Source organism: Equus asinus, chromosome 14, assembly GCF_041296235.1.
Source record: "Equus asinus isolate D_3611 breed Donkey chromosome 14, EquAss-T2T_v2, whole genome shotgun sequence".
Taxonomy (NCBI): domain Eukaryota; kingdom Metazoa; phylum Chordata; class Mammalia; order Perissodactyla; family Equidae; genus Equus; species Equus asinus.
Genome location: NC_091803.1, coordinates 4682936 through 4823901, shown reverse-complemented (window position 1 = coordinate 4823901; position 140966 = coordinate 4682936). Strand labels below are relative to the sequence as shown.

Below are 140966 nucleotides of genomic sequence, written 5' to 3'. Positions count from 1 at the left end.
CTTTTCAAGCAAGGGCCAGAGGGGAAGCCCCAAACCCCAGCACCTGCGGGCCAGGAGGAATCACAAACTGGGACAAGGGGCCGCATGCGTGGCAGTGATGTGAGCATGGAAGCAGTAAGGAGGGAGGGGCTGTGACCACATGAGGGCTGTGTCCCCTTCCATAGGGCAGTCCCACACTCCACTCCAGGAGCAGCTCTCCATCACCAGACCTTTGGCTTTTTCGAGAGAATTTGAGTATTCTGAGTTTAATGGGAACTCTCTGGATAGGAGAGGCCTATTGAGGATACTACGGCAAAGTGATGGGGTCTTGAGATGGTCCTGAGGCCTCCAGGAGAAGCAGACCCCTGACGCAGGCAGGAAGCAGCTTAGCACGTCCAGAGTGGTGGGCGCTGCTAGGGATTGGGGCCTGGGCAGGGCCGGGGATGGGGCGCCCGAGGGGGCCAGACCACGCAGCCTTGCGTACAGAGAAGGTGAGCAGGGAGTCCGGACCGAGACGGACGTGCTTAGTTCTCCAGTTAACGTGGGTGGCCCGACGGCCCCACGTGGCCCTCTCGCGTCCCAGCCCACTCCCCGGCTGGCACAAACCCCCGCCCCCCGCAGGCCTGTCCTCGCCACCCCCGGGTCCAGGAGGAGGGGTCCCAGGCGTGGAGGGAGGAGGCCTCTTCAGGGCCCGCTCAGCCCGGGATTCGGGCATCCTCATTAACTGAGCTCCATCTAATTGAGTGCTAATTAACCACAATTTGTACCCGGGCCAGGGGCGCCCTGAGGCTCTGCCTGCCCTCCAGGGGGTGACAGGGAGCGTCCCCCCGCACCCGCGCAGCGACCGTCGCCCAGCCCGGCGCGGCCGCGCGCACCCCGGGATGCAGGGCCGGTCCCCGCAGGGCCCCCGCCTCGCGCGCAACGGGGGCAGCGGCCGGGCCGGCAAGGGTTAAGCCCACCGAGCTCGCGGCCTAGAGCGGCGGCGGCGGCGGCGGCGGCGGCGGGGGCCGGGGCGCGGGGGCGAGCGGGCGCGGGCGGGGGACAGGATGCGGATGCCGGGGGGACTTCCTGTGCCGGCCCCCGCCGCCCCCGCCCCCGGCCCGGCCGCTGCCCGCGAGGACGCTCGGCCGGCCGGACGCGCGCTCGGGCGGGCGGGCGAGCGAACGGGGACCCCGGCCCAGGCCGCCCGCCCGCCGGCTCGGGCACCTGTGGCCGCCGCGGCCCCCGGCCGGCCCCGGGCGACCCCGGCCCCCACCGCCCTCAGCCCGGGCCCCCCCGCCCGGGGCCCCCCGGAGCCCGCGGCGCCCGCGATGCTCGCGCCCGGGCGGCCCTGAGCCCGCGCGGGTTCGGGCGCTGCCTCCTCCCCGCCCCTCGGCCAGGGAGCCGACGCCAACTTGTCCCTGGAACTCCGCTCGGCCCCCTCTCCGGCCCGGGGCGACCTCGGCCCCCTGAGGGCGGCAGCCCCTCCCCAGCGCCCAGAAAGGCCCCCGGGGGGCCCAGCGCCTCCCCGGCTCTTTCTGGATGGAGGCGCCTCAGGAAGGAGCTGGCTGAACGCTCCGGCCTGCGCCTTCCAGCCTTTGCTGACCACACCTCCCCCGGTGCAGAGGCTGCGTGCGGAGCAGGAAATGCTGTACCAGGTGAGGCCCAGCGGGCGGGAGAGCTGGGCGGCCCGGGGACGCTTTTCTTAAGAGGTTTTGGGCCGGATCGTGAAACGCCAGAGGGACTCGGAGTCATCCTGTTAGGAGGAGAGAGAGGACTGGTTGTGGGGACACCTCCGCAGGGCCCCTGGGTGGGCGCAGGAGAGAGGCGGGGAACCCTCCAGACCTCAGGAGCCCTTGGGCACAGGGCCAGGCCGGCAGCCGCCGGTCCCATGGGTTGTGGTGCTCTGGAAACCTGCCTGGCCCAGGGGCTGAGGTGGCACCTGGGCAGACATGGCCTGGAGCCCGCGGCCGGGGACAGCTGGGCTCGCCCCCGGGAGTTGTCTGGAAGGCAAGAGACAATTGGAGGTGAACAGACTTGTCAGTGCTTTGAAGGGGGCAGGGGGTGCGAGATGGACAAGTCTCTCTTTTTTCTGCAAACTTCCCCAGATGTCCCTTCTGGGACTCCGGCCCTCCATCTTGGGGAGGGCCTGATGCCCGCAGTGGTCTCTGAGTGAGGAGCAGCTGTCTCGACGGCCCCTAGGCGGGGGCCTGCCCCTGTGCAGGGGAGTGGGCCCTGGCAGCTGGGCCTCCCTTTTCAGCAGGGGTGGAGCTGCCCACTCTGGGGTGGGGGTCTGCGAGGCACAGGTGGAGGGCTCTCTGGCAGTGAGTGCCACTGGGCTGGGGACTCCTGTCCCTCTAAGCAGCTCCCTTCCTTCCTCTCAGCACAGCCGGCTCCCCGGCGTCTCGGTCTGACTGCCAGGATGGAGCTGGGGCCGGCAACCGAGACCTTCGTGCTGGAACTTCGGTGTCTTGAAGATGGGGGCCCAGCTCCTGACACCCTCTCAGGTGAGGGTCTGGGGGGACCTCTGACCTCCTAGACCAGGGGATAGTCCTCAGGTCCCCCGTGAGGATCCTTGGACAAGCCAGGCCTGCCCGGCCGAGAGAGGGGCCCTGAGGAGGGCAGCTTGCCATCTGGGAGGGCGCCCACCTGGCAGTTTCAGGCATGGAGCACGGACCGCACCTGCTCACCCCAGCCGACTTCAGCTGCCCGGAGTAACATGCTCTCTCGGGCTGCGGTCATGCTGCTGAGCGGTTCCCTGGCGGTGCAGACAGTCTCAGCTCATGCCCCGGACCCCGGATGTGTGCTGGTGTTTCCCCAGCGTTCAGGTGGCCCCCACTGTCCTCCCACCTGTCCCCAGCTCCAGACTCAAGTTCCCAGATCGAATTATCTCTCTCTGCCCCTTGTGCCTCAGGCATTAGCCCCATGACTTCTCTTTTCCCTGTGGCCTCTGATCTGGGCCGCTTTTCCTTGACCTCTGCTTCCATCCATCTTTCTCCCCCTTTGCCCAGAGGCAAATGTGGCCCTGCAGAACCTCCCAAGGCCGCCTCTCCCTCTGGAACCCACTCTTGACAAACCTATGATGGCCAGGCCCCTGGGAGCCGATTTTCTGCTCTGTGCTTTGGGTGCAGATCGAGGGGCTGGGGCAGGGTTGGACAGAGCATGAAAAGGACCAAGGGAATGGATGGGAGGGTCAGGTGGGACAGAGCAGACCGAACGAGGACTCTTCTGCCTTGTAAATTTAACTGACAGAAATCTTGCGAGAATACACACATCAGGCGACACCTTACTATCCATTAACTAAAACGTCATCGTTAAAAATGCTGGCGCAGGAAGTCGGGAGTGGTCACATGGCCGAGCCCTGCTAGACATGGGAGGACTCCTACAGAGGTGTGATGTGTCCCCCGCTTCCCAAAGTGGTGGGAGAAGGGAGTGTCTGAGACCTTGGACTTTCTGGGGCACAGGTTTTCATGGCTGTTTTCACCCACCACCCGCGTACTCCCAACTGGTGTGAGTGTATAGGAAGAAATGTGCTCACTGATCCCTTAGCCTCAGCAAAGATTATTAGGAATAGTTTTCTGAAAGGAAGTTATTTACATGTAGGTATCTCTTGGTTTTACTAAGGCAATTTGATGCTGCAAGAGGAACAAACTGGGGGACAGAGAAAGCCTCTTAGGATCCCACATGTAAAGAGGAATTAGGACTTCCTGGTAACACAGGAGTAATGCGTAGAGTGAGAAACCGCAGGTGGATGCTGTGCAGAAAGTGAAACGCAGCAACAGAGCGCCTCCCGTTTAGCAGGACTTACTCTCTTCCTGCGCGACCCTGGGCCTGTACATTTATACCCTCTAATTCTCACAACGTCCCTGAAGAGGATTTACCTCCTTTTGCAGATCGGGAGACTCAGGTTCCCAGAGGTTAAGAAATTGGCCAGTCACCACGTTGCCTTGGTGCTATGAGCTAGTCCTTTCTATTCCAGAATAACGAAACATTTCCAGTCCTTAGGCTGTTTCAAAGGGAGCTAGTTGTACCTTTGGGATTTCTAAACTGTGTTTTAGTTTACAAACTAATTCCCAACCCACGGGAAGGGGGATTTTTCAAGCACCTACCAGGTTCTAGGGGATATGACGGGGCCCTTCCTGTTGCACTCTCTGAGCTGGCGGTGTGGGTATCAGTGAGCTCTTTTACAGACGAGGAGGGCTCTGAGCCTGCAGGAGGTTAGACAGCTGCTAACTGGTAGAGTTAGGGTCTGAACTGAGAACTTCCTGCTGGAAACCTCACATTCTCTCTGACACTTCGGTGACTTTTCGAAACCGCTTGTGGAAACACTTCCAGGCAGCTTTAGAGGAATTCTCTATTCTTTACAGAAAAGGCAAGTTTCATTTATTTAAGGTGTGACTCTAACTGAGGTCAGAGTTCAGCATAGACATGTGGCTTGGCTGTGGGAATGGCCGGTTCATGGATTCCCACTGGATGGCGGGTAAGCACAAGGGACTTGTCAGGGAATGGTGTTGGGTGCCCCGGCACCCATGCTGGTGTCGCTGCCAGGATCTAAGCATGGAACTTGTGTGGAGGAAGGCCCAGAGGAGAGGTCGGGGAGCTGGGGTCCAGCATGACGTGACCAACAGTCCCTTGGGCACATTTCTAAGCCAACCCCATACCTCTGGGCATTTTAGTTTCTGTCATGCTGCCATTGTCACTTGCTCCAGTGCTTCTGGGTCTCTGATGTGAGCTCAATAGAGTGTCCTAGAGTCACTGTACGTGGGGCAGGGTAGGTGGGAAGGTCCTGGGGTCTGTGCCAGAGAGCTACCTGTAGATGCTCCTCTCCTGGCTTCCTGCCGTTTCCACTACAGGTGGCAGTGGTGGGAGTGAGAGTCAGGAGGAAGAAGAGGCTCAGGAGAGGAGCAGCAGCCCACCACGGCCAGCAGCCTCAGCCCCAATGGGGGCCAGTGGAATCACCGAGAAAGCCCAGCCAGAACGGCAGGAGGTGCAGCTGCAACAGTCAGAACCGCAACCAGAGCCGCGACAACAGCCACAGCGGGAGCAGCTGCCGCAGCAGCAACCACAAAGCCAGCTGTTAGGACATCAGCCAGAATTGCGGCAGCAGCAAGACGGACAAGAACAGCTGTCTCAGCAACAGCAGGAGCTACAGGAAGAACCCCCAACTGTGCAACTGAAACCACAACTACAGCCGGTGCAACAGCAGGAACAGTTACAGCTGCAGCAGCAAGACGGGCCGCAGCAGCCGTCTCAACAACAGCAGGAGCGACAGGAAAAACCCCAACCCGTGCAGCATCAGCGACCGAAACCACAACTGCAGCCGCTGCAGCAGCAGGGACAGTCACAAGAGCAGCCAGTGCCAGGGCAACAACTGTTGCAGCAACAGCAGGCACAGCTACAACCACAGCAGCCGTTGCAACAGCAGCAGCTGTTACAGCAGGCACGGTTACAGCAGCAGCAACAGCAGGAACTGTTACAGCCACAGCAGGAACAGTTGCAGCAGCTACAACGGCAGGAACAGTTACAGCAGCAGCTGTTGCAGCAGCAGGAGTTACAGCAACAGCAGCTGTTGCAGCAGCAGGAGTTACAGCAAGAGCAGCTGTTGCAGCAGCAGCAGTTACAGCAAGAGCAGCTGTTGCAGCAGCAGCAGGAGCAGTTGCAACAGCAGCAGCTGCAGCCCCGTCCCCTGGAGCCGGAAGACGAGGAGGAGGTGGAGCTGGAGCTCATGCCCGTGGACCTGGCAGCAGAGCAGGAGCTGGAGCAGCAGCGGCAGCAGGAGCTGGAGAGACAACAGGAACAACGGCAGCTGCAGCTCAAACTGCAGGAGCAGCTGCAGCAGCTGGAGCAGCAGCTGGAGCAGCAGCAGCAGCTGGAGCAGCAGCAGCTGGAGGGGCAGCAGGAGGTGCAGCTGGAGCTGACCCCGGTGGAGCTGGGGGCCCCGCAGCAGGAGGTGCAGCTGGAGCTGACGCCCGTGCAGCCGGAGCTGCAGCTGGAGCTGGTGCCAGCCGCCGGGGACGGCGGGGCGTCGGTCCCTGGGGCTCCCGCCGCCGTCGTGGTGGCCCCGCCGGGCTACGTGGTGCTGCAGGAGCTCATGGTGCTGCCGGCCGTGGCGGCGCCCGCGGTCGTGGCCATCCCGGGCCCGGCGGGCAGCGCGGCGCTCACGCCCGCCCGGCAGCGGCGGCGGCGGCGCGCGCGGGACCGGCCGACCATCTGCGGCGAGTGCGGCAAGGGCTTCAGCCGCAGCACGGACCTGGTGCGGCACCAGGCCACGCACACGGGCGAGCGGCCGCACCGCTGCGGCGAGTGCGGCAAGGGCTTCTCGCAGCACTCGAACCTGGTGACGCACCAGCGCATCCACACGGGCGAGAAGCCCTACGCCTGCTCCTACTGCGCCAAGCGCTTCAGCGAGAGCTCGGCGCTCGTGCAGCACCAGCGCACGCACACCGGCGAGCGGCCCTACGCCTGCGGCGACTGCGGCAAGCGCTTCAGCGTCTCCTCCAACCTGCTGCGCCACCGGCGCACGCACTCGGGCGAGCGGCCCTACGTGTGCGAGGACTGCGGCGAGCGCTTCCGCCACAAGGTGCAGATCCGCCGCCACGAGCGCCAGCTGCACGGCGCCGGCCGCTCCCGGGGCCTCGGCCTGCTGCGGGGAGCGCGCGCCCCCGCCGCCGGGCCCCCGCGTTCCGAGCCGGCGGCGGGGGCGGCGGACAAGGCCCCGTGACCCGGGCGATCGAGGCCGGCAAGCCCATGCTGGGACGTCGCCACCCCTTCCGCGGTCTCTCTCGGGACATCCTGGAATGTCGCTGGGAAAAGGCTTCCATCTTTTCCCCGATGACCCGAGGCGGGGAGTGCAGATCACAGGTTCACCCTCAGAAACGCTCCGCAGGAGGAAAACCCATGCGGCTGACACAGCCCGGGTATTGCCCAGCGGTCCCGATTGGTTAGGGGGCGCCCGTGGGTGAGAGGTCCGCCAAAGGTTTTCCCCGGGAAAATTGGACTTCCTAGACGCGACAGCTACAGGAGAAAACTTGGCAGAGGCAAATGTGACAATTGATGACGTTTGACACAGATGGGACACTAACCAGGGAATCAAATATATGTGGTAAAACGCACATGAAAAGGATTTGATCCTGGCGAAAATTATTCCAAGGGGGAAAAAAAAAAAAGATGGGGAAAAAAGGAGACTGATCTGCACTATGTCGGAAACTGATCAAGGCATTTCATTGTCCTCAGTGGCATTTGCCTTGAAAATCCTTTCTAGAATGAAAATTCATCAGGGTGGATGTAATCCTGATTAAAATGTTTGTGTTCATGAACACAGGGTCAGAGTGTCCACTGGGTCAGTGTGCAAATGCCAGAAGTCCTGCCCTGGGCGGAGGCAGAACCTTCGCTCCAGGGTAACCCAGGGTCCCAGCAAGCGTGCAAGGCTGGCTCTTGGCCTCTTTGCTGCCTTGTTCCCATGCCCGGGGTCCTCTTGAATAGAAGCCTGTGGCTGAAGCAGAGGGCATTCTGGGAGTGCTCTTCAAGGTCCAAAGGAGTGGCCCCCAGGAAAGAGCTCTGGGGTAGCCCTGGCGTCCCCGGGATCTGCCAGCTCTAGGCTTCTCAGATGCTTGCCCAGGGACTGAGACTATGGGGTCGGGGCCTTGAGCACCAGGGGTGCAGTTCTCCTGGGCCAGGCTGGGGGTCAGAGGGAGAATGCTGGAAAGAAGAGTTGGAAGCAAGAGAAATGCTGTTTACGACGTTTACAAAATTGTTGGGGGTCCGTAAGAGCAGGAGCGATCGCCGATGCCTGGGGAGGGCAGGAGGGTAGGGGAGGCTGCCCACCACTCTGCCCCCCACGCTTCCTGCCCCTGACTTCCCATGTGTGGCTGCTTCCATCCTGCCCCCTCTTTTCCTCCCTGCTTCTCTTTTACTAACACAGCCTGCTACGTTTTACAAGTGTGTTGGTAAGTGAGAAACAAAAGATGAAAAATAAATTTAAATGAAGAGATACACTGTCCTGTCTGTGTTTTCGCCCCTGGATTTTGTGTCTCGCTGCTGCGCTTTGTTTCCGTGGAACTTTTTCCCGGGCTGTTCTAGAGCAAGGGACTTCTGGTCCACGCCTATGGCCGGTGCTCCTCACCCCAGACCTTCCTTCTAGCCTGAGGCCCTTGGCCAGGGATGAGCTTATTCAGCAAACCCTCACGGGAGGGACAAGGACCAGAGGGTAGACACTTGAGGAGTGTCGTGATAGTAGTGAGCATACGTGCTGTTGTTGGAGGGGTGTCCTGACGGCCCTCCCAGCCCGGACACACAACCAGTCTCTCAGCTCCTTTTCCCATTCTGTGTCCCTCTGTCGTCCAGCCTCTGCTTCCGAGAATCCCCACCTCAACCCATCTTTGCTGGAGGACCCTGGGGCTGCGGGTGCCCCTTGACCCCTTGTGCAGAGGGCTGGACATACCTCAGAATTGCTTCCCCCATGATGGTCCTGAACCCAGGAGAGACAGGTATGGGAGGAGGCCGCAAGCCAAGCTCTGTGCTTCCCGTGGGGACAGCTCAGAGGCGGGAAGCACCCTCCAGAGTGGGCCTATGGCCTCTCATCGGAGCTCCTTCGTGGGATTTGCTTGAGAAGGCACTGTGACTTTGCTTCCTCTCCCTTCCTGTCCCACTGCCCTTACTCTGACACCCCCTGGGAGCACGGCCTTAATAAATCGCTTGCACACGAATCCTTGTTTCAAGGCCTGCTTCTCAGGAGCCCCAGACTGGTGGTGGTAACAGTGGCCCTTGGGAGTGAAGTCTAAGGGTGGGATTCTGGGCTTGGATCATCGGCCCATCGTAGCAACAGGATCCGCCTTGTGGGTGGTGAGTGGTGACCCCTGGCTGCTGTGCTGATGGACAGGACGGGGTACCAGGTGGGAGAGGACACCCTGCATCATGCACTTGAGAGACGTGGGAGCAAGGGTTGTGACAGGAGTGGGGACGTGGTTGGTTTTGCTGAGCATAGCTAATGCCATGATGAGGGAAAATGAGAGGTTTGGGTTCACAGTTAATTAACTTAAGGCACAGAGGGACAGTCCGAGGCCTCCGTGCAGCGTCTAAGGAGACCCTCATTTCCTTCGCCCAGGGCCGACTGCAGGAGACCACGCCCGGGGCCTCACGCAAGGGCAGTGGGACTTCAGAGGAGGCTGCACTCCTCCCACGTCGGGGCCCTGATGTGGAGGGAGTGGGACCCTCGGGCTTGGACTGAGGATATCTGGGCGACGTGCTTGAGAACACCGAGCCCCCACATTGCCCCCAACCCTCTGGGCGTGCAGAAGAGGCCCATTTTGCCTTGCAAAAAATATCAGCTGTGCCCCCACTTTGTCCGGAGACCATGCTGAGGTGTCAATGTGGCAGATGTCTTTCAAGACAACCTTTGCCCTCCTTCAGATCTGCCACCGCCTCCCTTCCTGGTCACTAGACCTGTAACAAGGTTCGGGGCCCAGCACAGCCCGGCTGGGAAGTGTTGGCTCTGCTCAGGGAGAGGAGGAATTATTCACCAGCTGGCTAATGTGTACAGGCAGGAAGCAGGGAGCATGCCCAGGAGTGGGCCTGGAGGGCGAGGGGCCGGAAGTCGGGGGCTATGAGGCTGGCGAGGGAGGCTTTATTGATTGGGAGCACTCCTCTGTGGCCCACCTAAGTGTAATGCTCTGGCAAGGGCACCTGGAACCAGAGCCAGGCTCTCCTGAGATGGCTCTGGAAGCTCAGACATGACCATGGCCCACATTAAATGAGCTGGAGTTGCCAGGACTGCCTTGGCAGAGTGTCAAGGAAGATGTCCGAGGTCCAGAGAAAATAGATCTGTTTTATTCCTGAGAACCCGTTGTTGACTATGGTCTCGGGAGAGCCCAGAGGGTGCTCCTTGCCCTACGGAGATAAGGAATGTGCTGGCGAGAGGGTGCTGGCCTTGTCGAGTTGCTCAGCAGGGGCTGTTTTCTGTAGACCAGGGCTGACGTTGGAGGTGCTGTCATGGAACTGGACTCCCTCATGTCAACGGGGGTGGCAGGATCCCAGAGTAGCAGTGGCTAGAAGCAGCGCTTAACCAACAGGGCAAAGTAGACGTAATCCCTGAAATGGGCAGTCAGGTTGGGCTGGGAACCAGGAGGCCCACGCCCAAGGAGCTCTAGGCAATGGGTAACGACCACGGTGTTCCCAGGGCCAAGATGGATGGGCGGCCAACTAAGGTATTGCTTGACACCTATCCGAAAACAGAAAGACCAATGTCAGCTTCTCTAATGGAAAGTCACCATCTTGTTCCCAGTTCCTAGATCTGAGGCAGAGCCCACCCACCACAGGAGAAGCTGCCTGTGGGGAGTGTCCCTCCCTGTGAGAAGCTGTCCCCTGGGGACGGACTTTACAGTGCCACTCTTTACAGTATGGTATACAGTGGCGATTTCCTCAGTCCTTCCCCAAGTAGGCAACAGCCATTTCCCTGAGTAACCATTCCCTGAGGGGACTGGCGTATCCAGTCTTTCAACCAGGGGCTCTGACCCCTCAGGGGCGAAGTTATCCCATCAGACAAGCCCCCTGGACCAGCAGGGATGCTGAAGGCGAGGGGATTCCAGGATGAGGGGGGAGATGAGGAGGATCAGCGAGGCCCTCAGGGCCCACCGCAGCGGCGGGGGCTGCAGGAATCCCAGCAGCCCTTAGTTGGCCGGTGTTCTCCACCTGGAGCGGGATTCATGTGGGACGGGAGTGGGTCTGTGTGGAGCAAGGAGCGGCTTGGGCAAACGTTGACTCTCAGCCCACATCTCCTTGGATGGATCCTCTTTCAGATGGGTGGGCTCCCCCTGCCCTGCCAGGCTCCCCACAGCAGCATCTGCCACTCACACACTCTCAGAGAAGGGAAAGTGGCCCCTGACCGAACTCTGAAGAGTGTGGGAGTGTGAAAGCTCAGCTCCCTGCCTCAGGTCTCAGGTCGGGACAAGTCTGAGACACCACTGCTGCTCCCGAGGAGCCTGGGATGAAGCAGAAGCTTCTTTCCCGCTGCGGGACTTTGCCCGGGACCTCCCCCTTCCTCCCTTCCCGGGCTGCGCCCCCCTCTCTCACTAGCCTCCCCCAGCTGCATTTCCTTGGCCAAACACTTACACACAAATGGTCTTCTGCCATCTGCTTCTGGAGAACCTAAGACAGGCGCCAACATGGGCTGGATAGCAAAGCCTGAGGGGAGGGGAGGGCCATGTCTTGGGAGGGGCTTGTTCCAGGTGCAGAGCGGGCAGGCCCCAGGTGTTGAGGGGCATTGCTGACGCGCTCACAGCCCAGTGGGAGAAGGAGACGCGGAAAAACGATCCTACCGCGGGATGGGCTGTGGGGGACAGAGCAACTGACTCTACCACGGGATCCAAGTGGCCTCACAGGAGAAGTCTTGCTGGGTCAGCAGTCGTTTGCAAGGAGAGGACTGGAGGGGAGGCATTCCAGACCGAAGTCACACTACGTGCAAAGGGTCTGATGTGGTTAGGAGCGGTGAGTGTCTGGATTGTTGGAAGGTAGGAGCTATGGGACACACGTGGTGGACTCAGGGGGAGAGCTGGGCAGGGGCTGGATTCTGTGGAATCACATGGTTTTCAAGCCAAGGAGTTTGTATTTAATGCTATGGGTCAGTGTTTCCCATTCTTTGGTCATTTGCATATTATATCCACCTACACTAATATGACAATATTTTTCTTAAATGACTAATAGTGTTCTTTTTGTGTGTGTGTGAGGAAGATTGTCGTTGAGCTAACATCTGTGCCAATCTTTCCTCTATTTCACGTGGGTTGCTGCCACAGAGTGGCTTGACGTGCGGTGCTAGATCTGTGCCCAGGATCTGAACCTGTGAGCCCCTGGCCACCGAAGGGAGTGCGTGAACTTAACCACTCTGCCACCCGGCTGGCCCCACTGACAGTGTTCTTAAACAGATGTGTGCAAAATGGGAACTTTGTTTCACCACTACAAATGGAAGGGGTGGGGTATCTTTGTGTGTCACTGGGCTGAGCCAACTACGTTTGCAAGAATGTCCCCTTTTCTGTCTCTGGCTAAGGCTGGCCACACTCGGAGGCTTTCTGGGGGCAAAGGGAATACAGACTGCTGTGCGAGAAGGGAGTTCTAAATACCAGCCATGACTGCGGGATCCGGTACAGAAACGAGGGCTGGAGAGCTTGGAGTGTTTCACTCGTATTTCCATGTGAATCTGTTCGTTTATATATTAACCATCTTTCCCCTCTCCTTCTCCCATTTCCCTGCCATCTCACATAAAATGCACTAACAGTAGTTAACTTTATATCTCAGTATTTAAGTTACGAGGAATTAAGGTCGAAGAGCAATGACGTCAGCCAAGGATGGATAAAGGGGCTTTGCATCCTCCGGGGGAAGGAGCTGGTGTGTTTGGGTCATATGGGAGAGGACTGTCGTCTTGGTTTGGAGGTTAAGCATGATTCGTTGCTTTGGTTTCACACACGTCTGAGACCGTATTAGAGGTCGCATTGTGATGCATTTCCCTCACAGTCCTCTCCCTTACACTAACAAATTCCCCGTGGAACCGCTGACCCACAGTGGGCTTCACAGGAAAAAGAACCAACCAGTCACACTTGAAAATTGAGAGTGCGAGTCCGACTTTAATTCCCAGCAATACAGATACACCTCACATCTCAGCCATTGTCTTCGGGAGCTGGTTTTTCCATTCTTCACCGGTAAGAAACGTGCCATGCTGAGCGTGGAAATTCACAAAGGTTCTGCGTGCACCCCAGTTCCTGCGGATGGCCACCTGCAGAGAGCGCCACCCAAGCGCGTTGCCACCCTGGGTCTTCACTTGCAGAGGCTCCTCTTCTAGTCCTGGAAGTTTGTACAGGTATCCTCTCCCCGTCTTCGCTGCCAGAGGGGCACCTTGACCCAGCGGACCCGTGGGTTTCCAGCAGCATCCGTGGAGGTGACTGCAGGGTTGAGATAGAAAGAGTCTCCTTACTCATCTGGACAAAATTCCACCAGGAAGCCCAGCCGTGAACAATCTTGGGCCCTCCCTTTGCGTCTCCCCTGCTGGGTTCTCCTCTGCTCAACTGCTGAGTGTAGGTGGGTCCCAGGGTCTGTCCACAGCCTTACCCAGGTGGCCTCACCCAGCCCCTGGCCTTCATTACCAGCCATTCACCCCAGACTCCCAAATTCCTCCTGTCTACAGCCCTGACTTCTCCCCAGAACTTCTCAGCATCTCCCTCACCCCTATTTGACTTCTCCATTCCGATAGGCATCTTAGACTGACTAAGCCTGCCCTCTGTGCCCACTGTCTCCAAGATAACGCCTGGGCCCGGAAGCCCAGCCACGTGTGGCCCCTAGAAGATCCCATGAGTCAGACCCTGCCTCTGGGGGGGCCTGCCCAACCTTGATCCCCGCCCTCCTTACCCCGACCCTCCCCTACTTTGCTCTTGCCACCCAACTACAAGCCAGCCCAGTCCCCAGTCCTTGTCAAGCCCCGCCCCCGCCCCCATCAGCAGTCTGGCAGCAGGGGCAGGAACAGGCACCCTCCTCCACCCTGCAGAGGGACAGGAACCACGTCCCCTGAGCTGTCTCTCACCGCTGCACTTTTGGCTAGAACAGATGTCATGGGCGGATCCTTCATGGGGGCCATGGGGTGGTATGGTCCAGTAGCTGGGCTGCTCACCCACCTTGCCTAACCAGAGTCCCTAGGGCCCCTGCCTGCTGCCCCCACCCCCGGTTCCCTGCGTCCTGAACCCCTGTCTGTGCAGCCGGGAAGCCACCCTCAGCTCAACCCCCATTCAGAGCTCCCAGGGCCAGTGAGTCCCAGACTTGGATTCCTGTGACAGAAGTCAGGACACAGCTGCAGAGACATGTGACACCCCCCACCCTGAACCCTGGAAGAGGAGTCAGAGGGACACAGGACTGAAGGAAGCAGAGGCAAGGACAGCAGCGAATGACCAAGACCCCAGGGGAGACCTGGATTGTGACGCCAAAACCCCAGGGCCTGAAGGCTGGGGGGCGGGGGCCAGGGCCAGGAGACACTCCCACTTCCAGATCCTTCCACCTCCCCACCAAGGCAGCAGCAGCTCTTCAGGGTGTGACACACATGGCCCGTGGACACCAGGCAGTTTTAGGTGGGACACAGACACAAGATCGAGTAACGCTGGGTCTCATGGTATTATTGCCATCGTTCTGTGGGTCACATAAAGTTATCGCCATTTGAATTATGCTTTCATCTTTTGGGTTTTTTCGGTTTTCCCCTAGTATTTCCAAGTTTTACTGTCACGTGAGTCCTGGGATCTTGCAGCATCCTCTGACCCCCGGAAGTTCTCCACCTGTGGAAACAGGTCCAAACTGTCTGGGCATCTTTCTGACCCAGACATGTGCACCTAGACAGGAGCCCCATCTCCATGGTCTGCTTGGGCCGAAGCAGAAGCCACAAGAGAATTTTCCTTGTGGTCCTGACCTCCCCGTGACTCGCTGATAAATTCTTTGAGGGGCGCAAAAGGGTGCATCCAGGACCAATAACATCCATGTGGAGGCTTTGCACAAATTTAATAATTTTCCTTTTTCCCAGTGGACACAGCCCACTCCAGGGCCCAGGGCTTTGTAGGGGCGGCTGAGCAGGCCCGTTGGCACCCTCATCACTCCCACCTCCCACCTGCAGTTTCAGCCACATCTGGCGGTTCTTTGACTTGAGTCAACCTTTGCCACCTTTACCCTGTGCCCTCACTCATTGTGAGGACTTTGCTTTTCTGTGTTTAGATCACAATTCTGTCTCTGAGCTGGCAGCCAGTCAGGCCCAACTAGTTCATGTGTGTTGGGAGACGTAAAAGGAAAATGTAGAGACAAGAGTTTAAGAAAAGGAAGTTTGGGAAAGCGGTCCAGACCTCAAGTGAAAAATGCAATGGGAGTTTTTTTTAAACTCACAAAATTACCAAGAGTATAGTTAATCTAAATATTTCACATAATGATCATATCTGCAAGGGTTTGCAAAAGGCAAGGATAAGGTGGTTTTTGGGGAGGGGGATCAGGAAAGGGCTCAAGGTATTCTCTATTTTGGGGCCTAGTGATGGACAGAGGCACCAGGCGTGACATCCTTCCTGCCCGTTTGTGACATGTTAGTCATGATAATGGCAGGGAACAGGGTGTCCTTTTACTTCCTTAGCAAATAGATAAATATCTCTTTGGGCTGTATTCGTGCCCTATCAGGCGCCAAGCCCAGAATTCCTTGGTAAGACGGAGAATCCCCGGGCAGAAAGACGAAGTCAAAGCCATGAAACAGAAAAGAGCTTGACACTTACGGGTCTTTGCTTCCTTTGGGTCAGCTGGGGATCTTTTAAGAAACAGCAACGGTGATCATCAGGGAAATGCAAATCAAAACTACACTAAGATATCACCTTACACCTGTTAGAATGACAAAAATATCTAAAACTAATAGCAACAAATGTTGGAGAGGTTGCGGAGAAAAAGGAACCCTCATACACTGCTGGTGGGAATGCAAACTGGTGCAGCCACTATGGAAAACAGTATGGAGATTCCTCAAAAATCTAAAAATAGAACTACCATACGATCCAGCCATCCCACTACTGGGTATTTATCCAAAGAGCCTGAAGTCAGCAATCCCAAAAGTCCTGTGCAACCCAATGTTTATTGCAGCACTGTTTACAATAGCCAAGACGTGGAAGCAACCTAAGTGCCCATCAACAGACGAATGGATAAAGAAGATGTGGTACATACATACAATGGAATACTACTCAGCTGCAAAACAGAACAAAATCATTCCATTTGCAATAACATTGATGGACCTTGAGAGAATTATGTTAAGTGAAATAAGCCAGCAAGAGAAAGATAATCTGTGTATGACTCCACTCATATGAGGAATTTAAAACTATGGACCAAGAACAGTTTAGTGGATACCAGGGGAAAGGTGGGGTGGGGGGTGGGCACAAAGGGTGAAGTGGTGCACCTACAACATGACTGACAAACACTAATGTACAACTGAAATTTCACAAGATTGTAACCTATCAATAACTCAGTAAAAAAAAAAAAAAAAAGAAATAGCAACGGTCCTCCAGCGAGGACTTGGGGATTGGAATTCTGGCCCCCAGTTACTATGTGACAACTTTCTTTGCCTGAAAAATGGGCGAAAGAGGGTTGATTGCTCTGGGTCATTGTGTATCAAACAGGTGAAATAATACTGCAAAGAGGCCTGGCACATGGTGGGTGCGTGGAATATGTTTGTTGCATCTAAAACAAGGAAGAGTCTAAAACACTCTTTCCCCTGGTTGGATCTTCTATGAGATAAGGCTTTCTGTTATTCCAATGTTAAAAAGTTTATATGTGGTAGAAATGAAGACTTTGTGAGGCCCCGGATGGTAGAAGGGCACAGTGATCCCCTTAGGATCCTCCCTTGCAGGTAGGGTCTGGCAGGGTCCCCAGGTGACTCTTTGCAAGCCTGTGACATCAACCACCACCCAGGCCTCTCCCCTAAGCCCTGGACCTGAGGACTCCCCGGTCTCCCCGCCTCGGATGTGTCCAAGATCTAAAGCTCAATAAGGCCACGTGGAGCTCTCAATTCCTGGCCAAAGCTGCTTCTCCTGACTTCTCCCTTCAATGGCTGGCAGCACTGTCCACCTGGAGACATTGAGACACTTTCCTGAGAGTCCTGGATGTTCTCTGCTTCTCTCAATGCCCTCTGTTTCAGTTAACTATTGGTGTGCAATAATCCACCGGAAAACTATGGCTTAAAACAACAGACACTGTATTATTTCTTGTGGTTGGGCAGGCTGCTTGGGCTCAGCCGGATGGTTCTTCTGCTCCCTGTGATGTTAGCTGGGGCTGTATCGTCTGAGGGCTCCCTGGGGCTGAGACATCCAAAAGGGTTCGTCACGAGGCTGGTGGTTGATACTGGCGGTCAGCTGGGAGCTTGGTGGGGCTGTCCACTGGAGAACCCACGCATAACTTCTCCATGTGGCCTGGGCATCTCTCAGCAGAGTGGCTGGGTCCCAGGAAACCTGGGCTTGGAATCTGCAAGGCTTCTTATAATCTCGTCTTAGAAGTTGTACAGTGTCACTTATGCCACATCCTATTTATCAAGGTAAGTCACTAGCCCAGCCCTGATCAAATAGAGGGAAATAGTTTCTACTGCTTGGTGGGAGGAGCTGCATGCAATTTTCAGCCTCTTTTATCTACCATAAATCCTATTTAACTGTGCACCAAGTTTTGCCTTAAAATTAAGCCCAAATTGTTCACCCTAACCCCTTTATGGATTGTCACTACTTCAGTATTCAATTATCACTCTGATAGTCGCTCTAAAAGCAGTAACCACACGACTCAGCCGCTCCTGCCAGTGTCTGGTCCCCATCCCACTGCTGTTCCCTTGGGTCAGGCCATTCTCCTCACCTCTGCCCTCCAAGCATGTGTTGGGATTTCTCGTCCACTGATGATTCCTTCCTATTCTCCTTGTCCTTGTGGACACATACCCCTTTCTCCACCTTCACTGTACTTTCAGTGTCCTTTGTGGAGGGAAATAAATGCATGAGGTCAGTTCCCTATGTTCAATCAGAAATATCTGCCTTGGGTTTCTGGCCCCTTCTAATCCGTCCTCCCCAACATCGTCATGATGATGGTTCTAAGGTGCCAGTCCCTTGTCCCCTCCTCTGGTGGGGAGTCCCCTTCTTTCCTGGACCGATGCTTCACGACTTCCATCAAATTTGCCACATGGACCTACCACCTGTACTATCATTTGCTTAACAATTTTCTTTAAATCCAGTCACTTTTTAGCTGAAGTAAATTTACTTTAAGGTGATTATTGATATAGTTGGATTAATAGCTACCATATTTGTTACCATTTTCTATTTTTTGCCCTTGTTCTTTGAATCTTTTTTTTGTCTTCAACACTTTTTCTGCATCCTCTTAGGTTAACTGAGCACTTTATATGATTTCATTGTTTCTTTTAAGTATATCAATTCTACTTAAAGATTTTTTTTCCAGTGGTTGCCCTGAGTTTGCAGTATATATTCACACCTAATTCAAGTCTGCATTCAAATAACACTATACTATTTCATGGGGAGTGCAAGTTCTTTCTTTCTTTTTTTTAGGGGGGAAAGATCAACCCTGAGCTAACATCTGCTGCCAATCCTCCTCTTTTTGCTGAGGAAGACTGGCCATGAGCTAACATCCAAGCCCATATTCCTGTACTTTATATGTGGGACACCTACCACAGCATGGCTTGCCAAGCGGTGCCACGTCCACACCCGGGATCTGAACTGGCGAACCCTGGGCCGCCGAAGCGGAACGTGCGCACTTAACTGCTGTGCCACCAAGCCGGCCCCAAGTGCAAGTTCTTCATAACAGAATATTCCCAATTCCTACTTCCTGTCCCTTTTAACATTGCTGTCATTCATTTCACTTATCCATTCGGTGCTTATAGCACCATATACATTGTTGTTATTATTATTTTATATAAATTGCTATGTGTTGAACAGTTAAGTAAAAGAAAAAGATTTTTTTTTTACCTTCATTTATTCCTTCTCTAATGCTTTTTCTTTCTTTATGTAGATCTGAGTTTCTGATCTATATCATTTTCTTTCTTTCTGAAGAATTTCTTTGAACACATCTTGCAAAGCGGGCCTACCAGGGACAAATTTTCTCAATTTTTGTTTGTCTGAGAAAAATATTTATTTTTCCTTCACTTTCGATGGATGCAGAATTCTATGTTAGTGGGCATTTTTTTTTCAATGCTTTAACTATTTTATTCCGCTCTCTTCTTGCTTGCGTGATTTCTGAAGAGAAGTCTGATATAATTCTTACCCTTGCTCTTCTATAGGGAAAGTTTTTCTTTCTCTGGCTTCTTTCAAGATTTTGTCTTTGTCTTTGAATTTCCGCGGTTTGCGTATGATGTGCCCAGGTGTAGATTCGGTGGTATTTATCCTCCTTGGTGTTCTCTGAGCTTCCCGGATCTATGTTTTGGTGTCTCCCATTAATCTTGGAAAATTCTCAGCTACTATTACTTCAAATATCTCTTCTGCTCCTTTCTCTCTTTCTTCTCCTTCTGGTATTCCCATTATGCCTATGCTACAACTTTTGTGATTGCCCTATAGTCCTTGGATGGTCTATTGCATTTTTAAAAATTCTGTTTTCTCTTTGCATTGCAGTTTTGCAAATTTCTATCCATGTTTCACAAGCTCATTGATTTTTTTCTTGGCTGTGTCCAGTCTCTTGATGGGTCCATTAAAGGTATTCTTCATTTCTGTCACGGTGTTTTTGATTTCTAGCATTTCTCTTTGATTCTTTCTTAGAGTTTCCATTTCTCTGCTTATGTTACCTATCTGTTCATTCATGTTGTCTACTTTTTCCATTACGATCCTTAACATATTCATCACAGTTGTTTTAAATTCCTGGTCTGATTATTCCAACTTCTGTACTGAGTCTGTCTCTTCCAATTGTGTTTTTTGTCTTGTAGTACGCTTTTTAATTTTTTTTGTTGAAAGCAGGACATGATGTACTGGGTAAAAAGAACTGAGTCCAATAGGCCTTTAGCGTGAGGTTTTATATTTATCTGGCTAGGAGTTAGGCTTCGTTTACTGTTTGCTGTAGCTGTAAGTGTTAGAGGCTAAAATTTCCTCTGGTCTCCTTGTTTTTTTCTCCCCTATTGTCTTTGGATTTTCCTAGAGACTTCTTTCAAAACAAGGTCTGAGACACACCATTCTTTTAGTTGTATTCCCTTGTCGTATAGGGGAGCCTTGTTGATGTGATTGTAGGGTATGGGTGGGGGGAGCTTTCTATAATCTTACTATTAGGTCTCAGTCTTTTAGCAAGCCTGTGCCTGTGGGACATGACCTTCAGAAATGTTTCTCAGTGTTTCCCCACATAGGGGAGACAGGAAGGTTAGAGGGGGCAGGAGTTGGGTATTTCCCCTCCCCCACATGGAAGACCAGCACGTGCTGGAGTCAGGTATTTCCCTTCCTCTGGCTTGGTTAGGCTCTCATAAAAGAAATTCTTTTCTTTTTTTCAAGATTGGCACCTGAGCTAACATCTGTTGCCAATCTTTTTTTTTCGTCTTCACCCTAAAGCCCCCCGCTACATCGTTGTGTATTGTAGTTGTAGGTCCTTCTAGTTGTGGCATGTGGGACGCCACCTCAGCAGGGTCTGTCGAGCAGTGCCATGTCTGCACCCAGGATCCAAACTGTGAAACCCTGGGCCGCTGAAGCAGAGTGCACGAACTTAACCACTGGGCCACAGTGCCAGTCCCAAATAGTTTCTTCTGAGAGCAGACTCTATTAAGAACAAGAGAGCACTCTGGACGTATTTAAAAGTGGTTGCTTTCCCCCTTCTCCTGCCAGAAGCATGAGGGTTTTTTTCCTTCGCTTTTCACTGTTAGAACCTGGTAGGGCTCCTGGAGATAAAACTCACAAAAGTGCAGGGCCTTCCGAAGCCCGGGCCCCACTGGAGTTTTGAAATCTCAGACTTGTTCTCACTGAGCCTCTAACCATTCATCAGTTCTGGTTTGTCTCCCTGCCTGGCACTGGCTCCAGGGGGCTTCTGCTCCAGTAAGCTGGGACTCCCTGTACCTGCCGTCTGTCTCTCCAACTTTGGGCACAGTGGTTTGCCCTAAGACCTCAATTCTCTGATGAATCTAAAGCCAATTGTTGATTTTCACTTGTTTCTTATTGTGATGATGGAGTGGTGACTTCCAATGTTGGACCAGAAACTGGAAATCCAGCTAACTTTATTTTAAAAGACGATTTAAATACAGTCACACATTGCTTAAAGATGGGGATACGTTCTGAGAAATGCATCATTAGGCAATTTTGTCATTGTGCAAACATCATAGATTGTACTGAAGGTGAACAAAATTTGCCACCCCAAAACGTGCCTGTTTAATGTGAGGATTATTTAGGTTGATTATTTTTAAGAAATAAAAGGCTCGGAAAATTTTTCTGGTTACTTCCCCATAACTGCCTAAAAGAATTCAGATAAAAAAACCTGTCTCAAGGAGTGAGCTATCACCTTAGCATAACATACACGAGGTGGTGGATAGGGAGGAACCTAGAAAAGCTGTTTGTTGGGCTCCCCTCTCTGTTCTGTTTCTGTGTGGCCAAACACTTGTTTTCCAAACATTTGCTCCTTTCCTCCTACCTGTGGACCCGCCTTCCTTCCCTTTGCAGTCCCTGACTCTCCCCACCCCCAACATCTTCTTTTGTCTTTAGCTGAGGATGTTATTTAAGGTGAGGGCTTTGGCCATTTTGGCAAGTTACTCATTTTTCCTGGGTTTCTCCCATGCATATGTGTTATTGAACTATTATTTGTTTTTCCCCTGTTAATCTGTCTCTTGTCAACTTAATTCTTAGACTAGCCAGAGAAACCTAAAAGGATACAGGAAAATTTCTTTCTCTCCCACAGTACTTATACGAACCCAGATGGTACAGCCTACTACACAGCTAGGCTATATGGTACTAATCTTATGGGGCCACCATCATACATGCGGTCCATTGTCCAGCGAAACATTGTGATGCGGCAAATGACTATACTGCAAATGGAAAATCAGTGTCACCTGACACAAACAGAAGGTAGCTGTCAAAATGAATACAATGAAGGGGCTGGCCTGGTGGTGTAGTGGTTAAGTTTGCGCACTCTGCTTTGGCGGCCCGGGGTTCGCAGGTTCAGATCTTGGGTGTGGACCTAACATCACTTGTCAAGCCATGCTGTGGCAGCATCTCACATAAAATAGAGGAAGATTGGCACACACATTGGCTCAGGGGCAATCTTTCCCAAGCAAAAAAAAAAAAAAAAAAGTGAATACAATGGAAACAAAATGATGCTGTTAAATTATCTTTGTTTAGATGGGAGATGAGCAAGTGTCAGAGAGATGCTAGAGACCAGGTAACCTCACATAGAGACTTTCTCTTTGATGCTTTCTCTCACAGGATGGCTTAGGAGGCTGCTGAGTGACTGACTCAGGGGAGGGGAGGGGAGAAACGGAGAGGGCTAGGTTGTCCATGGCCTGGGGGAGCTGCTCGAGCAGCCCTCGACCACCGCCCTCAGGATGCCTCTGACCTGAGGACGGCCACACCTTGGTTTGCACAGTCTGCTGTCTAGGTGGACTTTCCTGTTGCTCACTGCTGAACTCAATCTCGACTGACTTCTCTCATTCATCTGGAGAAGTAGTCAGCAGTTTTAAACACTCACATCAAAATAAGATATAAGAAATCGAATGGTCTCCAAAAAAATAAACCATATGCTTTTGCATTAATACAATTTCCATGTCACTCGGATATCTATAAACAGTTTGGTGGAGGGTACATAAAAATGTATTCATGGGGGCCGGCCCGGTGGTGCAGCGGTCAAGTTCGCACGTTCCGCTTCTCGGCGGCCCGGGGTTCGCTGGTTCGGATCCCGGGTGCGGACATGGCACTGCTTGGCAAGCCATGCTGTGGTAGGCATCCCACATGTAAAGTGGAGGAAGATGGGCACGGATGTTAGCTCAGGGCCAGGCTTCCTCGGCAAAAAGAGGAGGACTGGCAGTAGTTAGCTGAGGGCTAATCTTCCTCAAAAAAAAAAAAAAGTGTATTCATGAAATAGAGTTCACCAGGTGTATCATCTGCCCTGTTCCTCCCATGCCCTCCACGGGGGATGCTGGTGGTGAGGAGGCTGTCAGTCCGCCCACTGGTTGTCATGAGGCTCATTCTGTGTGTCAGCTGTCCTTTGGCTCACCAGCCGGGACACGGGGATGTGGGAAGTACGAGGCACCTGGCTGCGTTTGGAATTCTGTGAGGTCCAGGATGTCGTCGCTGGAGCTGGAGCGTAGGGTCTTCGGGCTGGCCCCGCCTCCGCACAGACCCACTGTTGGCATGCACTGCCTTCACTCCCAATTGGCTCTGGGGACTTGCTCAGCTGTCACCTCCTGAAGAAAGCCCTCCTGGGCTTCTCCTGGGCTCTCAGGCCAGGACTGGCAAGGAGCCTGGCACAGCAGAGTGCTGACTGATGTCTCCGCCCAGACCTCACATGCCCAGCGTGGGGAGACAGCACAGGGCCACCGTTAAAGAGAACCAGAGCCAGATGATTATTAAAGTGGCTAAAGCAGATTTTATTTAAGATCTAATGCAATAGGGGAAAAGAGACTTCAGAATAGAACTGGACTCAATTCCACATACGGCAAGGACGAGTGTGGATTCACAGCCAAGGAGCAGGTGGGAGGAAGTCAGCGGATGGAAAATCACTAAGAGAAACATCAGGGGTAGGGTTTGGGGGACTCTGGTTAAACAGACCCTACTGGATTCTTGCTGAAGGCAGGCCAGGGTGACCAGAACTCTCCTGGGGATGGTGTGGGGAGACTTCGATCAGATATGGAGGGTGATCAAATATCGAGGATGGAGATTCTGGCTAAACCGACTTGATGGGATTTTTGCTAAAACTGGGTGATGCAAAGACAGACATGGAAGCCAAAAAATCAAGGCCTAATTGAGATGAGGTTCAGATAACAAGTTGGGTCAAGGAGGGAGTCTTTCTCACCCCTCGTGCCTCGTCTGTCTGCAGGCCAGACCCCACTCCTGGCTGTTTCTTTCTGCTTGTCATCTCTGCTCCTCCTGTCCGCCCTTTCCCCTAGGCTGCCCTGCACTGCCAGGCAGGAGGCAAGGATGGACTCAGGGCCTGGGCAGATGCAGAAATCCGAGGGAGAGACTGGGGCAGGGAGAGGCTCTCTCTGGAAGAACGACAGACAGTCCTTCATAACGGTGTCAAGGATCACAGAACCAGGGGATGTCCCCAAAGTGATCAGATTTTCCTCAGACAGAAATTCCCATCTCTGCAGCTTAACTCTGTCACTTTGTGCTGTGAACTGAATGTTTGTGTCCCCTCAAATTCCTATGTTGAAACCTAGTCCCCAGTGTGATGACATTAGGAGGTGGGGCCTTTGGGAGGTGGTTCGGTCATGAGAATGGAGCCCTCATGAATGGGATTAGCGCCCTTATGAGAGGGACCCCAGAGATCTCCTCGCCCTTTCTACTGTATAAGGACACACCAAGAAGGCACCAGGTACGAACTCACCAGACAATGGATCTGCCAACGCCTTGATCTTGGACTTCCCAACCTCTAGAACTGTGAGAAAGAAATGCTTGTTGTTTAAGCGAAGCATTTGGTGTCTTTGTGACAGCAGCCCAAATGGACTAAGACACTGTCACCTTCAAGTCTTGTCAGTTTCCATCTGGGTTACCTCAATAGCCTTTGGACAGCTTCCTGCTGCCCACCTGAACCCCTGCCATGCACCCCCCCACCCCCACCTCCATCCATCCATCTTGGCAAATCATGACCCACGTGCTTGATGCCTTTGGTGGCTGCTTGCTGCCACGGGCCCTCCACTGAGATGTGAGGCTCCAGCCCCAAGATGACTCCAGACCCCTAGTCTTGCCCCAAGCTCCCCACTTCCAGGCCCCTGCTCCGGCCAGGTCTCCCCTGCCCCACTGTGTCCCAGGCTCTAGCTGTCCTTCAGGCGTGGCGGAAATGCCACCTGTCCCATTTCTGCTTCCCTCAGTTCCTGGCTCTCAGGGTGCTCCTCACAGTTGGGACTTTGGGACCTGCCCTCCTCCAGCCCTGGAGGCCCCAAGTCCCTCACTGCTGTCCCCTGCCCCAGGCAGCACGGGGCAGGAGGAGCTCAAACCGAGGCGAGCCCTTGTGTCTGGGAGGGGCTGCTGCTCCCCTCTGCCCAGCCCACCTCGGGAGCCCCTTCTGAGTGCCCTTGAGGGAAAAAGCTGCTGACTAACAGGTCAGTCGCTGGCTGGGCTGAGTGGCGATGTCCAGTTTGGGTGTTTTTCTTGTTCTTGTTGCCTCCTGCTCTCTCAGCGTGCACAGGCCTGGGCAGGCCTTGCTCCGGGACACACTCCCAGTCACCTCTCTCCTCTTGGCTCATAAGCAGCTGGGTGGAGGGTGCACCAGCTGCTGATACAGGCTCACTCGCCTTCTCTCTCTCCCAGGGCTGCCTCATGTTGGCAGAGGCCTCGAGTGGGAGTGGGTCCCTTCCTCTGACGTTCCTCGTGTTTCTGGCCCATCAGCTGTCCCTCGCAGAGGCAGGACTTGATCACAGATAGATCCCAGCCCAGAACGTCAAAAAATGGCATCAAATCCCACCGACTCCCAATCATCCATAGCATGGAACACTGGCACCTTTGCGTTTACCCTTGTTATCAAAGGGCTCTCTGCCACTGCCAGGCACGATGGTAATTTTGAGTTCTGGGAGCCCGCGTGGTACGCGGCCCTGAATGGCGTCTCCCTGTGGGTGGGGCTGGTGCCTCAGCTGAGCCTGCCCTCACCACAGGCAGTCCTGGGAACGCAGGGAGCCCTGGTGGCCTGCTCCATTTTGCTCTTGCCTGTCCCCACCCCTGCTAACCTCTCCCCCCCAAGAGCACTGGGATCGCCCATCAGCTTTCATGCCTCAATCCGCAGCCCTTCTGCCCCCCATCGGGTTCTCACACCCCTCTACACACGAGTCTTAGGGCCTGGTGAGCCGCGGGACCCCACAGGAAGGCGTCCATCTCCCTGGCCCTCCCCGCTGATTAGACAGCAGGGCCTGAGCTCCGCAGGAACCCCTGGAGTGAGCACGGGGCCCAGCACTCGATGGGTGTGAGAGGCACACGCTGCGTGGGAACGAGTGAGCACACACCCCGATCAAGAATCCCCAATGAGAACCGAGGAAAAGCAGGGATCAGGCTGCTGGCCACGGAGGGAGTGAGGTATGTTGCTGAGGACCTGAGAACCCCCGGGAAGGGGCAGCCAGGGAGGGCCAGTGGCCAGGCCTTGGCAGGACTGTGAGATTCCCAAGACCCAAGCAGTCAAGCACACGGCACTTTCCGGAACATGGCTGCAGGAGGGAGTAAAGGGGAGGGATAGAGGGAGAGTCAAGGCTGAACCAGGCTCCCCTGCTCTCCAGCACCGTGTGAAGGGAGGCCCACCCATCAGGGGCCAAGCCCACAGGTGCCTGGGGCAGCCAGCCCTGACCCTGGGAGCTCCGCACTTAGGTGGCTGGAAGGGTCAAGGCCAGCTGACTTTAGGACTTGAGAGGCCCAGGTGTGGCCCATTTGGGACAGCCTAGCACTACCCCGAGTAGGTACAAAGGCAACGTCGGGCCCAGGGGAGGGTCATCTGCAGAGGCTCAGCCAGTCTGAGGCCGTTGGCAAGGCCCACACTCAAGCATGCAACCCGGGTCCGGTGGAGAGCAGACCCGGAAGGAACGGGGTCAGGTGGGGTCACAAAAGCGGGGAATCATATGTATTTGATGTAAAATAAACACAGATATGGGGCTCCTAGCAAGCGGCTTGGGTTTCATTCTCACAGAACAGTGTGTGGTCTACCTGAGTGCATCTTGCTCCTGAAGTCACAGCTGTGGGACAGGGGAGGGGACACCTGGTGTGGGGAGGTCAAGCCTCACACTGACCTGGGAGACACTGAACTGGGCAGAGCGTGGGGCCTCCGCATGCCTGTATCACTCAGTGACCTGGGCGGGATGAGGTTTGGGGATTCTGCCTGTCACAGGACCAGAGGAAAGACAGGCTCCCAGGGGCCGTGGGAAGGAGACCCTTCGAGAGGGGAGGAAACCAAGGGGCCCACGGGTAGCAGCTCTCTGCTTGGCCTCTGGAGGACTGCAGTCAGCTGAGGGGGAGATTTGGGCAGAGACAACCTCATGGAGGGCAGGTCCTGTTGAGGGGCGAGCCTGGTGCCTTCGAAAACCTCTGCAGAGAAGAGAGGGGAAGAAACCGGGTCCTGGGTTAGGTATCAGGTGGGGACAGGCCAAGAGGAGATCTGAGGAGATGCTGGGGTGACGTGGGGTCCCTGTCTGACAAGGTGGAAGGTTCTAAGGCAGGGATGGAGTTGGTGCTTCCCTGTCCCCACCTGGCCCCCCAATTGTTGTCTACCTGGCTCTAGGCTCTGGCTGTGACCACATCCCCTGGGCTCCCTTGGCCTCCAGATTAGGATGAGGATTGGCCAGTGGACAGTGCTGACAGGATGGGGTGGGGGAGAGCGGCGGGGTAGTCACACTCCTCCCCCACAATCACAGCTCCCACCGGGTGACCCCATCTCCACTCCTCCAGCCCTCTCCATCCCTGCCCCACCCCTTCAGGCCCAGGGGCTAGTCTCTGGTGCCCCCACTCCTGGTACTGGCCTTCACCTGGCCTCCTCTTGTTAGTTACCCTGCATTCAGATCCTCTTATTGGAACCATTTTGGGGGGAAGGGTAGAGAACTGTCTAAGATACCGTCTGGGGCTCCAAATCGTAGAGACTCAAAGGACCAGACAGGAGGCGCCATGCAGAAGCCGGCATTAAAGGGAGAGGCACAGTCCAGCCTCATCCACAGGGGCTGGTCACTTCGCAGCCCCTGTGACCGGCGCCCTGCAAAGCACGGGCTCCGTGTTGCCAGATCTTCTGATTTTTCAAATCTTTTTACAAGAGACTCTCAATTTGTAAGTGTTAGTCATTAATTTTAAACCGTTTTTAAAACACCAGGAACCAAACACAATCATCGAGATGTTGGAGTTGGCAGGCGGCTGGCGCTTTGGGCTGGGCAAGGCTGGCTTGGGCGGGAGCTGCAGCCCTCTGCGGGTCAGAGGAGTGAGTCCTCCGTGGGCCTGAGAAGTCCACCAGGTCGGGGTTGAGGTTCCGCAGGGGAGAAGCTGTGAACCTGCCCCGGGCCCAGCCAGGTTGCTGCCTGTCTTGAGGGTCCAAGGCTGGGGACACTCCAGAAAATAGAAGAGCAATGGTATCCATAGGGTGGGAGCTGGGGGAGGAGCGGGGCCACACCATTCCTGAGTGGGGCTGCACCCAGGCTGAAAAAGGGCGCGACCTTGGTGGCAGCAAGAGCTCACCATCAGACTCTGCTGGGTTCCCTGGGGGTGGATGCACACAGATTTGGGGGAGGGCCGCAGGTGGCCCCTGAGCCCACTGACCTCACCTTCTCACAGCTCCGACAGCGACCACCTATGGCTTCTGCCTTCCCTTCCCAGAGGCGGACCCTCCCCACGTCCTGATCCCGTCCCTCCCGGGGATCCGCGCTCCTTATTGTACTCACTCAGGTACCCGGCCCACTGGCTCCTTCAGTCCTCGTCCTCCCCCATTCCGGGGTACCCTCCCCGACGCTTACCCAGCGTTGGCCCTGCCCGCACTAGTGGCCCAGGAAGCAGGGCCGGTGAGCTGTGGACCCCGGGCCCACTGGTTCCAGTCTGGGCGATCCATCAGCGGCCAGGGATCGCCCCACCTCGTCTGAGTCTCACAGCACGCTGGCCAGAGGGACGCCTCCACGAGACCCCGTAGGGGGTCATCGCCTCCCTCCATCGTCGTGGGGCCTGGGGAGGGTGCCGAGGGCAGGTCTGGCAGCCAGCAGCCGCTCCCTGAATCATGGTCGGATGAGGAAGGGGAGCCGGGTTTCGGGACGGGGCGCGCGCGCTCAGGGCCGCGGGACCTCGCGCACGTCTCAAGGGGCAGAGGGCGCCGGGGTCCCCAGGGGTGGGGCCGGCGTCTCCAGGGCAGCGGGAGCTGCGGTGCCCAGGGGTGGAGCAGCAGGGTCCCTCAGGGTGGGGCCGGGGTCTCGGGGCAGGGGGCGCTGCGGCCCCCAGGGGTGTGGCTGGGGTCTGGAGGCAGGGGGCGATGGGGTCCCCAGGGGTGGGACCGGGGTCTCGGGGCAGGGGGCACCGGGGTCCCCGGGGTTGGGGTCTCGGGTCAGAGGGCGCTGCGGTCCCCAGGCATGGGACACTGAAGTCCCCCGGGGCGGGCCGGGGCCGAAGGCTCCCCCGCACGCGCGGAGCTTCCTTTGCCCCCACGCACGCCCCCTGCGGGAGCCGCGCTCGACCCCGCGTGACCGGAAGTGCCCCCCCGTGTGCGCGGGCGGGGCGGGGCCGGCGGCGGCACTTCCGGTGCCCACGCGCCGCCGCCGCGCAGCTCTGGGGCCGTCACTTTGTGTAGCGCGGGGCGCGCAGGCCCGACCCGGCCCGGCCCGGTGGTGGCGGCGGCGGCTCGGCTCGGCCGGCGCGCGGTGAGTGGCGGCGGCGGGCGCGCGGCGCGCGGGCGGGCGGCAGGTGCGGGCGCGGGCGCGGGCGTGGGGCCGGGGCGGGCCGCCCCTCGACGCCGCGCGGGAGGCGGCGGGGTCGTCGGGGCCTGGGCCTCGGCCGCCCGGCGGGGCCGGAGCGGCGCTGTGGCCGGGCCTTCGGCTGCCACGCCCACGCCCGGCACGGCCGGCCCCCGACCCCCACCCCGGGCTGCGCGTGGGGGCGGGCTCCGACCCAGGGCCGGGCCGGGCGGCAGCGCGCCGTAGGCGGGCTGGGGAGGACACGCGCGATTCGCGGGAGGTGCCCGCCGCCGTCTAGGCCCCAGGGGCGGGGGTTGGGCCGCGGCTGCCCCCGGGGACACGCCCATCCAGGAGGGGCTGTCACCGACACGGCCTCCGTGGGAGGTGGAGGTCCGGTAAGCCCCCTGGAGAGATGGCGCCCCCAGCGAGCTTGCTTAGTGACCTCGGGGGCCTTGGCTGGGTCCTCCCCTGTCTGCAAATGGAGGCCCCAGTGGTGCTGTGCTGTCTTCTACTACTGGTAGGCGGGTAGAGGAACCCATCCCTGGGATTGGATGGGGTCTGGTCTGCCCCATGTAGCCGCAGAGGTGGGAGAGGGGCTGGCCTTTGGTGCAGGACCCGGTGGGCAGGGAGAAGAGGAGGTGTGCAGGAGGATCGGGCCCTCCCTGCGTGGGGAGCCCTTGGTAGTTGGTTAGGTGCAACAAGTGTTGGCAGGCCTGGTTAGTTGGCCAGCGTAGTGAGGGGCTGCCCTTGGGGAGCTGGGATGGCACCAGGCGGAAGCCCAGGAGAGTAGCACAGCCCAGATCCACGGACACACAGTGAGCATCCTGGCAGTTAGGGAAGGAAAGCTTCCTGGAAAAGATGAAAACGTGGAAGGCTTTGAGTAGCAGGAGTGTGGTCAGTAAGGCTTCCCAGAGGGGAGGAGGGGTCTAGATACATGTGCACCCACCATTTCTCCTACTTTTCTCTGTAGGTTCCCTAGATTTGGGACTTCGGGGAGAGTTTCTAACAGTTTTCAACCTTTGCCACTTCTTTCTGTCTTTGTGGTCCTCCTCCCCTCGGAGGGCGTTTTGTCACTCCCAGTTCTAAGTATCTGTAGCACTAGGATGCAGGGTCTCAGCGGAAATCGGGGTCTGGGATGACCTGGGAGGTTTATGTTGGTGAGGCTGCTTACTTGACCCTCTGTGGCTTCTGATCTGAAATCAGATGCCAGGAAATGAGCAAAATGAGATTCTGGTGGGCTGACAGGCTGGAAAGAGAAGACAGGAGAGTGTGTGAGTCTGGGGGAGCGTGCCCGGCACACACCCGGCCTGGGGAGGCAGAAGGAACCTGGCGCCCAAGTTACTGCAGTCCGTTTTTCAGAGCTGTTCTGTTCTGGATTCTAGGTCCAGGTATGTGAGTTGTCTGACTGTGCTGGGCCCGGATCCCATCTACAGAGTGACTCCGACCTCCACCTCTGCTGGGCCCTTCCCTCCCCTGGTCACTGGCAGGTGCATTTCTTGGGAGAGAGACTTCAGGCTGCAGCCTCTTTGGAGGCAGAGACTGGCCAGTGCTTCTTGGATGGGTTCCAGGTTGAAGGACCCTTAACAGCAGTTAGTCTGTTCTGGAATGTGACAGTGGGGCCAAAATGCTGTTTTAAAACTCTTATGTCTGTGACATTGACTGCAGACTTTAAAATCATTCTTTCAGTAAATATTTGATTGCTAACTATATGTCTGGCATGGGGAGATTCAGAGATGAGCAAAAGGAACTTCTGCCGTCCTGGAGTTGACAGTGTACTCGGGGAGACAGGCAGTAAGCAGACAATTTGATAAGTATATGAAATGTGTGGGTGCTGTAAGGGCAAGGTCCAGGAACTATGTGTAACAAGAACCCAAGGACCTGCCTCTGGAGGGTCAGTGAAGAAGGCAGGAGAGTTCCAGGGAGAAGGAATGGCACATTGCAAAGGTCCTGAGGTGGGACGAGCATGGGGCCACTTTGTTCCAAAGCCATGGAATTTCTTCTTTTGTGTGTGGGTCCTTGGAGATGGCCTCCTGGCCTGTGGGAGTCTGCTCTGGGTGGTGGCCAGGCAGGAGGAAGCAGTACTGGGCTTGGTTTAGCATCTGGGCTCAGCCTGAATGTGCAGCCTGAGGCCTGGGTGAGAAAAGCTCTCTTCTGGGCCTGAGGTGGATGGTGGTTGGGAAACCTCTGCTGAGTGTTCTCGGTGCCCTGCGTGCTGGGCAGGGCTCTGTCCTCCTGGAGGTGGGTAGGGTGACACATGGCACACGTTTCTACATCTCAGGCACCTTCACATGCCCAGAGCCGTGGAGACCAAGGAGTGGGCTCTGGGAGAGGCTCTGTGGCCCCCCCAGGCATAGTGTTGCAACCTGCACCATTGGGCTAAGTGATTCTGAATCTAGAATGGGGCTGGAGGCAGCCAGGGGGGGCGTGAGGGTTGGGACAGAGGCGGCTCCTGGGCACCGATGTTTCCTAGCCCCTCGACTCGGGCCTTGTTCTCTGGGAGGAGCTACATGAATGCTCCAAGTTCACTCTATTAAAGCAGATTTTAAAGCTGCAGCTCATAGCAGTTCAGAAAATGAGTGTGCACTGCCTAATTAGTCAAAAAGCAATGAGTTATGGAGTAAGCTCAGCCCGGGGCAGTTCTCACAGGTGTCCAGTAGTCTCAGCTGTTCTCACGACCCTGGCGTCTTTGTGTGGGTGTCCGTGTCCTGCTGTAGAGGTTCTGTGGCAGACACCGTCCGCCAGTAGAGCTGGATGAGCTGGGCTGGGCCCGACTGTGCTGTGTGGCCTGATGTTTCAGGATCCTTCTGGGGTTCATGCTCTCATCCCAGATTCTGGGGTTGCTGTATGTGTAGCAGGCTTGTCTTACGTCCGAAATGACCCCATTCACGCCTGAGATACTGATGGGGCCCGTGTTGGGTGATGGACCTGTTCTTAGGTTTACACTTAAAAAAGGAGCCACTGAAACTGGCTCGTCAAAACCGTGACTCTCTCCTGCCTTTGGGACTCCACTGGGGCTGGTGAAGGATGCACAGCTGGGAGGGAGGTGTGGTCCCAGGGCCCGCAGCATCCGGCCCTCTCGGACCCATAGCCCCAGGCTCTGGGCGGTGCAGCAGCACGGCCGGGTCTCCCCTGAGCTCCTGCACTGAGCTGTCTGGGACGCTCATGTGAGAGTAGGAGCATGTGAACTGCCGGAGCTTTGACAGTTCAGCTCTTAGGATTCTCTGGTCCCCAAACTGGAAGAGATGTCACAGGGCACTTTACACCATAGAGCACTTCGCTGGTCTAGCGATAAGTCGCATCTACATCATCTGCCACACTTTTTCCAGATGTCCTGGACTGAACGAGGGTAGAGGAGATGTGGAGGGTAGTGTGTCGTCAGGCCTCTTCCCTGCCACCTCTCACAGGAAGGAGCCTGATCTGCTGGCTGCCCAGAGCAGGCCCCCTGCGCAGGGGTGAACGAGCCCTGGTCCTACCTTTCACCTCGCCCCACCCCATCACACTGCGCACGTGCCCGCGGCCTGCGCGTGCTTAGCTCTGTCCTCCAACGCTCCCTGCTGGACGAGCTCATGTGTGCTGAGAACTAGGTGAGCATCTCCTCCTTTATATCAAGGGGCCTCTTCCTTGCAGGCTGTGCTCACCCCTTTCAGCTCATTGCCTGGACTCGATGATTCTCATGGTCCTTGAGCATAAAGGTCACAGAGAGGGCCTCTTTGGGCAGCTTTTCTGGGTACAGAGTGGCTCATATGAGATCTGCCACATGAGATCACAGACAGAGCTCCGGTCCTGCCTCAGCTCTGATGCTGTTGCTATGTGATGGGGGTACTAAACCCTGCCTCCCAGGGGGCTGGTGCGAGGCCCACGGAGGACCGTGTGTGCGCATGCTGGCGCGGCTCATCTCCGTCGCCCGTCTGTGTTCCAGGCCGAGCTGAGGCTTGCTTCCAGAGAAGATGGCAGCCCTTCACACGGCTCCAGACTCCCCAGCTGCCCTGTTGGAGAGGGCCGAGCATGGGTCGGAATGTGATCCTGATCAGGAGGAAGAGGAGGAGGAGGAGATAGCGGTGGAAGAAGCGGAGGACGAGGCTGTGGAGGAGCTGGAAGCGGAGGCGGCAGAGGGGCAGGCGGAGGTGGAGGAGGCCGAGGGTGTAGCAGAGGTGGTGGCAGAGGAGCAGAGTGAGGCGCTGGGGACCCAGGAGCACCTTGGCTGTGGTGGTCACACCAAGTCCCCAGGTCTTCAGGAAAAGGGTAAGAGAAAGGAGCTGGCCCTTGGGGGAGGTCGGAAGAGGGCAGGCTGGGAGCACTCTTTGGCCCGATAAGTTGGGGCTGGAGCTGGCACATGGAGGCCGGGTTGTGAAATGAGGGAGTAGCCAGGAGTCTTGACCTGGCTTGCTGGAGGGGCAGAAGTTGGCCAGGGCGTGAGACCTGATCCTAAAGGCAGCTGGCCCCTGAGAGAGCTTTCTCCTCAGCCCTGCAGGCCTCTCAGGTGCCAGCCACACCTAGGGACGAGGACCTGGAGGAGGACGAAGAGGAGGAGGAGGAGGAGGAGGAGGATGACGACGATGATGATTCCCTGACAGCGGGGTCTCAGGTGAGCTGCCCTCTCGGTTGGAGTTCAGTTAACTAGGCAGGGTTTTCCCGGGGAGCTTGGCACCTGCTGTCCTAGAGACCCCTGTAGGCGGGGCACTGGCACTTGGTCCTCAGGCTGAGCCCAGGCTGTGAGCCGGGACGGGGCTGCAGGAAGTGGCTGGGCATCTCTAGCCCCAAGCCCAGGCGATGTGGTTCCACTCTCCGGGGGCCTGACCCTTCCTGAGCCACTGGAATGTCCCGATCGTGTTGACCGGCACCCACTGACCTGTACTGTGCACAGTTCCTTCACTGGCCTGGCTCCCCGCAGTCAGGCCGTGCCCGTTCCCTGGAGGGCCTGTCCCCGTCCAGGCTCTGGCTTCGTGATGAGCCCAGTCAGATTGGGCGCCAGTGCCCACACTCAGTTCACTTGGTGCCGCTTGTCCACCCACGCATGGATCCTCACGCTGCTGATGTGACCACTGGCTTGAGCCAGACAGTGATGTAGGAGTGTGTTAGGTGGCCACGCAGCATGGCCGTGGGGGCTGGGGCTTCCTTGTCTCCTGACCCCTGTGTGAGTCCTGGCTCTGCCTCGTGTGAGCTGGGCACCCACCCTCTCCGAGCCTGGGCTCCCAGTCTCTGGATGGGAATGGAGTCCCTGCCTCCCAGGGCTGTGGCGAGGCCCGGACGCCCCCAGTACTGTGGGGCCTTGGTAGGCCTGCCGGCAGAGGGGTGTTGGGCTGCGTCCCCATGAGCTCCAGCTTGCAGGGCCGCGGTCAGTCCCTGCTGAAGTCTCTCCTGTTGCTCTCTTCGTAGGCGCTCCCCCGCCTCTCGCCTGGGGCAGCTTGGGGCAGTGGCCAGGGCTCATTGTTTTCCAGGGGCTGGTGACTTTTGAAGATGTGGCTGTGTACTTCTCCCTGGAGGAGTGGGAGAGGCTGGATGCAGCTCAGCGGGACCTCTACAAGGAAGTGATGCAGGAGAACTATGGGATCCTGGTGTCCTTGGGTAGGCAGGGGCCTTTTGTCCCCAAGAGGTGTCCTGGTGTGATGGCTGCCAGGGGCTTAGCTGTCTGAGAGGGTGGCTTTGGGAACCTCAGGGTCTTGGAGAAGTGGGTGCTGGAGCCAGCCCACCACCCAGGGAAGCCCTCGGGACCACCCTGGCTTCTGGGCAGGGGCGTGTCCTGGGGACCCGCTGTGGCCCAGCAGTGCCGTCAGCTAGGTGGACATGTTCTGGAGAGCTGCCCGTCCAGCTGTGCTGCACACTCCCCAGGGGCCTTGGGGGGTGAGGAGTCAGGTGACAGAGGAGAGGGGTGGGCACCCTGCTGAGGAAGGCGTGTGGTGGCGCTTGGCAGGAGAGCTGGGGGCAACAGGGCAAGGCTCTGGAGAGAAGAGAATGTGGCATCCCCAGAACGGAGGCAGGGGGGGCGGAGGGCTGGTCCTGGGAAGGATGGAGAAGAGGAGGGGGCCGAGGAGTGCATGGGGCCAGCGCTGTGTGGGGCGAGGGCAGGGCCTGCCAGGAGCAGCCCTGTAGCTGGCGGCTGCTTTTCTCCCGGGCAGGATACCCAATCCCCAAGCCAGATCTGATCTTCCGGCTGGAACAAGGAGAAGAACCTTGGGTCCCAGATAGTCCCCGTCCTGAGGAGGGAGACATTGTCACTGGCGTCTACACAGGTGAGCATGAGACAGAATCCCGTGGGGTTTCTGCCAGCACAGCTCCTCAGAGACTCTGGCCTTCAGCCTCACTCTCTGCTGCGGGCTTGGCTGGTGGTCTGCGTTGTGGGGTGGACTCTGTGGGGACAGGGAGGCCACCATGGGCTAACCTCTGCCGTTGCGGGTTGGCTCCTCTTGGTTCCAGTCCATGGAGTCCCAAAAGGGCTAGAAGTCCTTGGAGAACCTAGAGGTTCCTCTTAGGAGCCCTTAGAAATGATCCCTTGTCCCAGTTTTAGGGCCTCTGATTGCTTTTTCTAAGTGAGGGCCCGTTGTTGGCTCAGAGGGCGAGCTGCAGGAGCCGAGCAGGCTGTCGGTCCTGGGAGGGCTCGACCCGGCCTTTCCGGCTCCCAGACTTGAGCCAGTCCTCTGGCTTCTCCACTCATTTGGCCACCTCTGAACAAAGGGTCCCCCTCGGCCTTCTCTCCTGTCCCTGGTAAAGCCCAGGGGCAGGCCTCTGGCCTGGACGGGCAGCTCTGGATCTTTTGGAGAGGCGATTTTGGAGAGATGCGTACAGGAGTGTTCAGGGTGGCACATTTCTCTGGAGACCTCAGACCTGGCTCTGTTCCTCCAACTGTGAGCCTCACGTTATTCATCTGGAGAATAAAGAATTTGAACTAACCCATCATTTCCAACCTGAGGACAGACTGTTGATTCTGTGGAGGTGCTTCCTGGAGGTCTGTGAGCTATTCTCAGTGTTCCAGAAGGTTCAGTGGAGGCCCGCGCACAGTAGGTGTATTTGGCTTTGGGCTGGAGTGATGCCAACCCAGTGAGGGGCACTGGACGTCTCATGCCAGTCACATGTCTGGATAGGTTGGGAGGAGCTCACAGATGTGTTTTAAAATAAAAATATGGAAAAACACAGCGCTGTGCCTGTACGCCTCAAAGTACTTTCTCATACGCTTTTTGTTCTCATAACAACCCTGTGAGATAGCGGGAGAGGGATTGTTGGTCTCACCTTGCAGATGAGGAAGTTGACTTTTGAAGTGGTGGTTGAATGACTTGCCTGCGGTGGGCTCAGGCTGCAGGCCTCACTTGCATGCTGTTGCAGCACGGCCTTGCTGCGTGGGGCTCCCCCTTCTCTGGGAGCCTCTTGGAATCCCTCCTGGGCTTCAGCCTCGGGAGGGCTCTGGCTGTCGAGGCTCGTCCAGGATGAGCCTGGGATGCAGGTGACACCTCTCAGACGGTCTTAGTGGGAGGTGTGCACTGTTTATGGGCACATCTCGGAAAAGCCACCTGGAGGTGAAGGGACCACAGGCCGGCTTTGACCAGTCTCTTGTCATGTAGTTAGATGTGCCTCCGTTCTCCATGCTTCTTGGAGGGTCCTAAGGTGGAGCCTCTTGCAGGCTCGAGCCTGAGTGGTCCCCACCACATGGCCTGTGAACCTGACCGCAGCTTGGCATCTCCTTGAGGGGGCTGGCTGTTGGGCCAGTGCCCTTCTGCCTCCCCTGTGGCCAGTCACTGTGCCAGGGGGGGTGGACCTGGGATGTAGCCCCACCCATCTGTGGAGCCCGAGTGGCTGCAGGATCCAGGCATAGTCTTAGATGTGGTTCCTGTCTGCTGGGAGGGGACAGAGTAGCAGATGCTGCGGTCAGCGCAGGCCGAGCGACTCCGGCTAGGGCTTCCTTCTTAACTGTAACTGTCACCTGTTTGCTCAGTGGTCCCTCTGCTCTGCTCCCTGCGTTCGTATCTGTGCAGCTGAGCCAGCTGAGTTGGCTCAACTCCCTCCACCCGGCCAGCTCCTCACTCGGCCCCACCTCCAGCTCTCTGGTCTGCACTCTCCTGCCTCTTCTGACCCCGTCTTCTGCCATCTTTCTCCTCAGCCGGCTTAGAGGGCAGGGTCCCTCCCTCCCTCGCCAGTGCCACCTAGTCACCTGGCAGATCCCTGTCCCCGGCTAACCTCCGTTTTCTGCCCTCTCCCCATCTACACTGGTCCAGGGCACACGGCTGGAGAAGAGCATGCCTGCAGGCTGACCACAGACCCCTGAGGACACCATGGCCACCATGGCCTGGTGGTCTGGCCTTGTTTCCTTGTGGAGTTGGCTTTTCTGCTCTCTGAGATGGGCCCCCAGGACCCCACACACACGCCCGTTTCTCTGCTGCCTTCCTGGCTGCTTCTCCACCTGCCCTCACTTCTTTACAAGCCCAGGACGGTACTGCGTCATCTCCCATTCTTTCTGTAGGTGACCCCAGCTGGTGCCAGGGCTCTAAGTGCCATGTATACTTAGGCTGTCCATCCTCAGCTTCTCTTTCCAGCCCTGACCTTGTCTGTCTGACTGTCTGTTTGACACCTCCACTCAGGTATCTCATGGGCATCTCCCAGTGACCCTGAACCTGTAGTGGCACCACTTTTCCTACCCCGGTCCCCTCTTGCAGTGTCCCTGGCACCTGTGTGGGCCTGGCTGCATGCCTGAGTAGTCCTTGTCCCTCTGCCTTCCTTGCCCCACCCCTGTCCCCAGCTGGCACAAGGCTGTCAGGCATGTGGTCGCAGGTGTCCCTGAGCTTCTGGCTGCCTTACCCTCTGGAGGCTTCTTTGTGCGCTTGACACACTGGGCTGTGTGCCATGGCTGTGAGGCCTGCCGCCCCTCCAGGCTCCACAGACAGCCTCTCCTCAAGCTCTCGTCTGCCTCAGGGTGTTTGTACCTGCTGTTTGCTCTGCCGTCAGTGCCCTTCATGTGGCTGGCTCAGCTCTGAGGTCCCCACCGAGCACTTTGGCTCCAGGATCACGCCCTCCCCCAGTGCTCCGGGACGCTCCCTGCATTCGCAGCCCTCACTGCCTTCTGAGGTGACCCTGCCTAGACATTTGCATCCTCTTGCATCCTTGCTTCCTGCCTGCCTTCTCCAGCACACTCTGTAAGAGCAGGCACTGTGTTTTGTACCCCTGTGCTGTCTCCCAGTGTGGCCTGGCCCCCAGTGGGGACAGCCGGTAACCTCCTCCTTGACTACTGTGCCTGCCCCTCATGTGAAAGTGAAGGATAGAAGAGAAATACCGCACACGGTTAAACCGGCTTAGATATTACACGGGAAAGGACAGAGAGTCTAAAAAGCAGTGAGAGGCAGAAACACACTCGGGTGAGAGAGTCTGGTTGGCGAGCATCAGCGGTTCTGGAGAGGAGACACTCACAGGAGCAGCTGTGGAGTGGAGGCACCTGGCGCCAGGCACCCTCACGGCGCCCCCCCCCCACCTCCCCCAGCAGGTGGAGGCTGTCACAGCCTGCAGGTGTGTCCACCTCACATGGCCCATGAGCACCTGAGCTGGGCTTGTCTGCCCAGGAGAACTTGGGGGGCCAGGCCTTAGTGTGGGTCTTCCCTTTGCCACACCCCTGAGGGCACCTTGGTGTCACTGAATCACCCTTTTCCAGTCTGAGCCAGGGACAAGGTGCTTAGGTCCTTGCCTCAGACCCCTCGGCTTGGCGTGGCAGAAGGGGAAGGAGCACTCAAGCAGGGAGCCGGAGTTCCCGAGTGCCGGTGTGAGGGGCCTGATCCGCTTTCAGACGTGATGGGGCGGACGAGGGCGGGAGCATCCCCTGGCCCGGCTTTGTCTTCAGAATTGCATGTGAGGGATGAGCCAGCGGTTAGTGAGGAAGGGCCTGGCCTCGGCTTCCTGTTAGTACCTGTCCTTGGTGTTCTGTCTGCATGGCGCAGGTGCGGGGACCGAGGCCAGAGAGGTCACCCTCCAGCCATGGGGGTGGGCCCAGTGCCTGTCCTTGGGAGAGCCCCCTTCCAGATGTGTCACCCCGAGGACTGTGCAGCTGGAAGCTGGATCCCAGCGCAGAGCTGTCGTCTCCCCCGAGCACAGCCTGGGTTCCTGAATTCCTGCTCAGCGGGGAGGAAGGAGCCTGCCTGCAGCTGTGGGCATCCCACCCTTGTCTGCGTCTTTCCTTTGTGAGTGTTCCTGGGGGGGGGGGACTCTCCTCGAGCCTGCCTGAGTCTGGATGGAGGATCAGGGGCAGGTGGTGACTTTCCTCATGTGACCCACTTCCAGGTCCTGCACTTGTGGACCCGGCCTGGCAGGGGTGGGTTTAGTCAGGGCAGACCCACAGCTGACTCCCTGGCCCCGGTCATGTTGGCCTGGGGGCGGGTCTTGGGGGTCCCAAACAGGGGTGGGAGTTGTAGGAAGTGCCCCGCTTCTTAGGGCGGTGCGCACAGGGCATGCTGAGTGGCCCTCAGTCCTCCTCTCAGCAGCTCAGGGACACAGGTGCACCAGGCATGTGGCCTCAGGGCCCTCACCTTCCCCTCAGACCTTTTATTAGTGTCCCAATAGGCCACTTCATGGAGGTCTCTGGGGGCTCTGCTCCAAGGCCACTGGTCGGCCCTCAGCACTGGCCCTAGCTAGTCATCACCCAGGTCAGAGTCCTTGGGAGCCAGTGTCTAGGGAGACGAGGTGCCGGCTCCCACTCCCCAGGGTCCATGTCTGGACTCTCCCCCTGTGGGTTCTGGTAGCGGCGGCCACATGTGAGTCCCTGGGCCGCCTTGAGAAATGTCCTGTCAGAGCGTCCCCCCTGCCCGGCTCTGGTCTTAACAGGTAAACTGTGAATCCTCATGTGGATCCGAAACAGGTTTGGATCTGAGAGCCAGCCAACCCCCTGGGAACCCTGTCCCCACCGCAGCTGGGAGTAACCCTTACACTGGACACCCCAGCTCCAGGGCCCACGCCTCCAGACCCTGGGCCACTTGTGCAGCAGAAGACGAGAGAACAGAGCCTGGCCTCGGGGCAGGCTGGTCTCCCTCTGGGTCCCCTCTGGTGGCCCTGCTGCTTCCGGAGATTTTGTCTCGGGGTGCCCAGGGACCTGGATGCCTTTACTCCCCCTCGCTCGGTGTCAATGGTGGCCTCCACCGCCTTGCTGTACGTTTAGTATTTTCTCATTCTTGGTTTTTTTTTTTTTTTGGAGGAAGATTAGCCCTCAGCTAACTACTGCTAGTCCTCCTCTTTTTGCTGAGGAAGCCTGGCTCTGAGCTAACATCCGTGCCCATCTTCCTCTAGTTTATACGTGGGACGCCTACCACAGCATGGCTGCCAAGCAGTGCCATGTCCGCACCCGGGATCCGAACCAGCGAACCCCGGGCCGCCGAGAAGCGGAACGTGCGAACTTAACCGCTGCGCCACCGGGCCGGCCCCCAGTATTTTCTCATTCTTGGACAATGGCCGTGCCAGCTCCAGAGCTAATGATGAGGTGCCCCAGGTCCCCTCCCAGGATCGGCCCCCTCTGCAGAGCCCACTGTTGCTCAGAGGCTGGGGGCGGGGGCAGGGCAAGGGCTCACAGCCCCCAGCCAGGGGCTTTCCGTTGCCCTCTGACCCCAAGGCAGAGGTGTTGTGGGGGAGTCATTGGGACCTGTACCCCCCCCCAGCTCTGAGTAGCTGCGGCGGGCCCCCCCGTTTGGTCTGGCTGTCCACCTCTTATCCAGCAAGCGCTCACTGACCCCTGGCTAGCTCCTGGGGACACACTCACCCCATTAAGACATTGTGCTTGTTCCTCAGCTTGAATTCCCCTGCCTTAGGGGGTCTCTAATTAAAACTACTTAAGCCCCCCACCAGAGTCTAGAGGTGAAATCTTTTCTGAGACTCACTGAGAGAACTCCTCGCTGATCTGACCATTGGGCAACACTGCCTGTCCCTCCACCATCCCCACCGCCCTTAGGGGCGCTCCAGCCTGCACAGGAGGAGGAGCTGGGCCTTCTCTGTGCTGTTCCAGGCGCCCCACCGCTTCCTGTCACTCACTCATGGTCGTGGGTGGCATCTGGTGGTAAACTCTGCTTAGTGTCAGGAAACTTTGTCTTTCATTTAAAGCTTATTTTTACTATAATAGTATAATATTACTAACGAGAAAACAGGAAGATTGCGGAGTATGAAAAATAAAATAACCCGTTTTTGTGTACGATGCATGTTTTTTTCAAGCTGAAATCATGCCTGTGCGGTTCTGTCTGGCCTTGTTCACTCGGCACTGTGCTCTTTTCCCCGTGTGAGCGCATCACCATAGGTGTAGGTGTGCCATGCAGAACACCGGACAAGGGCTGAGCCAGGCCAGGCAGCCCCCCCAGCCCTGGCCTTCCCACGGGGGCAGGACTCAGTGTTGCAGGCTCACCTGCCAGGTGACACTGACCCCAGCCACAGCCTTGGCGGAGGACGGGGCCGGGGTGCCAGAGTGGATTCCTACCCCTGTTGCTGGGGCTGAACCTTCCAGATGCTGGGGTTCTGAGGTGGGCACACCTGGGGCAGAGTGTTTGTGAGAAAGCAGACGCGCAGTGCTTTGGAGCAGCTGGGCCGGGCGCGCTCCCTTCTTTTCCGTGTGACTTACTGCCTGCTCCATAAATATTAGTCCCCCCTGGGTGTATTGTGACGGCAGCATATTGGGACGCCATTTTACAAACGGGGAGTCCTCCAGACCTGACTGCAGACCCGTGCTCTGCCCTGGAGGGAGAGGTTGGGTGCAGCTTGGTGGAGGAGGGCCAGGACCGCAGGAGCTCGGGGGTCCTTGGCCTTTTGTGATGGGCAGGTGCTGGCAGCTCAGCCAGCCTTAACCGACTTGGGACTGTTTCCCAGATGCACAGCCACTCAGAGAAAGCCAAGCTTTAGGGCTGCTTAGGAGGGAAGGCTGGCTGTGCGCGCACAGTTGCTGAAGCCTGTTAGGGTGGGTGCAGAGAGCCAGGGGTCTCCTAGACCTTTCTGGCCAGGGCAGCTTTCCCTGGTTCTGCTCCCGGGGTGGGAGGGAGACCCCTGGCCGCCAGCCAGCCTGAGGCTGGTGGAGAAGAATCCAGAGGGGGTGGGATGCTGAGCAAAGATGAGCTGCTTACAAAGGCAGGTGTCAGCAGCCCGGCGGCAGGAGGTGCTGGTGCTGGAGTCCTGGATGCTTCGGGCCAAGCAGGCCAGGGAGGTGCAGTTCTCTGGGAGACAAGGGGCTTCGGAGAAAACAGCCCAGGCGTCTGTCTGTTTTTCTGGGCACAGGACCCCTGTTCTGGGCTTAGCCCCTGGTTTCACAGGAACCTGGAGGGTCACCCACTTTGTAGAGCGTCCCTGTTCGTGCGGCGAGCCCTGGAGGGAGCTGGGGGTCTGGAAGAGGAATTAGTTAAGGCCGTTGGAAGATAGTAAGAGGTAAAGGAACCTCCGCCTTCCTCGGAGGGACACCGCCGTACGCCTTTCTCCCGTCTGCAAACTTCCTCCTCACTGGGGAAGCGGTGGCTTCACTGCCCCGTGTGTGCTCGGTGCACAGCCTCTCACTTCCGTGGAATGGAGGCGTCCTGGCCGCCACTGGATGGACGCTCCCATCTCATGCGCTTGGGGTCCCGCGGAAGCCGCGGTTCTGGGGGCAGGAACCTGCAGGGATCCTGTCGCAGCCTCTTCTCACCTCTCCTTTCTGCCTTTCCCTTGTTGCCTTCAGGGGCCTGGTTCTGGACCGACGACATAGAGGACCACGAGGAGGAAGACGACGAGGACTTCCTGGCGGAGGTGGCTGAAGAGGAGAACGAACCCCCCGGACTGTGGTCCGCGGCGTACGGCGTGGGAGACGTGCCTGGGACGTGGGGTCCGGACGACTCGGATTCAGCGCAGACTCCGGAGGGGTGGGGACCCGACCCCGGCGGCCTCGGGGTCCTGGCGGAGGGGTCCGAGGCCAAGCCCTTCCTGCCGGGCCGGGAGCCGGGCGCGAACCTGCTGGCGCCCTGGGCGTTCCCAGCCGCCCTGGCCGCTCCGGACGGGCGGCCTGAGACCACGTGCGACGTGTGTGGCAAAGTGTTCCCGCACCGGTCCCGGCTGGCCAAGCACCAGCGCTACCACGCGGCCGTCAAGCCCTTCGGCTGCGACGAGTGCGGCAAGGGCTTCGTGTACCGCTCGCACCTGGCCATCCACCAGCGCACGCACACCGGCGAGAAGCCCTTCCCGTGCCCCGACTGCGGCAAGCGCTTCGTCTACAAGTCGCACCTGGTCACGCACCGGCGCATCCACACGGGCGAGCGGCCCTACCGCTGCGCCTTCTGCGGCGCGGGCTTCGGGCGCCGCTCGTACCTGGTCACGCACCAGCGCACGCACACGGGCGAGCGGCCCTACCCGTGCCCGCACTGCGGCCGCAGCTTCAGCCAGAGCTCGGCGCTCGCGCGGCACCAGGCGGTGCACACGGCCGACCGGCCGCACTGCTGCCCCGACTGCGGCCAGGCCTTCCGCCTCCGCGCCGACTTCCAGCGCCACCGGCGCGGCGGCGGCTGCGCGGAGCCCGGCGGCGACGGCCCTCGGCGGGAGCCCTGCGAGCCGGGCCCCGCGGCGGGGCCCGAGGAGGCCGAGGCCGGGCCCGAGGAGCCTGAGGCCAGCGAGGCGGACGGAGAGGCCGAAGCCGAGGCCAGAGAGGCTTCGGCGGCGGAGGAGGCGCCCACCCCCGGGGGCAAGGAGGACCCCGAGCCCGACAGGCGGTTCCTGGAGCTGGGCAACGGCCTGGGGGAGGGCGAAGGCCCTTCTTCGCACCCGCTCGGCTTCCACTTCCCCGTGCACCCCAAGTCTTGGCTCCACCCGGACGGCTTCCCGATCCTGGGCCTCCCGGACTTCGGGGAGCGGCTGCCGGCCGACGGGCGCCCCCTGCCCGGGCCCCTGGGGGCGCGGCTCTCCCTGGTGGAGGGCGCGGGGCTGGCCTGCGACCCTTTCGGCGGCGGTGGCGGCGGGCCCGGGGGCGGCGGCGGCCTGCGCGCGTTCGGGCCCGCCGTCGGGGGGCTGCTGGCCGAGCCGGCGCCCGCCGCGCTGGCCGAGGAGGAGAGCCCGTGGATCTGCTCCGACTGCGGCAAGACGTTCGGGCGCCGCGCCGCGCTGGCCAAGCACCAGCGCTACCACGCGGGCGAGCGGCCGCACCGCTGCGCCGACTGCGGCAAGAGCTTCGTGTACGGCTCGCATCTGGCGCGCCACCGGCGCACGCACACGGGCGAGCGGCCCTTCCCGTGCCCCGAGTGCGGCGCGCGCTTCGCCCGCGGCTCGCACCTGGCGGCGCACGTGCGCGGCCACACCGGCGAGAAGCCCTTCGTGTGCGGCGTGTGCGGCGCGGGCTTCAGCCGGCGCGCGCACCTGACGGCGCACGGGCGCGCGCACACGGGCGAGCGGCCCTACGCGTGCGGCGAGTGCGGCCGGCGCTTCGGGCAGAGCGCGGCGCTGACGCGGCACCAGTGGGCGCACGCCGAGGAGAAGCCGCACCGCTGCCCCGACTGCGGCAAGGGCTTCGGCCACAGCTCGGACTTCAAGCGGCACCGGCGCACGCACACGGGCGAGAAGCCCTTCCGCTGCAGCGACTGCGGCCGCGGCTTCGCGCAGCGCTCCAACCTGGCCAAGCACCGGCGCGGCCACACGGGCGAGCGGCCCTTCCCGTGCCCCGAGTGCGGCAAGCGCTTCTCGCAGCGCTCGGTGCTCGTGACGCACCAGCGCACGCACACGGGCGAGCGGCCCTACGCCTGCGCCAACTGCGGCCGCCGCTTCTCGCAGAGCTCGCACCTGCTCACCCACATGAAGACGCACCGCGGCGCCGCCGGCGCGCCCGGCTCGGCGGCTCCCGCGGCCCCGGCGCCCAAGGCCGAGGCGCCCGCCAAGGGGCCGCCGGGCGCGGGCTCCGGGCCGGGGGAGCGCGGCAGCACCCTGCTGGAGTTCGCGGGCGGGACGAGCTTCGGCTCCGAGCCGGCGGCTGCGTTCGCGGGGCCCTCGAGCGCCTACGAGGAGAGCATCCTGTGAAGGCCGAGGCGGACGGAGGTGCGGCCCGCTAGGCCGCCGGCCCTTCCTCGGGGCGGCTCGGGCGCCGGCCGCTGCGCGCCCGCCCCTCGCTCCTCTGGCCTCGGGGGCTGAGGGTCCCAGTCCGGTGCGGTGCCTTCCCCTCAGCCCCGGTGCTCGACCCCTGGCCTCGGGCTTCCCTCCTGCCCGGCGCACGGAGCCGGGCCGCCGAGCTCGTAAGGCCGCGTGGGGGGCGCATGGGGAGAGGAGCGCCGCGCGGAGGCGGCGAGGGCAGGGGACGGCCACCCCGGAAAGACTGCGACATCCCTGGGTCTGTGCTGTGAAGCCAAGCGGTAGGGATGGCAAGCGATGTTATTTATTTTACTCGGAATTCGATTTAGGTGGCCCGGGGGAAAGGTGGCTTATGAGTTTGGAACTGGGTTTTACAGCGAGGGAGGGGAAGCCCTTGCGTCAAGGGGAGGGTGGGGTGGTCGAGGGCAGAGGATCTGGCTGCTCCGGTGGGTTTGGCAGACGACTTCTTTCCATTCCTCAGTGGGAGACTTCAGGGACCTTTTGGTTATTTGAGCATGTCCGGAAAGTTGTAAGTCGTGTGTGCGTGGCGAGGGGATGCCTTGAGGGTTTCCAAAGGCCCATGTTCCTCCCTAACCCAGGGGGCGGAGAGCTTGCATTCTGTTGGCTGTGGATGTTTATTTCCATCTCGTGTATAGGCTGAAGAATCTGGGAGGAGGAGAAAAAGCCAGAAACCAAATTGGTGGCCCCGGGCGGATGGGTTGCAGTTGGAAGGGTCCCGAGGGAGCTTGAAGCCTTATTCTCGGAGTCGCTCACTCCCCGCACCCCACTTGAGCACCGAGGTCAGCCAGGCGCTAGTCACGCCGGTCAATTTGTCTCAGCCTCCCTTTTGAGTCCTTTGGTACCCTGACCTTGGGTAGCGGGAGGTGGCATACTCAGAGAGCCTTGGGGGCCCCAGCCTTCAACTCCCGGGGCTGCCACCTTTCCGGGAGTAGGTGGACACGTGGGGCTCTGCCCTTCTGAGCCCAGCGCTGTTTAGATTTAATAAGCAATTGTAAAGTGACTGAGGTGGGTAGCAGGATCATTTCTTACATCCCATTAGGGCCTTATGACGTCTGCAGGTCCCTTTAACTCGGCTTCTGTCATTATCCTACACTAGAAGCAAGTAGTGTTTCTGTTAGATTCCCGTTCCACAGAGCAGGCAGTCTGCACAGTGGGGTCCACCTCGGGGGTGTGGACCTGAGCCCGGGGCTCCATGACAAACCGAACACCCAACTATGCAAGGCCTACACCTGGCCGTACCACATGCTCTGGGCTGGGCCGTGGGGAGCCAGCGGGCAGGCAGCTGGGGCACGGCTCATGCGAGACTCCTCCCCCTTAATGCCCTTTGGGCCATGTGAGTGGGGCCAGAAAACTGAGATTCAGAAGCAGTTGCATTCCCTTCTAGACCTTGTTCCGTCTGTTTTAGCGTAGACATGGCCTTGGGGCCTGAGGCCTTGGCTGCTGGGGCTGGGGGCGGGGTAGGAGGCAGAGTAGTCAAGGGTGGGAAGAGGGCGTGGATGGTGGTGGCGAGGAGGGGGCTGGCTGGGTGAGGTGGCGGGTGGGGTGGGGTGGTGAGGAGGGCAGGGGCCCGGGGGAGGCATCAGCAGTGCTGGGGGATGTCCCCTCTGTCCCCGGTTTGTCTTCTCTCCCTGTGGGACAGGAGCCTCAGAAAGGGCCAAGGGCAAGGTGGGCTAGCCTCGCACGGCCAGGGTCTGGCTCCGTGCCCATCCTCCTGATACGGCCCTCGAATGCATACCCTTGGGCCCCTTCTGGGCCCCCCCTGCTACTGCCTTGTGTGAAGCTGTCGGCAGGAGGGCCTAGCTTTAATAAAGAGTGGAGAAATGCGCTTTCTGAGTGGATTCCATGTTGTTGCCATTCCTCGGTGCCTCGGAGGCTCTGCAAGGCCTCAGGCCCATCTGGTTTCCACAAACTTTTTTGTAGGGGTTTCCCTTGACAGAAACTAGCCTTGGCCCATGAGGCGTCAGCCGCAGACGAGCTTTGACCCCCTGCTGTCTGTGTCCACCAAGTCTTTCCAGGAGTCCCCAGTGGCCCCCCCGACTGCCACACATTCCTTGGAACACACACACCTATCTCGGGACGTTACTGTGTTCAGGTTTGTTTTGGCCAGCCTCCCCATAGTCAAAGGAGAGAGCCAGGTCCCCTTCTTTGTGGTCCAGACACTCCTGAGTCACAGACCCCTCCTCAGAGGCCCCACGGCCATGTGGGTTTATCCAGGTCCACCCGCTCTGTGCCAGGGCACCTGCTCCCCACAGCCCCAAACCCCTTCCTCTGGACTGATCCGTTGACTGCTTTCTTCTCACTCCGCTTTGTCCTCGTGACGAGGCCTGACCCTCCCATCCTTTTCCCATGGATTTGAAAAATGTGAACTATGAAGTAAATTTTCTTTTCAAATGTGATTCGGAGGTATCAGAACAAAACCCAGTCTTTCAGTAGCAGGTGGATGTTAAGATCTAGTTAAAAATGGGTGACCTCAAGGATCGCAAAGTCTCTTCAGAACAGTTAAATGATTCCCCGATAGAGCTCACAGTTGTCCAGCCAAATACTTTGTTTTAGGGGGGAAAATAAAACAACCCTGATGGTCACAGAAATAACGTAGACAGCCTTCCTGGTTTTGAGAGGACTTCGGGATTTCTGGAGTCCTGATTCCGCATGTGTCAGTTTAGCATCTCCCATCATTGCCAAGGAGGAATGGAAGCCCCCAGCGGCCCGTGAGATGTGACCCATGAAAGGTGGTACTTCGAGGACCACGAGCCCCTGAGCACCCCTCGCCTTCACCTACCTTTGCCATTTTCCTGTTTCTCTATTGCTCAAACTTCCCCAAGCTCCTGCCTTTCCTCCAACCCTTTCACTCAATCTCTTCAAACATTTCCCTCTAACTCTCTCTCTCTCTAATTGGCTACCTATGGAATAAAATATTTTGAAGTTTTGGGTTATATTTATTAAATAAAGCTTTATGATCCTTGTTCATTATTTTTTTCCTGATTATAAAACACACGCTAGTTGTAAGTCCCAATAGTACAAAAATATGTTACACACTTTTCATCTCGTGAGGAGTCAGACCATATGGGGCATCATGGTTGATGCAAATGGTGTGGGAGCACATTTCTTCTACGGAAGTGGAAATGTCTTAAAACTAGGGACATACTTTACATATTCCCTTGCAACTTTGGCAAGCTATTACATTCTTTCTTACCTGACAGAGCTACCTACCTCACTCATTTTAACTGCTCCATCATAGCATTTCATTTTGTGGATGTGCCATAATTTACGCAACTACACTATCAAAGGGTATTGGGTTGTTTCCCAATTCTCACTATTACAAACAGGGCTGCAAAGTAGATTCTTGTACATAGATCTGTGCAGTTATGTAGGTTTTTAATGTATCTATATGAGAGAAAGTCCTAGAAGTGACGTTGCTGGGTCAAAGGGCATGCATATTTAAAATTTTGGATATAGCTGAATTGCCATTGAGAAAGGCTAACTCCTGTCCAACAGCACGTTCTCCCGGTGCAGTGGGAAAGTCCTGGTGGTCCACGGCCTCGCCAACACGGGGCATCAACCGTCGTTTGAATCTCTGCTTTGTTCTTCATTTTGCGGAGAGATGAATGGCTTGCATTTCTCTTATTTCTTTTTAATATGTAAATAGGTTATTTAGAAAACTCATGGCTTTGCTAAGGTATTTCTGTGGCAGTGGCTATAAAATGTTCCCACCCCATCCAAGTTCAGAGCTTCCTTACTTTCTGGTATAACAAGAAGTCCTAGGCTTATCCTGAAAATTTCCTACCCCAAACGTGTAATCAGCCAATTCCCCAAGGAGCCCTGATTCCTTTAGTGGAAAATGACATTTAGGGACTACAATTGGAGTGCGGGGGTGCTCAGTGCTACTAGGTTGATTTCTTTTTCCCCTAAGGAAAAAATAATTTTCCATCTAGAATTCTATATCCAGCCAAGCTATTCCAGTTACGACAACAAATAATGATATTTTTAGACAGGTGAGAATTGAGAAAATTTACCATCCATTAACCACTCTTAAGAGGGATGTCAGAAAATGAAAGAATCAACCAAGAAAGAGGGAGATGCGGGATGTAGGAAATAGTGGGACCCGTCCAGGATGTCCAGGATGATAGCTGTACATCAGTCCAATTTGAGCAAGAGGATGGGCGGCTTCTGGAAGTAGGTCTCTGTGGAATAGAGGGTAACTGGTGGAGCAGAAAATAGGACTGAGGGGCCGACCTGGTGGCGCAGTGGTTAAGTGCGCATGTTCCGCTTCGCCAGCCCAGGGTTTGCTGGTTCGGATCCCGGGTTTGACATAGCACCGCTTGGCACGCCCTGCTGTGGTAGGCGTCCCACATATAAAGTAGAGGAAGATGGGCACGGATGTTAGCTCAGGGCAAGTCTTCCTCAGTGAAAAGAGGAGGCTTGGTGGCGGATATTAGCTCAGGGCTAATCTTCCTCAAGAAAAAAAAAAATAACTGAGAAGTTGGACATGGATGGGCAGAGCCATGGTGAAAGGCAGGTCAGAATGTAAAAAGGGACCTCAGCTAGGAACAGCCAACATGGACATCTCGGGGCCGTTAAGGCAACTCTTCAGACACGAATTGGGTCCAGGAAGAACCAGGGACTTGCTCCCACCTTGAGACACGGAGTGAATATTGATGCCACTTCCCAGGTCTGATGGCCAAAAGTAGCCACTGAGGGGACTTGAGTAGTTTTTGTTTTGTAATTTTTTAAAAAAAAATTTTGAAGTTATGTCTTCATTTATATCTTTGACTATCCTGCACATACTTATTTAGGTTCTTGCCAAATTGTTCTATAAACTTGATTTCTATCACTCTTTGATTGGTAAATTTGTTGATTGCTTTTCCTCACATTCGATTTCTTCATATTTTGGGAACTCGCTTTGCAGGCAGGCTCATTTTGAGTAGGAGGGGTTTTGTTTGTTTGTCTTTTGGCTGGTGTTTGGGTTTCATTCTCTCCCTCTGTGCAGGAAGTCCAGCAGATGTTGGTTACCTCCATGGTAACCAAGAGATGTGTTAACAGTCCTCTGTTCCGTGACGATACCAGGCGTGCTGCAGAGCTGGGGAATGAGGCAGCAGATGGCTGGGGTGGCCTTTAGTCCCTTTCACCCACCTCCTTAGGTCCCCAGCTCCTTGCAATCCTCCGTCCCCAGCAGCAGTTGGGCCACCTTTGTTCCCAGCTCTGTTTCACCCAGCAAGCCTGTCTTGGGTCCTTTTCTCACCAGGAGCCCTTAAACTGTCCTTTCCCCCCCAGAACTGAGCTCCCAGCACCCCTTGCTCACTTCCAGACCCAGAGCCCATGAGGCCTTTGCTTCTCATCACTCACATTGTTTCTGTTCATTTCTGGCCCATAGAGGTGTTCACTTTGCTTTTTGAGCCTGGCTCTGTCTTTTTAATGATCTGTTTACAAATTTTAACTTTCACTGCTGTGTGATCCAGGCAAGGGAATACGCTGAAGGCAAACTTGCTATCTCGCCCCGATCGATGTCATTTTCATTACTTCCCTGTAAGTTTATTCCCTCTACCCTCTCTAGTTGTCCACTCTCTATCCATTTTCCCCTTCTCTTTCTTTAACAGAACCTCTATATTGTTAGAGGTGCCGATCTACATTTCCCAGCCTCCATTGTAGATAGAAGTGTCCGATTAGCAGTAAGGACAACATCAGTATGTGGGGCTTCCAGGAAGGCTCTTTAAAAGGGGCTGATTCAGCTGCCACGTACACCTTTTTGCCATTTGACACTTCTTTTTCTTATGCCTACAATGCAGATGTGATGGCTGGAGCTCAGCTGCCATCTTGGGGCAATGAAGTCACTTCAGGATGAAAGCCACATGCTGAGATGGCCTGGCAGAAAAAAATAGCAAGAGCCTGGGGACCCCATGAGCAAGATCCAAGGTGGGCTGGGTGGTAGGGACATAGCTAAGGACCTGCCCCAGGAACATCCCAGTTAGGATGACCAGTTGGCCACTTCTGCTGCTGGATTCCAGCTGCTGCTGCCGGAAGTAATTTCTCAACTGGCCCTCTATTCTTGCATCATTCCCTCAAGACTCAAAGTCCCAGATGGAAGCATCTGATTGGCAGAGCCTGGGTCCGGAGCATGTTTCCCAGCTGCTAGGGACTGGAGAATACCCGGCTCCTTTGGCATCTATAGTGGGACCTGGGTGCTGCCTCCCACAACAAAGGATACCTCCCTAGAGAGTCAAAAACTATGGGTAACATTCACTGTGCCCCTGTAGTAGCTGATATATCCGGGAACTCTTTGGCTGGGACTCCCTCTCCCTGACCGGTGAGCTGTAGCTCTTGCTCTTTCACTCCCAGGGTGGATTAGGAAGAGACACAGGGTGGGCTCGGGTCTTGGCAGGCATCCCTGTCTTTCTAGGCTCTCATTCTCCATCGTCCAGGCTCTCTCGTGCAAATCCCGAGGAGGCCCCTTTCTCTGGTCCTGGCTCTCGGCACCCTGGGCTTTATCTCCACCTCATCTTGGCAGTACCCCGTCCCAAACCTGGACCTTTACAACATCCAGTGCACACAGCGTTGGCTGTAGCCTTCCTTCAAGGACTTCCTTTCCAGACGATCAGCCCATTCTTAGAGGGTCTGGGCCAGGTGTCACCCACCTACTTCTGCAGCCTCGGTGCAGGTCAGTTGAGAATCATTCCTGGGACCGGTCATGCCTTCCTGAATCACCATGCCAAGATGCTGATCCTCTTGCCCTGTCCCCTTTAGGGTTTCTTTCCAGGCAGAGATGGCAACATGCAGGACAGTTGACAAAAATGTGGACTTGGTTTATTTCCACCTGTCATGCTCATTCACGGAGCTGGTGGCTGGACATTGCACAGCCTGCAAAAGACGCAGTGTGTCCCTGACTGTGCTTGCCAGCACAGTGCCGGAAGCAGCAAGGGAGAAGATGTACTCTCCGTTCCTCTGTCTGCCAAACTCACACAAGTGCATCGACCTGGCAGAGCCTAACTCGAGTCCAGAACCCCAGCAGCAGAGGAGCCTGCAAAATGCAGCATTTAGCTTTCCAGCCTCAGCACTACAGGAAGGCATGCTAGATGGAAGTGAGCATGGGTATGTGTGCCCACTCACCATATCCTTATCCCCTGCCATCAATAGGGACTCCACAGGAAGCTGATTGTTGACACTGTTTTGAAGAGGACAGTTCAGTGGCATTTAGTACTTTCACAATGTTGTGCAACCATCACCTCTATCTAATTCCAAAACATTGTCACCAACCCAAAAGGAAACCCTGTACCTGTTAAGCGGTCGCTCCCGATTCCCCCTGCTCCCAACCCCTGGGAACCACTAATCTACTTTCTCTCTTGGACTTGCCTAGTCTGGACATTTCATATAAATGGAATCACACAATATGTGACCTTTACGTCTGGCACACTTAGTTATGTCACTTTGCATAATGTTCTCAAAGTGCATCCCTGTTGCAGCATGGATCAGTACTTCCTTTTCGAGACTGAATAATATTCCATCGTGTGTATATATCACCATTTATTGATCCATTCATCCTTTGATGTGGACTGTTTCTGCCCATTGATTACTGTGAGTAGTACTACCATGGACATTCATGTACAATTATTTGTTTGAGTCCCTGTTTCCAGTCTTTTTGGGTGTGTGTCTAGGAGTGGAATGGCTTGGTTATATGGTAATTCTGTTTAACTGGTTACGAACCACCAAACTGTGTTCCAACACAGCTGCGCCATTTTATATTCCCACCAGCAGTGTATGCGGGTTCCAATTACTCACCATTGGAGAAGTCCTTGCCAACGCTCATTATTTTCCTTTTTTTAAAAAAAAAATTATAGCCATCCTGGTGGGCGTGTGCAGACTCTTAATAAGCACTGATAACCAGGGCCTAGGCATAAGAAGTTTATGTCCACAAACCAGAATGGATGAGGAAAATGTGACACGGTCATCACTTAGCCAGGATTCTTCCAACACATTTCTCTGTGAGACTACATCGTATGCCAGTGATCTGAAGGAGAAAATTATTACCTAAGACCTACCTCTGCCTCATTTCCAGTGTGACAAGGAAGAAAATGGTACACATTTTGGATGGAATGCCCAGTAAACTAAGAAGTTTGCAACTAAAAGGGCAATAAAGATTGGATTTTTCCCTCCCTCGTTCTGAATGGGCAGGACCTTGCCCTTAGCAAGGGCTGGAGCCCACCGTTTAGACCAGAGGTTTAAGCATTTTCCAGGCCAGGAGGGCTCCCCTGGGGCTTGTCAACTTGTGTGATTTGAATTAGTTCTCTAACGTAGGAAGCCATTTGCTTTGGGCACGCCGACCGACTTCTCAGAGTGCCACACAGAACCTCGTCCTCCCAACGCGGCTTCTTATGTTCAAATCTCATTTAACTATGACCGAGAGCAAATCCTCACAGGCTCAAGCAGTCCCATGAGAATCGATAACAAAATCTGCTGGGGCAAAGAGAAAACTGTGAGGCTAGGATGTCCCTTACTTTGAGATTGTGAGGACTAAGAATGAGAAAAGCCTGTGGTTTCCATGGCTGACTTTGGCTTTATAAGCAGAGTCTCCCAAGGACAAAGACTAAGTGTATCAGTTAGCTAGAGCTGCGTAACAAAGTCCTACATGCTGGGCAGCTTAAAACAAGAGGAATCTTTTGTCACAGGGTTCAGAGGCTACAAGTCCCAAATCAAGGCATTGGGAGAATTCTTCCTGGCCTCTTCCAGCTCCTGGTGTGTGCTGTCAGTTCTCGGCATTCCTAGACTTACAGGTGCATCACTCCAACCTCTGCTTTGTGGGTGCATGGCCGTCTTCTCCCTGTGTGTCTCTGTCTTCACATGGCATTGTTCTCCTTGTATGTTTCTCTCCTCTTCTTATAAGGACAACGCTTACACTGGATTAAAGGCACACCCTACTCCAGTATGACCTCACCTTAACTAATTAGATCTGCAATGGCCTTATTTCCAAATAAGGTCACATTCTGAGATACTAGGGGTTGGGATATTGATATATCTTTTTCGGGGGACATAATTCAAGCCATAACACAAGGGAAAGTGGCAAATGGGGCCAAAGGACAGATAGAAACAAACACAGTCCTGATGTGGCTGTTTGGGCCCCTAGATCTGGCTGTGTCTGAAGCTGGTGAGATGCGTCCTGGACTTTTTAGTTTCTTAAAGACAATAGTTTCTCTTTTTTAACTCAAGCTAATTTGAGTTGGATTTCCATACCTGCGGCAGAAACAGTCCTAAATGGCAAAGCCTCCTTCACGTCTCACCTTGAACGTCCGTTTCTCAGGCAGGTCTCCTCTGCTCCCCTCGTGTACCTTACATTTCCCTGTCCTACACTCTCAGAGCACGGCATGGGTTCTGACTTTCACAGTCCTTATCACAGATCACATTATTGTTTGTCTTACTGGTTTAAGGACCGTCTCCTCCATAGACAGTACGATCCGACAAGGCAGGGACAGTCCGTTTTATTCTCTGCCCTCTGACCAGCACAGCGCCTGGTGAAGTCTGAATAATCAACGTGCCTGAATGGATGAATCACTGAATCGTCAAAGGTGACATCTAGACCTAGGGACACTAGGATTGGGGTGGCTCCAGCTAGTCACAGTTCTCTACTGAGTTGGGGAGCCTCTCAGCCCATCTTAATCTGAGCCTATAACCCCCCCAGTTCACCAAAAGAAGCAAAGATAGACTACCGTTTTAGAAACTGCTATGATAAAAGGCAAGATAAAAGAGTGACATGGACATTAGAACACCACTAATACAAATGTCCTTATCTTTTTGAAAAATTCATAATGCACATCATAAAAATCCAAACATAATTAGTAGTTTTTAGTTTAGAGTGAAAAAAAAAAGGTTGATTCTTTCTCTCGTACCTATTTCAGAGTCCCACCTGCTCACCATTCCCTTCCTGAAAGGCACCTGCTCTTATTAATCTCTTGTGTGCCCCACAGAAACTAGATGCCTATGCAAACACACACACACACATATATGTATTTGGGATATATATATATCCCTACCTTCTTTTTAAATGAATGGGGGAATACTAAACACAATGCTTTTATCCTCTTAACCATATATCCTGAAGTTAGTTCCATATTAGCACAATCAGATCTACCGCCTCCTTTTAATGCTACATAGTTGCACTGTAAGAATGTTGCATTTATTCACTCGGCTCCCCTTTAACAGACATTTTGGATGCTTCTCGTCTTCTGTTACCACAGCCAACGCTGGAAGGCATATGCGCCCTTTGCACACACTGTTAATACGACTGGTAGGATAAATTCCTACAAGGAGGATTGCTGTGTCAAAGGGTGCAATTCATTCTGAGTTTTGCCAAAGTAACTACAATGAAGTACGCCCTCACCAACAACATACAGACTCCTGTTTCCCCCTGCCCCCCAGCCCCTGCCAACACTACGACCTCTTGACCTTTGGTAACCTGATGGGTAAAACAGAATGGAATTGTTTTAACTAAAAATTTAACAATAACCCGCATAGAGAAAACATTATAATGAACAACCATGAGCCTTTTATTCAGATCCAGACTTAACGTTTTTCTATATTGCCTCAGAATTTTAATTTTGCTAGAAATAAATGTTACAAGTGCAATGGAGCTCATCTATGAATCTCTCTCTAATTGCATTCTCTTCCTTTCCTCCATGGAAGTGATTCTTACCATTAATTTTCTGTTCATCACGCCCACGAACGTTTTCAGAGTTATACTACATAGCTATGTCTCTAAAACAGTATTTTTGCTTGCTTTAAAACTATATATATTAGACATTAAGTTCTATGTACATATAACTGTATTTAAATTGCATATATCACTATACATAATATATGTGTATATATTACTATATACACATATATTACTATGTATAATATATACTAATTATATATTACAGTTATATATAACTATTTAAACTGTGTCTATTATTCATCAAATTCATATATTTCAATGGACACAGAAAAAACATTAGATAAAGTTCAACAAATTAGAACTAGAAGGAGAGATTCTTAACCCTGTAAGGGTCATATAACAAAAATCTATACAAACATCATACGGAATGGAAAAACATTAGATGGATTTCCTTTAAAGCTGGAAACAAATGTGTCCACCATCCTGCTACTGTTTAATACGGTGCTGGAGTTTCCATGTCAGGAAAGAGGCTGTGTAGGAATTACAACGGAAGAAATAAAAATGTCATCATTCCCAGTTAACGTGATCCAGATAAACACAAGAATCCATTGCTAAAATATTAGAACTTATAGAAGTGTTCATACCAGCTCAACCCACAAATATCAACAGTGTTTCTCTAACCAGCAATCCTAATAAATGGATATTTCATGCTCTTGGAAGGGATGACAATGTTATAAGGATGGCAAATCTCCCCAAATTAATCCATGCATTTGATGCAATTTCAATACAAATTTCAGTTGAGCTTTTTGAGCCTTGATAAATTTCCCTGGAAGAAGATGCGTAAAGAGGGAGTAAGTTACCCTACCAATGGGAGGACGCTCAGGTTGTTCAGTAGGGAGGATGGGTGGTAAGACTGGATCCCTACTTAACATCATAGAAAGAAGTGGATGCCAGGGATTTTAAAGACCTAAAAATAAAGGCAAAACCATAACAAGAGCAGAGGAAAATGCAGGTGATATCTCTGTGACCTCGGGGTAGGAAAGGACTCAAGAAAACTCCAATACTGGCCATGAGGCAAATAACTGATGAACTTGATTCCTTCAAAATTGGTAACTTTTGCACTGTGAAGGACTCCAGAGATAATAAGTAGATATCATAGGGGAAAAATATTTGCAATGTCTAAAGTCAACAAGGGATTATCATCTAAAATACTCAAGGAACTCCTATAAATAAAAGAGATAGCAGTCTAATGGGAAAATGGGGATTTTTAATTTGTCCTGTTAGAACCTATTTTATTTTCTGAATTGGTAGATGAACACATTTCACAAATATGGAAAATTCTTAGTCAATAACTTTACAAATATTTCCTTTCCATCATTCTATTTTCTTCTTCTGAGTTCCTATTTGTCTACTGGACCAAACCTGTATTTTGAGCCACACCTCCCTCAAGGTACCAAAATTAGCCCAAAATAGATCATAGACCCAAAAGTAAGAACTGAAACCATGAAGCTTCTGAGAAAACACTGAAAATTTTCTGAATGTTTGGTTAGGCAAAGACTCCTTAGACACAACAAGATCCATAAAAGAAAAGAAATGGTAAATTGGAATTCATTAAAACCAAGAACTTCTGCTCTTTGAAAGAAATTGTTAGGAGAATGAAAGGACTAGGAGAAAATACTTACAAATCACATATCTGACAAAGAAGTTATACCCAGAATATATAAAAAATTCTAACGTTCAATAACAAGAAAACAAAGAACTTCAATTTTAAAATTGGACAAAAGATTTGGACACTTCACTAAAGTAGATCTATGGGCAGCAATTAGGCAAATGAAGAGGGGCTCAGCATCATTAGTCATTAGGGAAATACAAACGAAAATCACTACGAACCTATCAGAATGGCTATAACTAAATAAACTGAGCACACCAGGTGTTGACCATACCAAGCACGTGGAGCTACTGAAACTGTCATACTTTGCTATGGAAGTGTAAAATGATCAGCCAGTTTGGGAGTTTGGCTCAACATACTTAAAATGTTAAATATATATATCTACCATATGACTCAGCTTTTCAACTCTTACATACTTACCCAAGAGAAATGAACTGGAACCTGCCCAAATGTCCATCAATACATGAACGGGTAAACAAATAATGGTTTGTGCATACAACAGAATACTACTTAGCAATGAAAATGAATATAGTATTGATACAACAACGCTAATGAACCTCAAAACAATTACGTTGTTTCAAAGAAGCCATTCAAAAAGGTGTGTGATTCCATTTACGTAAAATTCTAGAAAATGCAAACTCATCTATGGTGACAGCAGATGAGTGATTGCCTAGGAATTGGTTGGGGGCATCGAGGAGTGGAAGGTAGGGATTATGAAGGAGCACGAAGAAACTTGTTGGAGTATGATCTGTTCATTATCTTGATTGTGGTGATGTTTTCACAGGTACACACACACACACACACACACACACACACACACACGCCAAAACTTACGTAATTGCACACTTTAAATATGTTCAACTCATATGTCACTATACCCCATTAAAACTGTTTCTCTGTTGCCTCAACACAATGCCTACCTCCCACCTTCCTCGTGAGAATCAGATGAGTAGAAACCCTTAGAACAGCTCCTGGCCTGTTAGTGGTAAGTTCTCGAAAAGCACTGGCTCTTGGTGCTGTTGTTACAAACACGATAACTCAGAAGAGAGTCTTAAGAAAGCAATTTTTTTCTTACTAAGTAGGCAATGTTACTTTCTACGTGGAGAGTTAAACAGTATAGAAATCAACTGCCTTGCAATTAAAATCAAAATTTCTTTCTTAGTTTTCCTGAAATTCATTTTTTACTTTCTAAGAAAAATCTATTTTTATCTTAAAAAATGCAAACGGTAAAAAAAAATCCTATTGATGGTTAAACCAATTCTAATTTCAGGTGTTAAATAACGATGCTTGCATGCTAATTTTCCTAAGTTACCTGTAATTCCCATCTTGCCATGGTTTAAATCCTTTGGAGAACCCTGGGAGTATTTCTCCAGAAATACAGTTTTGTGGGAGAGATCAAGAACCAAGAGCCTTTCTTGGTGCAGAAGATATTACTGTTCAACATTAATAACTGAGGATTTACATTTCCTAAGACAAACTTGCGTCTAGCCTTGCCCCGATTCCCGCAATCCCAAAGCTTCCGCAGCCTAAAATGACTTCGCAAAAGGACCTTGGGGGGATAAACGGCATTCTCTGATTGGTTGAAGGGCTCACCCAATACGACTGCTGCACCCTCGGGATTGGCTGAGGCAGCTCTCCGTGCCTTTCGCTGCTCTCTCGGGATTGGCTGAGGCGGCTCTCCACGCCCTATGACACTCCCTTGGGATTGGCTGAATCAATGATGTTCTTCCGGCCTTCTCCTGGGCCGCCATCTTGTCTCCTTCGTCCTGGCCCTCGCTAGTCGGCCTGAGTGGAGCCTCGAGCATGGCGGGCGTCAGGAACCTGAGGGGAATTCTCTGTGCAGCTCCCCTCCTGTCCCTGCTTTTGTGCCTGGGGCCTGGGCGGTGTCCTCTCCTTTGCTCTACTAAGGAAGCGCAGACATGGGGCACCCCTCAGGCCTCCCCTACGCGGCACCTCTGCCTCTGACCCTTGACCTTGCCCAGCGTGGGACTCGGACCTGGGGTGACGGAGGCTCCTGACCTTTGCAGGGTCTGAATCCAGCCTGGACGCCTAAATTTACCCGTGTAAATCCAGGGGCACGCCTTTCCTTGCAAAACGAGGCTGAATGTTTGCCCTTTGACTAACCAAGTGTCCTGGGGCACGGGTCCCTCTCTTCTGGCTCTGAGTTTCTGCCCTTTCTAGTCTCTCCAAAGACCCCTGAGAAGAAGGGTCAGTGTCCCTCCCAGATGCAGAGCCTTTGGGCTGAGATCCGGCTTAGTCAGTAAACGTGGAGGAAGAGCATCCTCAGGGTGCCGCGGTCGCCGAGGAGGAGGGGAGGCGCGGGCTCTGAGAGCGGTCCACGTGGGTTTCCTCCCGGAACGAGTGCGCTTTTCTCTCCTCCTTCAAGGGGAAGGAAGCAAAGTGATGCAAATGCAACTGTCCTGAACCGTTTCCGTTTCCGGTGTCCTGTTTTAGGTGTAGGCGGAGGGAGGGAGGCATCACGAGACATGGGATCCTGTTTCCCTGCCTGACCCTCCATCCTTCCTCACGGTCAGAAAGAGAACGTGGCCTCTTGGGGGGCGCTCCCCTGTTTTGCTGGCAGCCGCTTTCGTCAGTGGAGCTCATCTGGCCACATGCTTAAGAGCTGACTCTGAGGGAAATGGTCACAGCTCAAATCCTAACTCCGACGTTTACTGGTGTCGTGATCTCTCCCGGGGACTTAGCCGCCAAACGCCTGTGTTTTTCCACAAATGGGGCTGCATATGTACATGATGGAGTTGCCGTGAGTTACACGTGGGGAGCGCTTGGTACAGTGTGGTGACACATGACTGACCCCACATTCTGTGTAGCGCCACACAGCAGGCCCCTTTTGGGTGCAGGACTGCTATACGGTGCTGCCTTGAGCCTTAAAATTCCACAGATAAGGAGTGAATATCTTTTCCCTGCGAAAAAAGTAAATGTTGGCAGAGAAATCGAAAGTCTTATTTGGACAGTAGAGGCCCTCCATTCAGAGGACATGACTGTTGTGAAATTGTGCGGCCATCCTGACCTTTCCTACAAATTTATATACAAATGTCTTAGCTATAGAGGAAGCATAGGAGAGTGCTGTCACACTCCTACGGGTCTTTGAATCCCGCAGATTCCAAGAAATGCTAATAACATATTAATACTCTCATGGTAAGCCCCAAATTTGAAATAACACAATTCTTAGGAATTGTCAGGAATTGTACCATGTTGAAGTTCACGTGCTTTGCCGTTGGTGCAGGGCGGTGTCCCTCGAATTGACGTTCGGATGTTAATTCCATTCTTCTGTAGACTCTTAGGAATGAAGCCTGTCCAGAATGTCCGCGCTGTTTTGTATCCTTATGTCTGTGGGTTTTTCTTAGTTCATTTTTAAAAACACGTCTCTTTATATTCTTTCGGGTACATGTGCAATTTTTTTAAAAAAGGGACCCTCTTTTATATATTGGAGTATAAACGGCAATTTTTGCTTCCAAAATAGATCGTGAACATTCTCCCATGTGAGTTAGTATACCAAACGTTATCATTTTGAATGGCTACCACCGTCCACAATTTATTTTATATATTCACTTGGTTAGACATTTAAATTGTTTAAATTTATATCGCTCCCCCCCCCTTTTTTTTTCTGTTACAACTAAAATGTGAACAAGACTCGTGTACATGCATCTTTGGATGATTATTTCATTAATACCCATTACTGGAAGTGGAAGTACTAGACTAAAGGACATTTTTAATGTCGATACAGAGTCGTTTCCAGAAAGTTTGGATGAATTACCCTTACACTAGACATGAGGGAAATGAATATTTTTCTAAATCTGTGCCTACCCTGGATATTACTACTATTTTATTCTTTTCAAATTTTACCTCGTAAAAATATCTTAAACATCGCATGTCTTGTATTTGTCATGAGCGACTTTCATCATAAATTTATTGTTCATTTACATCTTGTCCTTTGTTAATTCCCTTTTCATATCTTAAAGGAGTGATGATCATAATGCTGATCTTTCAATGATTTATAAGAACTGTTAATAAATTAAGATTATGGAGCCTTTGTTTCTCACGTACACTATAAAGATCTTTTACTAGTTTGTCTTTAAACTTTGTTCAAATTTTTGATCTGAAACTGAAATCTGTAACTTTCTAAAATAAAACCAGTTTTTAGCTTAACGGTTTCTCAATTTGTTGTCATATGTTTTCCCACCCATGGATTTTATATTTTAAAATTCACTTATGCTTTAAGAATTTGCTTTTGAATTTTAAAATCTTGAATCCAGGTAAAACTTATTTACTGTAATGCGTGAGCTAAGGATTTCACCTTGATTGTATCTGAGGTGGTCCCTAGTCGAGCAAACATAATGCGTCAATACTTTATCCTCCCACCAATCCCAAGGACCCCTTTATCATTTGGTAAAGTGTTGAATACCCTTTGTCCCAGGCCAGTTTCCTGGCTCTTTATGACCCTTTTTATTTTTTTCTGTAGTGTAAAAAAGTTAGAAAGATGCACACCTGATGGTTCAACTCAGTCATCTCTGGGAGAAGGTGTAAGATACTTTTTTTTTTCTTTTCGTGTGTGTGCATTTTGACTTACTTTCAATTTTCGTGTATTGCATCTTAAATTTTCTTGCCCGCTCCTTTATTTCTTTTTCATTCACATTTTTAAAAATTGCTTGGACTAATTTGGTTAGATTTGCATCTGTATTCCTGAATCTCTCCCTTGCTTCGTGGCGTCGAGGAGGCCCTCATCTCCGGGTGGGAGAGCTGGGCTGGGGCGGGGTGATGTGGGGAGGGGAGGGTGACGGGGGTGTGGAGAGGCGGGGGTGATGGAGGAGCTGGCGAGGTGGGGCGGGCCCCGCGCGGGCCCCTCCCCGCACGTGGGCGGAGCCTCCCGCGGGCCTGCGGTGCGCGCGGCCGGCCGGCGTCGGGCTCTGTGCGCAGGCGCGGGTCTCTCCTCGGCGGCGCATCCTGCAGGTCTGGGGCCTGCCCGGGCGCGGTGGCGCGTGGGGCCCTTCGGGGCAGTGGTCAGCGCGGCGGTGGCCGCAGACCCGGCCCGCTCGGGGCGCGCTCCCGCGAGGCCGGGCACCACCGCCGGGGCCGTGTCCACCCGAATCGGGGCGCCCCGGAGGCCGAGCGAGCGCGCAGCAGGTGCGGGACTTGGAGAGGTCACGCTGGCCGTGGGGGCTGCATCCCCGTGACCGCCGAGGGCGGAGACCCGAGGCCCGGTGTCGGGTCCGAGCCGGCCTGGCTCCCTCAGCGGACTCGGCGTGGCGCGCGCTCCTAGGGTCCTTGAGACGTCCCTGAAATGTGCGTGCCCGCGGCTCCCCGGCGCGCTTTGAATCTGGGGGTCCTTAAGTTTCCCTCTGTCTCGTAGGACCCCCGCCCGCCCGGCGCTCGCTGTCCGGGGGAGCCGCCGGCCGGGATGGAGACGCCCCGCATCCGCGCTGTCCGAGGGCTCGGGGCGCTCCGCTGTGGCCAGCCCGCCTGTGTCCTCAGCCTCGGGCTCTGCGTTTGTGGAAGTGCGGCCTGAGGGTTCTGTGTGCTCTTAGGCAGATCTGGGGCCCCTGGTGAAGAAGGCTCCAGCTAAAGTGAATTTGCCCCTTGGGCTCCGCTGGAACAGAGCAACTCTACTGAGGCAAGAAGGAGGAGCTTCAGGAACAGGAATCTCACTGGGAAGGACCCCTCCGCCCCCCGCCTCTGACCCGACACCCATCAGAGCTGCAGAAGAGAGGCAGAAGAAACCCAGAAAAGGAGCATTTCGCCCAGAGGGGTCAAGGCTTGAGTGATTTCACGTTTAGAAGCCGTGAGTCTCTTTGCAGAAGAGAGAAGGGAGCTGGGGCTGAGAGTGGTGGCAAGGGACAGACTGCTGGAGAAATGTCACAGCTGGGAAGCTCTTATCTTCAATCGCCACCCCCAGATGGCACCTTCCCTCCATTAATTCTTTCCAGAAGCTGGACAGCTTTCCGACCATGTCCAGAATCTGGAGTTGTGCTCGTCTGTCTTTCCTGATCGGACGGGGTCAAGAGCAGTGGTTCCGAGAGGGTTTGCCAGGGTTATCTGTTTTTGTCTCCTTTGACAGAAGGGGAAGAAGAACCTGGAAGGGGAAATGACTTGTCTAGGATCAATAAGAGGCGACGGGAAGAAGTCAGAGTCTCCCACTCCTGGCTTGGTGCTGTCCACACAGTCGCACTGAAGCATGTTTCCTGCGAAAGATCTTTTTGAGAATCCGATTAGAAAAAAGTTTTTTAAAAGATCTGTGTTTAAGGAACCTCTCTCTTTTCCCAAAGCTTTATGAGGATTCTTGGACTCCTCATAGGGAGTATGGTAACCCTCAAGGGGTTACCATTATTGGTAGTAAAACAGATACACAAAATAGCCTGTAGAGGTTTTTTCCCCCTGTAACCTCAGTTTTAATGAAGGCATCGTATTTCATATTTTGAGATGCTATTATTTGCTTAAGAATTCTGTTTTAATGTTTCTGTGTTAGTGCAAGGGGGACATAAATAGTTAAAGCAGTAGGGAACATGGCAGGTTTAAGGGGTCACAAAGGGCTGATGGCACCTTCCTCTCCTTCTCCAGGATCAAAAATGTGTAGAAGTTTTTGGGAATAGAATTGAGGAGCTGCAGGGCCAGCCCGCTCTCATTATTCCATCCCTCTTTCCTCCTCTTCCAGGTGTACCTTTCCAAGTTTTGATGCTCTTCCAAGAACAACAGAAAATGAACAAATCCCAAGTGAGTTGTTTCTTTTCTTTGTTCCCTATTTTGTTTTCCAGGGGGTTTCATGGCTTTTATATGATGCAAAAGTGGAAATAGATAAAAAGCTGCTTCCGGAATTAGTGAGTGGGTGGCACCTGGCTAGCAGGCAGAGGTGGCTGTCCTCTGTGTAGGTCCACGGATCCCACAGTCATCACAGGTGAGCAGCACATTTGTCTTTGATCTTCTTGCTCCACACCGGGTTTTCGCTGACCACAGAGAGAACCCGGCCAGTATTCCTGGGACAGAAAGACTTCCTGGCACCGGAGTCTGGAAAAAATGTCCGTGAAGGTCTTCAGGTGGGGAAGAACCTTGTAGTGGCCCCCTGTCGCCTGTAATTGTTCTTTGCTGGAAGCGGAGGGCAGAACTCAGTGAGGTTTTATGAGGGACCAAAGCATCGTGGATTCCGTAGAGAGTTTTCTGAACGTCCGCTTTGATCTAGAGACAAACCTAAGACTGTCTGGAGGAATGAAAGAAATGGACTGCAGGTCCTTAAAATAACGTCTTAAACCGCACAGGTTGGACAGGAAAGAGTTCAAACTCATAGTCTTTGGCAAATGTTTCTGCACTCTCCATTCATCTTTTTTTTTTTTAATTTGTGGTGAAATAACAAAATCTGCCATTGTAACTGCTTTTAAATGTACAATTCGGTGGCATTAATTACGTTCCCCATGTTGTGCAACCATCGCCACTATCTGTGTCCAAAACTTTTTCGTCACCCAGATGAAGTGGATTCATACAATCTTTGTCCTTTTGTCTCTGGCTTTTTTCACTTAATATATCGTTTTCAGGGTTCGTCCATGTTGTAGCATTTATCAAAACATCATTCCTTTTAATGGCTGAATAATATTTCATTGTATGTATGGACCACATTTTGTTTATCCATTCATCCGTTGATGGACACTTGGGGTTGTTTCCATCTTCTGGCTGTTATAATAGTGCTGCTATGAGCATTTGGGTACAGATATCTGTTTATCCATTGATATTTTAATCCATGTATGCATTCTCACTTCTTCCCCACCACCTGCCTAAGTATGTCCTGATAAAGCTCAGCGGTAATGTCCTTACAGTAGGATCCAATAGATATTTTCCAGACCTTCCCTTACCAGAACATTCTGCTGTGTGTGGCAGTTAACCCACTTTCCCCTTCTCCTAAAAACACCTCTTTCTCTGGTGTTCTGTGACATCATCCTTCTGGCTTTATTCCTACTCTGATTTCTTTGTCTCCCTCATGGTATCTTCCTCATCTTCTGCCCATTCTCCTGGCTTATACTCAAATTTCTATCCTTAGCTCCCTCATCCTGTTACTCTGCCAGTCCTACCTAAGTATTTCACACCCTCTGTGGTGGTGATACCAAGTGTCTTTCTAGCCTGGGCTCTTCCTTCATGAATCATCGTTCTCTGTGCAGATGCTAGGGGCACCTCAGTTTTCAAAATTAAAGTTATTTGCAGTGTCCCCCCGTCTCCCATCTATTCTGGCCCCTCTGTTTCCTATTGGGTGAAGGCCCACACCAAGCGCTTAATGAAACCACCAAAATGGGATTCATCCTGGATGTCCCCTCCCGCACCTCATCCCGTGTGGCCTCTCAGTTTACTACTCTTAAGATGTCAAATTTCTTAAACCTGTTCTTTCTGCTTAATCCCTTCTCCCCTTATCAGAGCTTCATTTTCTCTCCCCTGGGCTGTTGCAACAGCTTCTTGCTTCTTTCTCCCCCAGGTGGAATCTGTCCTCGTCCTGAGTAATTAATCTTAAATGCTATTCAGATGATGCCACTTCAATATAGAAACCACTTGAGTAGCCTCCAGCCACCCATAGGGACAAAGTGTGAAGTTAAGGCTGTTGAGAACATGGCCACTTCCGGTTTTCTCTTTGTTTTATTAAAAATTTTTTTATTCTAATACTCTTTACCTTTTATTCAATAGTGGTTTACTGGGCATGTGTTCAGTGTGCCAGGTGCTGAACTGTGTGCCACAGACTCAGCTCTGAACGATGTGGAGACCTACTCCCTTTTTGATGGAGTTCACAGGTCAGTGGAGAAGGTGACATTTAAAAAGTCGGTATGCAGCATTATTCTTCCGTGATCCCAAACCTGACGTCGTTTCCTTAACACACCTTGTTGCTGCCTGTGTGGGCATTTCACTCATGTTCTGGTCAGATGGACTGACTTTGCACCCCGGCTCTATTTCCTTTTCTGTCTTCTCAGGGGTTAACTTGCGGGGTATCTCATCCAGGAAGCCCTTCTCCTCTTTCTTTGCCCTCCTCTGATTAATTGCCCTTTTCCTCTACGCTCCCACAGTGCCCGGTGCTGTCCCTGTAACTGCACTTTGTCCACTTTGTGGAAATTACCTGTTTGTGTCTGGGTTGACAGTCAGATCATTGGCCCTTCAAAATCCAGATGTATGCCATGTTCGTCTTTATTCTTTCAGTTCCTCACTCTGCCTCTCACTCCCAGGAGGTGCTCACCGTGTATTTGTGGCTGACGAGACAAATGGTAGGTTTGATCTAATTTGGGACCCAAACTGGATAACTGTCCTACCTGAACACAGCACAGGGCCATCTGGGACAACTGGGGCCTCCTTTGCCTTCTCTGAACTCTGACTTGGGTCATGCAAGGTGGACTTTTGTTGTTGTTGCTTTTTTAAGAATTTATTATTTTTTTAGAGCAGTTTTGGGTTCACAGTAAGATTGAGTGGAAGGTACAGAGATTCCCCAAGTAGCGCCTGCCCGCACACATCCCCCACCAGAGTGGTACATTTGTGTTACCAGTGACGAACCTATATTGGCACATTGTAATCACCCAAAGCCCGAAGTTTACAGTAGGGTTCACTCTTGGTGGTATACATTCTGTGGGTCTGGACAAATATGGTATCGTATCACCATTATAGTATCGTATATTTTCACTATGCTAAAAGTCCTCTGTGCTCACCCATTCATCCCTCCCATCCCCCTCCTGCCTGGCAACCACTGATATTCTATTGTCTCCATGATTTTGCCTTTCGAGAATGTCATATGGTTGGAATCATATAGTACGTAGCCTTTTCAGATTGGCTTTTTTTTCTCTTAGTAGCATGCATTTAAGATTCCTCCATGTCTTTTCATGGCATGGTAGCTCATTTCATTTTAGCACTGAATATTATTCCACTGTCTGGATGGACCCCAGTTTATTTATCTCTCCACCTACTGAAGGACATCTTGGTAACTTCCAAGTTTGGGCAATTGGGAATAAAGCTACTGGAAACCTCTGTGTGCAGGTTTTTGTGTGGACATAAGTTTTTAACTCCAAGGAACATGATTGCTGGATCGTTTGGTAAGAGTATGTTTAGTTTTGTAAGAAACCATCAAGCTGTCTTCCAAAGTGACTGTAATATTCTGCATTTCCACCAGCAGTGCATGAGAGTTCGTGTTGCTCCACGTTTTGGCCAGCATTTGGTGTTGTCAGTGTTCTGGACTTTGGGCATTCTAATAGGTGTATAGTGGGATCTCATTTTAATTTGCATTTCCCTGATGGCATGTGGTGTGGAGCATCTTTTCATATGCTTATTTGCCATCCCTATATCTTCTTTGGTGAAATGTCCCTTAAGGCCTTAGGTTGTTGGTTTTCTTATTGTTGAATTTTAAGAGTTCTTTGTATATTTTGGATAACAGTCTTTTTTCAGATATGTCTATGGCAAATATTTTCTCCCAGTCTGTGGCTTGTCTTTTCATTCTCTTGGCAGTGTCTTTCATAGAGCAGAAATTTTTAATTTTAATGAAGTCCAGCTTATCAGTTCTTTCTTTCATGAATCATACCTTTGGTGTTGTGTCTAAAAAGTCATTGGCAAACCCAAAGTCATCTAGATTTTCTCTTGTGTTATCTTATAGTTTTTTGTCTTTTGTGGTTTTTTTTGAGGAAGATTAGCCCTGAGCTAACATCTGCTGCCAATCCTGCTCTTTTTGCTGAGGAAGACTGGCCCTGAGCTCACATCCATGCCCATCTTCCTCTACTTTATATGTGGGACGCCTGCCACAGCATGGCTTGCCAAGCAGTGCCATGTCCACACCCGGGATCCGAACCGGTGAACCCTGGGCTGCCGAGAAGTAGAACGTGAGAACTTAACCACTGCGCCACCAGGCCGGCCCCAATGTTATCTTATAGTTTTATAGTTCTGTGTTTTACATTTAGGTCTGTGATCCATTCTGAGTTAATTAGGTTTTGAGTCAAAGGTCTGTGTCTAGATTAATTTTTTTTTGCATGTGGATGTCTAGTTTCCCAGCATCACTTTTTGAAAAGACTTTCTTTGCTCCGTTGTATTGCCTTTGCTCCTTTGTCAAAGATCAGATGACTGTATTTATGTGGTTCTTTTTCTGGGCTCTCTATTCTGTTCCATTGATCTGTTTGTCTGTTCTTTTGCCACTACCATGCCAGCTTGATGACTGTCGCTTTAGAATAAGTCTTGAAGTCAGGGAATATCAGTTCTCCAACTTTGTTCCTTTTCAATATTGTGTGGACTATTCTGGCTCATTTGCCTCTGTATATAAACTTTAGAATTAGCTCATTGATATTCACTCAATGACTTGCTGGTATTTTGATTGGGATTATATTGAATCTATAAATCAAGTTGAGAAGAACTGACGTCTTGACGATAAGGAGTCTTCCTATCTACAAACATGGTCTCTCTCTCCATTTATTTAGTTCTTCTTTAATTTCTTTCATCAGGTATTTATAGTTTTCCTCATTTATATCTTGTACATATTTTGTTAGATTTATACCTAAGTATTTCATTTCTTGGCGTGTGAATGTAACTGGTACTGTGTTTTTAATTTCAAATTCCACTTGTTCATTGCTGGTATATAGGGAAAAGATTGGCTTTGTATCCTTGCAAACTTGTTTTAATTGCTTAATAGTTTTCAGGCTTTTTTTGTTGATTCTTTCAGATTTTCTGTGTAGATAATCATCATCTGCAAACAAAGGCACTTTTATTTCTTTCTTCCCGATCAGTATACCTTTTATTTCCTTTTCTTGTCTTATTGCATCAGCTATGACTTCCAGGACAATGTTGAAAAGGAGTGGTGAGAGGGGACCTTATTCCTATTTTTAGTGATAAAGTTCTAGTTTCTCACTATTAAGTATAATGTTAGCTGTAGGTGTTTTATAGATATTCTTTATCAAGTTGAGAAAGTTCCTCTGTATTTCTAGTTTACTGAGAGTTTTTTTTTATCATTTGTCAAGTACCTTTTCTGCATCTATTAATAGGATCATGTGATTTTTCTTCTTTAGCTGTTAATGTGATTCATTACATTAATTGATTTTCAAATGTTGTACCAGCCTTGCATACCTGGGGTAAATCCCACTTGGTTGTGGTGTATGATTCTTTTTATACATTATTGAATTCAATTTGCTTATATTTTATTGAGGATTTTTGCATTGATGTTCATGAGAGATATTGGTCTGTAGTTTTCTTTTCTGGTAATATCTTTGTCTTGTTTTGGTATTAGCCCTCATAGAATGAGATAGAAACTATTCCTTCTGTTTCTGTCTTCTGAAAGAGATTATAGAGAATTAGTACAATGTCTTTCTTAAATGTTTGGTAGAATTTAACAGTGAACCCATTTGGGCTTGGTGTTTTCTGTTTTGGAAGGTTATTAATTATTGACTCAATTTCTTTCATAGATATAGACTTATTTAGATTGTGTATTTTTTCTTGTGTGAGTTCAGCAGATTGTATTTGAACAAATTGGTCCACTTCATCTAGGTTATGAAATTTGTGGGCGTAGAGTTATTCACTGTATTCGTTATTGTTCTTTTAACGTCCATGGTATCTGTAGTGATATCCATCTTTCATTTCTGATATTAGTAATTGTGTCCTCTCTTTTTTTCTTAGTTAGCCTGGCTAGAGGCTTATTGATTTTATTGATCTTTTCAAAGAATCAGCTTTTGGTTTCATTGACTTTCTTTATTAATTTCCTGTTTTCAATTTCGTTGATTTCTACTCTAATTTTTATTATTTCTTCTGCTTGCTTTTTACTAATTTGTTCTTTTTTTTCTTGTCCTAAGGTGGAATCTTAGCTGTTATTGAATTTAGATCTTACTTCTTTTCCTTTTTTTTTTTTTTAAGATTGGCACCTGAGCTAACAACTGTTGCCAATCTTTTTTTTTCTTTCTGCTTTTTATCCCCAAATCCCCCCAGTATATAGTTGTATATTTTTTAGTTGTGGGTCCTTCTAGTTGTGGTACGTGGGACGCCGCCTCAATGTGGCCTGATGAGCGGTGCCATATCTGTGCCCAGGATCCGAATCAGCGAAACCCTGGGCTACTGTAGCGGAGCTCTCGAACTTAACCACTCAGCCACAGGGCCAGCCCCCTCTTCTTTTCTAATATATGCATTCAATGCTATACATTTCTCTCTAAGCACTGCTTTCACTGCATCCCACACGCTTTTGATAAATTGTGTTTTAATTTTCATTTAGCTAAAAATATTTTTAAATTTCTCTTGAGGTTTCTTCTTTCACCCATGTGTTATTTAGAAGTGTGTTGTTTAATTTTAGTATATTTTGGAGTTTTCCAATTATCTTTGTTATTGATTTATAGTTTAATTCTATTTTGGCCTGAGAACAGACATGGAATGATTTCTGTTCTTTTAAATTTATTAAGGTGTGTTTTATGGCCCCAAATGTGGTCCATCTTGGTGAATGTTCCATGTGAACTCGAGAAAAATGTGTATTCTGCTTTTGTTGGTTGAAGTTGTCAATAGATATCAGTTAGATCCAGTTGATTGATGGTGATGTTGAGTTCAACTGTGTCTTCACTGATTGTCTGCATGCTGGATCTGTCCATTTCTGATAGGGGGTGTTGAAGTCTCCACCTATGACAGTGGATTATCTATTTCTCTTTGTAGTTCTACCAGTTTTTGCCTGACATATTTGACACTTTGTTGTTGGGCACGTGCATGTTAAGGATTTTTATCTTTCTTGGACAATTGACCTCTTTGTCATCATGAATTCCTCTCTTTATCCTTGATAACTTTCCTTACTTGGAAGTCCGCTCTGTCTGACAATAATACAGCTACTCCTGTTTTCTTTTGATCAGTGTTAGCATGGTGTATCTTTCTCCATCCATGAACATTTTGGGGGAGGAGTTTTACTCTTATTTTTTTCCCAATTTTTTAAAATTGTGGTAAAATACACATATAAAATTTATCACTTTAACCGTTTTTAAATGTGTAGTTCAGTGGTATTAAATAAATATAATCATAGTGTCGTGTAACCATGACCATCATCCATTCTCCTAACTCTCTTAATCTTGTAAAACTGAAACTCTGTACCAATTAAACAATGACTTCCTATTCTTCCCTCCCCCTAGTCCCTGGCGACCACCATTCTATTCTTTGTCACTATAATTTTGACTATTCCAAGTACCTCATATGAGTGATATCATACAGTATTTATCCTTTTGTGACTGGCTTATTTCACTTAGCATAATATCCTCAAGGTTCATCCATTTTTGTAGCATATGTGAGAATTTCCTTCCTTTTTATGGCTGAGTAATATTCTATTTATGTATATATCACATTTTGCTTATCCATTCATCTCTTGATGAACATTTGGGTTGATTGCACATTTTAGCTATTGTGAATAATGCTGCTATAAACATGGATGTTCAGATACTTCTCTGAGACCCTGCTTTCAGGGGTTTTTTGGGTATATACCCAGAAGTGGAATTGCTGGGTCATATGGTAATTCTGTTTTTATTTATTTATTTTTTTAAGATTGGCACCTGAGCTAACATCTATTGCCGATCTTCCTTTTTTTTCCTTTTTCCCCAAAGCCCCCCAGTACATAGTTGTATATTCTAGTTGTAGGTCCTTCTAGTTGTGCTATGTGGGACGCCACCTCAGCATGGCTTGATGAATGGTGCCATGTCTGTGCCCAGGATCTAAACTGGCAAAACCCTGGCTGCTGAAGTGGAGTGTGTGAACTTGACCCCTCGGCCACGGGGCTAGCCCCCTGTTTTTAATTTTTTGAGGAACTACCACACTCTTTTCCATAGTGGCTGTCCCATTTCACATCCCCACCAACAGTGCACAAGGATTCCAGTTTCTCCACATCCCCACCAACACTATGTTATTTTGTGTGTGTGTGTGTGTGTGTGTGTGTGTGTGTTTATAGTAGCCATCATAATGTGTGTGGGGTGGTATCTCATTGTAGTTTTAAGTTGCATTTGCCTAATGATCAGTGATGTCAAGCATCTTTTCATGTGCTTATTGGCCATTTGTATATCTTCTTTGGAGAAATGTCTCTTCAAGTCCTTTGCCCATTTTTTTTTTAAGTATTCCCCCCCTTTTTTTTTGGTAAGGAAGATTGGCCCTGAGCTAATACCTGTTGCCATCTTCCTCCTTTTTTTTTCCTCCCCAAAGCCCTAGTACATAGTTGTATACGTCATTCTAGTTCTTCTATGTGGGATGCTGCCACAGCATGGTTTGATGAGCAATGCCATGTCCGTGCTCAGGATCCGAACCAGCAAAGCCTGGGCCACCAAAGCAGAGCACGTGAACTTAACCACTCGGCCATGGGGTCAGCCCCCTTTGCCCATTTTTCTTTTGTCTTTTTTTTTTTTTTGAGGAAGATTAGCCCTGAGCTAACTACTGCCAATCCTCTTTTTGCTGAGGAAGACTGGCCCTGAGCTAACATCCGTGCCCATCTTCCTCTACTTTATACGTGGGACGCCTACCACAGCATGGCTTGCCAAGTGGTGCCATGTCCGCACCTGGGATCCGAACCGGCGAACCCTGGGCTGCCAAGAAGCAGAATGTGTGAACCTAACGGCTGCGCCACTGGGTCGGCCCTGCCCATTTTCCAGTTGGATGTTTGGGGCTTCTTTTTGTTGTGTAGTTTTAGGAGTTCTCTATATGTTCTGGATATTAATCCCTTATCAGATGTATGATTTGCAAGTATTTTCTCCCATTTTGTGGGTTGCATTTCACTCTGTTGATAGTGTCTTTTGATGTACAAAATTTTTAATTTTCAGGAAGTCCAATTTGTCTATTTTTTCTTTTGTTGCCTGTGCCTTTGATGTCACATCCAAGAAATCAGCCAGATCCAGTAGCACAAAGCTTTTGCCCTATGTTTTTTTCTAAGAGCTTTGTAGTTCTAAGTCTTACATTTAGGTCTTTGCTCCATTTTGAGTGAATTTCTGCGTATGGTGTTAAGTAAGGGTCCAGCTTCATTCTTCTGCCTGTGGAGATCCATGTGCCCAGCCCTGTTTGTTGAGAAGACTGTCCTTTCCCCGTTGAATGGTCTTGGCACTCTTGTCAAAAATCGTTTTACCATATATGTGAGGGTTTATTTCTGGGCGCTCTGTTCTGTTCCATTGGTCTGTGTGTCTGTCTTTATGCCCGTGCCACACTGTTTTGATTACTGTAGCTTTGTAATAAGTTTCCTAATCAGGAAGTGTGAGTCCTCCAGCTCTGTTCTGCTTTTTCAAGGTTGTTTTGGGTGTTTGGGGTCCTTTGAGATTCCATATGCACTTTCGGATGGCTTTTCCTTATTTCTTTAAAAATCGTCTTCGGGATTTTGATAGGGATTGCATTGGATCTGTAGATTTCTCTGGGTGGTACTGGCATCTCTGCAATGTTAGGCCTTCCAATCCATGAACATGGGGTTCCCAATTAGTCATGTCTTTAATTTCTTTCTGCAATGTTTTGTAGTTTTTATTGTACAAGTCTTTCACTTCCTTTGTTAATTATTAAGTATTTTATTCCTTTTTTTTAATAAGATGGTTTATTTATTTATTTTTGGTGAAGAAGATTGGCCCTGAGCTAACATCTGTTGCCAATCTTCCTCTTTTTTCTTGAGGAATATTGTTTCTGAGTAACATCTGTGCCCATCTTCCTCTATTTTGTATGTGGGATGCTGCTATGGCATGGCTTGGTGAGTGGTGTGTAGGTCTGCACCCGGGATCTAAACCCATGAACTCTGGGCCGCCAAAGCAGCGTGTGTGAACTTAACCACTATGCCACCAGGCTGGCCAGTATTTTATTCTTTTTGATGCTATTGTAAATGGGATTGTTTTTTAATTTCCTTTTCAAATTAATTGTTAGTGTATAGAAATGCAACGGTTTTTTTGTATGTAGATTTTTTATCCTGCTACTCTGCTGAATTCATTTATTAGCTCTGACAGTTTTTTTGTGGGCTCTCTAGGGTTTTCTGCATATAAGATCATATCATTTGCGAACAGATATAATTTTACTCCTTGCTTTCCAATTTGAATGTTTTAAAATTTTTTTCTTGCATATTGCTCTGGCTGGGACTTCCAATTCTGTGCTGAATAGAAGTGGCAAAAGTGGGCATCCTTGTCCTGTGCTTGATCTTAGAGGAGAAGTTTTCAGTCTTCACCATTGAGTATGATGTTTGCTGTGGGTTTTTCATAGATGCCTTTTATTATGTTGAAGTAGTTTCCTACCATTCATAGTTTGTTGAGTGTCCTTATCATGAATGGGTATTGAATTTTGTCAGATGCTTTTTCTGCATCAATTGAGATGATCTTTATTTTTTTTGTTCTTTATTCTGTTAATGTGGTGTATTATGTTGATCAATTTTCATATATATATATATATTTTTTTTAAAGATTGGCACCTGGGCTAACAACTATTGCCAATCTTTTTTTTTTTTTTTCCTGCTTTATCTCCCCAACCCCTCCCCATACACAGTTGCATATCTTAGTTGCACGTCCCTCTAGTTGTGGGATATGTGGTATGCCGCCTCAACGTGGCCTGACAAGCGGTGCCATGTCCGCGCCCAGGATCCGAACCCTGGGCCACCGCAGCGGAGCACGCGAACTTAACCACTCGGCCACGGAGCCGGCCCCCTCAATTTTCATATTTTGACATCCTTCATTCCACTTGGTCGTGGTGTATAATCCTTTTAATATGCTGCTGAATTTGGTTTGCTAGTATTTTGTCGATTATTTTTGCATCAATGTTCATTAGGGATATTGGTCTCTAGTTTTCTTGTGGCGTCTTTTTCTGGCTTTGGTGTCAGGGTAATGCTGGCCTCATAGAATGAGTTAGGAAGTGTTTGCTCCTCTTCAATTTTTGGAAAAGTTTGAGAAGGATTGGTTTTAGCTCATCTTTAAATGTTTGGTAGAATGACCCAGTGAATCCATCATGTCCAGGACTTTTATTTGTTGGGATGTTTTTGATTATTTATGCAATCTCCTTATTAATTATAGGTCTATTCAGATTGTCTGTTAGTTACATGATTTAGTCATGGTAAGGTTTTGTGTTTCTAGGAATTTGTCCATTGGTTATCCAATTTGTTGGCCTACAGTTCCAAGTACTCTCATAATTTTGTTTTTTAATTTCAGCAGAATCAGTCATAAGGTCTTTATTTCATTTCTGATTTTAGTAATTTGAGTCTCCTCTCTTTTTTTCTTAGTCCATCTAGGTAAAGGTTTGTCAATTTTGTCCATCTTTTCAAAAAACCAGCTTTTGGTCTCATATTCTCTGTTACTTTTCCATTTTCTATTTTGTTTATTTCTGCTCTAATCTTCATTATTTTCTTCCTTCTGCTAAGTTTGGGTTTACTTTGTTCTTCTTTTTCTCTTTCTTTAAGTTGTAAAGTTAGGTTGTTGATTTGAGATCTGTCTTATTTTTAATGTCACCATGATGGCTGTGATGGCGATGGCTGCATGACCTCATGGCTCCTTGTTGTCTCCAGTAGTCACACCCACACCTGTGGCGGGCACAGGTACTCCAGTGTTTTCTTCTCCCATGGGAAGAAAGCAATAGGTTGTCTACATTTAACTTTTTTTTTCTGCTTTTTCTCCCCAAATCCCCCCAGTACATAGTTGTATATTTTTAGTGGTGGGTCCTTCTAGTTGTGGCATGATTAACTTTTAATTGGAAGAAAAAGAGACAAATTGCGCTCGCCATTATTGTGTGGATTAGCAGGATGTATATATTATTTATGAAAAAATAGATAAATTGGGGGTGCCCAAACCTTTATTGCTAGGGTGGTGATGAAGTATTTTGATGACCACTAAATGACAGGACTAAGTCCAGAGTTACTCCATAATGTTTTCCTGAATACTTTGCAGCTCTTCATCTTCTCACAGCCCTAAGCCCCGTTGTCCTGTTACGCTGCTGTGTGTTTCTCATGCCTCTTTGACTTTGCTCGTGTGATGGTGCCACGTTAATGAAGACCTACTGTTCAGTGAGGCCCGACCCAACCGTACGAAATAGAACCATATCTTCCATAGTTATTTGACACCGATTATAACTGATTCTGGCATAGGTCTCATAAGACCTTATTGGAGAATAAATGTTTATAAATATGATTTGTCTCCTTACTAGGATTTAACTTCCTTCCAGAGACAAAAAAGGATTGATTTAGTTTAATATTCCTGGCAAGCTAGGATAGTTTCTGACACATGGTAGGAACTTTAATATTTTTTGTTTCAATTAATAAGTTAATGCATTGTCTGGGTTTTTCTATCATGATATCACTTTATTCCACAAAGTAAAACACAAAACAAGGCATAGAATAGGGAACCTATATAATATTTATGCTAAACTCTCAAAATAAAGATGTTAGGAATTATTTCCCATATATCTCTTTCATGTCACCCAATACTGATCTCTTTGGCGTGAACAGAAATGTGCTGGTCATGGATCCGTGTCATTTGAGGACGTGACTGTGGACTTCACGGGGGATGAGTGGCTACAACTGACCCGTATGCAGAGGACTCTGTACCCGGACGTGATGCTGGAGGACTACAGCCACTTGGTCTCAGTATGTGAGGAGTGTTCCCTGTGTAATGCCTCACAGCATGCATTTCTTTTCTTACTTCTTAGCTGCCAAAATTTATGGGCTTTTGGTGGAGTTTAATGATATTTGTGTGTACATCTCATGGGTCAAAGGTGATTGTTCCCACGGGGCACAGAAAGAATGTGTGTGTTCTCACCCCCTTAGTGAAAGGTTCAGTGGGCGCCTTTATCATGTGACTCCTGAAGCTGTACCTTCCTCATTCTTCAGGGGCCCTGATGTCCAGTAGCTTGTCAGAAGTGTCACCCCGTATCTCACTCACAAGGTATCGCATCACCAAATCAGAAGTGGTCTTCAAGTTGGAGCAAGGAGAAGAGCCATGACCATTAGAGGGAGAATTCCCAGACCAGGGTGATCCAGGTGAGTTCGTCATTAGCAGGCAAAAACAAGAAGCTAGTGGAAATCCCAGGTGAGTTGGTGCTGAGGTTAGGACCTTTGCTCTGTGTCTCAGTAATTCTATTTAGGTCCCTCAGACCTCTGGAAGCAACTGAACAGCGAGCCAGCACGCCTCAGGTAAGCTGAATGGCCCTTCTGTTCATCACTCTTCAATACAGATGGTTTCCTTTTCTCCCTAACTTTTAGGGAAGTGGACCATTCTCGTACTCAGTGTTGAACCCCTGCCTGCCTCATCTTGCCTCTGTTTTTGGTTTCTCTTTCTCAAGTAGTCATTTCCCTTCCATTTTTATGGACTATTTTCTTTTTATTTTCCCCCCAGGCATTAACTAATTAATTAATTTCATTCTGCTATGTGCCACTCATGTTCTTGGTGTTGGGAAGACGCCAGTGAACCCAGCAATATCCCTGAGATCTTAGAGCTTACAAGCTAGCAGGACGGGATAGACGTAAATAAGGAAATTCACATGTCAAGTGGCGAGAAGAATGATGAAGAGAGTTAAAGCGGGCTAACAGGAGTGGGGTGTGCTCTTCTCGAGGGTGTCAGAGAATGCCTTGTTGATGAGGTCAGCATTAAAGCAGATAGTTGAATGAAGTGAGGAGCTGAGTCATGTGGATTCAGGGGGTTCCAGGCAGATGGAACAGCTGGGGCCAAGTTCTGTGGCAGGAGTTTGTTGGAAGTGCTCCCGGAATAGCAGGGAGGCCAGTATGGGAGGGAAGCAGGAAAGTGTCTGAGAGGGACGCTGGTAGGAAGTGACATCAGAGAGGGAGACAGAGGCCAAGTGATGTTTTACAGGACACAGAAGGGCTTTGACTTCATTTTGGGTGAAATAGGTAGTGATGAATGGGTTTCTGCAAAAGGATATGTTTTAAAAGAATTTCTCCATCTACTGTGCTGAGAAAATTGGAGACAGCAAAGATGGTGGACCAGCGTAGAAGCAGAAAGGCAATGTGGAATGCTGGCTCCCCCAGGAATCAACCTTCGATAAGGCAGATGTGAATGTTTTGCTTAGCCTGACAGTCTTAGTAGCATCTTGGAGGATAGTGAACAAAGTTGGGTTATTTATGAGATTTGAGGGTATGATTTAAGGTATATTTTTTAATGCAGGGGTTTGATTACCATTGGATAAAAATCATGATTTAATAGTTTACGATTTGTGGACAAAGATTGAAGAATCCTGGAGAGTGAATAGTTAAGTATCTACTGGAAAACTGAGCAGTTTGTTTAAAAGGGTTTTGGGGGAAGCTTCTGAAATGAACAGTAAAATCATTTGCATCTTTTCGCTTCCTGGGCAAGAGTTTCCTGGAGTAACAAAGTCCTGGTGACGAAGACTGTGGAATGGTAGTCAAGTTAATGTAGCGAGTAAGCAGTGTGGGTGTTGATGGTTTCAGCTCCCGACAGTGAAGAGATGTTTGCAGTGGCTCAGATGAGAAATGATGGGGGCTTAGACTCTGAGCTGGTCAAGGTCATGAAATGCGGCTGCATGTTTTGAGAGAACAGCCAGTAGGATTTCCTTTAACTTGGATATGGAGTGTGAGAGAGAGAGAAGGCAAGGACAACCTCAGTGTTTAGTCTGAGCAACATGATGATGGCGGTGGGAGGTGCTTATAGAGACGGGAAAATTGGGCAGGAACAGTTAGGGAAAAACTTTTTCAAGAAGTTACTTTTAGAAGCTTCAGTGATTTAAGATGATTATTAATTATTCATGTTTAGATCTAATGAGGCACTTGGACACACAAATCTGGAGTTGGAAAGAAGACAGGAGAGCAGGTTAAATGTGGAAGTCATGAGTTAAAAGATGGTGTGTGGTCATGACAGCGCCTTGGGGGAGTGGATGCCGAGAGATAAGAAAAGAGGCTGAAACCAGGGCCTTACCACGCTTAGAAGTCACGGGTGTAAGACAGAAGGAAACCCAAAGAGTATGTCCTGGCGGCCAAGAAAGGTGCTTTTCAAGAAGGAAGGAATTTCTGGCTTGAAAATGGAAATGGGAAGTCAGCATTTTCACCTTCTCTTCCTGTAAATCATCTAAAACCAACTAGGAGATTGAGAAATGAGTTGCAGACCTATTTTCTACAAATCTGAGAAATAGCTAAATTTGAAACTATGACATAAGTGGAAGAACTGTTGAAAGCAATTCAAAATCAAGCTGTGTGCGTGCACCTGGAACCAGAGAGAGACTTCCAGGGCGGCTGACCTGAGGAGGCAAGGTGAGGTGCATGACCCTCATCAGAATGTCAGGAAGGAGCTGAACAAGATTGTGGCAGGAACGTCTTTGTTACCCGCTTTGGTTCTGAGAAGTGAGGAGTGGGGTTCAGGGTGGAATCACACACATAAGCCTTCGCTGCATGAAGTATTGGTTTCTGTCGCAGTTTGTGCATAAAAGAGACTTTGCATGTGAAAATGTGCAGGGGTTTTCTGGGAGAAATAAAAGCTATTTAAATTCAATGTAAAGTCCTTAGTCCTAAGCAACCAGTGTAGGATGTATAGACACTTTCATAAGAAAAAAAAGAAAGAGAAAAAAAGAAAAAGTAGTAAGTGAAGAACATTCACCTGCAAAATACTGTCATAGAAGAGATAAATACTGTGACCAAGTATTTCACTATGAATACTTTACAGCTTAAGAAAGCAATTGCCTTTAGGATGCAAAAGCACACAGGAGCTGAAAGAACTTAGGTGAGAGATGGAAGAGACGGAGAGACCACAGGAGGAGATTATCCATAAGCACCCAGTGATCAGAAATGACTGGAAGGAAGAACATCCTAATAATACAATGTGTGAAATTGGAAGGAGCACAAGGATTCTGAAAACAGAGTAAGGGACCTGTAAGAGAAAAATAGAGAAAGTGAGCAAAACGAACTGGACGTAAGTTAAAGAGGATTGTATGTGGAAGACTGAAAAAGGAGATTCCACACATATACAATTCAGTCCCCAAAGTAGGAACCCAATGCTAATTGAGAAGAAGAAATATTTAAAGATGTACTTCAAGAAAAACGTCCTGATATAAAAGAAGACCGGAATCTACATGAAAAGGACAGAGTAACTTATGGACAACTAACTCGAAATGGTCGCCACCATGATCTATCCCAGGGAAGTTACAGATTTTTGAAGAAAGGTTCTTTTTGGTCTGCCAAATGAAAGAATTAAGTCATTTATTCAAACTTTATTGAGGAATAATTGACAAGTGTAATTGTATATATTTAAAGTGTACAATGTGATGAGTTGATGTACACATATACTGTAGAATGATTACCAAGATCAAGATAATGAACACATCCATCACTTTACATAGTTAACATAGGTGATTTTGTGTGTGTGGTGGGGATGATTAAGACCTACCCTCAACAGCTTTGAAGTGTACAATACCATGTTATTGACTATAGTCACTGTGCTGACCGTTAGATCCTCAGAGCTTTGAATTGTCATTTTTAAAAGAGAGGGAAAAATCAAGCTGATCTCAGACATTCCCAATAGCATTCAGTGCTGAAAGCAGTGGAGAAAGTTACAAAATCCTTAAAGACTAAAAGTAAATCCCAGTAATTTTACATGTAGACAAAATGTCATTCAAAGTAAAAGCAATAAAATAAGTTTGAATATGCAAGAACACAGGGAAATATTGTTCTCATGAATTCTTAAAGAATCTACTAGAAAATGAACTTCAATCAAGAAATGGTAAAATATAATACAGGAGAAGACTGGTCTTGAGTACTGGTTTGTTTAACTGAAAACTAAGCCTAACAGTGGGGACTGAATAGCAGAGCAGAATTAAAACATAAAGGACTTCAGATTTTAGAATTATTAGATACAGCATTTTCAATTTGTGTGGAGGAACAAAGTCCCAAAATAACCAAAGTCCTTTTGAAGGCTAGAAAAATTAGGTTGGGGAGCTTGCCGTCTCAAATGTCAGTGCTCGTTGCATGGCTGTAGTAATTAAGAGTGCGATGTTGGTGTAATAATAAATGGACAGAAGCAAGATCCCAGAACCAGCCCTACACATCTGGAAATAAGATATGTGAGAGAACAGCCAAAGAGGAGATAATTCAATAAGTGATGTTGAGAAAATTATTTATCCATATGGGGAAAAACATTTCTGCCTTCACCATTATACAAAAACCAATTTAAAAGTAAAATATATAAAACCTTTATAAGAAAGTGTAGTGGGATATATTTATAACTCTGTAGAAATAGGGGACTCTATGTATGATCTTGATATATATGTATCATCATGCATGTATAGTCCTTAGGAAAGGATTTCCCAAAGAGCGTGAAAATACTGTTTATAGAAGAAAAATATAGATTAATTATATTAAGAACAGTCACTCATCACAAAGCACCATAGAAAGTTCAAAAGACATGGCACAAAGTGAGAAGAGTTATTTATAAATAATACACATAACCAGCAAAGGCTTAATATCTAAAATACATTCATGGCTTTTTCCCAGTAGAAGTTGAAATAAGGGATTTTACACTAGTTATTTTACTGAATTTCTGCTTCCTCGCACTAGAATGTGAACTTCATGAGAACAGAGTTTTTGGGTTTTTTTCATGTCTCTGTTTCCACTGTCTAGGATAGTGCCAACCACATTTTAGCATTCAGGAGAAGTTTGTTGAATAATGAACTCCTACAATTTAATAAGAGAAAGTCAGACGACCCAACAGAGAAATGGACAAAAGACATATGTGAAAAGAAGACACAGGAAACAAAAACACAAATAATAAATAAGAATATCTGCAATTTATGGTAATCAGAGAAAGAAAAACCGTGACAGTGAAATAGCATTTTATATCTTCAAATTTGGCAAAAATTGACCTTATAGTGGGAAGCAGTTTTGATCACGTGGTCACTCTTTCTTCTGGGAAGATTCATCAAGAGTAGGTCTTCCAGCGTTCCTTCTCTGTAATGCTCCCCCACGGCCTCATCCATTGCTGAGATTTAAGCTTTTCGCTTTAGCCGACGATTGAAAAATTCCCACTGCCTCTTTCGCAGACTCATCCGCAGTCTACTCTCCACTTTACCTGGGTCTCCAGTCCTATCATTGTCAGTATGGCAAAAACAAACCCTAAAATCATTTCTTCCCAATCGTAAATCTTCTCACAGTCCTTATTTCCACTCAATTACGCTCTACCATTTTCTTCTCCCATATCTGACAACCATGAAAATCCCGTAATACTGATCTCTCCATAGTTCCTCTTATTTTTTATTTTGCTTTGAAGACTGTCTTCTGTAGCTTTTATTCTTACCTTCCCGTGACCTCACTCAAAACGAGATCTTTATTCTCTGATGCTGTATTTCATTCCTAATTGTAAGTATATGTTTTTAAACCTAAAGCATCCATTTTGTCTAGTTGCTAGCCTTATATAAACCTTGGGTTGCCCTCTGTTACTTAAGACACCTCTTCTTAACACTAACATGTAATTCCACATCCATCTCTTTTTTGTTGATGTTGCTCAAAAACTCATAAGTTCCATTTGATGCAGCCTCGTAAATATTACTCATAAATCTCCCCCCCATCACCTCTTCTTGGGGTTTGTCTGTCCAGATCCTAAGAAAGGGCTTAGGACTATGCTTGCCATATAATTAATGCTTGTTGTGCTTACTTGTGCAAATATTTTATGTTTTAGCTAAGGTTTTTACCTCTGTTTGCAGTGATTCTTAATTACTCTAGCCAACATTAATCTCTCCCTTCTTAGAATGCCCATTTCACTTAGTGGCTAAGCCACAAGAAATGCAGACTTGATCATATACTGTCACACCTGAGAGCATCTGGTGTTGCCTAAGGCTTTTGTCCCCATCTGAAGGGTCTCTTGTTTTACTCTTCCTTACTTTGATGTGTAATATATAATAGCTACGTTCATCCATTAATACTGATAGATATGCTTATGTATTCAGAAAGCATTTCCTAAGTGCATAGGCCTACATCACACTCCTATAGGTTCTGATTCATAGCGTATATAGACTAACCTGGGGCCATGATAATCTATACCCTGTGTTTTGAATAAAAATTTCCATGTAATTCTGATGCACACAGCTTGTTGAGGGCCACCAACCGTATATAAAACCTGCTAAAAGCGTAGGTTGTAGTTGGGAGAGGTAAACAAAATTGTACGATAGATTTTGAAATTCAGTGTTATCAAGTGCTATCTGGATAAAGTTAATGCTTTCCAAAATGTGTCAATGAAAAGTATAGGTAGTGATTACTTTCGACGTTCAAGAAAATGGAGTTTAAGAGGGATGATTTGAAAAAAAATACGTGTGTGAGAGAGACAGGGAGGGAGGGTAGGTGGAGAGATGCATTTCCTGGAGGACGCCTGAGTTTTTAGTAAAAGCAAAGCTGAGAAGGAGGCCAGCTGAGTGTCAGAATCTGTATCAGACTTGTGACTCGTTATTGGGACCGGATATTTAAAAAAATGTTTATTGTATATTTTTGTAAGGATATCTGGAAAAACTAATATAAATCTTATTTTGTCCATTGGCATATACATAGTGAGCTATATCTATATAGATGTCGATAATCCATTTTATCTCACACCCAGGACTTCCTGTGATATTTCCTTCCAGACATCCATGTATACTGATGTTTGTCACTCTGCTTCCTGTCATGGCTTTTGTTGGGCTCACCCAATTGTCTGTATCATGCTTTTTCCTCAGTTCACTATGCCTTGTGTTTGTTTCCCTTTCTCTTTTTAATTCTGAAGGTCATGTTTTTTTTTTTTTAAAGACTTGTTTATTTATTTATTTATTTTGAGGAAGATTATCCCTGAGCTAACTGCTGCCAATCCTCCTCTTTTTGCTGAGGAAGACTGGCCCTGAGCTCACATCCAGGCCCATCTTCCTCTACTTTATATGTGGGACACCTGCCACAGCATGGCTTGACAAGCGGTGCCATGTCTGCACCCAGGATCCGAGCTGGTGGACCCCGGGCCACCAAGAAGCAAAACGTGTGAACTTAACTGCTGTGCCACCAGGCTGGCCCCTGAAGGTCATGTTTTTAAAATAGCAAATATATGTGTGTTCATTGTAGTTTTACTCTCCCTTTTCCACTATAGTAGGTGTTTTCTATTTTTGTTTTTTCTGGGCCAAGGAGAAATATATACTTGGGCTTTCATCCTGGGAGCTTAGACCTGAAAATTGAGTATCAGTGATACAGTAAATTATACTTACATAGGAAATGTGTTAACATTTTTAGAGTATACTTAACTTTTTCAATTTTTGACCCTATAGACAGAAGCCAGGAAAACTAAGATGAACATTTGTGGCAAGTTTCACTCACCAACAAAAAAACACTGACTAAAAGAGAAATAATATTTTCAGAAGAACACCCTGTCAATATGACTTAACGTGGAATGAGTTTGAAAGATGTTTCAGAATCAATTATTAGTGATAAAAGTCATTCAGGTAAGAACTCTGATGAAATTAACACACGTGGGAAGTGGCTTCTTGATAATAATGAAGAAAATACTAATACTGGGACAAAATCTGATGAACATAACCAAGATGGGAAATCCCTGAATCATAATGAGGACCTTACTGAGCAACAGAAAATTCAAAGTTTGGGACCACCTTTTGAAGATAATGAATGTGGAGAACCTTCCTTAAGAAGGCAGCTGTCATTCCACCTAAGAGGGTTCAAACAGGCGAGAAATCCTGTGATTATGAGGAATGTGGGGAAATATCAGTGACAGGTCAACACTCAAAGCCCATCATGAAACTCACACAAGGAGGAACCACTTTGAAGTCGAGTGTGGGAAGCCAATCCTCTTTAAACATCAGAAAGTTAACAGGGAGGAGAAAACCCATGAATCTAAGGAAAATGAGAATAATTTCAGCAAGAAGTCCTACCTCACTCAACCTCATAAAACTTACATAGGAGAGAAACCTTTGAATGTAGTCATTGCAAAGATTCTTTTTTTACCAGGATTCCCACCTCACTCGACATCAGAAGACACACATGAGGGAGACACCATGAGAAAGTAACAAATGTGGGGAAAACTTCTGGAAATCACAACCCACTGACCCTCAGAGAACTCACAGAGGAGAGAAGCCCAATGAATGTCATGAAGTCCCTGTGAAGTCAACCCTTACTGATCAGCAGAGAACACAGTCAGAAAAGAAGATTTATGTATGTAATGAGTGCAAGAAATCTTTTCATCATCGCTCAGCCTTAAAAGTCCATCAGAGAGTTCATCAGAGAATTGATAGGAGAGAGGCCCTATCAATGTAATGAATGTGAGAAAACCTTCTGTGTGAAGTTAAATCTCACTAAACATCAGAAAATGCACACAGGTTTGAAACCCTATGAATGTAATGCGTGTGGCAAATCCTTCTCTATAATTCAGTCCTCATTGTACATCAGAGAACTCACACGGGGGAGAAACCCTACAGGTGCAATGAACGTGAAAAGTCCTTCTACAAAAAGTCAGCCCTCACTAAACGTCAGAAAACTCACAGGGGAGAAACCACATGAATGTAATGCATGTGAGAAAGCCTTCCATGGGAAATCAACCTTAATTATACATCGGAGAAGTCACACTGGAGAGAAACCTTTTAAATGTAATGAATGTAGAAGTCATGCTATGTGAAGTCACTTAATAGCCATCAGAGAAATCACACAGGGAGGAAACTCTGTGTATGTAATGAATGTGGGAAAGCCTCTTCTATGAGGTCAGACCTCACTGATCATCAGAGAACACATTCAGAAGAGAAACCCTATAAATGTAATGAATGTCAGAAGACCTTTCACCATAAGTCAACCCTAACTGTACACCAGAGAACTCATACAGGGGAGAAACCCTATAAATGTAATGAATGTGGGAATTCCTCCTATATGAAGTCAGCCTTCAGTCAACACCAGAGAATACACACAGGGGAGAAACCTTATGAATGTAAGGGATGTGGAAAAACCTTCTGCCAGAAGTCACACCTCATTGAACACCAGAGAACACACACTGGAGAGAAGCCCCATGAATGTAATAAATGTGGGAAGTCTTCCTGTTGTAAGTAAGCCTTCACCATACACCAGGGAACTCACACAGAAGAGAAACCCTATACATGTGATGAATGTGAGAAATCCTTCTGTATGAAATCACACCTCACTATACATCAGAGAACTCACACAGAGAAGAACCCCTTTGAATGTAATAAATGTGGGAAAAGTTTTTATGTGAAATCAAACCTCATTAATCATCAGAGAACTCACACAGGGGAGAAGCCTTACGAATGTAAGAGATGTGGGAAATTCTTCTGTATGAAGTCAACTCTCGCTAAACGTCAAGTAATACACACGAGAGACCCTAAGTTGCAACAAATGTGGATAATCCTCTTGTGTGAAGTCAAATTTTGTCACACCATAGAGAACTCACAGGAGAAACCTTATGAATGTCATAATGTGGAGACTTCCGTCTGTGTAAATTCAGTCTTTCGTTGGTATCAGAAAACACACATAGGGTAGGGGTTGGCAGGCTCTCCATGAAGGAAATGAATATTGGAAAACCTTCTGTATCATACCTTACTAAGTATCAGAGAACTCACAGGGAGAGAGATCTCAGAACATTGTGTATATTAGTATCCACCTACTAATCAAAGATATGCTTCAGAGAAATCACAGGGTGAAAATGCAAAGAATGCAACAGAAATACGAAAGCATTTACAAAGTCACAACTTACTGGACATCAGGTGATTGATACTGGGGTGAAATGATACAAATGTTTTATATGCACGAAAGCTTTCAAGAAAAAAAGAAAACTTTATTATCTAAGAAAAGAATGAGGGGGAATCTATCAATTTAGGAAATGTGGATACATTTTTTTTCTTTAGAAATAATGTAATACTGGAAGTCATGATTCTGGTGTGGTGCCAGGTTTTGAAAATGTGACATACCATCTATCTAATGCTAATGATACTCATTGTTGGAATGTGAAGCCTTTGGAAACAGAAGTTGCAGCAGCAAGTGGACAGCATTAGACATGAAGTGTACTTGAGCAAGGCTTACGTATGTTAGTGTGCAGCATACACGTGTGTGTATGTCTGATTCACGTAGTGGATGTCAAAAGAGTTGTCACTAGGAAATATCTCCCCACAGCTTAATAATTATCATGACATTTCTCACACTAGATGCCACCAGTGTTTGTGTTTTGGTAGTACAATGTACATCATCAGTGACATGTTTGACAAATCAGAAGTACTGTACCACAGCATATTAAGTGAGAAAAGCAAAATACAGAAAACCGTATAGAGCATGATACCTTTTGTGTAAGAGAGGAAAGAAATATATATATATGTCTATGTATACACACACACACCATTGCTTATTTTTGCAGGACGAGCGTTAGACGTACAAACTAATAAAAATGAACACCTGTGGAGGCAGGAGTAGACAGGGCGGTGGAGACAGGGATGGAAACAAGGCTTCTTTAATTATACCTTTTTATGAAATTTTGACTTTTGAGCAAATGTAAATGATTTACATATTCAGAAATAAAAATAAAAGTAGATTATGAAATTGAAAAGAGATGTCAGTTTAACTTTATATCAAATTGGTAACTTCGCCACACAAAGAAAATAATCCTTTCCAGAAACTTCTGAACAGGGTATTATGACTGTCCATCCTTAATGGGATGTGTCTAAGGACAGAAAGATCTGCAAAAACTATAAACATCACTCATTAATTTTCTTGCTAATAATATTGGTGGTATTTTGATGCTATTTTGTGTGTATTGTAGATAAAGCAAAAAATTGTTGTTAAAGTTACTAGGAGCTGAAAGAACCAAATCAAGAGAAAAGAAGACGGTGAAAATCAAAGAATGTATGTAAAACTCCCTATAATGATAAATATGAACTGAAAATATTGCTCATTATTTAAAAAAAAATTTTATATTTCCAGCTCTGTCCACTGAAAGGGCCCAGAAGCAATGTTGCCCCCATGGTGATGTGCAAATTCAGTCCCCGACATTGCCTATTACAAGGAACCAGGACTTCTTGGAGAAATAGCTGACCGTGGGTCTGGACCTTGAAGCGTCCACGGTGAGCCTGGGACCTCTGTGTCGAGAACCAAGGAAGCAGTCCAAGATTAATGGGGATGTGTCATAGGTCACAGAGGTAGCTAGATGCAGCTCCCACAGGCCAAATTTGAGGTAATTTGATGGTCAAACAGAATGACTGTAACATTTGAATAAACAAAAAGCTGAGTCCACAGCAATACACAAAAGGAGAAGGGGGCTAAGCTCATTTCCACCTTCGGAGGCACGTCTTAGACACACTCCTTACTCCGTAATCAGAGAGAAAGTATTAGGTTTTCCCTGTGCCCCTTTAGTCGGAGCAGCTGTTCATCTCCAGGTGTGGGAAGGCTGTCCGTTCTAGAAAGATGTCAGCCAATAAACATAGAAGGAACGACAGAATTTGAAAAGTTGCTCATTTGCAACCCCTAATGCATCTGGGCAAAGATGCAAAGGAAACGGTATTTGCGTAGTTCTCTGCAGAGTATTGCCCACAGATATCTTACTCACTGAAACTGGAAAAAGCGTGCTTTGCAACGGGACCACTGACAGCCCCACTGTAACCACGTGAGCAAAGGTAACACGAACAGCAGTGACCTCACGTGCCTCTTGAGGAGATGCAGGGTGAAGTGCTTACGGGGCACTGTGGCGTATTCTTGCCACAATATTTAATGTGAATGTAATCAAATGTTTAGTCTTTTAGTTTACAGGAAACACAGGAGATAGAGGAAAAGCTTCAGTGGAGAAAACCATCGGACAAGTCTGGCTTGTGGGGCATTCCACAAAACAACTGGCTGGTCTCTTCAAAGAGTCAGTGTCATTTTAAAGAGAGAGAGAGAAGGGGGGAACTTTTTCAGTTCACGGACTAAAGAGATAACTGCAGTGCATGAACCTTGATTGGATCTCAAAGACATCTGGCTCAAAAAGACTAGATCAAGGGGCCGGCCCCATGGCGCAGTGGTTAGGTGCGCACGTTCTGCCTTGGCAGCCAGGGGTGTCGCCGGTTCGGATCCCAGGTGCGGATGTGGCACCGCTTGGCAAAAGCCATGCTGTGGCAGTTGTCCCACATATAAAGTAGAGGAAGATGGGCACGGATGTGAGCTCAGGGCCAGTCTTCCTCAGCAAAAAGAGGAGGATTGGCAGCAGATGTTAGCTCAGGGCTAATCTTCCTCAAAAAAAAAAAAAAAAAAAAGACTAGCTCATAGATATTTTGGAGGCCATTGGAGGAATTTGAAAATGGAATGGGTACAAGATGACATTAGGGAATTAGAGTTAATTTTCTTTAGCGTGATCATTGTGGTTATGAATGTTACTGTCTGTGTCTAGGACATGCATGCTGAATACAGAGATGACCTGTCTTGATGCCCGGCAACTTCGGAGTGGGTCAGGAAAAAAGGCATACTTAGTAGATGAAACAAAAATAGCAAAATTTTAGCAAGTGTTGAACTTAGTGGAAGGCACATGAGTGTTCACTATATTTTTCCTAAAAGAACTCTGAAAATTTTTCTAAAAAGTTTTGGAAAAATACCACAACTACTTATCTATTCCTTTGCTGGTTTTTGGCAAATATTATAAATAATGATGGCCATTGTTACTGATCTGCTTAATAAAGGAGCTAAACAATGCCTTTTTTAAAAAAAGTGTTAGACTGTCTTGGGTTTAGCTGGTTTACTGAAAACACATCATGAAGTATGGAAAGGCAGAGTGCAGCACTGTCACCAACACACGCTCGTGTTCAGAGAGAGCTGCAAACAGCAGTGCCCGTTACGCTGAAAATAGTGCCGCGTATAGAAAATACCCTCGTTTTTCCCACTCCTGGCGGATTCAGAGGGTGCCCCCAGAGGTACAGCGGTAGAGCCCACGTGTTAGGAACCTGGGAACCGTGTGCAGACGAGGGTGGCAGATACTGTGCCCTGACCCAGGCTTCCTACTTCACCCCATTTCCTAGCAGCAGGCTGGCAGGCCACTCTCCTCCTCGCCCTCGTTGGAGAGCCTCGATGCGGCCTGTTCACCACCCCCCCCCCCCCCCCCCCCCCCCCGCCACCTCACCAGGGATCGCACGCAAGGAAAAGTGAGTAAGAGAGAAAAACTGGAAGAGCAGTGGATTCAAGGCCCTGATGTGCTGAAGAACCAGCTCCCCAGGGGCAGGAAAACCCTGATGTGTGGCATTCACCAATTTCCATGGTGAAACCCCCCCCCCCAGGGCCAATTTCAAGCCACCAAGATGACGTCACTGAGTGCAGAGCTGGGAAGGGTCAGCCACAACCGGCTGCACATCCTGCTGGCCAGTGCTTGGTCACGTGCCCAACCCAAAACGATCCCTGGTCAGCCACAACCAGGGAAGCACTCTGGGTGATTTTGGGGAAAGGTGTCACCACTGATAAAGAGTCACGAGCAGAATGGCACTGTCCGTCTGGGTACAACCGTTGGTTGCATCTTGTGACTCAGGGCTGGTAGTCTGAGGATGGCGAGCAGAGAGATGGAAGAGCTGTGGCCAGTGGTCAGAGGGAGCTGTGAATTAACCAGCTCAGAAGCTGCTCTGCACCAGGGAGACGAGGGCGTTCATTTCCCATATGGTTTAAGCCTGTTGGAGCTGAGATTTTCTGTTACTTGGAGCTATAAGGCCCCTTAAAGAGGCAGAGGTGTCTATTTTTTTAAATGATGCAATTCAGAAGTGTTAGCTACAGATCGCTGACTCACTTATCACTTGGAGTGGCTTTGCTTTTTGTCTGCTCAGCTCTCTTCCCCCGATCCTTCCAGAAAGAGAAGCTGAGACCCCAGAGGTGGCACATCCCTGGTGGGCCAACCATTGCTCCCGTCCTTTGGGCCCAGTGTCGTTCCTGCGACGGACACTTGATCTGAGAGAGGTCACTGAGAGTCTGCGGGGTCCTTGCTGGGGTTTTTGTAACGGTGGATAATCATAGACCGGGGTCTGTTTTGACCCTGGAGCTGCCAGTGGCATGGGTATACGGGGTTTTCTCTTATTGGCGGTCTCAGTCCTGACTGATAGCTTGGAAGTACGCTGATTCTGGTGGGGTTTTTTCCTGTTTTACTGAACTATTTTTCAATTGTGCTAAATAATATCATGCCTTAATTGCTCTTGCTTTGTAATGCTTTCCCCTATATTGAAGAGCAAGTCCCTTTTCTGCTTTTCACAACTTTCTTGACTTTCCCCACATTAGTTCTCAGAGGTGCCCTTTGGAATGGACATACCAGGCTCCCCTCCAAAGCCTTGCAGATTCGCAGTTTGCAGTTAATTTAGTCTCCAGTAACTGCCCACGGAGAGTGGCTCCTCAGTCCAGCTGGTGGGGGCCACCCCTGGCAGCCAGACACTGGGGGCTCGTGCGGAGGGCTTCTCTTCTTTTCTTTTCCCTGTGAGTGGGTCATACTTTGTTTCTTTGGATGTTTTACACTTTTTTGCTGAAAACTGGACATGTTAAACATTATAATGTGACAACTCTGGAAATCAGACTCTCCCTCCTGCCCCACGGTGTTTGTTGTTTGTTGCGGGTTCTCATGGTTTGCTTTCTAATTGACTTTTCTATTTTTGTAAGTCTATATTCTGGCATGTGTGGCCACTGAATTCTTTGTTCCATTAGCTCAGAGGTCAGGTGTGTTTTGCTGGAATTTCCTTAAACACCTGGAGCCGAAAAAAGAATAAAGAAAAAGAAAAAACCTGTTCCCCGTCTCTGCAGACGGGCTCTGTGCGGGGTGCTCCTTCGACACCCGGCGAGCTGGTGGCTGGGCTGCCTTTGCCTTCACTTCAGCTTCCAGGAGGCCAGTCCAAGGGGGCAGCGTAGGGACTTCTCAGGGCTTCTCTGAGCCTCTGTCCCACCCTGGGCACACGTGACTCGCTGGTACACATGGACGCTGTGAAAATCCTTTACTCCCACACACATCTTTTTCACCCTCTTCCTTCCCAGGCTTCTCGGTATGTCTGCTCACCCTGACTGCCATTCCTTGCCCCAGGTTGCTGCGGCCACTACTTGTGCCTTTAAAGGCTTTTGGCACAAGCCATCCGGGAAGCCACCCAGGCCCATGACTTCTCTGAGTCAAGGAAGCACAGGGCAAGCCTTGCGACAGTCTGACAGATAGCGGCCCAATAGGGAAACCTACAGCCACAAGTTCTTGAGAACAAGGTCCGCCATCCTCCCCAGACCAGCCACCCGTGCCTGGAGCGCACACCGTCATCCATTCGGCCACTGATCTGAGCTGCGCAGATGACAGCAAGTGGGCGCTTTAAACAGGTCACAGCTCTCTCTGTGCTGTGCCCTCCTTTTCGCCAAGCCTCCCGCTGTGGTGGCAAATTTTGGTCTAGATTCTAGAGTTCTGTGAGAGTTGCCAGCTTGATCGTTTTTCACTTGGTGGGCACAGAGCCCTCCATTTCCCTACTCGGGCATTTTTGGTGGAGTCGCTTCCTATCAATCCTTGAGCACCTCCTCTTTCCTGGTACAAATAATTTATGTTCTATGCTTTTTTACTTTTCCTCGTCAGCCTTGGAATAGGCTGTTACTCTACAGAGCTCTGGTTCCATTTAGAGAGGAATAATATTTAGAAACCAAGATCTGGGGACACATTTTCCTAAATATAAAAATACTGCATATTTTATTAGGAATTTATTGTTTTAAACGGTGCTAGTATTTTTTATTAGGATTGCTACTGATTCTGCTAATACTCTTGGTATGACATCACAAAGATTCTGAGTGGGTTCGCCTTAACTCTTTCTTCCTAAGATTTACTCTTTCCCTTAGCCATCTGTACGCTCCTAGGTTTTGGAGGAATGCCTGTGTTGCATTTTACAGGAAATGGCTGCAGTTCATTTTTTCCGGCTAATTCTCTACCAGTGTTGGATTGGCTGCCAAGTAAAGGGGCTGAACCGAGATAGAAGGTTGATAGCTCATGTACAATTCTAAACAGGTGGTCCAGAGAGGCAGGGCAGCGCTGTTCCATGGTGCTATCCAAAGAGTTTCCTTTATCTTGTTGCTTTTCCATCCCTGAAAGCAAGAGTCAGCAAAATATGGTTCACAGGCCAAATTCGGCCCACTGCCTCTTTGTATAGCCTACAAGCTAAGAATGGTTTTACACTGTGGTTTTTTTTTTTTTTCTGAGGAAGATTTGCCCTGAGCTAACATCTGTTGCCATTCTTCCTCTTTTTGCTTGAGGAAGATTAGCCCTGAGCTAACATCCATGCCAACCTTCCTCTATTTTGTATGTGAGTTGCCACCACAGCATGGCTGTCAACATGTTTCCCCCACCCAGGAACCAAACCTGAGCTGCTGAAGTGGAACACCGTGAACTTAATCACTAGGCCACGGGACCGGCCCCAAGTGTTTTTGTTTTTTTTTTTTAATCAAAAGAATAATATTTCATGGCATGTGAAAATTACACGAAATTTAAATTTCAGCATCCTTGCATAAGTTTATTGGAACGTGGCCAGGCTCAGTTCCGCATGCGATGAGGTGCTTTCATGCTACGGTGGCTGAGCTGTTTGTCCCAGAGGCCGTATGGCCCACAGGCCTCAAGTATCCCCATCTGGCCCTTCTCAGGACAAGTCCGCTGACCCCTGCCTGTAAGTGTCGTCCTTGTTCTAGGGTGGAAGCTAGCTCACCAGCTCACGGCTCTGTCACAGCCCAAGGGAAGGGAGAAGGAGGCAGCAAAAAACACAAAGTCCTCTTTTAAGGATGTGATTCAGAAGGTGACACATTATTTCCCCTCACACCCCATGGAGCAAAGCTTCGTCACCTGGCCACGCCGAGGTGAAAGCAAAGGTGGGACGTTCCCTCTCCAGCGACGTGCCCACCTGACGCTGGAGGGGAGGGGAATCTCCTACGGGAATAAAGGGTAACAGTGTGGGACAGGTGGCAGCCCAGGCTGTCACACCGAGTTCTGGGACTGGAGGCAGATACTCCTGGGGGGGGTAACCCTTTCATCAGAGGAAGGACAGTGACCACCAGATGGAGCAGCTATGACCATTTCCTGAAAGGTGGTTTGGGTTGAAGCTGCCAAAAAAGGCACAGGCATCATTTAGGCATCTGAGCCATAAAACTGACCAGAACAAAACATTATTGAGGATTTTAATTTCTCTGGGCCTTTAATTTTTCTGTGTGTTAACGGTTCTGGAAGTCTGGGGTACAGTGTTAATCATACTACTCAGTTTAAACCATATTTATTATCAACATTGGTTTCTGCAGGGACCCTGTTCTTACTTACCTGATTTTTCTCTTCATAGCAAACCCCTAATCCATTCCCTTCCCCCAGAGGCATTCACATTAGTAAACTAACACCCTTAAGCACATATGATCATAATCTATGTAGGGGTGTGTGTGTGTGATTTTAATTAACTCAGATATTGCTTAGTTACATGAAATCTCATTCTATCCATTTTCTCTCATTCGTATCTAAAAGATTTTATCAAATGTGCCACATGCAGACATAGCATGTACTTCTAACTGCTGGACAGCAATTCATTGCTTGATCCACGTTTACTTACCTCTTCTAGTGACATTCACCTGGGAAATCTCAGAAGCTGTGATGCAATTCCATGTACACGTCCCGTGTATAGAATCTCTCTGGGATATATAAGCAGATGAGGGTACCACATACACATGATTCATTTCCAAAGGTATTTCCAGGTCAGTTTCCCAGAATGGCTCTATCATTTCACACTTCTACAGTATCCACATTACCATTCACGTCCTTATCAATATTTATTATACATCACTGTGACTTTTTTTTTTCCTGAGGAAGATTCACCCTGAGCTAACATCTGTTCCCAATCTTCCTCTCTTTTTGCTTGAGGAAGATTAGTCTTGAGCTAACATCTGTGCCAGTCTTCCTCTACTTTATATGTGGGTTGCCACCATGGCATGGCTGCCAGCTGTGTAGGTCCACACCTGGGATCCAAATCTGTGAACTTGGGCCACTGAAGTGGAATGCACCGAACTTAACCACTGGGCCACGGGGCTGGCTCCAACATCGCTGTGACTTTTGCCATTCTGATGAGTGTAAAGGGGTATTTTGTTGTTCTAACTTGCATTTTCTCATTACTAATGATTTCAGATGCCAACTGTCACATCCTTTCTTTTAACGTACTGCCCTTTTCTTACTACTTTATAGATATCCTCATGTACTCAATAGTTCTTGGTCTTGCTTAAGGTTAAACAAATTTTTCTTTATAGACTGATGAGATTTTCTCTATCTTTCCGTTTGACATCACAGACACTCCTTTCAATTTCATTCTTTCTAAGTTAAAACTTTTAATTTATATATTTTCTTCCCATCTAGTCTCTTTTTCTTTGGGAATCTCAGTATATGGCTATTAGCTTCTCTTTTCCATCTGAATTATTTATTTTTCACATTGCATTTCTTGATTCTTTCTGGAGTTCGGAGAGAATTATTTGCCATTAACACACAGTCCGCTAATTTGTTTTTTGGCTGTACCAATTCTGTTATTAATGTCACCTACTGAATTATTTGCTTCATGACAATTATTCATGCCCAGTCCCCCTCCCCCATTTTTTTGGGTACCTCTCTGTTCCTGCTTCCTATCACCCATATACTTTTCAGCAAGGATGTCTATTAAGAAAATTTTGACATCTGGGTTTCCACATCCCTTTAAGCTTGCCAGTTGTGTAGATGGTACGGTGTGCTCTTAGTAAACTCATCTGTCTGACTGCTTTTCCCAGAATTAATTTTCACAGGTATCCACAAATCTTGGCTGACATGCGCAGCAGGGAGAAGGTGTAATCCCTGGGGGCGGGGGGGGGTGGGTGGTGGTGGTATGTACAAGTATGTGTTACAGAAGAGCAAGCCTGCCCCAGCTGGGACCAACCCCAACCCCCTTCCTGACGCATCACTCTCCCTCTGGGCCCTTTACCTCATCACCAGAAGTACCTCCTCCAACCAGGAAAACGCGCCACTTCCTGTAGTGACCTGGCTTTGGCGTGAGGAGAGGATGCTCCAGGCTGACACTACCTGTGTCTGTTGTGTCCACCCCTCATCTCAGCTGGACCAAGGGTCTGCTCGCATGGGACCCGAAGCGCCCCTGCAGGGCCCAGCTGATGCGCCTGCATTCCTGTCTCATGAAGGCACCGTGGTGGGCAATAACATGCTGGGGCCACTGTGGTGGAGAGTAAAGTACAGCGTAGAAAAGAGTTACAATCTGAATTTTCTTCAGCACCGGCCTGTCCACTGCCTCTGGGTGCTAAGACCTCCCCCACAAAAGCGCCACCTCTCCGTCTTCCCCGTGGGTTCCCCTTCACTTCAGCTCCCTGGAGCCGTGAGTGGCTCTTACTTCTATGGCATCTCCAGAGTTGGGCTATGGAAACAAGTCAGCAGCTCATGCCGGCTCACTGACTTGGCAGGAAGCAGAGACTTCAAACTCAAGGAAGGGAAAAGCAATTTACGATGTAGTTATCTCTGTGATGAGAGGAAAAAAGCAACATAGTTTTTAGAATGCATTTCCTTGTTTTGTTTAATTGGAGGCATTCGATAAAGCTGGCAATTCTTTGGGCTGCAGTCACGTGGCTTCTCATACAACGTTCTTTGGGGAGCTTCACTGGACAGCCATGCAGGGTACTGAGAGGGAATAAAGAGGAGAGGGCGACTCTGTGGCCTCAGGTAGACTATGGTCCAGGTGTTAACACCACATCTTCATTTTGACCTATATGAGAGGCCCTGGAAGCAACAAATGAACCACCACCTCACTAACCCTAGGATGATTAAAAAAACTGGGGGGATCTCACCTCCACCACCAAGAAGGGTTGACCTCCTGCCCAGCCCTTGAAAATCTGTGTTCCTAATCTGCTAACACTCCAAATTATGAGCCATTGTGTATAAAAAGCATGCTCTGCCCCAATTCCTTTTTCAGTCCTTGCTGCAGGATCGGTAAACTGGACGTGTCCCCTACAGAGCCATCTTTCATGAACTCAGGCCTTGTGCGTCTCACACACCTGCTGGGAATAGTCAAAAACTTTCCAAATATTGCATTCCGTCAAATCTAAGACAAACCATTATTTTAAGTACCCCTAAGGAAAAAGAAAATGCCAATTAAATTAGAACATGCTATTGATCCTAATTTCAGAGATGTAATAATATGAAAACATTTGACATCATTGAAACTATAAACAAATTACACGACTGCATTATTGAACAGGGAGTTCAGGGCCACTCACACGTCCCAGGCCGTGTTATGTGCAGGCACGCCGCCGTAAGACGAAAAGAATGTGGTAAACCACGTCAACTTTTCAAACGTTTTACTTACAATGCATACTGTGTATTTAAGCTACAATGTCACACTAGTGTGGGAAACCTTTGTAGGGATCATTTCAACAAATATACTAAGAATATATAGTTCCTATGAAAAGCTATACACTCTACCAGACTTTGAATTCCTGTTATGCGGCATACTCACAATCATCCAGAAGAATATGGAGGGAAAGTGCTGAGCAACAAAAACAGGTGCCATGAGTAATTGAAATACATGAAAAATATGGCATTTCACCTCAGTGGAAAGGGGCAAATTATTCAAATAATACAGGCTCTCAGGCTAATCTCTGGAAAGCAAACAAAAGCAGGTCTGTACCTCACACCATCTGTTGTCAACTGTAGGAACGATCCGTGAATGACATAAATTAACCTAAACAAAATGGATGTCATACATTATGAAAAGGAAGGTATACCTGACATTGTATCAGGTTCCAGAGGTTCTTAGGTCAATGATGGAACAATTCAAGGAAACATACACATCTAATTGTTTCGAGTCGATTTCTAATGCTCAAACTATTTACACCAAAATATACAGAAAAGATAAATCTCTATGTCAACACCTCAAAATAAACGATTTACCTAGTCCACTTCTCAACTGCATAACTCCTACAAAAGTGTAACTTGGTACCTTCAGTTATCACTAACAGAACAACTTAAGTCAACTGGCTTAAAATAAATTTAGTCTTTCACAAGAGCAACAGTCCAGAGGTGGAGCGGCTGCACAGCTGGTTGGCTCAGTGCCTCACTGACATCATCCGGGTCCCAGGTTCTTGTACTCTTTTTGCTCTGCCGTGCTTAAACTATAACTTATGGTGGAAAGACATAAGCAGGCATCACATCCAGACAAGGAAACGTCCAGCAGAAGATTCCACTTCACCCTGCATCATTCCTTGAATCTTTAAGGAAACCTTTTCCAGAAATAACCTGTCTGATATCTCCTTTGTGTATCTGTCTAGAATTGGGTCTTATGACCACTCTAAACCAACTGCTGGCAATGAGAAAGGGATTTTCATTATTGATTGAAACTAATCAGGATCTATCCCCTGTTCCGTGAGAAGGAATGGATACCCGAACTCTGCCAGCAAACAGTAAGGAGCGAGTGACTGAGGTGGTCACTCAACAGTGTCTGCCACGAACCCTTATGAATGTGTCCTTAATTTATTCAGGAACGGGAAGGAGTAGAGCACAATGTTTAAAAACACTATCATATCAGATAAAAATACAGATAAGTCCTAAGTTACACAGTACGTGTGCTCTGCACACTTACTCTTACATAGGCATCCAAATAAAAGATAGTAGATGAAAAAAATTAGATAAAAATAGGAATATTTAAAGTACATTTTTTTAACTGTATAGAGTGCAATTAGTACTACAGCTGTTTCTCACTACTGGAGACTTCTGGCATTAACAATTTAAAATTATCTGCAGTTTTCTATCTACTTTATGCATAGATCTCTATCAGTTGAAAACATTAAAAAATTGGCTTCTTTATGGACTATTTAGCTCATTAACAATGATCAAATACATTTATAAATGCCAGGGAAAAGTACACGAAGCATACTTTATACTTATCAAATATTAATTCAATGACAATGCATATTAAGATACTAACAGGGTGGTGCTATTTAAGATGGATAATCTTAATATATATCTTACAAATTATTCTAATAAGGATACGATGCCCTTTCAAACATGATTCACACTGAACATACAATTCCTGTAATGTAGCATCCTAAAAAGCAAACTAACCAACCAACCCAAAAACTCTCAAAAATGCGAGTCCTACATTCTCAGTAACCACTCAGATGTGAGTTAAATGTCACCATGTTGCTATCTTGATGAGCCATCTGATGATTTTACAGCTTCTATTTACACAGGAGTATGTTTATTCACAAGAGCTATCTTCTGCTTTTGGGTTTTTGGTTTTTTACAAAAAGCCTGATGTTATATCAGAAACATAAAATTTAGTATTAATAACTTCCAAAGGAGTACGTTTTCCACATCCCTTGAATTGAGAGAGTTCCCCTTGGTATGAATTCCCTGATATGTGGAACAGTTTGAATCCACATACATGGTCGAAATATTGATAAATGTTCACTCCTGCACAGTCTGGTATCCATCGAGTCATGTGGTCTTGTTGCCATTGTGACTTCTACCCTGTGAACTTTCAGATTACAAGTCTGACTAATGCACAAAGCCTTGTCCACATTCACCTGTGTGAACCCTCTGACTTACACTGGTAGGAGTTTCTTATTCATTATATTGAAAGGGTTCCCTCTCATAAAATGCAAACAGACATAAAACGAGGCTTGACTTCAGAGAAGCCTTCCCACATCGATTACATTCATATTCCCTCTCCTATGAATTCTCTGATGGCTGTTGAAGGCTGATTTGTGGTAGAATTTTTTCCCACATTCATTACATTCATAGGGCTTCTCTCCTGAATGGGTCCTATAATGTACGGTGAGGTACGACATCCGAGAGAAGGCTTTCCCACATTCGTTACATTCAAAGGGTTTCTCTCCTGAATGAATCCGATGGTGGATAGTGAGATATGACATCTGCGAGAAGAACTTCCCACATTCATAACACTCATAGGCTTTCTCTCCTGTGTGCGTTCTCTGATGTCTATTAAGGGCTGAATTCTGGCAGAAGGTTTTCCCACATTCACTACATTCATAGGGTTTCTCTCCTGAATGAATTCTATGATGTATAGTGAGGTATGACATCTGAGAGAAGAATTTCCCGCATATATAACATTCATAGGGCTTCTCTCCTTTATGAATTCTCCGATGTCGGCAAAGAGCTGAATTCTGGTAGAAGGTTTTCCCACATTCGTTACATTCATAGGGTTTCACTCCTGAATGAGTTCTGTGATGTATCGTGAGGTATGACAACTGGGAGAACAATTTTCCACATTCATTACATTCATAGGGCTTCTCTCCCGTGTGGACTCTCTGATGTCTCATGAGAGCTGAATTCAGGTAGAAGGTTTTCCCACATTCATTACATTCATAGGGTTTCTCTCCTGAATGAGTTCTGTAATGCACAGTGAGATACGATAACCGAGAGAAGAACTTCCCGCATTCATTACATTCGTAGGGTTTCTCTCCTGTGTGTGTCCTCTGATGGGTAGTCAGAGTGGACTTGCGGCAGAAGCATTTCCCACACTCGTTACACTTATAGAGTTTCACACCTGTGTGAATTTTCTGATGGTCGTTAAGTGCTGACTTCTGGGAGAAGGTCTTTCCACAGTCGTGACAAATATAAGGTCTCTCCCCTGAATGTGTTCTCTGGTGTTGTGTGAGGTGTGTCTTCTGGCAAAAGGATTTTCCACAATAACTACATTCATAGGGCTTCTCTCCTGAGTGAGTTCTCTGATGCTGAATGAGGTGTAACTTCTGGTAGAAGGTTTTCCCACATTCGTTACATTCGTAGGGCTTCTCCCCTGTGTGTGTTCTCTGATGTACAGTGAGGGTTCCCTTCTGGCAGAAGGATTTCCCACACTGAGTACATTCATAAGGTTTCTCTCCTGTGTGAGTCCTCTGGTGTATGATAAATTTTGACTTTTTACAGAAGGATTTCCCACATGCACTGCATTCATAGGGCTTCAGCTCCACAGGAGATCTCTGGTGCACACTTAGGTTGGACATTTGGAGAAAGGCTATTTCGGATTCATTCCACTTATAGGGCTTCTCCTCCATTTGATTAACAAAAACTGTATCCTTTGGAAAGGCTTTCTGGCATTCAATATATTCAAAGGGTTTCTCCAAAATATGAATGTTCTGATAAATACTTTCTTCGTTTAGAGTGTAAGCTTCCCCATTTTGATTAAACTCATAAGATTTATCTCCGGGATGAGTCTGCTCAAGCTTAACGTGGAGAAGTGACTTCCCACATGCACCACATTCATCAGGTTTCATTCTTGCATAGCTTCCATCACTACGAATAAACTCAGAAACAGACTTTAAACTCTTTCCACAGGAGTCACATTTATAGGACATTTTTCTTGAAGGAACAGGGTTTGTTTCCACATTAAAAGTCTTACCAGGAACATGACCTCTCTCTTCACTCAGAGTTTTGGTGTTGATGAATTCAGTTTGTCTTGAATGTTTGTCTTCACTTTCCCGGACTCTCTCTAGCAGGTCATCGACTTTCCAGACTTCCTCTAAAAAGAGGCAGAATTAACCAAATTTTGCACAACTTCCTACATAAAATACGGAATGTGACTTGTACACGAGCATTTCATTGTGGCATAGATGTTAGCTTCGTGGGCAGATGAAAATAATTCCAGGTGTACTTTTTACTTTACTCTGTTGGTTTGGAATAAACACACACACATACACACACACCCACACACACTCTCTCTCTCTCTTTCCAGCGGTCAGGAAAGGGGGAAGTAAACTGACAAAAACACAAGCACCTCTGATCTTTGCTACTTTGTAAGATTTTGCTCAAAACTGGGTCTAGAGGTAAAATATAAACACGGAGCGATGGTTGGAGGACAAGGGATGCCAGAGGACTGACTGACAAGGTGGATGTGGAAGGACTCACAGCAAATGGGGTGAACCGACAGGGCAACAAGGAGGGTCACAGGACACATCCAAGGGGCTTCTGTTGGAGGCGGCGGGTCAGCACTTTATACCATCTCATTTCATATTGAGTTGGGAGACAGATTATAACCTAAGGCGCTATCACCTTACACTGAGATTTCTGTGGCAGCATTTTGACTAGTCTATATCCTTCCAAACCACTTTGCCTTTTTTGCAGATTGCGAACAGTGGTGCCACATAAACTTACGCCTCAGTCTCCTCATGTTGAGAGCAACAGTGCTGCAGCCAGGGCTCCGACTCTCTGTAATTCTGTTTTACGTGGAAGGAGAGTCCCAGAAACATGTGTGTCTAATAGGAAGTACAAAATAGACCACAGAGCACGCCATCCTTGTAAGAGTTTCAGATTTCCTAAATATTCTAATGACGTGATTTAGACTCGAGTCATTCTGACGATGAAACTATCTGCTCCTGCTTGGACAACACGGCATGAGCTCTGGCTGGGTGACCCAGGGCAAGGTATGTAACTGCCCTGTGACCCAGCATCGTCCACCAGTGAAATGCAGACAGTGGTGCCTACTTTACAGCATTGTCGTGCAATCTCGCAATTACTATAAAGAGCTGTTCATCCACGCTCGAGAAGTTTAGCAATTATTTATCCCATTTTCAATCTCCTGACAATTCCCTTAAACCAGCCTTGTCTCTGACATACCACTGTCACTGAATTCGGAATGTGAACAGCACTTCCCCACTCCTACGTTTCATTTAGTGCACAAACGTTAAAAATCAGACTCCTCGATCTGCTCCTAAAACAGTAACCTTTATTTTTACTTATCTTACAAATTTTTGGATGAACCTGACTATTTTACTTGCCAGCATCTCCATCCAATGAAACCATATCAACCTTGTCCACCAAAACCTGCAAGTTCCCTCAGTCCACTGCCAAAATATCAGTAGATAAAATGGGGGAAAAATCTGACAAAGAAAACTCTCCACCACCTAGATTCACAATCATTCCAAACTAAGACTATGCCAGTCTACTAACTTCGGCTCCAGGAAAACCGAGCTACTTGCTGGACGAGGAGGGTCATATGACACAGCCAAGCAGCATTAGTCGTGGAGGACGTGGGTCAGCACTTCTCTTCACCTCACATCAAGCTGGGAGAGACAGATGACAACCTAAGGCCTCCCAGCCCAGCTGAGACTGCCGTGGTACCAACAACGCCCCGGCTCAACCACAGGTCTCTACTCCTCTTTTCTCCCAGTTTGCTTGACTCCCAGCCTTGATTGACTCAAAACCTCTCTTTCAGGGAGTTTCCATTTAAAAAAACAATACTCTTCAAATCCTCTCATTTCAATTAGCTCCATTTCCCCTTAAAGTTGAAAAGAATTACTCTCCGTACAATCATTTTAGCACAAAGTGATTCAGCCTTGCATTGGAATGCTAACATGGATGTGAAATGCGGAGGTTTACACCACTCCATGCCACTCTGTTCTCTTTTCTCAGCCAAAACCCATCTCTTAGGAAGTATGACTACTTCCTATTTCCTTTGAACCGCTGAGTAGAAACCAGAGAAGTTGTTCTTAATCTGAATCATACAGGTATCTTTCGAGTACCTGGAGAACATAAAGGGATGTCACTTAGGCATGCTTGTTTAGAAACAACTGTCTACAGATTATTTCTGAATGGATGGACAAGAGGGTTCTTTCACCTCTAGCTCCTTAGATAATCAAAGAAATAACTAGATACAGTATGTTACGTACTACGGTGAGGGAAGAGAGCATGCCCCTTTCTTTACAGGATTATAATCCAGGGTAAGAAAGAAGCTCAACCAAAAAGTATATACCATCAAATTACAGATTACTTGATCAGATCTCACTTTTTTTAAGGTTCTACCATGAGGTGGAGTCGAAGTTGAGAGAAGGAAGAGACTGGAGTGGTGATGAGAGTCAGAAGGAAAACTTCAAGCAGGGGTTGAAAATTCGAGCTCAGTCTGAAATAACGTGTTACCTGGGTGGATAAAGCATGTCCCTACCAAAACGCAAAGCTATAGGGATGATAATCACATGATCAGAAGACATTTAGGAGTGTGGACCAAATGGAGTTTACCAAGAGTCTTGAGAAACAATAGAAAATTAATTTTTCCAGGCAAAAGAGGGCCAATATTGTGGTGATTCTTAAAGAACAAGGAATTTAAATGTCCTTTAGGAAGCAACAGGGACTCATTTTGGGCCTCTCCTGTGAGACCAGTGATAGGATCGACTGGGAACTTGAGGCGAACACATCCTCCAAATCCATTAGCCTGAAGACGCACTGCAGTGCTATCATGGGAAGCACCGGACCAGAGGACAGAGTGGACAGTGTGGCACCAAACAGACAGACAAAACCCCTACACACCTGAGACAGGAGGAGCCCTCTAAAGAACTCTGGAAACAAAGAAACCACCGAAGGTGGAAGCAGATCCTTTAGAGACATTTCTGGAGGATGGGAGGACAAACGGACCACAATTCTCTCTGTACATCATGCTTACTGAGCCTGCTGTATGGGACACTATTCAAGGAGCTGGGAACAGGGGCAGTAAATAAGAGAGCCAAGAGGCAAACGAGCACTTTGGGAGAAAGAGACCCAGGACTGTTGTCACCAAACTGAAGAAGGGCTGGACCTCAGGGACAATGACAGCACATGTGCCCACGACAACACAGGTGAATGGAACCACCTGGCTTAGGGGGAGGTCGGGGCTTTGGAATCTGACCTCAAAGAAAGAGACATGAAAGTGAAACTGGGGAGAGAAACAAGTCTGAGGCATTTCACAGCGAAGAAGCAGAGAAAAGGAAGGTAGGAAGAACATAAGAGTCACATAAGTTATTTTTACTAACAGACTGATGATGAGTGCCTGAAAACAAAAAGTGTCTATGATGACAGGTTCCTGAAAATGCCGTCAGAACAAGACCCAAGGCTGAAGAGGCAGTGACTGGATTTGGGTTATGGGTAGAGGCAGGCATGGAAAAGCAATACAAACGTAAGTTTTTGTGGGGAAGGCAGAAGTCTTTGGGGTTGGATTCAGGAGGCTAAGGCAGACAAGCAACTATCTTCAGTCACTCGTAAAGGTTTGGGACCATTAAAAAATTCCCGGGAAAACCCTTCTGAGTTACCGACCCCCTCCCTGCCTCCGCTAACACACCTGGGCAACTCTGAAGTAGGAATTCTCCTTCCACTATCCATGGCTCTTCTCCTTGCTCCAGCTTGATGATAACTTCCGGTTTGATAATGTGACACCCTGTTAACAGAAATGAAAGAGAACTTGAACCCGGCTGCTGGGCTTCCGGCTCTGTCGTATGAGGAAAGTGCTGCCATATGAGCTACGTAACAGAAGTGCCCGTCTGAGCTGTATCAAAATTAGAACCTTTCATGGGGGGTAAAGACCAAAACGCCCTGCCTGGCGCCCAAAACCGACTACTCACATTTATCCCATCAAAATCAAAGTCAGTCAACTTGCAAGAAATCCCATATATCGTCGCGGCTCAGAAAGCGAGCTCTCCTCACCCAAGGACACGAGATGGCTGTAGTTCTCCAGCATCACATCCCTGTAGGTCGTCTTCTGCTCAGGGTCCAGCTGCTGCCACTCCTCCTGCGTGAAGTCCACGGCCACATCCTTGAATGACACTGGCCCCTGTAATGGCACCGCGATCGGAATTGGGTGACGTGGAGAAGGCACACGGGGACAAGAGCTTATCGAGCTCGCTGGTAAAGTTACGAACGCTGTCTACCTTTTTTATGGTACAGATTGTGGAAGGAAAACAAACGTATCAGGAATACAGGGCGTGCGTTCATTCAGTGTACATCAAAGAAGAAACCACTGGGCTCGCGCTGCAAGCCAGGGACAATCTCGGCTGTTGGGGACAGTAAGAGCAGCAGACGTAGCCCCCATCCCTGAGAGGCCTGAGGGGCACTCATGCAAACCCAGGATGCACTTTGCGCCTTCACTTTTCTTCCAGAACATTAGCAGTATGGGTTCTCCTCTTACCTCTCTGGCTGGCTCCTCCTCGCCTCCAGGTCATCCTGAAGCTGGATGGCCCCGGGGCTCAGTTTTTGTCCTTCACTCTCTGCTGCCTGCACTCATGGCTTTGATGGTGATCCCATTTGGCCTTATGGCTTTAATTGCCATCTATATGTCAACATTCCCTGAATTTATATCACCAGCCCAGACTTCTCTCCTAGACCCCAGACACATTATGGCCTAGATCTCAAACTCAGCATGGCTGAAACTCAGCTGCTGTTCCTGTCCAAATGTGTTCCCCCCACAGCTTCCAGAAGGAGCCGATCTGCAGTATTAGCCACAATCACCAAAGCGACAAGCAAGCTAATAACCAACACACCTCCCAGGGTCGTATTTTACTGCAAGGTGAGCCTACAGCAGGTCTGCCTGTGGCCCACCACAAGAACTGTCAGTCACAGCTTGGCTCGGTCATCCCGAATTCCCAGCTGGGGCCCTGTGAACTCCCTTTCTGCCCATTCACACATTCCAGGAGAGAAGGAGCACATTCCTGAAGAGGGGCGGATGGCTTACAACACACCTGGATCCGGCCAAAACCACACCTTTAAATGCAGGTCTTTCGGGGGAATTGTCCGACTCACAAATACTCACGCCAGTCATTCTAACTGTTCCACTCAGTATCATTACCTCTAAAATAAAGATAATAACGGCACCTACCCCATAATGCCAGTATTAAATGGGCTGATGCACAGAAAGCACTTACCAGGGTTCTGTGGGCACAAGACGTACCCCTCACTGATACCTACGGTTACTGTTACCTGTCTATCGTGTATCTTATCACTCTTTCCAAATCAGGACAGAAGTTAACCAGAAAACATGGAAGCAAGTTTAAATAACTGACGGAATGCGGCTGTTAAGTTTATGCGATTGCCACAAAGGGTTTATAACACAGTAACACTATGTTAAAAACAAAAAGGGTCAGAGGATTTCAACAAAACATGGAGGCAGGAGTGGTGTGTGGTGGTGGAGAGGGAACAGCCCACGTCATGCTCAGGGGCCACTTGAGATGAGGACAAACTCCTCACATTGGCTGACAAAATCTAAGATTTTGTTGTGTGGAACGATGGAAGTGTGCAGGACGGGTGCTGTTGGCGAGATGCTCTAAGGCGCCTGGTCACCCGACCCTGTTTTTCTCCCAGGCTCTGGGTGCAGGGGTGTCCAGGGACCAGGCTCTGCTGGCCTGGGAATGCTGAGGGTGCTCAGGTCGGAGACTGCGCAACTGCTGACGGGACACACTGTGGCGGAGCAGTGGTTCCTGCCCAGGGTAAACTGCCCGAGGCCCAGCCTGCGAGGACATCGCCTCAGAGAGCAACAGAGAGTCTTCTAGAAGCTCTGCCCGCACTTCATTCAGGGCCCCACCACCCACGACTGTGGCCGCCCTGATGAAGTCATGACCAAACGCAAGAGAGTGAGGAACAGAGCATCAAGTACTCTAATTTTAACGCATACATAGTATAACGCACATCTTATTCCGACTTCTGGCTCTGCATTTGTAATTTCACAAAATGTGCAATTTGTAGGGATTGTTTTAATTGCTTGTAATTTTGCCTTATGAGGAAAAAACAGCACAATAGGAAAAAATTTTAGTTTTTGTTATTTGTAACACATATATCTAAGATCCAAGCCCCGTTGCTGCCTGGAAACAGCATTATCAGTTCCAAAGTGATCCTTTCTTTGGTGATGGGCTCAAGTAGCCCAAGCTCAGTTTCATGCAGAGCGAGAAGAAATGCGCACTGTTCTTCCTCTAGCTTAAAACAAGCAGCTTCACAAGCATTTTAAACTTTAAGGAGTTTCAGAAAACCTGGATAACAAATTAAGACAACCAATCAGAACCACATATATTTAGAGATTTTAGGTCAGTTTCAAAAGACAAGGGAGCAATCCATGACGTGTATGTCTTAAACGACCGCTCGGTACGGAGAATATTCCAGAAACAGCTCTGTAATTGCAGAACTCAGAGTGGGGGACATCTTTTCACATGAGCCAGAACATCGGATGTGAGAGTGAGAATCCGTCTGTGAACGTCTCGATCCACTGCCGTCACACAGCTGGGCTTACAATGGGGGAAGCAGAAGGCCTGCCCCATTACTGAGACTCCTGTCCTGATGGCTAGGAAGGTTAAGGACTGGAATCCCATTAGTAAAAGCTGAGAGAAAGAGGATTCCTCAGAGGACTGTAAATGACAAAGACCCAAGGACTTTAATAAACAGGCTGTGTGTCACGGCTGCCTCCATGTGTCAGACCACTGGGACCCAAACGACAGCCAAAGACAGTGAGAGCCAACTGGGGCCAAAAGACCTCGGCCCAAGATGCCCTCCCCAGCCAACAGAGGCCTCCTGCACATGAGGGAGAGAGAAAGACATGTTCCAACATGCACATCCCCAGAGTCAGGAAGGCAGAGCACCACCCACGTGGCCTGTCCCAGAAGAGCAACTGACACAGTTCTGCAGGGCCAGAAAGGGGAAAACCAAGAACCCAGAGAAATGAGAGAGAAGCACAAGACCACAGCTTCCTCCTACCTCACCCCACCGCCCATCCCTGCGAGGAGCCGCACTCCAGAAGGGACCCAAGAGCGTGCTCTCGACCTAGGAAGCTCACCCACACAGGCACACTCACCTTGAGGAACTGAAAACACGCACAGTATTCAATCTCTCCAAATGAAAATATTGAAGAATTATATGGCGATGCTGGAAACTAAGCTAAAAACACCAATAAACTTGGAAGAAAATGTTTACAAACATGACCCAAACGGGAAAAACATACAAACATTTAAGACTACTCTGTAAGTTAAGAAGAAAAGCACCATGAAAGAAAATAGCGTTGTGCTAGAAAGCCTGGCGGTGGATGTGGACAGGCACCTCATGTGAAAAGAGAAATGGGCCAGTGAGAAGAGGCGACATACACATGATTCCAACAGTCTCTGTGTATCACGGCTTCTTAGCAGATGACTCACTTTCCCAACTGAAGGGTTTCAAACTCTCCACAGGACGAAAGCAGGACAGCCCCAGGGGCTCTCCAGTCAGTCTCAGGGTTCACCTCCATTCACATCTCTCCCTGTTCCTGACAGGAGGCCCACAGGCTGGGGAAGCAAAGGTCCTTCCTGGCACTTCGGGAGCTCATCCAGTCCACCTCGGCTGCTCCGAGCGCTTTCACCACCCCTGGCAACTCCCCAGAGCCTCATCATCGCAGCGCGGTCACAAACCGCCTCATCCACGGACACCTCTCCCTTCGCTGAGCGACTGAGCCCCAGCCTCGGACAGAACACCTCCAACCAGACGGTGCTCCGGCATCACTGCGAGTCTCCCACGGACGGACCAGGAGGAGCCCCAGCCTCGCCCAGAAGCACCTCCTCCAGGGAGAACGGAAGCTCCTGGAGGGAAAGAACTGCCTCGTAGAATCACGTCCAAAACTTGAAGACACAGGACGCCAATGTCTAAGATGAGACAAAATCCTCGGGGACGGGAAGGGTCACAAAAGCAAAGAGCCACGCGAGTAGGATGCTCGGCCGGGAATTCTCAGGGGGCAGAGCAGAAAGCCTCCACAGGCAGGACAACAGATGCTCCAATCACTCTCAGCTGAGGAGCACCGGGGACGACATCAACTCCCCAAGGGAGAAATGACACCCACGGTTTAAGAAAAGAGATGATGTCTCAGACACGAGAGGGAAAACTCCAGTCCTCCCAGCAAGCTGAGCTGTGTGCGGATGGGCAGGACGGAGCTGGGCCCCAAAGCTCTGCTCTCTCCTCAAACCCCTCATCTCCTCCTCCCCGAGCTGATGGGCTGCTTCCCTGAGGAAGAGAAGCCATCGGGGGACACCACGTGTCCTGCCCCACCTCCAACGTGACCCTGCCGTCCTGTCCCCTCTAACTCAGGATCTCTCCAATAACCCTCCCCTCCCCATGTGGATGAAGCAACTATTTTCATTCTAACTGGATTACTCCCATTCCCACTAAAACAAAACAAACTAGGAAATCCCCTCTTCACTTCAACTCCTTTGCCAGTTACTGGCCAATTTCTCTTTTCCCCAGGAGAGCAAAATTTCTCAAAAAAGTGAGCAACAGGCCAAACCCAGTTTTTCCACACCTCTCCCCTAAGCTCTGCCATCAGGATTTTACCCCACAAACCCACCCAAACCAGGCATCATCACGCGACACCCCCCCCAAGTGCTAAGTTCACCAGCTAATTCTCAGTCTTCATGGAACTTGAGTATTGACAGCACTTGACATAGCTTGTCACTCCCTTGGCTTCTCCACCTTCACTCTCCTGGTTCCCCCTCTTCCCGGCAGCCCCTGCTCAGTTCCTCCTTCTCCCAGACTCTTCAGTGGGAGAGCCCCGGGCTCACTCCCCCTGTGGCTCATGGACCCAGCAGTCAACGCACAACCTGCTCCACTCCCGGCCTAGGCTCGTCTCCTGGACCTGTCACCCACCTGCCTTCCTGACGTCACCACGTGCACGTCACAGTGACAGCTCAAATTTAGAATGTCTGGAACGTCACTCTGGCCTTTTCTCACATCTGCTTTTCCCACAATCTCCCCATCTCAGGGGAGCAGCAGCCTCGTTTGTCTAGTCACTCAGGGAGCCTCTAAAGTGCCTTCCACACAGAGGCAAGTCACGTGATGAACATTTGAGAAGAAACACTCAATGCGGAACCACACGTGAGCCAGTGGGGGAAAGCAGCAGTACAGAGCGAAGTTTCTATCACAGGCCACGGTGAAGAAATACACGACTTGAAGGGCAGCAGGGAGGCAAGCAAGGGATAAAGACCACGTAGAAAATATCAGCAAACCTGAGCAATCGAAAGGGGTAACAGTGGAGAGAGGAGTTTAGAATGAATCCCTTTTTTCTGGACAGGGTTACAGGGTGGATGATGGAACAATAACCTGATAGGCACAAGAGGAGAAGGCACAGGTGGGGGGCTGCAAATTATTATTTCCACATCTATTCACTTGAGGCGTCCTGTGGACAGACTCCAAGGAGACGCTGGCAGGTGGCCGGACAGAGGCATCTGGTCCTCGCGGGAGAAGTGTCAGAGCTGGCGGGTAAGCACGGGAGGGGGAGGCCAGACAGGTGTGAGAGTTGCAAGCCAAGGGTGGAAGAAGACACGAGGAGGGCAGAGGATCAGCCAGGAAGAGAGCAAGGAGAGGTTTGTCACAGAACCAAGTGAGGAGCCTGTGCATGTGGGAAAGGCAGCACAGGCTCCAAGGCAACGACTGGCAAGTCTCTGCCAGGTGTCTGTTACATCACAGGTGACCTTTACCAAAACCAGTCCAGGGGAGGCCGGGGCAGAACCCAGACCGTGGGCTGCAGGACAAGACATGAAAGGCAATCAGGAATCCGCCTGAGACATCACTGCATGGGCCACTGTGCAACCCAAACAGAGAAACACCAGGGAGACAATCTGAAGGGCAAGAAGGCCATTGCTCTGGATACCATGCCCGGATTGAGCAGGGAAAATGTCTCTATGAGACAACAACATTCTACTCCCCAGGAAAGTCACACGCACAGAGAGCTCCCTGGACGGCGCGCCCTCGGCTTACAGAAGGCACGAGCAGGAGACCAATAGCAATGGGTGAGGGCTGTCACTTAGGAAGGCTGGCCACACGGAGCAAGCCTGTCCAAGAAATCTGGAAAACGCACAAGGACACAAAAGCGTCTCGGCAGATCACCATGAGTCAGTAGCGGGAGGCACGTGTCGCTGTCTGCAGTGAGCGTCAGGGACAGCAGGCGCACTTTCACTCTGGCTGCAAGAGCTTGGAAGAATCGCGCTGTCTGCACGTGTGACCATGATAAACGCTCGCTGCTGATATGCTGCGCTGTGTCCTCTCTCATCAGATCTTTGACCTGGTCCTCCTTTCCCACTTTGAACTCTGAACTGTTCATCTCCTAAGGTGTGCAATAAACAAAGCAGGGAAGAAAGACACAAACAGAACAACTCACCAGAAGTGTATTCATTTTCTGCTGCTCTTGGAAAAACGTGGAGGACTGTGAAAGCGGACGCAGATCTGGGAAGGAAAACGCAGGCAATGAAGTCATGAGCCATCTGGCCTGTCCAGGAAGCACTCTCCTGCCTCAGACCTCACCCAGAAAGTTTCATGAAAGACACCTACTAGAGACTGTCCCTTTAAACCTTCAGAAGCGACCAGAATGATGAGCAGGGAGCCCTCACCTGTCAGTGTGAACTCCACCTGACCATGTGGTCACTGAAAGGACACATCTCTCATTAGAAAGTAAACGTCAAATCAGATTGGAATAACCCTCCATCGTTAAATAGAAGGTAAAAAGGGATTCTGTTATCGTCATCGATCTTCTTACTAACTCTTGTAACTACTTAGGAGCACAAGATCGACAGAATGCTGTGGATAAAGAGACACACTCAAGCATGGCTCAGCCTTTAAATTATTTCTACGAACTTGAGCCTGTTGCTCAGAAGGACCTTTTAAGAAATTCACTTTGATTTAAAAATAATACAGAGGACAGAGCACTTGGGACGGGAGTTTGAGTCCTGTTTGCAATCGCACCTACAGACCCGCTGACCCTGGACAAGTCACCTCCCTTCTCAGGCACAACCTCCTCCTCTGTCAACCGAGGGGCAGGACAGAACCCGGCAGACTCATCCTGCTCTGCAGGCTGTGATCCCACAAGGACAGAACCGAGGCGGGATCAGCATCACTGAGATCAGAGAACAAAGGTGCTCATGGAGGTTGATAGAAACACGCTTGGAATAAAAACAGAGGCTAAGAGGAGCAGGAAGGGGCGTTGGACGTGGAGGGAGGAGTGGACAAGGCGCGTCCGCAGCCGAGGCCGTGGCCCTCCAGCCCCAGGAAACCTTGACCTCGCGAGGCCCCGCGCAGCGCCCACCCCGCGCAGCCACGCGGCCCCCGGGAGGCCTCCATCTCCCCGTCTCACACGCTCGCGCCCTCCGCCCGCGCCCGGCCCCCAGCCCCGCTCACTGCAGTGGGGAGACCCACGGCCGCCTCGAGGCCCGCACGCCCGCCACCTACCCCGCCGGGACTCGCTCATCCGCCCCAGCCGCCGAGGCCCCGGGCCGGGGGCTGCTCCTCCGGCGCCTTCTCTCCCGGGTCCCCTCCTCTCCGCCTCCCAAGGCCGCTGCCCCGCAGGAGCCGGCTCCGGGCCTACGGGACACACTCACTTCGGGCCACCGTCCCTCCCGGGCCCAGATCGGCCTCCCGGGGACGCCCTGGCCCACGAGCCTCGCCCGGGCCGCCGGGGGTGCACACGGACCGGGACCGGGGCCCGCCGACCCCACGGCCCAGCCCGCGGGCTCCGGGGCGCGCTCGGGGGTCCCCCTCGAGCCACAGCCGGCCCGCAGAACCCGCGCCCGCTGGGGGCCGGCCGGCCGCACGGCGTCCGACCCCGCAGGCCCGGAATGCTCGCCGCCCGACGCCGGAGCCTGTGAAGGAGGGTGAGCGGTGACCTGGGCACCAACAGGAAGCCCGGGCAGCGCGGCGGCAGTGCGCGTGCGCGGACACGCACACAGGGCAGCTGCACATGCGCAGCACGATGCCGGAAGTGCGCCAGCCAGGGCCCGCTCCAGGGAGCCAGACACACACCAGGACTCTCTTTCCCGTGAGTCTACGCGCCGACACGTTTAGGGAACGTCTTAAAACTCTGTACATCATCGAGCCATATTTTGAGAATTGGCCGCTAAGACCAGGCACTCAATTTCCCCTTTATCTTCACTGCTGTTAGGGCTCAAGGAAAGGTGTCGCCTCAACTAGGAGGCGGTGCGATTGTGGCCTGGATCCCTGATCTTTTCCCTGCGCTGAGATCTTTTGGGTTAGAACTGAGACTCCCCCACCACCAGCAGAGGGGAAGGAAAGGGTGGATCATGTCCCCTTAACTGAAATACCTGGAGAAGTTTCGATGAAAGACTAGCGTCCAGTTTATGCCCCGCCGTGACGTGAATTACTATCACCCGTGGGCGTATAGTTTCTCCAAGGAAGAACAAGAATACAGACATTGTAGCTCTAGTCGATTAGACACCTAATGCATACAAAGTGTAGGAAAGTCAGAAAGGAAACACAAACCACAAAATAAAACAAATACCTGGGATCTTACCTCTCAAAGAGGATGCAGTTTGTGGTAGGGAACAGTGTCGTTGTTCAAACATGGGATCAGAAGGACCATGATTACCGTTATTATTTTGGTGAATTAATTTGACCGTGTCCTTGACCAATTGTTTCTTAAAAGCTGGGGTTGGGATTAAAACTAAAATCTCCTGCCAACCCAGATCCTCTCCAGAAATGTAGAAATGAGGAACAGTTTTGTTGTTGAATGACCATTAAGTCAAGACACTGTTACGCATTAGCACGGGGACCACTAGTGAGACTGCAAAGAGAGAAAAGGACCTCATTTTTTATCCAGCTCAACACAGATAATCCAGTAAGTACATGTTCTCAAGATGGACGGTAACTTGCCTTCTGTAAGGGGACTAGACAGCCCCATTTGCTGTGCACTCTTTCATAGTTCATCCTCAATTCACCTGGTAGCCAGGGTGGCCGTCCACCTGTACCCAAAGGAAAAAGAAAACTTCTGTCTCTATGACAAGCAGGGAGTTATAGCTCAGAGCGAGATGCCTAACATCTAGCCCAAAGGCCCATGGTGACAAAGATAGGGACATTATCTTCCCTGAGGTTTACATTTTAAAGAGAGAGCTCTTATCAGGCCCTTAAAAAACATCCCTGGGTTGTAATGCTGGGGAGAGTCTTACTTAGCTTTTCAAAGATTTAGATACATATGCAACTGACAGAGGAAGTATTTATAGTACAAGTTTTCTACAAAATGCTCTTAAAAAAAAATTCAACTGATTCACCTAGATGAATGGGCCCATCACCCATTCCTGATTTCTCCAGCTGACCTGCAGCATTAGACAAATCCCGAATGCTGCACAAACGGGTGCGCCTCCCAAGTTGCTCTGGGAAGGGGCTGCGTGGCCAGGAAGGGTCTTTCCCGGCTTTGCTGCTATCAAGCGTGGCCTGTGCCTCAGTTCTCACAGAGGCAATGCTGCAATGGGAGCAAGCGAACCACACTTCCTCCGGGCCTGAGCCAGGAAAACATCCAGGGACCATTTCCCCACATCCTTTTCCATTTTCACCAGGTGAAGGATGGCGGCTTCTCTGAGCAGCTTGGAAGGGCCACGGTGAAGTTGAACGGAGGGCCCGTCAGCCTGGGTCCCCCGCCTCCGCTGCTCACTTGTACTACTGAATACCGTCATGTCTAAAAATCAAATACTCGAACCCAGTTTCCCACCTCAACAAAGAAAATGAGACAGTGCTCCCGAAGTGTCTTATGAATGACAAATCTTTATTTCAAAAGACTTTTTCTAACATAAATGGGCACACTGATGTTTAGACAACTTTTTGTAAGACTTGGCAGATGGGCGATGAATCCCAGAGTCCAGCGAACCTTCTTTGGGGATCCACCAAGAATACCTCAGCCATGAGGGAGGGGGGTATAAAAGTTAACGAGCAAGATTTGCCCGTAATAATTAGCTTCAGACACCAGACCTTCGAGGGCAACAGCTAGCACCTCTCCTCCATGTCCCCGTCACGGAGTTCTCTTCTGTGATTTAGCAGTCGCTGTCATTCTCCCAGGGGTTTTTCTAGGTCTTTCAGGTCACAGAAGGGGAGGTACAGTGACCACTGTTCCCTGGAGGATGACAGAACGGGCAGATGGGCAGCCCCTGGCAAGGGGTGAGCTTCCTGGAGGAGAGGGCAGTTTCTTCACGGGCACATGCACCATTGGGTGGGTGCTCAGGACAAACTCTGATCGCAGGTCTCCTTGTCCACATCAGCACCGAGGCTGCTGGATGGGTTGTCGTGCGCCAGTTGGCAGGAGGATTGGAGGCTGGTTCAGAAGGCCCGCTCAGCATGGACTCAGCCTGGCCACAGCCCTGCCACGTGAGGCCCAGATCATAGCTGACCTCCCTCCTGTTTATTTCACTCAGCAGTGACGTTGCTTTCTTTAGGATCCCCATTGCCCTGACCAGGATGGCACATCCAACCCGGAGATTTGCAAATCCGAGTGTGCGTCCATGAGAAAGTTAAATCAGGCCCCACCTCAGTTCTGTTAGAATCTATGGGGCTGGGTCCAGGCATCTGTATTTGAATTTCTCCATGTGACCCTCACGTGGAAAGGACGGTGTTTGTACAGCACTTCTGCTTCACTCTGCTGATATTTCTGCCCTGTCGCTACAGCCACTGTGGTGAAACCGCTCCACAGGAGGAGTTTCCCCCAAACATGTCACACCCAATGTGGGCTCTTTAGTCCACTTTTGAACAACGTACTAATGTCTTAAGATGTCTTAACAATGTCTTAAGATGGGCGCTGCCTAGATGTGACCTATCTAGACAAGGTGGCTATTTCCTGCACTTTGTACTTGCATGTGCTCCCCATCTTCACAGAAACATCATATTCTGTCTTGAATTGGAGAGTCCTCCATGTCGCCTTTTTGTGCATGTGGTATTTTATTCATAGGATACACAAATGGTAGTGAAATTTCTGGGTCAAGAGTGATACACATAGTTAAAAATTTGTTCCGTAGATTAGAGTTTCTCAACTGCAATTGAGGGGCAGACTTTAGGCAATCCACAGACTCCTTGAGATTGGAGACACCATGTGAAGTGTCAGGGTATATGTGTGTGTGTGAGCACATGCACGGTTTTCCATGGTCTTAGGTGCTCAAAATGTCCCTTGACTCAAAGATGCCTGAGGGTAGAGGCTGTGTGTCCCCAGCACAGAATCCTGAGCAGAGTGTCAGGAAACACGGAGCAGAAGAGCTTGGCCAAATTGAGTGTTTGAGTAACTTCTTAATCCAGAAGTCAATGTACCTGGGATGGTTTTTACATACTTATTTCACTCTTGTAAGGTCTTCCCATTTCCGCTTCCCCTCAGTGTCCTCCTCACTCTCCTCCCTCCCCCACAGACTATGCTCTGAAATAGGATCAGGAAGGAGGGAGAGAGTCCAACGTGTCTCCAGTCTAGAATGGAGAGAACAGGGCATCTGCTGGGGAGGGATGACGAGGCATCCGGACCCCTGGAGGATGGCTGAGGAGGATGGTCAGAGGTGGGGTCAGTGGCAGGAGTTCTCGCTTACCCCTGATCTCCAGGAGAAGTGCACACATTGGTTTGGCAGTTACTCGCATTTTCCTTCAAACTGGTTGCCAGGTTGGAATGACTATGACATCAGAGGCTTCCGGCCTTCCTGATTGGAAGGACCAAACTCCGTGGTGCTTGACAGCGGAGGTGGCCAACAGCATCTTCTCAGAGCTTTTCTCCGCTCCTAGCTTCTCCACAGCTTGGAGAAGGGATAACGGGCTTATATTCAGCCAGAATCCAGAGGAGGATTTTGGGCAGACTAGGGTGTAGCTTTCGTGGCAGGGAAGAAAGAGTTTGAGAGAAATCATGACCAGCCGTCCACCGAGTCCCCAGCCTAGCACGTCAGGGTACCCCCTGGAGGTGATAGTGAATGAAGAAAGCCCAGGACCATCAGGTGAGGAAGCTGGAGTGAGAAGGGGTCTGAGAGGGTCGACCAGTAAGGAGGAGAAGGAACAGAAGTCAGGAAGGAGTAGCTGAGCAGGGTGTGTGTGCGAGAAGGACAGATGCCGAAAGCCGGGGATTGGAGAAGGAGCACACAGGAGCGGGGGACCAGGATATCCACGTGGAAGGAAGAGAACCTGGGAAGCAAGGGAGGAGGGTTAGGAGCTGAGATCCAAGGATGAGAAAGGGGAAGAGAGGAAACAAGTGGAGGCTTCCTTTTGTGTTCTTTTCCAAATGAGAACATTCTCTATAATGCGGAGGAGTTTAGAGCACAGGGCGGGGGAACAAAGACCAGGCGAATGGGAGCAGATGGATGTCATCGAGGAGCAAGATGGAGAGATGGATTGGGAGAAGGCCAATAGTCTACGAGGCTGCAGAGAATGGAGAGGAGGTTTGGTTTTCGGGGTGGCTGACGCTTGGGTGACCAATGGCTGAATTCCAAAGACAGAAGCTTTAAGTGTTGGCCTGGTCTCTTTCCTCAGCCCGCTGGGTAGATCCCAGGCCCCTGCCTGAGTCCTCGGGCCTGAAGAGGAAGAGGGAGTGGTCGGAGTCTCTCCAGGAGGAGACGGAGGAGGAGACAGCCGCCAAGGCTGAGGACAGCTGGGTGGTGGAGTGGCTGTGTGGACTCAGGATGAAGCTCAAGAGACAGCGGGTGTCCACCGTGCTGCCTGAACACCACGAGGTCTTCAACACACTGCTCGGTAGGAAGAGCCCCCGACAGCAGCCTCCATCCTATTCTTTTTTTTTTTCGGTTAGGAAGCCTGTCACTCAGCTAACATCTGTGCAATCTTCCTCTATTTGGTTTGTGGGTCGCTGCCACAGCATGGCTTGATGAGTTGCACATGGGTTTGCACCCAGGATCCAGCACCATGAAACCTGCGCAGTGAAAGTGGAATGCGCGAACTTGACCAAAACACTGCAGGGCCGGCCCAATCCTATCCTTTTTTTAAAAAGAGAAGAAACTTCCAATGACTACCCATTTCCACTGGAAAAAAAAATCCCTGCCAGGTGCTGTGCTCTCCTTCTTGGAGCACTGAGTAACGATCACTCGCTGGGGACACTTAGGCGTCACAGAGGGTTGGGCTAGACTTGGGAAGAGTGTGCACTTGGGATAAGAGCTTGGTTTTGACTGTCCCTCTGAGACGTCTTCACTCTTGCTGGCCTTTGAATATGTCTAAGGGGGATGGCAAGCCTCCCTCTGCACTCTGATGTGGCTGTCAGTTGAGAAAGTGACTGAGTGACTTTGCGGCCCCTGCAGTGTACACTCATGCATGGTGAGGGAGCATCACTGTTTATGTCAGATCTGAGCCACGCAGACATGCGACAGACACCTACCTCTCACTCAGCCGCCTCAGGCAAGGGGGGCACCATCTTTCTTGAATGGTCTTCTCTCCCCTTTTCCCATCAGCCTCACCCTTGGCCACAATGCAAACACTTCTCCCAGGGAGGCCTGGTCCTCCTTACTCTGGAATGCTCCCAAAGCAGCCCTGTTGCGGTTGTCACCCTAACATGTGCCCTCTCTTCTCAGAGGATCCTGTCGTTAAAAGATTCCTGGCCTGGGACCGAGATCTGTTGGTATCTGACAAGGTACGGTGTTTTCCGCTCAGATGGACTCCTGCTCCAGCATCTCTCCTGGGGCACGGGAGCACTCTCAGATGCCACAGGTCACTTCCCTCTCCACCCGGACGCCTGTCCCAGGTCCCGTCGGGAGCCTCGTGGTCTCTTGCAGATCCTCCGGGACCTGAGCGGGAGGCGAGCCCCTTTCATTGTTGCCACCTTAAGTCCTCTCTCCTCTCAGCTCCTGGGTCTCCCTTTTGCTCCAGCTTATGAAAGGCTCTCCTGTGCGGGCCGTCCTCAACACAGACCCTCAAATGAGCAGAGCCCGCAGTCCTGGGAGCATCTGAAACTCCAAGCCTCTGACGCCCCCTGCCCCTCCCCAAATGCGCAGGCTCACTCAACACGGGGGTCTCCTCTCTGAGCAGCAGCAACACCTGCCCCAGTTCCCGCCCCCTTATCCCGCTGTTCCTCCCCCTCCAGGGTGGGACATCCTTGGTGATTTTTTCCCCTCCTGTTTCCATCAGTATCTGCTGTCCATGGTCATAGCTTATTTCAGCCGGGCTGGCCTCTTCTCCTGGCAGTACCGGCGGATTCATTTCTTCATCGCTCTGTGAGTATTTCCCCTGCTCCCTTCAGTCAATGTTCTGCCCCCTGGGAGGGTGGAGGAGAGAAGTGGGACCCTGCCCTCTCCTCTGCTTGAACTTATTTGTCCACTTTCCTCTCTGCATAGAAATGACAGGGTTACTGTATAGTGTTTTTTCATGCTGTTCTTTGCAAAAACAAATAATGCAAAGGTCAGTTAAAAGATCAAACAACAGAAAACAGCAAACATCCTAAAAGTAGGGAAAGGAAGAGCTGACAGCTTCCTGCCCCCAAGCAAACAGGCCATCGAAGGTGCCCTTTCTGATCCCCTCTGTCCTCCCAGATCAACACCAAGTGTCACTGTCCCCCTCCTCTGGATTCCCAGGACCGAGGCCGCAGTTCAGGTCCTCGTGACCTCACACAGATCTATCATAAAATGCAGATGTTTCCTACATTCTCCTCCCAGGCCAGTGGGCTTTATCTGCCTGAATATCCTTCCAAACACAGGTCTAGCACCTCCACACCCTCCTTCACCGTTCCCTGGCCTCAGTGCCTCATAAATCAAGGCCAGAGTCCTCCGTTTGAATGCAACCCTCTCTAGTGTCTCCATCAAACCCGCTCCCTCCTGATATTTCATCCCTCTGGTCCATTGCTCCCTCCAAACACCCTTCCCTCTGCTTCCGTATGGTGCTTTCCGTCTAGCTGCCCCTCTCGCGTATTTATCTGGAGAAAATGCTTCTCCTTAGAGTCGGTTCAAACATCGGAACCTTCCTGACAACTTCCTGGCCCTCCCTGACTTCTGCCTCCCGGTAGCACTTTAATTATAATGCGGTCTCTTGGATTATAGTTATTTCTTCTCTCTCCGCTCCCCTTCTTTAGCCCATTAGACTAGACACCTGTTGACGGCAGGTCCTGTCAAAACCTCAGTGCATTCTCAAAGCACTCAGCACAACTCTTCTCATTTTGTAAAAGTTTAAGGTATGTTGTGTCTAAGAGGTGATCAGTATTGCATTTGGCTATGAGATAAAGCATTTACTCACTCATCCATCCATTCAATCATTCATTTAACAAAACCATATCAAGTGTTTCCTGCATGCCAGGGAATACGAGGTGACAGAAAGAGACAGTCAAGATGTGCTGTTGAATTAATGCATCAATAGGAACCAAGGCCTGTGTCAGTCACTTGGCGGGAAGGGATGAAGTCAGAAATAGCGCCACATCCCTTCCCGCCCTCAGGAGCTGCATGTGTGCTCACAGTCTGAGGAGACGGCTGTGGGCACAGACACCCGGGGAAGGGAAGAGGGGTTTTGGGTTTTGTCTTCATCATCAAAGTGTGAGAGGCATCCTTCGGGTCCCTGCCCAGCAGTGGCGTTTTGGAGGCTGGGTGGCACTCTGAGACGCTGGGCAGGGTTCTGTAGGTCCTGTGTGAAGATGATGAGCCTGCGTCCTGTCTGGGAAGCTGACCCCAGGCGGAGGGCCTTCTTGGTCTCCTCCTGAGCAGCATCCTGATGTCTCCCCCAGCTACCTGGCCAACGACATGGAAGAGGATAACCAGGCCCCCAAACAGGCCATCTTTTCCTTCCTCTATGGGAAGAACCGCGCTGAGCGCCCCTTGTTCCACAAACTGCGATTACAGTTCGTCCGTTCCATGGACTGGAGGATGAGGGTCACCCGGGAAGAGTGCGAGGAGGTGGGTGGGCTTGGGGGCTGGGGGAGGGGCAGGGCCCAACTGCAGAGAGAGGGGATCCTGGAGGATTGGAGTTGGGACTTGGGAAGAGAAGGAACTGGAGGCTGGACAAGGGTGGGTGGGGGTCCAGCTGCAGAGTCGTCATCTCTTCAGGAGGCTGTTTGTCTTTCCAGATCCAGGCTTTTGATCCCGAGCTCTGGGTGTGGGGCCGAGATCGCACCCTCCTGCCCCAGGGCTCCAGGGACCATGGAGGCCTGAGGGAAGGTAGGTCTGTGTCCTCTCAGGTGTGGACAGGACGGTTTCCTGTCTGTTTAGGAAACCTGAGGAATCCACTTGCTGGGCCCACCGTCAGGGGCCCCCCACCCCACGTCACCCTTCCACACACCGTGCAGTCGAGCAGCCGCGCTCCGCCAGACACCGACCCAGCTGCAGCCACGAACTGACAGCCACACACACGCACGGCCTCGGGGGCTGCGTGCGTGGCCACACCTCAGGAACCAGCTTGTCACCGAGGCCTGGATTTGGCTGAAATCACTGCACCCAAAGCAGTTGGGTCTTAATAATAGCTTTAGTGAAACATTGATTTTTATGAAAATGAATACGTTTCCCATTTTTTCCATATATTGTGTTTTTGAATTTCTTTTTTTTAATTCGTTTTTGGCCTGTCATCCTTCGGGGATACCAGCCATAGGAACTTGTTCACAAAAAGTCAATGCTTAACAAGAGGATATTAGATGGGACAGTCTACGTAGCCAATCATAGACGATAAATGACGACCAGCTATGTTTTCAACCAAATTTACTTTCAAACAAACTGCTTGTGGCCAGATCTCCCGTGAGCCCCTCCTTTCGCCCGACTCGCCCCTTCTGGACCGACCTCTCCTCTTGCACCATTGCACTTTTTCCCGCAAGTTTCTGGTCAAGGAATGTGTCGGAAAGAGCAAAGGCTAAGAAAACTAGCTTCAGTTCGGCTGCTGACAATCAACACGCGAGAGTGGGAGATTTGGGCAGAGGATGAAGCAAAGATTTGGTTTAAACCTGTGAACTAGTGTCTTAGTCCAGTAGGGCTGCTAACAGAGTACCGCAGGCTGTGTGGCTGATGACCAGCATTGACTTCTCGCAGTTCTAGAGGCTGGAATTGGGAGCCCAGAGGAGCAGCGTGGTCAGGTTCTGGTAGAGACCGTCTTCTGGGTGGCCGACTGCCTACTTTTGCTGTGTCCTCACCTGGTCGAACGGGCCAGCCAGCTCTCTGGGGTCTCCTTTACAGGGGCACTGATCCCATTCATGAGGGCTCCACCCCATGACTGAATCACCTCCCAAAGGCCCCATCTCCCTACACCACGGCCTTAGAGGTTAGGATTTCTGCGTGTGAATCTGGGGGACACAAGCATTCAGACCATAGCAGCAGCCAAGATTAGGGCTAAGTGTCATGGTTAAACATTGGGATCCAGGGTTAGCATTAGGGACCAGGCCTTCATCCTCAGGGATCTGGTCTCATGGTTCCTGATGCTGACAGGTTAGTGATGTTCGTAGTGTGGTTGGAAGTCCAGATTTTAAGCAGCACAAAGGACGAGGTGCAAGGTAAGCCTAAAGCAGCATCTCCTCCACGTGGGCGCCACTCCCTGAGCAGCATCCCCCAGAGTCCTGTGTATAAAGCCGATCGCTGGGCCTGCCCTTAGGCGTATTAAGTAATTCTTGGCATCAGGGTCACCAAAGTCCAAGAATCACACTTGAAAATGATGGCTCAGGATTGGGGTTTGGAATGGAGATCAGAGACACAGTGGGATTTATCAGTTTGTTTAAACTCTGGTTAGAGTTGACTGGGAATGTGAACCATCCTCGTATGTGGGGAGTTGCCTCTTCACAATCTGACCTCCTCTCTTTCTCTTACTTCCAGGTCACTGAGGCCGGGGAGACGCGGGTTGTGAGCAGGAAGTCATCCCAGACACCAATGACAGACATGAGGAAGGAAGAGAGGAGCCAATTGTGCACATAGTCTAGAAGAACCCAGAACCTGAGAATGAGCCGAACGGTTCTCGTGTCGTACTCCTAGGAGCTGGGGGCACAGCCAGGAGTCCAGGGAGGGACAAGAAGGAACCACGGTCTTCTCAGCGTCCACCCCTTCCTAAGGCACTGCCACATCCTCAGACTGTTGAACTCAACCGTCCCCCGAGGGAGAAGCTGGAGGCCTGGTTGTTACACACGTGGTTTCCACAGTCTAGAACCATCTGAAGGCGGAGTGTAGGGGTTCCAGATAGGAGGGAATTATTTTAAAAATATCAAATTAGAGCCAAGGATTGGGATGGATAACTTCACATATGCCAGAAATTTCATTGGTTTATTTTTAAAATGTTGCCCATAGGATTACTATATTGATTTTTATAATTGATATTTTTATTGTAAATAGTTTTGAAATAGTCATGGTTTTGAAAACATGCAAAGTTTGGTAATGAGCATTATAGCTGCTATATATGTAATTTTGTTTACATTTTTAAGAGACTTTTTATGTTTTTATCTATTATATTTACATAATATATATATTATTTTTATTTATAGCCAGGTGGGTAGTTCCCCCAAATTCCTGTAAATATAAATTTATATATTTTAGACTTCCTTATTGAATTGGGAGACTTCAGTTGTACTTTTTAAACTTGCCTTGATGACATGTCTGTATGTTATTTAGATTATGAAACAGGCGGTGATGTTTCATCTCTCAGGGAAATATAATAAAGAGGAAAGTCTTCTCACCTTCACGATGTGTGTGGTGCAAAGCCTGGTTGCCCGTTAGGTGTCAAACGATAATGTTGCTTAATGGGGTTGTGATGATTCATGCAAGTTTCTTAACTCTGAAAGATAATCCTGAATTATTTTTCTTTAGAAAAAGCAATAGAAGATGAGGCAGATCTTAAGCTAGACTCTTTTTTTTGAAACATTGGCACCTGAGCTAACATCTGTTGCCAATCTTCTTTTTTTTCCTTTCTCCCCAAAGCCCCTCAGTACGTAGTTGTGTATTCTAGTTGTAGGTCCTTCAGGTTGTGCACTAAGCTACAAGGAAATAAGGAAACAAGGTGAAGATACTGAGGGAGAGCAATGGGAAGAGGGGGAAGAAGGAAGAGAGTGCTCTGGGTACCTGGATGGTAATCTGAAATTCAGAGTAAAGGAACGGCGACCCAACAAGACATGTGTTCCTGGAAGGGGTCCCTGGCACGCGGACCCAAGGGCACAGGGGCACACACGCAGTGTGCTCTATTTTAATCCTCCTGGGAGTCCTTTCATAACCTCCCATTCCAGGTTTATGTGATAGTAGGGAGATCCAGAGTGGGTGAAGAAATAAGAACAATGAAAAAGAAATGATGGGGTTGGACAAATTTCTGGGAAAAAACAAGAAGACAGGAAGAGCTAAAGCTGTTCAGTAAGATGGGCATGGAGAAGAAAGAGTAATGACAAGAATGCTGAATTATTGGAGAGAAACATCTTGCGAGGTGGGAGCATCAGAGAACACTGGGACAGCCCTAAAGGCCAAGCTTCCATGTCCTCGGGCTGTGTCACCCCAATAGCACACAGATGTGTGTCACCAAGAGAGCAGCTCACCTGAGCTTTGGTGACCCGAGTTTGTTTTTGTTTTTTTTTTTTTGCTTTTTCTCCCCAAAGCCCCCCAGTACATAGTTGTATATTCTTCATTGTGGGTCCTTCTAGTTGTAGCATGTGGGATGCTGCCTCAGCGTGGTTTGATGAGCAGTGCCATGTCCGTGCCCAGGATTCGAACCAACGAAACACTGGGCCGCCTGCAGCGGAGTGCACAGACTTAACCACTCGGCCACGGGGCCAGCCACATGGTGACCCGAGTTTTTGTTGGGGTTTCCTTATGCAGGCACCAGACTCGCTCACTGGCCATGCAATGAACTCATCTCAGCCCCCTTCCCTTCCCAGAGACTGGCTGGTACCAACGGCTCAGAGCCCTGATCCTGTGATCACAGGGCTGGGCTTTCTAGGGTGACTGGCCTGCATCCTGCATCACTGTGCTAGCATAAACTCAAGTGCGGTCCAATGGGCCAGCGTGAGTACCTGACACTCCTATCACTCAGGAAGTTCCAAGGATTTAAAGGCTTCCTCCTGGGAACCAGGGCAAGGGACCAGCCAAATCCTTCATTATACAACACACTGACCAGTCTGAGCTCCGTTAGAACTCAGCTGGTCAGGGAAGGTAAACAGGTGTAGGTTCAGGAACACTTCAGGTCAGAGCTACGTCAGGGGAGACAGGAGAAGCCAGAGAATTAAGGATTGAAATAATGGGGTGCTCACAGACAACGGTAATAGCTTGGGAGATGTGAGAAATTTAGGAAACGGGAGCAGCTCTATACACAGGAAACGCTAATGACATGTGAGTATCCGAGTGAAGAAAAGCCAAAGAAAAAACAGGTCTGTGTATCAAGATTTGGGATGCAGTTCTGGTACATGAGATCAGCTGATGAGCATGGAGCAACTGAAGAGAGTGAAACCACCAAGGCCAGAAGAGCTTGGGGACACGAACATCTGATGGCACCAGCTCTGGGAGATGGGCAGCATTCAGCAGTGGGAGATGGCTGATGGACTAAGGGTAGCAGGGAAACTAGATTCAGCAGACGTGGAAACAACTAGAAAACTAAGAGGAGTAACAGTCTGATGGGAGCAGCCTGGAAATAGATACAGCTTAGGAGACCCTTAGGAACTGACATGCATTTAAGAAGCCCCAGGTCTCCACAGGATAGCAGGTGAGGGCAGACGAGGAAATAGCAGCTAAACTGAGGGAAGGGCTGAGTAGAAAGTCACACAAAAAACAGGATGAGGGATGCAGACAACAAACAGGTAAGAAAAGGGATGGCCAGGCTGCTGAGGGCAGGGCGAGAGTTGGTGGTGTTTGCAAAGACCGGGGCAGAAAGCTGTGGCATCAGCCCAGAAGTGGAGAGAAGCCTGAGGTCAGCATTTGTCCAGTTGAAGAGGAGGGGAAGCCGAGGCCATTGAGAAGGAGGTGAAGCCCCAGAGACTCCGAGGACAAAGAGATGGACCAGTTGAGAAGGAGGGCCAGGCTGGAGGCCACTGAAGGCTGAGAAGGCAAATCAGTCAAGAGAGCTGCTTCAGAGATGTGAGCGGATGACAGAGAGATGTGTGACTCCCAGAGGAGGAATGTTAGGAACAACCAGGAAAAGAAGAAGATGGAAGAGTGAGAGCAGCCAAGCTCCTGGAACCAAAGAGCATCAAGGGCTGTGCGCAAAAGCTGAGCAGAGCTAAGGAGGCAGCAGCAATGGAGGCTCAGCTGCAGAGCAGAGGAGGAGCATGCTTTCCTGGAGAAACAGAAGTGACGGGAGAACTCGAGGGATGAGAGCTGGAAAGTAAGAGTCACAGGATTGAAGGGCTTGATGCAGTAACAGCTTATGCAGAGCGGGTCAGATGACGAAACTGAAACAATGGCCCAGTACTGGGCATCCGGAACTTTCTGTGGGAAAAAAGGATTCTACAGGACTTTCGAAGACAAATGGGGTGCTGTGGCAGATGGAACTGTCGCAGGGGTGTGGGATCATTTAAGAGTGAGGGACAAGCAAAGGGAAGCAGGTTTAGAAAGACAAAACATTGAAACAAGTAGAGTGACACAGGAGTCCCGCAGACAACGCAAAGGCACCTGTCTCTGCAGCTCCTCCCACCTGCCCGCTCCTCCCACGACATGCTGCCACATCCCCTCTGAGGCTGCGCTCCTCTTCCTCATGAAGACCTCCCACTCCTGAGACACTGCGCTTGCTCAGCGATCCTGACCTGTAACTACCTCCGTCTCTTGTGAAGAGAGAGGTAGAGATGAGAGTGGCGCAGGCAGAATCGGTGTGTGAGCATATATTACATTACAGTATAGTGTAGCATGGTATATATATTTTTCCGAGATTTATAGCCCTGTGGCAGAATATTTGTATAACTTCTACATAGAGGAAGATTCTATAGAATCAAGAATATCTGGATTCCCCAAAGGAAAAGATAAACAGATTAAACCTGTAAAACTTTTGGGTTATGATATGAAAAAGGAAACGTAAACCAAGCTAAAAGACAAATGACACACTGGAAAATTTATTTACAATAAATTTTATAAAAGTATAACATTTCTCCTACAAATAAATAAGCACTTTTTTCGTAAAGAAAAGATAAGCAAAGAATATGAACACATAATTGACAGATAATATTTGGTAACTGTCTGATAAATACACATGGAAAAGGTAGGAGCCCGACGGTCTTGGTCAGCTCAGGCCGCCCTAACAAAATCCACAGACTGGGAGCTTAAACAAGACATTTATTTTCTCACAATCTGGGGGTTGGAAAGTCCAAGATCAAGGTGCTGGCAGATGAGGATCCTGGCAGGAGTCACCTTCCTGGCTTGGAAATGGCCATCTTCTTCCTGCGTCCTCACATGGCTTTGCTCTGTGCATGCCCACAGGGAGAGAGGAAAAGAGGGGGAGAGAGAGAGAGAGAGAGGGCAGGGAGAGAGAGAGAAAGATCGATCTCTGGTGTCACTTCCTCTTCTTATAAGGACACCAACAGTCCTATCAGATTAGGCTCCCACGTTGTGACCTCGTTTAATCTTAATCACCTCCTTCAAGGCCCCGTCTCCAAACACAGTCACACTGGGGGGTGAGGGCTTCAGCAGATGAATTTGGGGAGGGAACACAATTCAGTCCATGACACTTACTAATGGCCAGGAATATAGAAATCAAACCACAGCAACAGGCTGTCCTTTTCCCAACACGTAAGAAGTTTGACAATACTCAGTGTCACCGCAAGGTGTGGAGAAATGGACACTCTCACACCCGCCGGTGGGCAGCGTGGGGCACGTTCATGTCCTGGTAAAGCGCTGAAGCAGACAGACTCCAAATATGCAGTTTAAGTGAACCGGCCGCTCTCTCCTCCTCCTGGGATCCTGCAGCGAGAGGAGGGAAATGAGTCTGTCCTGAAGTCACCCGGGGACGACGGCTGACGGCTTGGCTGTGCCATGCTGTCATGTGGCTCCCACCTCTGGGTCCAGGGCAGCTGCTGCACTGGGCGCTCTGTACTATGGAGGGGGCGGGAGGAGGAAAGAGATTCCAGGGCGATGTCTTTGCCGTTAAGAAGACGGCCTAAGGATGCTCAGACCCTCTCCTCTCAGGTATCTTCAGCCTGAACCAATCACGTGACCGCACCAGCCGTAATCCAAGTTGAGACAGAAGTTAGGGTTATATCACTCAAGGGGGGAGGGAAGCATGAACACAAGACGGCTTACCCGTCATTGCTACCTAAGAACCGCTACATAACTGTTAAATAATCTGGAAAAACCACTTGTTTTGAAAATCAACTTTATTAACATATAACTTATATCCATATAAAAAAAGCCTTCATTTACTGTGTACATTTTGATTACTTTTGGAAAATTTATGTGATGATGTAACTGCCATGAAACTCAAGACTCTCACCTTTTAGAGACTCCACACTGGTCTTCATCCGCACCTCTGTTCTCTGGTCTCAGTGATGCTGATCCCCCCTGGGTTCTGTCCTTGTGGGAGCACACCCTGCAGGGCGGGATGAGTCTGCCGGGTTCTGTCCTGCACCTCGGTTGACAGAGGAGGACGTTGGGCCTGAGAAGGGAGGTGACTTGTCCAAGGTCACCGGGTCTGTAGGTGGGATTGCTAACAGGACACAACCCCAGGCCAAGCGCTCTGTCCTCTATTACAATTTTCTTAATGCTGTGGTAAGTATGTTTTGTCAGGCATTTTAAAAACAAAACTGTGCCGTAATGCACATTTATCTCACTTTTGAGAGCTCATATTCTCTGTTCCTGTGGGTTCTTTGATTTTAACAATTTAGAGAGAAAGTAAGAAAATCATAAGCAGTTTAATGGGAATTTTTTTGCACCTTTTATTTACTGGTGGCCAACTATTTGAAAAAGGCGTCAATGTCTCTATTCACCCGTGAGAGGATATGTCCAGTTACCTCCTGATCGTGCTGGAGTTCCACTGTTCGGGTGTGCGGTCCCCTCTCGCCCTTTCAGCCCTGCTGACTGTGCCCAGGGTGTCCCTCCATTGAGCTCTCCTTGGTGCTTCTTAGGCAGGAGGTTCCTGCCTCCCGGGCCAGCTCACCCAGGGCTTCAATCACTTACTTCTCCTCCCCGAGGTCCACTGTTAACAGTCTCTATGCTTTTCCAAGAGCAGCATAAAATGAGTGAATCCCAGGTGAGTTTTCCTGTCTGCGCATACGTTCCCCCACCTTGTTTTCTAACGCGTCTTAGGAGATTTAGAAGAATCTGTACTTTAAAATGGGAACGTAGAAACAGATAAAAGACATGATCACTTCAAATACAGTGGTGAGAGCGAGAGATCGGCACCAAGAGTCCTCATCCGGCTCCTGTGTGTGGGCGCTGTGGGACCCCAGGGCTGCTGAAGCTGAGCTGCGAATAGGACTGATGTCCTCGATGGTCACAGAAAAAGGAAAATGCCATCCTTTACGCGGTTTGTATTCACTACAAGAAGACACCATTGTTGTTACTTGTGGGTTGTAAAGATTTCCTAGGATCCAGAAAATCTTCTTTCACAAAGTTGATAAACTGTGGATAGCTCTTCTAATAAACTGCTACATCGTGCATCTATGGCTTATCCTTGTTGCTTACGTAAGCAGAGGGCCTGCTGTCCAGGGAGAATTGGGTGCATAGGATTTTTCCAGCCACCAAAATACCCTGACCGACGTAGACACACTTCCGTTTTGACTGTTTACTCTAGGGATGAAACCCCAGTCACGCGGATGGCCTGCTCACCCTCAGACATACACCCTCAGTGTTAGTCTGTGTATTCAGGTGGCACAGCAGACGGTACAAAAAGGTATTCTCTGGGAAACATGTCGTCACTTCCCATCCCAGTTCAGTTCTCAGGGTCTTGGTTTGGTCCTGCATCTGTTGGTAAAGATTAGCAGTGACCCAATTATAGTCAGTCCCAGGGGACACTTTCCAGTCCTGCCTCACATGAGTCTCCATCTGCTTTTGACATCTGAAACTTCCAAACTGATATTTTCTTCATGGAGGCTCCCTCCTCTTGGCTTAAGAATAATTCACCTGTAAATATTTCTGAATGTATCTTTAAATGATACGGACTCTTAAAAAGTGGGTGGGATAACCTAGTATACCATTCATTCTTTAACATATAATATCTGATATTAAAATTTTCACAATTTTCTAAACGTCTTTTGGTTTGTTCTTTTCACTCAGGATAAAAGCAGAGTCCGTATGTTGCAGCTGGTTATAAGTCTTTTAAACCTTTAATGGTAGCTCCCCCTCTAGGTATCTTGTGTTAGTTCTTTGCAATTTCTTTATCATTTTTTATTGTGCTAACATTGGTTTATAACCTCATATAAATTTCAGGTGTACATTATTATATTTCAATTCCTGTGTAGATTACATCAAGTTCACTACCCAAAGACTAATTACCATCCATCACCACACACGTGTGCCTAATCACCCCTCTCACCCGCCTGCCTCTCTGCTTTCCCTCTGGTAACCACCAATGCAGTCTTTGTCTCTATGTGTTTGTTTGCTGTTATTTTTATTTTCTATTTATTCGTGAGCTAATATGGTATTTGAATTTCTCCCTCTGACACTTTGCTTAGCATAATACTCTCGAGGTCCATCCATGCTGTCACAAATGGCAAGATTTCATCCTTTCTTCTGGCTGAGTAGTATTCCACTGTGTATATCCACATCTTTATCCATTCATCCCTTTATGGGCACCTAGGTTGCTTCCAAGTCTTGGCTATTGTGAATAATGCTGCAATGACCGTAAGGGTGCACATATCTTTATGTATTCTTGTTTTCACGTTCTTGTGATAAATACCCAGCTCTGGAATAGCTGGATTGTATCGCAGTTCTATTCTCAAGTTTTTGAGGAATCTCCATACTGTTTTCCATAGTGGCTGCACCAGTCTGCATTCCCACCAGCAGCGTATGAGGGTTCCCTTCTCTCCACATCCTCTCCAATACTTTTTGTTTCCTGTCTGGTTAATTATAGACGTTCTGATGGGTGTGAGGCGATATCTCATTGTAGTTTTGATTTGCATTTCCCTGATAATTAGTGATGTTGAACACCTTTTCATGTGCCTGTTGGCCAACTCTATGTCTTCTTTGGAGAAATCTCTGTTCAGATCTTTTCCCATTTTTTAATTGGGTTGTTAGGTTTTTTGTTGTTGAGCTGCATGAGTTCTTTGTATATTTTGGATATTAACCCCTTATCTGATATATGGTTTGCAAACATCTTCTCCTAATTGTTGGGTTGTCTTTTCATTTTGTTGATAGTTTCCTCTGCTGTGCAGAAGCTTTTCAGTTTGATGTAGTCTCATTTATTTTTTCTATTGTTTTCCTTTTTGAATTGGTTTTTGTGCATGGTGTAAGATAATGGTCTACTTTCATTCTTTTGCATGTGGCTGTCCAGTTTTCCCAACCCCATTTATTGAAGAGACTTTCTTTTCTCCATTGTATGTTCTTGGCTCCCTTGTTGAAAATTAGCTGTCCATAGTTGTCTGGGTTTATTTCAATCATCTATTAATGGACTTTTGTTGTTTCCATGTCTTGGCTATTGTGGATAATGCAGCAATGAATGTGGGAGTGCACGTATCTCTTCCAGATACCGATTTCATGTCTTCTGAATATATACCCCGAATTGGGGTTGCTGGATCACGTGGTAGTTCTATTTTTAATATTTTGAGGAACCTCCGTATTGTTTTCATAGTGGCTTCCCAGCAGCAGCATGCAAGGCTTCCAATTTCTCTAGAACCTTGACAACTCTTGTTATCTTTATTTTTTTTTATAATAGGCAGACTAACAGATGTGAGCTGATATCTATTTGTGGTTTTGATTTGCATTTCCCTGATCATTAGTGATGTTGAACACCATTTCCTATACCTGTTGCCATGTTGAGTATTCTTAACACACACACGCGCACACACACACACACACAACACAGAGTAAAGGGACACAAGGAAACTTTTGGAGGTATGGATGTGTTTGTTACCTTGAGGGTGATGACAGTATCACAGGTGCATGCCTATGTTCAAACTCATCAAATTGTATACTTTAACCATGTGCTGGCTTTTGTATATCAATTATACCTCAATAAAACTGTAGAAAACAGAAAACAGAAATGAGTGGTGCACCTCAGGAGCAGGTGAAGCCCAGGTTCATCTTTTTTCAGCTTCCAGGGGTGAATCCAAAGCAGCAATAGAACCTGACTAACTTTCTGTTTCTTTGGTAGTTTCCCCATTTACTACTTTGGCATTTTGCTTTGTTTACAGCAAAGCTGCTCCCCAGAGGTGGTATCAATGACCGGGAGTTTGACTCTCTGGCTTGAACAGTTGGTGATCTTTATTAAGGAATTCATGTTTCTAGAGATCCTATCTCTGTTGGGTGAGAGACAACAGAGAATTGGTTTGTTAGTGTTTTTTTAGTCTTTTCTGTTTGTCTGTTTTGAGCTCAAATCAATTAAGAATCTCCTGCCCATGGAGTAGAGCAGCGCTTTGACTGTTGAGTGTTTGTTTCAGTGTTTACTCTTGACCCACGTCGGAGGTTACACCAAATTACACTCACTACACCAAACAGGAAGAGATGTGCATTTTACATCTAACAGAGGAAGTACAACTACTTTACACCTGAAGGAAGATACCCCCGGCAACAGCTCAACCAATGAGAAGCCGTTGCCGCCCTTAACTGTGACTTTCCTCCAAGGGACTTGCCTTTTGAACAGCCCCTCCCTGCTCCTTCTCTTCTCTATAAAAGCAGCTCCCCTCCATTGTTTTCCAGATTTGAATAAACTCATTTTGAGGATAAAACAACATGCGAATTTCCTTTTAAGTTGACAAAGCTATAAGCTCTTTTTCTCTGTGTGTCTATGTGTCTGTAATTCAAAAAGATCTTTATCTCTGATTGTGAGTGTGTAATGCTTTCCCACTTCAGGAGGGCATTAAAGTATATTGTCGTCTCTCAAATGAAAGAATCTCTGTTCGGATTGGCTTATAGAGATACAAACATAGAAGTCGAATATGTCTAAAATTCTTAGAAAAAAAGAAATTGAACTTCTAATACCTTCAATAGACTAGAAAAGTATTCCTACAGAAACCTATTCAAACAGTTTAAGAATCCAAGTTCACACAATTTGGGTAAATCTTTGAGAAGTGAGACTAGTTTAATAATTTTGGTTTAATAAAAATGGTTATGTCTGGTCTTATTTATCAGTGTTAGGCATACATTTTTTATTCTACTTGGGTGTATTCTTCCTAAACTTATATAGGTTTAGTGATCAAATAGGGTAACATTACTTCTACTTAATGTTTAAGGTTATGAAAAATACAAATTTGCATTTAGCCCAATTTAATTATTATTCCAACAAACTTTATTTCAACAGTAACTATGTTTTGTAGTATGTTAGCTTGATAACAAATTCCAAGATCTTTAATTTACTTAAACCCTTGAACTGATATTAAGTTGTGTCAGTTAGTAGATGTAGATTGGATACCCAGGTCGTTTCCAAGCAAGATAGAATCCTGAAACATTGATTACTAAACATAATTTTAAGTTTATATGCTCTGGCTGCAAATTTCTGTTTGTTACTGAGAGGTCATATCTTTGGATCTGTTAATGAATGTGTTTATTTCTACCATTTTGAGAAGTTGCATAGAGGATGTTTGTGGCTATACAAAGTTCTAGGTAATTAGTAGAAAGTGAATTTTATTTGTCTTGGCCAAAGGTGGCTCACTTTTGATAAATTTCACCCTGAGATTTTCAAAAAGAGCTTATGGTTCTATTGGTATCAATATTATCTTGATGCAAAACGAATTTGATTTTCTTTCTGTCGAAATGATGAATTTATCATGGAGCATTGGTCTGCTCTTAAACAGAGGTTGTAAAAGTTTCTCTTTATGTTGTGTGTAATCTGCCCAAACAGCAGAGACGCTGTATCTCACCAGAAGAACTTTCTATACTTGGTTCTGGCCTTTGATTATTTTCTTTAAAATAAAACACACAACAAAATTTCTGCGGTTCTGAGAAAGTTCCAGTTCCTTGAAGTTGTGTTCCTTTTTGTATGATTATTTAAAATAGTGTATTGTTGCCTTTGATTTGTAAGTAACAAGTACATTTTCAAGACCCATGACCCTATCGTAAGCGTTCAAATCTCCTGACAGTTTTTGGTTCTTCATTCCCAAAAATCAAATCCGAAATATAAAATGAAATACAGTAAAATAAAACTTCCAGGATATCTTTTGTACCTTAACCATCCTTGAAACTTCCCAGAGGGTCCCTGGAAAATGACAAGATTTGTCCTTTCACCTTATAGAAAGAGAAGTTTGGAAATAACTAGGTTTATGGATATGTTGCTATTGATGAGTTATCTGGGAAGTTGACAACTTCCAAACTAAGTGTTCCGAGGGACAAGGCGGAGGCTGAGTTGCTTTTCATGTCCTTGCCCTGGAATTCACATGGGGAGGTGGGTCATTTCACTCCGGCCACTTCCAGGACTAATGGGCCAGTAAGAATCCCATTCCTCCCATGGGAAGCCCACCACCTCCAGGCAGGGGGAGGAGCTCAGAGCTGGTGCCCACGTTTTTCCAGCTCAGCCCACGGAGGATCAACAACATAGTAAAGATGTCAATGCTCCCAATTGGAAAGTCTCAGCAAATTGTTTCCGTAAATATAGACAAGATTATTCTAAATTTTGTATTTATAAAGGAAAAGAATTAGCATTGTTAAAACCACTTTAAAAAAGGATAGGGGGCTGGCCCCATGGCCACATGGTTAAAGTTCCGTTCGCTCTGCTCCAGCAGCCTGGGTTCACAGGTTCGGATCCTGGGTGTGGACCTGCTCCACTCATCAGCCGTGCTGTGGAGCCATCCCACATACAAAGTGGAGGGAGATTGGCATGGATGTGAGCTCAGGGCTAATCTTCCTCAAGCAGAAAAAAAAAAAAGAGGAGAGTTGGCAATGGATGTTGGCTCAGGGCAAATCTTCCTCACAAAAAAAAGAAGAAAATGGGAGGACTCAGTCTACCTGATTTCAAGATGTATTATATAGCTGCAGTAATCAAGACTGTGTGGTATTGGCCGAGGGGTAGACACACAGGTCAGCAGAACAGAACAGAGAACCCAGAAATAGACCCACTCAAATATGCCTGACTGATTTTTGATAAAGGTGCAAAAGCAACTCAATGGACAGAAAAGAGCTTTTTAAACAAATAGTGATGGAAAGTTGGACGGCCACAGGCAAAAAATTTAATCTTGGGGGCTGGCCCCGTGGCCGAGTGGTTAAGTTCGCGCGCTCCGCTGCAGGCGGCCCAGTGTTTCATTGGTTTGAATCCTGGGCGCGGACATGGCACTGCTCGTCAGACCACGCTGAGGCAGCGTCCCACATACCACAACTAGAAGAACACACAACGAAGAATACACAACTATGTACCGGGGGGCTTTGGGGAGAAAAAGGAAATAATAAAATCTTAAAAAAAAAAAAAATTTAATCTTGACCTGTCTTACACCTTAAACAAAAAAGTAACTCAAAATGCGTCACTGGCTTACATGTAAAATGTAAAACTATGATTTTTTTTTTAAAGCATAGGAGAAAATTTGGAGGATCCACGGGTAGACAAAAATTTCTTAGACTTGAAACCCAAACCACAATCCATAAAAGACAAAATTGACAAACTGGACTTCATCAAAATTAAAATCTTTTGCTCTGACAAAGATCCTCTTAAGAGGATTGAAAGACCAGCTGCAGAGATGGAGGGGCCAGCCCAGTGGCGTAGTGCTTAAGTTTGCCAGCTCTGCTTCAGCAGCCTGGGGTTCGCAGGTTCGAATCCCGGGTACAGACCTATACACTGCTCATCAATCATGCTGTGGCGGCATCCCATATACAAAATAGGGGAAGATGGGCACAGATGTTAGCTCAGGGACACTCTTCCTCGCCAAAAAAAAAAAAAAAAAAAGACAAGCTACAGAGATGGAGAAAACATGTGCAAGTCACACGTCCAACAAAGGACTACTGTCTGGAACCTACAAAGAATTCTAAAAACTCAACAGTAAAAAAGCAATCCGTTAGAATGGGGAAGAAACGTTTCACCAAGGAGGATGTACAGATGGCAAATAACCACACGGGAAGAGGTTTAACATCATTACCCACTAGGGAAACGCAAATGAAGACCGCAATGAGTATCACCACACACCCATCAGGATGGCGGAAAATAAAAAACTACGACAACATCAAATGTGGGTGAGGGCACAAAGAAACTGCATCACTCATACATTGCTGGTGGAAATGCAAAATGGTACAGACTGGGACCAGCCCAGTGGCATAGTGGTTAAGTTCGGCGCACTCTGCTTCAGTGGCCCAGGTTTTCGTGTTCTGATCCTGGGCATGGACCTACACCACTCGTCAACCGTACAAAACAGAGGAAGGTTGGCGCAGATGTTAGCTCAGGGTGAATCTTCCCCACCAAAAAAAAAAAAAGAAAATTTTTTTAAATGATACAAGCTGGAAAACACTTGGCAGTTTCATAACTACTAAATATGCAACTACCATATAACCCAATGATCGCACTCCTGGGTTTTTATCCCGGAGAAATGAAAACCTATGTCCACCAAAAAACTGTGCCTGAATGTTCACTGCATCCTTATTCGTACCAGCCCAACACTTGAAACACCCAGATGTCCTTCAGCGGGTGAATGGTTGAACTGCAGTAAATCTGTACCAGCATATGACTCAGGAATACGACTCAGCAATGAAGGTGAACAAGCTATCAATACGCGCACGCAACAGCCTGGATGCATCTCCACAGAACTGTCAAGTGAAAAGAGCAAATCCCCAAATATTACAGACTGTGATTCCCTTTATATGACATTCTCAAAATGTCAGGGTTATAGAGAGAGACCATGAGTATTGCCAGGAGGTGGGGATAGCGCGGGCATTGGTGGTGGAGAGCAGTGTGAGTATAAGAGTATAGGATGCACACAGGAGGTCTTTGTGTTGATGGAATAGGTTTGTATCTTGATTGCTGCCATAGTTACGCAAATCCACACAGGTGGTAAAAGGGCGTAGACCCCCACACACGTAATATCGAGGTCAGTTTCCTGATGTGGATAGCACACTATAGTTATGGAAGATGTCACCGTTGGGGGAAATTTGGCAAATGGTACATGGGATCTCTGTGTATCCCCTTTGCAGTTTCCTGTGAATCAATAATTATTACAAAATAAAAGGCTAAAAATCCCAACCAAGCACATTACGTTGAGTGAGAAATTCAGACACAAAAGAGGTCTGTGTAATTCCAATTTTACGGGTCTTTAGAAAAGACAAGTCTGATGGATAGGAACAGAGAGCAGATCGGTGGCTTCTTAGGGCTAAGGCTGGCTGGACAGTTTGGGAAGAGGCACAGGAATGTTTGTTGTATGTCTTGATTTTGGTGGTAGTTACTTCATCATGTAAATTTTCCAAAAGTAATCAAAATGTACACAGTAAGCGAATGCTTTTTTTATATGGATATAAGCTATATGTTAATAAAGTTGATTTTCAAAACAAGTGGTTTTTCTAGATTATTTAACAGTTATGTAGCGGTTCTTAGGCAGCAATGACGGGTAAGCCGTCTTGTGTTCACGCTTCCCTCCCCCCTTAGTGATACAACCCTAACTTCTTTCTCAACTTGGATTACAGCTGGTGCGGTCCTGTGATTGGTTCAGGCTGAAGATATCTGAGAGGAGACAGTCTGAGCATCCTTAGGCCGTCTTCTTAACGGCAAAGACATCGCCTTGGAATCTCTTTCCTCCTCCCGCCCCCTCCATAGTACAGAGCGCCCAGTGCAGCAGCTGCCCTGGACCCAGAGGTGGGAGCCACATGTCAGCATGGCACAGCCGAGCCATCAGCCGTCGTCCCCGGGTGGCTTCAGGACAGACTCATTTCCCTCCTCTCGCTGCAGGATCCCAGGAGGAGGAGAGAGCGGCCGGTTCACTTAAACTGCATATTTGGAGTCTGTCTGCTTCAGCGCTTTACCAGGACGTGAACGTGCCCCACGCTGCCCACCGGCGGGTGTGAGAGTGTCCATTTCTCCACACCTTGCGGTGACACTGAGTATTGTCAAACTTCTTACGTGTTGGGAAAAGGACAGCCTGTTGCTGTGGTTTGATTTCTATATTCCTGGCCATTAGTAAGTGTCATGGACTGAATTGTGTCCCCTCCCCAAATTCATCTGCTGAAGCCCTCACCCCCCAATGTGACTGTATTTGGAGACGGGGCCTTGAAGGAGGTGATTAAGGTTAAACGAGGTCACAACGTGGGAGCCTAATCTGATAGGACTGGTGGTGTCCTTATAAGAAGAGGAAGTGACGCTACAGATTTCTCTGTCTCTGTCTCCCCTACAAACACACACACACACACACGCATGGCCAAGTGAGGACACAGCAAGAACGGGGCCGTCTGCAAGCCAGGAAGAAAGGGTTTACCGGCAATCAGCCATGAAGCAACCTTGGTCTCGGACTTTCCACTTCCCAGAACTGTGAGAAAATGAACGTCGGTTCTCAAAGCCCCCAGTCTGAGGATTTTGTCATGACAGCCAGAGCTGACTAAGACCGTCAGGCTCAGACATTTTCCATACGTATTTATCAGACATTTACCCCTTATTGTTTGTGAATTACGTGTTCATATTCTTTCCCTAGTTTTCTTTAACAAAAAAGTCCCTATTTGTAGGAGATATTATATTAAAAATGTCACACCTTTATAAAATATGTTGTAAATCAATTTTCCGGTGTGTCGTTTGTCTTTTGGATTGGATTACATTGTCCTTTTGCATATCACATTTCAGAGGTTTTACAGAGTTGAAACTGTGTCTTTTTTCCTTTGGGGCATCTGGATATTCTGAGTGGCTGAGGATGGGGCCAGCCACGCCAGAAAACTGATCCTGAGATTACAGGCTTCCGAGCCGTCGGTACCAGCTAGTCTCTGAGGAGGAAAAGGGGCTGAGATGAGTTCATTGCACGGCCAGTGAGCGAGTCAGTGGTGCCTGCATGATGAAACCCCAACAAAAACTCGGGTCACCAAAGCTCAGGTGAGCTGCTCTCTTGGTGACACACATCTGTGTGCTGTGGGGGTGGCACAGCCAGACGACATGAAAGTCTGGCATTAGGGACTGTCCCAGTGCTCTCTGATGCTCCCACTCGCAAGATGTTTCTCTCCAATAATTCAGCATTCTTGTTATTACTCTTTCTTCTCCATGCCCATCTTATTCAACAGCTTTAGCTCTTCCTGTCTTCTTGCTTTTTCCAGAAATTTCTCCAACACCCTAATTTCTTTTTCATTGTTCCTGTTTCTTCACTCACTCTAGATTTCCCTTCTATCACATAAACTTGGAATGGGAGGTTGCGAAAGGACTCCCAGGAGGATTAAAATAGAGCACACTGCGTGTGTGCCCCTGTGCCCTTGGGTCCGCGTTTCCAGGAATGCACATCTTGTTGGGTCGCCGTTCCTTTACTCTGAATTTCAGATTACCATCCAGGTACCCAGAGCACTCTCTTCCTTCTTTCCCCTCTTCCCATTGCTCTCCCTCAGTATCTTCACCTTGTTTCCTTATTTCCTGAAGCTTAGCGCACAACCTGAAGGACCTACAACTAGAATACACAACTACGTACTGAGGGGCTTTGGGGAGAAAGGAAAAAAAAGAAGATTGGCAACAGATGTTAGCTCAGGTGCCAATGTTTCAAAAAAAAAAAAAAAGAGTCTAGCTTAAGATCTGCCTCATCTTCTATTACTTTTTCTAAAGAAAAACAATTGAGGATTATCTTTCAGAGTTAAGAAACTTGGTTGAATCATCACAACCCCATTAAGCAACATTATCGTTTGACACCTAACGGGCAACCAGGCTTTGCACCACACACATCGTGAAGGTGAGAAGACTTTCCTCTTTATTATATTTCCCTGAGAGATGAAACATCACCGCCTGTTTCATAATCTAAATAACACACAGACATGTCATCAAGGCAAGTTTAAAAAGTACAACTGAATTCTCCCAATTCAATAAGGAAGTCTAAAATATATAAATTTATATTTACAGGAATTTGGGGGAACTACCCACCTGGCTATAAGTAAAAATAATATATATATTATGTAAATATAATAGATAAAAACATAAAAAGTCTCTTAAAAATGTAAACAAAATTACATATATAGCAGCTATAATGCTCATTACCAAACTTTGCATGTTTTCAAAACCATGACTATTTCAAAACTATTTACAATAAAAATATCAATTATAAAAATCAATATAGTAATCCTATGGGCAACATTTTAAAAATAAACCAATGAAATTTCTGGCATATGTGAAGTTATCCATCCCAATCCTTGGCTGTAATTTGATATTTTTAAAATAATTCCCTCCTATCTGGAACCCCTACACTCCGCCTTCAGATGGTTCTAGACT

At 49.2% G+C, this 140966-nt stretch overlaps 5 protein-coding genes, 1 long non-coding RNA gene and 1 pseudogene across 16 annotated transcripts; 5 read left to right on the top strand and 2 right to left on the bottom strand.

The window, feature by feature from the left end:
* Positions 1-998: 998 nt before the first annotated feature.
* ZNF853 (zinc finger protein 853) lies at positions 999-7948 on the top strand. Of its 2 annotated transcripts, none has more exons than XM_014856042.3 (3): positions 999-1616; positions 2343-2465; positions 4812-7948. In XM_014856042.3, exons 2-3 carry the CDS (start codon positions 2381-2383, stop codon positions 6677-6679), a joined length of 1953 nt encoding a protein of 650 aa, XP_014711528.3. In that variant the 5' UTR covers positions 999-1616; positions 2343-2380; the 3' UTR covers positions 6680-7948. The 2 variants fall into 2 exon arrangements, with proteins under 2 accessions (XP_014711528.3, XP_070340265.1); XM_070484164.1 differs by having other exon boundaries at positions 1473-1616; positions 2348-2465.
* A 12452-nt stretch (positions 7949-20400) lies between these two features.
* On the bottom strand, positions 20401-28760 carry LOC139040135 (uncharacterized). Of its 4 annotated transcripts, none has more exons than XR_011494055.1 (4): positions 24687-28760; positions 23974-24024; positions 23440-23629; positions 20401-23341 (listed from the first exon to the last, which is right to left on the bottom strand). It is a non-coding gene; the product is annotated as an uncharacterized lncRNA (long non-coding RNA). The 4 variants fall into 4 exon arrangements; XR_011494056.1 differs by having other exon boundaries at positions 20401-23146; positions 24687-28759; XR_011494054.1 differs by having other exon boundaries at positions 20401-23629; positions 24687-28663.
* A 28-nt stretch (positions 28761-28788) lies between these two features.
* ZNF316 (zinc finger protein 316) lies at positions 28789-47403 on the top strand. Of its 2 annotated transcripts, XM_044746460.2 has the most exons (7): positions 28813-28942; positions 32302-32559; positions 32895-33217; positions 33439-33560; positions 34414-34540; positions 35092-35205; positions 42618-47403. In XM_044746460.2, the coding sequence occupies exons 3-7, from the start codon at positions 32923-32925 to the stop codon at positions 44930-44932; spliced, it is 2973 nt and encodes a 990-aa protein (XP_044602395.2). In that variant the 5' UTR covers positions 28813-28942; positions 32302-32559; positions 32895-32922; the 3' UTR covers positions 44933-47403. The 2 variants fall into 2 exon arrangements, with proteins under 2 accessions (XP_070340264.1, XP_044602395.2); XM_070484163.1 differs by lacking the exon at positions 32302-32559 and having other exon boundaries at positions 28789-28942.
* Positions 47404-62129: 14726 nt separating this feature from the next.
* On the top strand, positions 62130-77218 carry LOC106840524 (zinc finger protein 28 homolog). Its single transcript, XM_070485382.1, has 4 exons — positions 62130-62451; positions 63977-64035; positions 76688-76829; positions 77069-77218. The coding sequence occupies exons 1-4, from the start codon at positions 62130-62132 to the stop codon at positions 77179-77181; spliced, it is 636 nt and encodes a 211-aa protein (XP_070341483.1). The 3' UTR covers positions 77182-77218.
* Positions 77219-82108: 4890 nt separating this feature from the next.
* Positions 82109-113553, bottom strand: ZNF12 (zinc finger protein 12). 6 transcript variants are annotated; one of them, XM_070484157.1, is made up of 6 exons: positions 113115-113269; positions 112051-112115; positions 105603-105729; positions 105241-105336; positions 101557-101676; positions 82114-82279 (listed from the first exon to the last, which is right to left on the bottom strand). In XM_070484157.1, exons 1-6 carry the CDS (start codon positions 113131-113133, stop codon positions 82239-82241), a joined length of 468 nt encoding a protein of 155 aa, XP_070340258.1. In that variant the 5' UTR covers positions 113134-113269; the 3' UTR covers positions 82114-82238. The 6 variants fall into 6 exon arrangements, with proteins under 6 accessions (XP_070340262.1, XP_070340258.1, XP_070340263.1 ...); XM_070484160.1 differs by lacking the exon at positions 82114-82279 and adding an exon at positions 96711-96818; XM_070484159.1 differs by lacking the exon at positions 82114-82279 and adding an exon at positions 99058-101450.
* Positions 85759-86842, top strand: LOC139039659 (zinc finger protein 248-like; annotated as a pseudogene).
* Positions 113554-117537: 3984 nt separating the features above from the next.
* Positions 117538-123402, top strand: LOC106840534 (speedy protein E4-like). Its single transcript, XM_014856045.3, has 7 exons — positions 117538-117625; positions 118155-118373; positions 119201-119259; positions 119754-119839; positions 121333-121501; positions 121672-121762; positions 123395-123402. Exons 1-7 carry the CDS (start codon positions 117538-117540, stop codon positions 123400-123402), a joined length of 720 nt encoding a protein of 239 aa, XP_014711531.2.
* Positions 123403-140966: the final 17564 nt, after the last annotated feature.

Bases quoted from the DNA above. Each gene is read 5' to 3' on its own strand.
- ZNF316 (XM_070484163.1), top strand. From the start codon at position 32,923: ATGGCAGCCCTTCACACGGCTCCAGACTCCCCAGCTGCCCTGTTGGAG. The intron at 34,541-35,091 runs GTAGGCAGGGGC...TCTCCCGGGCAG, and splicing joins TGGGATCCTGGTGTCCTTGG to GATACCCAATCCCCAAGCCA. The intron at 35,206-42,617 runs GTGAGCATGAGA...TGTTGCCTTCAG, and splicing joins TGTCACTGGCGTCTACACAG to GGGCCTGGTTCTGGACCGAC.
- LOC106840524 (XM_070485382.1), top strand. From the start codon at position 62,130: ATGGAGGAGCTGGCGAGGTGGGGCGGGCCCCGCGCGGGCCCCTCCCCG. The intron at 62,452-63,976 runs GTGCGGGACTTG...CTCCTCTTCCAG, and splicing joins GCCGAGCGAGCGCGCAGCAG to GTGTACCTTTCCAAGTTTTG. The intron at 64,036-76,687 runs GTGAGTTGTTTC...TGGCGTGAACAG, and splicing joins AGAAAATGAACAAATCCCAA to AAATGTGCTGGTCATGGATC.
- LOC106840534 (XM_014856045.3), top strand. From the start codon at position 117,538: ATGACCAGCCGTCCACCGAGTCCCCAGCCTAGCACGTCAGGGTACCCC. The intron at 117,626-118,154 runs GTGAGGAAGCTG...CTCTTTCCTCAG, and splicing joins AGAAAGCCCAGGACCATCAG to CCCGCTGGGTAGATCCCAGG. The intron at 119,840-121,332 runs GTGAGTATTTCC...TGTCTCCCCCAG, and splicing joins ATTCATTTCTTCATCGCTCT to CTACCTGGCCAACGACATGG.
- ZNF853 (XM_070484164.1), top strand. The intron at 2,466-4,811 runs GTGAGGGTCTGG...TTTCCACTACAG, and splicing joins AGCTCCTGACACCCTCTCAG to GTGGCAGTGGTGGGAGTGAG.
- ZNF12 (XM_014856033.3), bottom strand. The intron at 105,730-112,050 runs GTGAGTTGTTCT...GTGCCATTACAG, and splicing joins AGAAAATGAATACACTTCTG to GGGCCAGTGTCATTCAAGGA. The intron at 105,337-105,602 runs GTGAGGAGAGCT...TTCTGTTAACAG, and splicing joins CAGCCATCTCGTGTCCTTGG to GGTGTCACATTATCAAACCG.